Below are 140701 nucleotides of genomic sequence, written 5' to 3' on the forward strand. Positions count from 1 at the left end.
CTTTGAGAAGCAGCACTCTTGGTCCTCTTGTTGGAAGGGTAAAGACCAGCAGAAATCTTCCTTGTGAAAATCTCCAGGGAGCTGAGGGAAGGCACCTCTGGTGGTCCCCCTCCTCTGCCCCCAGCCTTGGGATCCCCAAGATCCCCTCTCTCCTCATCTTTGCTGCTCCAACCTCTTGAGAGATGAATGGAGAGGAACAGGCCCTGGTGGCCTAGTGGTTAGGATTCCAGGCTTTCACTGCCGTGGCCCGGGTTCAATCCCTGGTCAGGGAACTGAGATCCTGCAAGCCGTGCAGTGTGGCCACAAGTGGGAATTCGGGCCCCATCTCTCCTGGTGGCTGAGGTCTGGCGGGATGGCCTACACTGGTGGAGTGCAGGCTAGTGTGGCCAAGGGCCCCGTGCATGGTCAGACAAACAACACATGGCTGTCCAGAACCTCTTATCCAGAAGCACTGTTTATCCAGGCCCCATGGAGCCGAGTGCCCCCAAGTACCCGCCCCAGTCCTCAGGGGAGCACAGGCACCGCAGGGGCCCATGGCCTGAGACCCTGCACGCTCCCCAGCCCAGCCCACTCTGGGGCCACAGACCCATGCTTGTCTAGCCATCAGCCCATCAAGGTGGGGCCCTGGGAATGAGCTGGCCTCAGACCCTCCTCTGTTTCTCACCCCAGGGGTTCCACCAGTCTGGGCTAGCTCAGCACCATGCTAAATAGCTTCCTTGCAATGCCCCTTAAATAAACCCATCCCAGAGCAACCCACCCACCTTACACCCTGGATACATTATTCCACTGGCTTATGCCTTCTAGAGAGTGGGAGGACTCTCTCCTCCTGCCCTCTGCTCCAGGAAATACCATCTCCCTAAAAAACCAAGGGAAAAAGTTTTCCTCTCAGCTCTGGGGCAGAGATGAGGGGAGGCCTGGCTTGGAGTGGAAAAGCCAAGAATACCCATCTGTCCCTCCCTTCCCTTTCTTCTCCTTGCCTTCTTAGCAGCCTGGGTCAGGTGTGACTTACCCAAGGTCACAGACCCAGGACCCAGAGTCCTGACCATCTAGGAAGTGGCTCTGGTTTTGACAGCCCACACTAGCTCCAGGGCAGGGGACTGACTCCAAGCCTGCCTCTGCCCTTGGCCCCTTGCAGTTCTCCTGGCTCAGAGTGAGCTGGGGAGGTTACAGCTCTTGACTCCACTTGGTCCTGGACCCCTGGGGCTTCCTCACAGCACCCTCCACCCCTGGTGTCCCCAGGGCTCTCTGGCTCTGGGGATACTCAGACAGCACCAGGGCATGGGAGCAATGGGGCTGGGGCCTGAGCAAGCCTGTCCCTGGCCCCATGAGCATCTGGGCCCAGGCCAGGCCTCACACCCAGTACTGGCCGTTCTTGAGAGCAGGGTTGGATGTCCGGCAGAACTGCAGCAGCTCTGGGTCAGGCTGCCCCCCCGGCGGAGCCCCCTGGCCAGGCACCGCTGTGAGGGGGATGGCCTGGCCCGGCTCCACCTTGCGGAAGGTCTCTGTGTCACCGGCCAGGCCATTTCGGGGCTTGGCAGTCAGCACCTGGACGCTGTGCTTGCCCGTCTTGTTGCGTTTGCGGAGGTAGAAGAGCAGAGGCACGATGAGTGCCAGAAGCAGGAGGACCAGGCAGACGGGGACGATGATGCTGAACATGTTGGCCTCGAGGAAGCCCAGGAAGTGCCCCCTGGCCACGGTGGGCGTGGGGCTGGAGGCCGCCAGGCCTGGCTCACCAGTGGGGGTGCTGCTCCCTGGCTCCCCTGCTTCTGTCCGAGCAGGCAGACTGAGCAGGGCCACTCTGTAGGGCCGGGCTGCGTTGTAAGGCTCCGTGGCAAAGTCCAGTGAGGCCACGGCAGGAGGGACACCCCTGGCCCACAGCTCCAGAGTGAGACTGTCGCCTGCAGGTCCAGGAGAGCTACCCTCCGGCCTGCCCACCTCCAGCCCCAGCCTCCCGTCCTCAAGGTCCTGCTGGGTGAACTGCTCCACAAGCTGGCCGCCCCTGGGCTCTGTCCTGGCCCGGGGCACGCGGACCACACGGCCGTGCCGGGGTCCCGCCAGGAGCCGGAAATGCGGCACACTGCCCGTGCGGTTGGCCAGCTCGCCCGCATCTAAGACTGTGGGGTCCAGGCGTAGGGTGGCACCCTGGGGCCACGGCCCACCTGTCCACACATGCAGCAGAGCCCTCACGGTGACATTCACCGTGGCGGATGCGTTGACACCCCTGGCCAGTGCCAGGATGCTGAATTGGTCGTGAGAGGAGGAGAAGCTGGTGAAAGCAAAGACCACTTCGCCCTGGTCTACCTGGAACTGGCTGAAGGCTGTGGCAGGCTGCCCGCGCACCAGGAGATGCCCATGCCGGGGCCCCTGGGTGAGGCGGTAGGCTGCGTCTGCCTCCTCCCGATCGGAAAACACGCGGAGCTGCTGCCGGCTCAGGGAGGAGCGCCCTAAAGCTTGGGGCACCTCTAGGGGTGCCCGCAGCTGCACCTCAATGGCCGAGGGCAAGACGTCCACGGCCAGGGACATGGGCAGGGGTGGGCTGGCCCCATCAGACACACTCAGCTGGAAGATGCCCACCACGCTGCTCCCATTGGCCACAAAGGCCAGCCGCCCTGCATCCACGTCGGCCTGGGTGAAGCAGGTCACAGGCCCCGGGCTGGCCCCTGCCAGGCTCAGGAAGCCATTGTGGGGGGCCCGCTGCACCTTGTATTCGATCTCCCCCGGAGCCGAGTCTGGGTCCACCACGCTCAGCTGGGCCCGGGAGATGGGGCTGCGGGAGCCCCGGGTGAGCCGGAGCGGGATGGAGGTCTGTGGCTGAGGCGGCCGCTCATTCACATCCCGCACTGTGATGGCGAAAGCCTCTGAGGTTTGGGGTCCCACCACGGAGGCCCCTGCGGGCCCCTGGAGGTGGGCACGAAAGTGGAAGTCATCCTGCTGGGTGCCCCCGCCGCCATGGGTGTACACCAGCTGCCCTGCGGCCAGGTCAGACTGCAGGAAGTGGGGCCGCCCGGTATGGAGGGGCTCCTCAGACACCAACAGCTGGCCCCGCTGGGGGAACCGTGTGATCTGGAAGAGCACATCGTGCTCCGAGTGCTGGGGGGCCGGAATGCTGGCCAGGAAGTTGGAGGCATCGAGGGAGGCTGTGGTGATTTCGGCCCGCTGGCCTTCCGAGACCCAGAGACCTGGGGGTGGGACACAGGCTATGAAGGTCCCGTCCACTGAGGGGAGAGCCATGGGCCCTCAGACCAGGGTCCCCAAGGCCAGGTTTGTCCCTCCCCCCTCAGACCAGGTACCCCAGGTTGGGGCTCAGGGTCCCAGGACGACCAGGATTGTGTCCCTCCTTCTGACCTCAAAGCCTCCCCACCTGCCCACCCTCCCTATAATTTACCAGGTCCTGGGAGTTGACATGAGCTGTTGACCTTGGCCTTGTGTCCCCTCCTATCTGGGCCTCTCCCAGTGTCCGCCCCCCGCCCCCCCCAACGTTGCCATCCCACCATGTTGTTCACCTTTGTTCTTCCAGAGGCGGCTGGGGCGCTGGGGACAGGTAGCTTCAAAAGACACAGTCACAGCAAGGGTGGCGGCCACGTCGGGGGCAGGCGGTGAGGACAGCCGGAGCTCCAGGGCGTCATGGGCCTCCCAGAAGGGCTCGGGGGGCATCTCGTGCTCATACAGAACATTCCCAGCATATACCTGCGGGGAGAGCCCATTACTGGGAGGAGAGGCAGGTCCAGCCCACGGTGCCCAGGAGCACTGGGCACTTGGGCCTCCCTGACAGCCCCTCGGAGCCCAGCCTCCCTGGAGGATCTCCCCACTGTGCCTCACTCTATGTCTGTAGCCCATGCTCTCCCTCACCAACTCAGTGGGTCACCAGAAAACAGTCACATGACAGTGAAGAGCCAGGCTCTAGAGTCGGATGCCTGTGTCAAATCCCAGCTCTGCCACCTTGGGCAAGTCACCTCAAACCTCTGAGCCCCTGGGAAAAGCAATGCTCTATCTGTGCTTCTCTCGACAACAGGTCTTTCCTCTTTTGCATGAAATCCCTTACCCTCTTCCTTACTGAAGACACTGCTTCTACCATCTCCCGTCTTTCTCCCATGGCATCAATTTCCCCCCAAACAGATTATTCCCATCGTTACGCAACTATGCTATCCGCCCACCGTAAAGAAAAAACTTCTAGGGCTTCCTTGGTGGCGCAGTGGTTGAGAGTCCGCCTGCCGATGCAGGGGACACGGGTTCGTGCCCCGGTCCAGGAAGATCCCACATGCCGCGGAGCGGCTGGGCCCGTGAGCCTGCGCGTCCGGAGCCTGTGCTCCGCAATGGGAGAGGCCACAACAGTGAGAGGCCCGCGTACCGCAAAAAAAAAAAAAGAAGAAACTTCTCTTGACTTCACTTTTTACACCAGCATTTGGTGTCCCACCACCCGCACTTTTGCTCTTCTTTGCAGCAAAAATCCAAAAAGAATAGTCTATACTCTCCCCCATGCCGTCTCGAGTGCACTCCACCCAGGCTTCCACTCCTGTTGTCACCAAGGGCACGATGGCCTCTGTGTTGCTGGACCCAGTGGCTGGTTCTCAGAGGCACTGGACACAACTGAGCATTCCTTCCCCCAGCCCACCCGATGGCTTCCAGGAAGTTCTGCTCCTTTGGTTTTCCTCCAACCTCACTAGTCGCTTCTTCACAGATGCTCTGGCTGGTCCCTCCCCTTCTCCGCAATGTCTGTGACTTGGCCTTGAGACTCTAACTACAGGCACTGCCCATGTGCTCTTGGTGGGTCTCACGTCCTCAAATGCCAGCCATGAGATGACCCCCTTATTTGTATCTCCAGCCGGGGCTGTGGTCTCCTGAACTCCAGGCTCGTAGCCACCTGCTTCCTGGGCAGCTCCTCGAGGATGTCTGAGGGACATCTCAAACTCAGCATGTCCCAGACAATCCCTTACCTGCCCCATCTCTCCCAGTCTTCCCACCCCAGAGGGCACAGCTCTGTTCTTCCAGTGGCTCAGGCCCCACACCCTGGAGTCACCCCTGATTCCTCTCCTCCTCTCACGCACCATCATCTCTGGCCTGGATTACCACAAGAGCCTCTTAACTGTGTCCTGGCTTTGGCCCCTGCTCCACTCCCCTCTACAGTTTGTCCTTAATGCAAAAGTCAGAGTGAGTCTTTAAAAACGTAGGTCAGGTTCTGTCTCTCTTGCTCAGACAGTGCAATGGCTCACCACCATTTGGCTTCAAAGACCCCATGTGACCCCGTTACCCATGACCTCACCTCCTCCAACTCCTCCCATGGCAACTCCACTCCAGCCACACCCACTGTTCTCTAGGGGCCGTCTGCTGTTAAACACCAAGGAATAGTCTCCACTTCCATCAAGAAATCCGTTCCCTCCCCCTTCTAATCCCAATGTGTCCTCTTGGCTTATCTTCTGTTTTCCCCTTTTAGGAGACACAGGGAACTATTTTCCTTCTCTCAGAAAAACAAGACTTATGCAATAGTGAGATGGAAGCCGACTGGGGTCACAGTGTGCAGGAGATTCTAGGAGCAGCGGGGTTGTGGTGAAGTAGGGAGCCCCGCATGGCCGGGAAGGGGAGCCGAGCCCAGTCAAAGGGGTAGCTGTTCTTCAGCTGATGGCCGGAAGAGGGAATACAGGTCTTTTAAGAAACAGAAATCAGGGTTTTGGTCTTTTTTGGTGTGTGTGAGATCCCCTAATTTTAAAATATTAAATGCATGTGCAGGCCAAATAAAACACATCTGAGGGCCAGCTGTGGCCCGCAAGGACTGCCAGCTGTAACCTCTGGCTCAGGCTGACGGGTGGGCAGGAAGGAAACGGAGACCCTCAGGAGTGGGGGTGAGAGCCTGGATGCCTGGGTACAGGAGCTACTTGTGGGTGGGAGGTGTCTGGCTGGGGACGAAGTAAGTCACAGGCAAGGTGGGGAGGGGTCCCTGACCTCTGGGAATCAGTAGTGTCCTTTGGTCAAAGAATCTTGGACTAGCAGTCCGAAGGCATAGCCCCGGTTTTGCTTCTTACTAGCCCTGGGCTCTAAATAGAGTCACCTGACCTTCGTGAGCCTCAGTTTCCTTATCTGTAAAATGGAGACACCTGGTCCCTGCCCTACCCAGCTCAGAGTATTGTGGCACAGTGGCACTGTCAGATACCACCCAGTCCTGCCCTGCCCACTTCTCCAAGGGGGTGTGTGTGTGTCTGCCACGAAGCCTCCTCCCAGCTTCCCTGGGTGGCGCTGCCAGCCTGGCCCCCTGGTGGCCATTCAATTCAGTCCTTCAGATTGCTGGGGTGTGAGGGAAGCACAGCAGGGTGGGGGAGGGGCCTGAAGGGCTCATCCTGTTCCCTCCCCCTTCCTGGGCATCCGATGACAAAACCTGCCACGGATTCAGGGTGCACAGCTGCTGCAGCCTGCTCAATATTTCATTATGGGGAGGGCAGGAAGGGAGCCGTGGCAGAAGCTGGGAGAACAGAGAACCCAGGCCTGGGGGATGTTGATGTCAGCGACCTGAGAAATCTTCCCACCCTCGTTAAAGTTACTTCCTTCCCCATGCCTGAAAGACCACCCCCGCCCCACTCCGCCTTCGGGGACAACCAAGGCTGCCCTGGAATGCTTGGTACCTCCTGCACTTAGAAGGGGCCTTAATCTAAGTGATGGCTGCTGGCCCCACTGGCACAGTTAGCACAGAGAGCTCTGTGATCCCAGCAGAGGCAGCCTAGCGGTCTGCCTCTTCCCATGGCTGAGAGTTCTAGTTTTCACTGGTGGCCTCTGCTGTGCTCTGGGATAGCTGTGTCCTGAAGCTGCCATGATGGATGGATGGCAGCTTCACTCCCAACTTGACTTACTCAGCTGCTTCTGTCCACTCGTCTGCTTTCAGGACCCACTCTGCTTCTTGCTGGCTCTTGACCTGAGCCCCAGGCTCACACCTCTGCCCACAAGCCCAACAACTGCCTTTATCTCAAACTCTATTCCCTCCAGACCAAACACTGCCCCTCACCAGCCACTGGATTGTCTAGGGTCCCCTATGCAGTGTGCCTTTTCCAGGCCCCTAGGGTCCAACTGCAGTTCCTTCTGGAAGCCAAGCCCCAGAACCTGATCCCTGCCCTGGGACTCTATAGCCCTGACTTCCCGCATCCTTCTTCCTCCCCCTGGAACACTAAGCCCCATCTGCCCTACCAGCCTGGTAGCTCCTGGAGGGCGGGGCATGCAGAACCTGGACCATGGCAGGCCCAGGGAGTGGCTGCCAACGAGGCTGGAGCTGGTACCCGTGTCTACATGTGTGTCCAGGGGCAGAGTGGGCCACTTGAGACTGGATGGAGTCTAAGCAGTGGCTGTAGAGAGTGGTCCTTACCTCTGCCTGAGTGAAATTCCCCAGGGCCTCCCCGGTGCTGCCCTGCTGGGTGTGGAATAGCCGGCCAAGCCGGGGTCCCCGTACCACACGGTAGAACAGGTGGTGGGGGTCGATGCCTGTGCTGGAACTGGCTCTCAGGATCTGGCTGCTGAGTGGCTGGATGGACCCTGTGAGAGGCAAAAGGGGACTGTCAGCCTCTGACCAGGAGGCAGGGCAAGGCCTGTGACTGCTGGGGAGGCAGCCTGCCCCTGGCATGGCACACCCACCTGGGCAGATGGTCAGCGTCCGGCTGCCCTCCAGTGAGAGGAGCAGCTGCTTCTGGGCCGTCACCCGGAAGAAGTGTCCAGTGGAAGTATGCTCACCATCAGACAGGATGAAGCGGAAGCCTCCGTCCGGGGCTCCTAGGACAAGCGTGGAGTTGGGTCTCGCTGGCCCACGCCGGCGCCCATCCTCAGGGCACCCCCACCTCTCGGCACCCACCTCTGTGTGAGAACAGCACGAGCCCGCCGTCGAGCTGGGCCTGGGTGAAGCTGTGGACCTCGGCGCCCGGCGCTGTCCGCAGCACCACCTGTCCATTGCTGGGCTCCTCAAGGGTGTAGACCAGGTCCTCGGGGCCTGAGTCGCTGTCTGTGCCCCTAAGGGCCTCCGGAGGGATGGGCACAGTGGCCCCCTCCCACATCTGGGGGTACAAGCGTGCAAAGGTTCTGCCCCCACCAAGCTTACCCACTTCTTTCCTCCCTGGCCCTGGGGCCACCATCAGGGCTCCAACCACACTGCCATCTGGGCTCCCCTGCACAAAGCGCCCTCCACCCCATTCAAATTCCCCTGTTGGCCCAGGGCTCCCACGCCCAGGCTCCCTGCTCTCCATCTGCTCTAGTCCTGCTTGTCCGTCAAGGCCAGCTCATGAACCCCAAGAAGACTCCAGCTCTCAGGCCCTCCCCAGAGATCCCCAACCCTGACCCAAAGTGCTGCTTAATGTGGCTCACTGGCAGGGCAGGAGTCTCCCTTCAGACCCTCCATGGTGAGTCTGGGCAGGGGCTGGTACACGATGGGAATCGTGATTTTTGTCTGCCCAGGATACTTAGAAATGGGCTCCCTTTCCTGGTGAGGGATGGGGTGGGAGGCTTGGTGAGCTGGAGAGGCCAGTGTCTTGCAGCACTGAAGCAGCACTGGGATGGGGGCCCAGGTGTTTCCAGTGCAGTCATGAGCCCCCAGGCAGGTGGGTGAAGGCTTCCTGGGGGCAGGCAGCCCCACCCCACGCTCAGAGTGAAGGGGAGCCCCCCTCAAGCCTCCCACCTGCGAGCAGGGCAGGATCCTGTTCCTGTTCCAAGGGTCCTATTACAGGTCCTGCTGGGTCAGCAACTTATGAGCAGTACTGGGTAGGGGCTCCCATACCTGGAAAACTGAGCCCCCTGGGATTCCCTCCCCTAGCCCAAGGCTGAGCTCAGCCAGAGCTCTGGAAAGAAAGCGGCAAGGCACAGATGCCGGGCTTTAGCACAGGGCTCCTGGCACAAACACGGTGGACAGCACCACCTGGTGGCTGAACTGCTACACAGCACCATCTGACTGTGGTTCCAGGGCAGCCCTTAGCCTGAAACCTAACCTCTGCTGGCCTCCCCACCACGGGGCTGCTCCCCACAGCCACATCCTACACCAGCAAAGATTCCCAGAGCCCCATGTCACAGACAGCCCAAGTCAGCCCTCTTTTGAAGCCTTCCATGGCTGCTGCTGACCCAGAGTCCACACTCTAGAAGTCAGCATTCAAGGCCCTGCCCATTTGCTACCCTGCTGTGTGGCCCTGGTCAAGCCACACCCCTTCTGTTCCACCAGTAACTTCTACTGTGACCCTGGAGAAGTTTTGTCACCTTTCTGGGCCTCAACTTCCACCTCTGCTGGATGGGGGCACCACTACTCTGCAGTAGTGTAAGAGGCAGGGGATTGGCGAGCCAAGCGGTGGCCTTCACTTGCTGGTGGTGGGAGTGGAGAGCAGTTGGGATCCACCCTTAGGGGTCTGAAAGAGCTTTCTTCAGGAGTCCTGGTCCTGAGCCATGGAAAAAGCTTCCTGCTGAGGGTGAGTCCAGGGAACAGCAGGACCAAGCATGTCCATTCACAAGGCTGTCTATTGCACTTATAAGTGTCCAGTAATAAAGCCCCACACCTGTGTTCTATTTTCAGTGCAGTCGCTCTTCTCTCTTCCCAATAACCTAGTGAGGCATGTGGTAGGATCCCCATTTTACAGAGGAGGAAACTGAGGCTCACAGAGGGGGAGCTATGTGCTGGCCTCTCTCTGGGAGGGGAGGTGGGAGGTGGTCCTAGAATGCTCTCACCTGCAGGCCTGTGTTTGTGGTGAGGACGGGGGGTTGGTCGTTGACAGGCAGGATGGTGATGGTGAAGGTCACGGGCTGGCTCTGGCGGTCCATCTCTGAGGCATTAGCCACTAGGACGAAACTGTCTGCCAGCGTTTCGCTCCCGTCATGCACATAGAGAATCAGCTGCTGTTCCACCTGCAGGCAGGCCCAGGGCTAGGGGTCAGGCCCCAGCAGGCCTGAGACCCATGGTGGGTCTCAGGCCCAGCACGTTTCATGCCCTGCCTTTGGGTGCAGGAGGAGATTGACTCCTCCAGAGCTTCACTTTCTGCAGGTGGCAATGGGGACAATCATTTCTCCCAGAGCGAAGGAATGAAGGAGTGGAGGAAATGGGGACATTCATCTCTCTCTGCCAGGGAGGGAGGATGAGATGAGGGGCTCTGTAAATGTGGGCTCCTGCCTCCTATCTGTGCATACCCCCAGACTCTGCCCCCAGAGCTGGGCTGCACCCTGGGCCTCCCTGACCATACCTCTCTCCAGGAGAAGGTGCTGAGGGTCCTGTCTTGAGGTCCTTCCTCTCTCTGCAGGACCCCATGCTGGGGTGGCTCCAGCACCTGCAGGTCAAGGCCCGGCAGCGTGGGGAAGTAGGGCCCGGTGATGCGGAGCAGCGGAGGGGCCAGCGTGCGGGTGCCGCCCTCGGGGACGCTGAAGTTCAGCGCCTCCAGTGGGATGGCAGTGGGCAGCACCTCCAGCTCCACGTGGACGCCCTCGAGGGGAGCACCCAGGCCTGAGGACACATCCAGGGAGAAGACATCGCTCCAGGCCTCAGGGCGGGAGTGCAGGTACAGGACCCTGCCCGCATCCACTGCCTCCTGGGAGAAGCTGTGCACAGGGTCCAGGCTGGGCAGCTTGGCTGCTGTGGCGCTGTGGGACAACATCACCAGGTGGCCAGAGCTTGGTGGGGTCTTCACTGAGAACACAATGTCTGCTGGTGGCACTGCCTCCTGGGCTGCCTGGTTATGAGAGGGGTCACAGAAGGAGGCTGTTGAAACCTCTGAGGTACACACTCCCTCGGCGATGTACGCAATCACACATCCTCAGATTCAGTGACACGGACATACAGTCTCACCACACACAAATGTGTGGACAGAGACACATATATGTCGCACACATGCACATACACACACACGCACACACACACACTGACTGCCCCTGCCATGCTACTGCCACAAGAGGGCGCCCCATCCTTCTCAGCGACACAGACTCCTACAGTACAGGCCCCAGGCAGCTTGCAAACCCTAGTCCAGTCTAGGGCTTGGAGGGAAGGTGCTCCCTCATCTGATGGTCCAGCCATAAAGGCTATACACCACCCCCAAACTCACATTCCTGTTCTGTCCCTCTGCTTGGGATACTGTCCCCCCGTTCTCTGCTGTTAAATCCCAGACTCTTCAAAGCCTGGCTCAAATGCTGCCTTCTCCCGGCAGAAGACTTCCCAACACCAGACATGTTTAGTCACAGTCTGCCCTAAAGTCCAGACAGCCAGAACCACAAGAGGCTCAGAAGTTGGCAGTGTAAGAGAATAAGGCCCAGAGAGGGCAAGCAACTGGTGTGAGGTTGCACAGCAAGGCAATGGGTCTGCTGGATGGCCTGCGGTTGCTCTGTGAGGTTCCTGGGTGGTCAGCAGCCCTCTCCAGACCTTGAGGCCTGGCCTGAGGTCTGGGGAAAGAACTGAGGACATGGGGAACTTCCCTGGTGGTCCAGTGGTTAAGAATCCACTTTCCAGGGCTTCCCTGGTGGCGCAGTGGTTGAGAGTCTGCCTGCCGATGCAGGGGACACGGGTTCGTGCCCCGGTTCGGGAAGATCCCACATGCCGCGGAGCGGCTGGGCCCGTAAGCCATGGCCGCTGAGCCTGCGCGTCTGGAGCCCATGCTCCGTAACGGGAGAGGCCACAACAGTGAGAAGCCCACGTACTGCAAAAAAAAAAAAAGAAAAGAAAAAAAAAGAATCCACCTTCCAATGCAGAGGACGTGGGTTTGATCCCTGGTTGGGGAATTAAGATCCCACATGCCTCGGGGCAACTAAGCCCGCGAGCCGCAACAAAGGTCCTGCATGCCTCAACTAAGACCTGATGCAGCCAAAAATAAAAATAAATAAATAAATATTAAAAAGAAAAAAAAAAAAGAACTGAGGACATGGGAGCTGGGCGGTGGGGGCAACCAAGCCTGTCTTCAAGGCCTATAGTCCTCAAAGTTTGTACCTGTTAAAACCCTCCAGAGAGCCTACTCTTGTTCGAATACAGATTCTCAGGCTGCACATCAGAGTCTATGGTCTGGGTGGGGCCCAGGAATTTGAATGGTTGGTCACAGCATGTACATGTGTGCACATGACATGTGGAGGAACACGTAACCCATAGGCAGCCGTATGTACAATAAACTCCCCAGAAACCCTCAGGCACCCAACATGCACATGTACAGTTACATACCTAAGGCACATACACACTGGCCCAGAAGCCACCACAGGCACATCCCAAACCATCCAAGCACGCATGGCATGAAGGCTGGAGGGAAAGATCCCCTTTACCTGGCCCATACCCCTGCTCACGCCCTCAGCCCTTTACCTCTAGCTGGTCTCTTCTGATCTCCGCTGCCTCCCCCTGGAAGACATAGATCTTCTTGTTCTGGACCAGGTGCAGTGGGGCCAGTGGCCCCTCTAGGGCAATGGTCACTTGTAGAGTGGCATCTGTGTGCACAGGCCCTGCCTCCACAGAGAAGCCCAGGGTATCACGGGGGCTGAGGCTGCCGTTGTGGCTGTAGAGAATGGCCCCATCCAGCAGGTCCTGCTGGGAGAAGGTTGTGACTGGCTGGCCGCCCCGGAGCAGCTGCCCCCAGTGTGGGCCGGCTGTGACATGGTAGTGGACCTCATCCCCACCGCGGATATCTAGGTTGGTGTCCAGGTGGAGCACAGCTGTGTCGATGGTGCCCTGGCCTCCTTGAGGGACCACAAGGCTGGAGCCGTTGGCCACACGGAGGTAGGGCTCCGAGGCCTGCACTTCGAGCAGCGCTGTGGCCTGGTGCTGCCCATCGGACACCTGCAGCTGGATCCAGCCGCGGTCGGCCCCCGAGTGCATAAACAGGACCCGCCTCTTCCTGAGGTCCTCCTGGGTGAAGCGGTAGATGGGCCGAGTGGGCTCATCTACAGCCACGATGCTGCCGAAGAGGAGGTCCTTGCGGGTCAGCACCAGCTGAGCATCAGCAAAGCCGGAGTCAGCATCGCTGAAGGCCATGTCGTCGGTGGTCAGCAGCCGCTGCCCACCGCGGGCCACGTGGAAGACGCGGCTGATGGTCTGCACAGGGGCGTGGTCATTCACGGGTTGGATGGCCACCCGGAAGACACCCCGTACCTCCTCCCAGGCCACGTCACCACTGCCCTCGCCCTGGCGGGTAGCCACAAAGGGAATGTCATCTTCTGTGGTCTCAGAGTCGTCATGCTGGTAGACCAGCCGGCCGTGCAGCAGGTCCTCATTGGTGAAGGATGTCACCATGGTGACACTGTCCTGTGCCCCCTGCCACACCAATCTGCCGTGGCGGGGCCGCTCCATGACCTCATAGAGGTAGCTGGCACTGTTGAGACTCTTGACAAAGAGGTGATCAGCAGAGAGGACGCCCTCGCCGCCCTCAGGCACCGAGAGGAGGACGTTGGTGAGGACAGGGGCGTCCGGATCACCACCGATGTGGATGGGGAAGGTGTAGAGTGGGGAGAAGTGTGGCGGGGCTGTGACCCGGAAACGGAAGGAGTCCTCGATTGCCTCTGAGGCACGTGCTGTGGCCCCGTAAGTCAACCGGCCAGCCTGCAGGTCATCCTGGGTGAAGCTCTGACCGTCCGACAGCCGCATGCCCTGTAGCTGAAGATTACCCTTCCTGGGGGCCTGAACCACTTCATAGTGGAAGGTGGTGGGGCTCAGGCCTGCCTCCTCCAGGGTGGCTTCCAGGTGGGCTGTGGTGATGGCCTCCTGCTGGGCGTTCTGTGGGTGCAGAGGCTCCAGCCGCAGCAGCCACACGGTGGCTCTCTGGACTGTCACTGGGAAGGACAGGTTGCTCAGGGTCTCCTGGCCCACCTGCACCTCCAGGGCCACGTTCTCCACGGTGTCCTCGGCGTGGTGCTGCGGGTCGGTGCTCAGGTACCTCACGCGGCCCTGCTCCACGTCCCGCTGGTGGAAGGCCCGTGTGGCCTGCCACTCGGTGCCCTCTGCCCCGCCCGCCCCCTGCTTCTGCAGCTCCCCAAACTGCAGGGCCCCCGTGAGTCGGAACAGCACGTTCACATCCTGCCCCACAGCATTTGTCTCAACCGACAGGTTGGAGGGCAAGACAGGTGCAGTGGAGCCCTGGGCCAGGTGCAGCCCTGTGTTGTGGCGGACCTGAATGGTCGGCCGGACGGCCACCACCTTCAGCGTGACCGGGGGGCTGGCTTGCAGCCCGTCACTGACCCGGAACGTCAGGTCCGGGGCGGGCCCGCCGCGGTGGACGTACACTAGGCTGCCCGCATCCAGCTCCCGGCAGGAGAACTCGGTCGCTGGCTCCCCAGGCTGGTCTTGGCGCTCCACGGGGAGGCCGGCGGGGACACCAAGGAGCTGGAAGGTGAGGCCCTCGCAGGCGGAGTCTGGGTCATCGGCCCGGAAGACCTCCGGCCCCAGCAGCTTCTGAGTGTGTTCCAGGATCACCATGAGGCTGCCTTGCGGGAAGATGACGCGGGGCGGGTCGTTGACGGGGTTTATCTGAATGGGCAGGATGTACGTTTGGCCCCTCCGAAGGCAGGAGGGCACGGGCCCCCGAGCTGTCACCGACACCTCGAGCACCAGCTGGTCAGAGGTATCCTCGGAGCCATCGTGGACGAAGCGGGCCTTGCGGTTCACCACGTCCAGGAGAGTGAACATTTTCCGTGCTTGGGCACCCGGGATGTCCAGCTCCAGCTCACCGTGGCGGGCCCTGTGGCTCACGCTGAACAGCACCTGGGATTTGCGCAGCTCGGCCTCACTCAGATCCAGCGTGGGCTGCACGTGCCGCCACTCCAGCCAGGCCGTGCCGCCCTCAGCCACCACCAGCGGGTGGATGGTCAGCAGCTGGGTGAAATTGGCGAAGATCGGAGGCAGCCCCGGTTCAGGGGTGCAGGGCTCAGGCAGCTCCATGGCCGGCCAAGCCTCGGGTGCCAGGGTGGAGAAAGCTTCGTATGGGCCGTAGGCATCCTCCTCGTCCTCGTCCTCCTCCAGCCTGCAGCCGGCCTCCATGCTGCGAGTCAGCAAGGCTTCCCGGAGTCCCCATCTCTGCCCATTGATGCTGAGATCCTCCAGGCAGCCCCGCAGGGAGACGTTGACAGCCAGGCCCAGGCGGTGTTCCCAGAGATGGCGAGAGCCCTCTGCATCCAGCCCCCCAAGGAGGAGACTGCCTCGTGGCTCTAGGTAGCTAAGGACCCCACGGTTGGAAGTACGTGTGGGGTACTGGTCCACGGAGATTTCCAGCCTGTGAGCATCCATGTGGACACTGACCTCGTGGGGCTGCCCATCGGCCACAGACACGCTGTTGTGGAGCAATACGGTGCCCTGGCCCTTCTCCACCACGGCCCGCAGGTGGCCCTCAAATATGTCCACGTAGATGAAGTCCCCATGCCGGCCCCCTGCCTGGAAGGCCAGGGGCGCCTGCCAGCTCCGCGTGGTGAGTGTAAACTCCAGGGTGCCTTCATCCCGAGTGCCCCAGGCAGGGAAGGCAGCCAGTGAGTGGGGCCCAGAGAAGCCCATGGCCACATCATCACCGGCAGAGAACTCCTCAGCACAGCCCTCAGGCACGTCTGGGGTCAGTGGCCGAAGGAGGCTGCGGCCATTGAGGGTAGCTGTGTGGAGGCAACCCCGCAGGGGTCGGCTGGCTCTGCTCAGGTAGGGCAGGCCAAGGCTCCCGGTGCCCCCCAGGAAGAGCCCGTAGGGGACCTCCAGGGGGGCCTGCTGGACTTGGGCGGAGGCATTCAGGAGCCCATCGACTGACAACAAGGCCCAGCTGTCTGACACGGTCAGCCCCACAGTGTGGGGAATGGAGTCGCTCAGCAGTGTCTCTGCCAGGGTCTGCATCCTCACCTCCTCCTGGCCCAGGATAAATCTGACCTGAGGAGAGACGGGGGAATGGGGGATGGGGGAGGCACACTGAATCCATCACTTCTGCAGTAAAAGCATAACTGGTCTCCCACACTTGGGGTCCCCAGAGCAGAGGGCCTAGGACAAAGGCTTCTCATGCCACTCCTCTCCCTTTCCTGCCATCTCTTTACGCATCCCCCAAACACTCACCAAAGTGATCTCTGTGCCAGGCCTGGATGGGCTCAGGGGACCCCGATGTGAATCCGATGTGGTCCCTGCCCACACAGAACTGTCATACAGCAAGATGCTTTCCTAGAGATTCAGCCTAAATTCTTTTATGTCTCCCCTCTTTCCTTGGGTGAGAGGTGCTAGAAAAATCACCTTGGAATACAGAAGATTCTTCCCCTGGCATAAAATGGGCACCTGGGAATCCCCTGATGAGTCCCCCTAAGTAGACCAAAACACCATGGGGTCACTGAGGCAGCCAGGCTCACTGTTCAGAAATGGGGAGCCCAATCAGATGCTCTGTGTTTTTTTTTTTGTTGTTTGTTTGTTTTTTTGCGGTACGTGGGCCTCTCACTGTTGTGGCCTCTCCCGTTGCGGAGCACAGGCTCCAGACGCGCAGGCTCAGCGGCCATGGCTCACGGGCCCAGCCGCTCCGCGGCATGTGCGATCTTCCCAGACTGGGGCACGAACCTGCGTCCCCTGCATCGGCAGGCGGACTCTCAATCACTGCGCCACCAGGGAAGCCCTGCTCTGTGTTTTGACCTGTCCAAGGGGAGGTCCTTGGGGAGAGAAGAGAGACATGGTTCTGTCCCCAGGACATTGACACCAGAGCCAGCTCTGGTGTGGTGTTCCCACAACCAGATGGTAAAATGGGTGGTGGCAGAGTATGGAGACTGAAAGAGCAGAGCACGAAGAACGTATGGCCTTGGGAGTCCACGTCTGGGGCACCTTTCTAGGGGTGTGGCATCAATCAATATACCTGGCAGGGAGGAAGAGCATCAGTGCTAGGTTGTACCAGGCCATGTTCAACAGTGACACCTCATGGCAGTGAGAAGCAATGGCAGCATCAGATGGACTGAAAGCAGCTGAGGGATTGAGAGGACCAGAGGCCTCTCTCCTCTGGGGTGTGGAAGCAGATGGTTCCCCCAGATTTGGACTAAGACCTCATGTTCTCAAACTCTTCATGGTTAGGGGGAAGCCTCAAGAGAGAGCCACAAGACTCTTTGCTAATAAAGCTTGTGGTGACTTGAAGGATGAAACAGAAAACTGAGGAAGCTGTGGCAGTATTGGTTGTTCCATCATCGACAGACCGTGGTGAATCAGGGTGATTGGTGCTATGCCAGAGGAGTGCACGGGGTGCTGGAACCCAGGAGAGGGGACCCAGTCCAGGTGAGGAAGGGATGCCCATGCTGAGACTTCAAGGAGAGGCTGGAGTTAGGCAGGTGCAGGGAATGAGTGAGGCTTGCACCAGGCAGAGGGAGTGTAGTGAGCAGAAGCGAGAGACCACGAGACGGCAGGGAACTGAAAGCAGCCAGGGTGGTCAGGACACAGAGGACCGGCTAGGGGTCGTGGTGAGAAGCGTGGTTAGAGAGAAGGAGGGCAGAGCTGGTTCATGAGGAAGTCACACCTTCTGGGATGCTTCTGTCCATCTCACAGTGGGGAACTTGAGACCTCAAGGCGAAAGTGACTCCCACAGGGTCACACCACCAGTTGGGGGCCACTCAAAGCTAGAGGAGTCCAGCAGGGAGATGTCACTGACCTGCAGGCGTCCAGAGTGGAGCTGCAGGAGGAGGTAGTCAGCTGGGCCTGCCGCCAGGAGAAGCAGGGCTTCGGGCTGGGACGTAGAAAACTCCAGCTGTAGGTCTATGTCAGTGAGAGCCATGGCCACAGGCACCTCCAGGTGGTTCTCTCCGAAGAAGGAGGCTGTGTGACAGAGAGAGCTGTGGTGAAGCTTAGCCCCTTGCCTGGAGGAGAGGTGCTGCAGGGTGGACGGGTGGGCTGCAGGGAGGGCGTGGCATGCTGGTGCTCCCTCACGGTTCTCCTATGTGGCGCTCTCCCGTGGCCTCAGCTGGTCCCAGCACCTGCTTGGTCCTGGCACCAGCAGACACGGCCTCACCTTGTGTCCAGCCCAGACCCTGGCTCTGAAGGAGGCCAGACCCAGCATTTCAAGCATCTCAGGTCTCTTCCTCAGAGGTTTCTGGGACCAGAGGCCTCTGGCAGCTCTGGCTGTCTTCCCCTGGCCCTCAGAGGAATCTCCATCCTGGGTCTGGCTCAAAGGGAAATGGTCACTGGCCTGATCACCTGGCCCGATGGTCACAACCCCCAGGAATGAAGCTCTAGAAGAACCACCTCTACCCAAACTGATCTCTGCTCAAATTCCTTCTCCTAAGCGCCCATATGGTTTAGCCCCTGGGTTGGCTGGGACCACAGCTGGGCTCTGGTGGTGCTAAGTCAGGCAACCCACCCATCCCTGCATCTCTCTTGGGCCATGCTCCCAGCTGTCTTTGGGGGTCGGTGGGGGCAGCTTGTTGGCCTGAGTCCATCGAAGAGGAAAGGCTCTGAGGCTAGATGGAGACCACATGCAGTGCCGGACCCAAAAAGGGCCAGACTTCCTCCATCACCCTGTATTGCTTCCTGCTGCTTAGCTATTAAAGGTCCCTGGTGAGTGGTCAGATCCGGCCCCTTTATTTCCACCATGGCCAGGAAGCCAGGGATGACAAGAGCTGAGTTCTTCAAGCCTTGGTCTGAGGCTGAAGACAAGGCCTGAGAGGGGATGATGGCCTGATGGGCAGGCCAGAGGGCCTCCCAAGACAGGGGGTCATATTTGGGGTTTCCCAGGGTCAGTGGTCCCTGTGTAGGGACACCTCCTCTTTTTAAGTTGTCACCCCCTCCAGGCAGTTTCCCCAAATTAGCCTCCCTTGGCCTCTAACCTGCTGCCACAATTTCTGGTCCATTCCTTTTGTGGAGATTAGTGCCATATAAAATGTTGACTCTCCCTACTTGACATCCAGGGCTGGGGAGACAGGAATGGGTTACAGAGATGATCCACCCCCCTTGGGCTTCTCTTAAATCCGGTGAGAGTGAGTAAAGGCTGATGGCCTTGATAGGGATGATCTGGCACCAGCCATATACATGCTGGTCCCCGGGCAGCCTGAGCCAGCTGACATGCACCTGAAGAAGTAGCATCAGCCACTGGAGGAGTCCCAGACTTGTATGTCCTAAGGGCAGCCAACACAGCCTGGAGGGATGGAGGGATATCCAAGAAAGATGATGCTCTTCCCCCTGGGCTGAGCTGAAATCCCTTCTACTTATCCCCTCTTGCCAGCACTTGCTGGCAACACCAGAGCCTTGTTTGGGAAGCTAAAGGAATCAAAGGAGAACTGCAAAACCATCCAGGCGGACACAGCCCAGCAGGCCCAGGACACCTCGGTGCCCGTGAGGGACAGACCAGGGAACTGGCAGCTGGCAGGCACCTACAGGGGTGCCTTATCTGCAAGATCATCGATTCTTAAGAACAAAATGCAGCACACTAAACTGAGGGCAGCCACAGCCAAAGAGTGGCGGCAGGTGGCCCCACAGGATGGAGCCACCACCGTGGCACGTAGGAACTCAGAACAGCTGGCAAGAGCTGATTGTTACATTTTCAGGAATTTTGCAAGCCAGGTGACGTTGCCCAGTGAGAACATTTATACCACGGAACGAGGCAAACACTACAAATCGGGGCTCCCTGTCTCCAGGAGAGCCTGTTGCTAAACATTTACCTGCCTACCACGCAGGAGTTGGGGGCCCATTGCTTCCCCTGTGTGGGAGTGAGCACAAGCCCTCACCCACACTCCCTTTTGCTAAAGGTGGATGTCAATCTGCCAGGGCACAGTCAAGCTGAGGAGAAGGCAGGAACTTAAGTAGCTGGCTGTCTCTAACCACTGAACCACCTGCCTCCAGCACCCTCCCAGCAGGGGAGAGTAGCAGCCTGTTAGGCCTGGTTCTCCAGGCCAGAGTGGGAGGGTGACAGGAAGCAGAGGTTCTTTCCAGAGAGCTGGGGTCTGAATGGGCCCATTGAGGGGCTGAGCCCTGCTGTTTCCTGCGGGGCCAGGCGGGAAAGGGCTCACACAAGCTGCCTTGTGCTGTTGGGACCGCACAGGGCAGGCAGCCCCCTCACCCCAACGGAGGCCTCTGAGGCCTTGCTGGCCAGGATTTTGGAAACTCTGACAGTGCCACTCCCCCCACCTCCTGGTCTCCTTCTGCTGCCTCTCTTACTGTCTCTGATGGGCTGCAGTTGTAAGAACCCAGAGTCCCCGTTCTGGGCTGGGGGCAGGGGGACAGTTGGAGAGGGGCTTCGAATGGAGAGGGGATGCAGGATAAAGAAGTCATGAGCCTGGAGTCAATCCCGGAGGGCTTCCTGGGGGAGGTGAGGGTTGTGTAGAGGAGCAGAGAGGGAGGGAAATGGGCAGTCTCAGAGGGAAGCACGGACAAGAGACTGGCAGGGATATACAGGCTCTGGAAATGTTGAAGACAGAGGAGTAGAGAGCAAAGAAGCATGGGCCACACCAGGCTCAGCAGACGGAGAGGGGTGCCAGGGCAGTGGGGGGAGGAGAGGAGGCATCATTACTGCCTGGAGAACTGTCCTTGACTCTCCTGGGCCAAGAAGACCCACGATTCATCAAAACACCAGTTGAGGCCTGCAGCAGCTATGTGGGCTGCCCTCTGGGCCAGAAGAAGGGGCCCAACTCAGGCCTCAGTGTCACCATTCTGTAAAATGGGCACTCCTTCCCACTCTTTTCTCCTCCTGTCTGTGGGGATTAGTCCTGGAGGTCCCTTTCTGGTCTGGGTCTGCTCTCAAACGTGAGTGTGCAGAGGGTTAATGGTGTGGGCTGCTTGGGTGGCTCCAGGCCTTTGGCATGCGGGGAGCAGGATGCCCCCAAGGGTCTGGGGGACAAGTAGGGGGGGCAGGAGGAGTGCCACAGGTATGGGTTTCTCTGCCTGGAAGAGGATACACAGGTGAATGTCCAGGGGGGTGTAGATGTGTACTTGCATGTGTGTGCAAGTGTGTGGGTGGCTGCTGGGAGTGTATTTTGGGTTTGCGTAAGGCTGTGTGTTTGTGCATGTGTATGCGTGTGGGCTGGGAGCTGCCAGGACAGAGCAGTGATTGTGCCCAGGCCTGTCCTGCCCCTCGGTGCCCGCCCGCCATGACTTTGGCTGTGCCTGACTCCATGAAAGGGGCAGTGTGTTCCTGGAGGGTTGCAGCCCCTCCCACCCGGCACCCATCCACCCGAGAGGTTTGCTGAAGGTGGAGAATCCCACAGCTTCCCACCCTTCCTGCCCACGAACAGGGCGCTGCTGTCTGGGCCCAGGGTGGGCGCTCCATCCCTCTTCCTGAGAGGAGGGCTGGGGGCACAGAAAGAGTCTGTATCCGTCCCCACTGCGGCCCTTTCTCACACTGGGGGATGAAGCCTAGGCCAAGGTCCCCCAACAAGCCACCCTCTGGCACAGCATGGGTTATGCTGGCATCTCCTGGCTCCCTGGGCCACTCCTAGGATGTTTATGAATGGGGACCTGGTCCCTGTCCCTGGGGGACCCCAAACATGAGGCTTACTTCCATCATGGCGCTCAACCCTCTGCCTATCAGCAGGATTTTGGCCTCTCAGTCTCTCTCAGGCTCCCCACTCCCTCCCAGGCTGGCCAGGGGCAGGGTCTCAAGCATGAGTGCCTTTCCAGTCTTGGGGTTGCTGCAGACCCTGCTCCTTCTGGGTCCTCAGAACCCCTGGGGCTGGCCAGTCTGTCTCTCTCCCCGTCTCTGTCCCACATCTGCCTTGTCTCTGCCTCTGCTTTTCCTCTTCTCTCCGTCTCTTGGTCTTTGGCCCCCCTCCTTCCTCTGTCCCATCCCGGCTGTAACTGGGAGTACGACCCTTGTCCCAGAACAGTCCAGAGAGCCAGACTTGTCTCCCCAGCCCTGGGACCCTCACTCCTTGGTGATGGGTTCCACAACATCAGAGTTCTCTGTGGCCCTTGTCTGCAGTAGGGTACTTGGCTTCCACTTACCAGACAGACAAACTGAGGCTCCAGGGGAGAAGCAATCTGACAGAGAGAAGCAGAAAGCCTGCAGCTCCTGGCCTTGCCACCTGTTGGAGCCCTGCCTGCCTGGGCACCCCACCCCAGGCAGTCAATCTCTGTGCGCTCCCTCCCACCACATTCCTGGTTGCCTGGGAGCATCCAGGCAGCCCCAGAGCTGGCATGCGTCATGGGCAGCTGCAGCATTCCTGGGTGTCTGCTGCTGCCTGACTTTATAAGGGAGAAAGTTTGGGAGCCCAGAGCTGCCGGCAGGATGGCCAGTGGAAAGCGCCCGGCCCCACAGTCAAGGGTGGGTGGTGGGAGACCTGGACATGAGGATGTGGGGAAGGTACATCCAGTGGTACCGAGGCGGAGCAGGAGGTGAGAGACGGATGGGGAGAGACTTGGGAACCATTATTCATTCATTCATTCACGCACAAATATAATAATGTAGCGACGGGGATGGAAGAGGAGAACTAACCTGGGAGATACAGAAAGCCTGAGAAAGAGAGTAAAAGTGAGAATGAGAAATAAAGACCCCCTCCTCCACAAAGACTGAACTCAGGGATCCAGACGGAGGCCTGAGGAAGGAGATGGGGGAGGAAAAACCAAGAGAGACAGAAGAGGCAGGATGTTGGCAGTGAGCCTGCTGCTGTGCACAGGATCGAGGAGAGTGAGGAGGGGGCACCCCACCAGCCAGCTGTGGAGGGAGGGGACAAAGCTGGGCTTCTCCACCGTAGCCTCTTGGGGTTTGGCACCACGGGTGAAAGATCCTGGTTCCAGATCCCGGCCCTGGGTAGGCAGCAGTGAGGCTGGGAGAGTCCCCCTGAGGGAGTCTGACGGGGGGCTGCAGGGTGGGATGTTCCGGGAGGGCCAAGGCAGGGATGAAGGGCTCTCTGTCTCCCCTCGTGTGTGTGTGTGTGTGTGTGTGTGTGTGTGTGAGAGTGTGAGTGTGAGTGGCCCACCTGCGGGCTGGCCCTGTGTGAGAGCAGGGATGGGCCTGGGGCTCCGCCCCGTCACCCAGGCCCTTTCGACCTCAGGTCTGATCCCCTCCTCTCACGCCTCCAAGGGACTTGCTTTTTCTTTACCAGCACTCTGCCGCCAAGCCAGGGGACCCCTGAGGAGGGTGGGGTGCAAAGTTCCCTCTGATTTAGAACCAGAGCTTCAGCTCCCAGGACTGCCGGTGAGGCTGACTGCTCCCGCCCATTTCAGGGCTGGGAAAGCAAATATTCTGAGATGAGAACTCAGCCCCACAGAGCACTGCAGACTCCTGAACGGCCACAGTGGGCTGCGTGTGGGCCTGAGTGTGAATGAGTGCGGGGCAGCGCCACGCGTCACAGCGGGTCGAGGTGAGCATGGGCAGGTGAGGATCTGGTGCGGTGGGCCCAGGCTGGCTCTGGGTACTGGACCATGACTCCCTGGCCACGCCTGCCGCCCTGGGCTCTGGGGCAAGGGAGAAGTGGTCACTGTATCTATTCAGGTGTCTTCCCCTCCCTCAGCATGTTCCATAGCCCCCCAAGGCTCAGTCCTCTCAAACCGAGCTATGACCTTCCACCAAGCCTGTTACCACTGAAGGTAACGGGGGAAAGTTACGGGGATGACTTCAGGTCAGACCAAAGGGGCAACATAACCTGCCCTTGGTGGTGACACAGGGGTCATAGAGCCAAGGCTAGATGGCTCACTACCTGCCAAGGCTGGCTGCCTGCGAGAGGCTCACACACCTGCAGACCCACTGTGCTCACTGTGCTGGCTCTCCTACCCACTGATTCCAGACCGGGGAATAACCCAGAGGCTTACCGACCACCTGCTCCTCTCCTGCCCTGTGAGCCACAGCCATAGGAACAATGGTAGGTTAGTTCAAAATCACATGAGACTTAAAGAAGCAACCTTCCTCTTGGGAGACAAAAGCTGTCTCAACAGAGAGCAGGAACTCCAGGCCCTGTCTGACCACCTCCCCGTCTCAACACTACGAAGACCTCGCTGGGGTCAAGATAGTCCCATCCCTCCTCACTCCAAGAACTCTTGAGCCCTGAGACTCACTCTGGGGGTACTTGACCTCTTTGGTTGCCTTTCTGGTTCCTTGCAAGGCCAAGGAGGCCAGGGCAGGACAACAGTTCCCTTAGCTATTGGCTGAGCCCTGACTCTGGTCACTGGTCTCAGCTACTGGTCCTCTAACCAAGCATCCGGAGGCCACCCATGCTGAGTGGCATACACTGGGGAACATTTCCAATTCAGGGATCCCCTCTGGAAGGTGAGTACCCCTGGAGAGGAAGCAGGGAACGGGTGGGGTGGGAGATGCTGAGCTTGGTCCACAGACATCGACAGGGGCAGGGTTGGCGTCCTGGGATCCCAGCCACATGTTCCAACCCTGGGGCCACGTGCGGCACAGAGGAAGTGGGAGGGAAAATGAGAGGTTTTGCTGGAAGAAGCAGCCCAGAGTCCACCCAGGCTGGAGGGCAGGGGCGTGGAGGAAGCGGGGCCCTCAATGGAGTCTTTGTGGAGGCCCTGCTGCTCCCCAGGGTGGGGCTGCTGTGGCATGGAGCAATTCCGAGCGGCTTTTCCTTGCCTTATAATTTTCCTCCTTATAGGGCAGCTGAGTGGATTTCTATGCCCTTTTCCACATCCCGTTCCTTCTGGCTTTCTTGGCCCCAGAAGTAGGGTGGGATCCTCATCTCAGTGGGCCCAGGCTGAGGTAGGGGTCCTGGCAGGGAAGAAACAGAGTGAAGGACCCTCGCCTGGCATGGGTCTGCAGTCCCCCACTGCAACAGGGTCCTTGTGAAGCTGCTCCCATTTTACTGGTGAGGAAACTGAGGGTCAGAGACAGCAGTCATCTGTGTTAGGGCCTAAAGAAGAGCAGCTGCAAGGCTGGGATTCGAGCCCCTGTGGCTGTGGCTCCAGAGCTGAGTGCTGTGGGTTCAGGGAGGGGTGTGTGCACACAGAAGCAGGGAGTGGGGGGTGGGTTTGGTTGCTGCCTGTGAATCGGAAGTGGAGCATCTGCGGCTGGCCCCAGTGGGAGGAGGGTGTGAGAGCTGGCCTCCTGCCTGGGAAGACACACTTTTTTCCCTTCCTTTCCGGTCCTCGGTCCTCAGTCCTCAGGGGCTCCCTCTCTCAGGGTCGGGGGTGGTGGTGGGAGGGAGTGAGGAAGGGAGGGGAAAGCATCTGCTTTCGATGGGTGGTTTGGCAGCTGGCCTTTCCCAGTGTGGCTGGATGGGGTCTGGTCTGGGGCCGGCCGGATCAGGAAGGGACCTTCTTCAAGGCTGGCTGCAGATGGCACATTCCAGAAACCCCTGATAGTACTACCCATGCCCACGGGGGTCCTGGAGGGGAGAGACGAGAGTGGAGAGGCAGGGGGTGTGGGCTTTGCCCAGGGTGAGAAGCCTGCTCTCTGATGGGCCAGCCCCTCTCTTGGGCAGAAGCCAGAGGAGGGACGCCTGTTGCTCATCTCCAAGTCTCCCCATCGCTCTGGGATGAGAAACCTCTAAGGGCAGGGCTGCTGGGGAGGTGTCTCAGGGCTTCCCCCAGCCTGGCAGGCTGGCCTTGGAGACAGTGAGTGTGCGAGCTGGGATGGGGAATAGTGGAAGCAATGACTGTGGGTTTGGACAGAAGCCTGGACGAATTTGGCACAGACTGTGCTCAACAGGCTGTGTGCGTTGGAGAAGCCACAGCCATCTGTGCCTCAGTTCCCCCATCTGAAATATAGGAAAGATGGGTGGGATGACCCCGCAGACAGAAGTCCCACATCCAGGAGACTGGGGAAAGCAGAGGCTTGGGTCAGGGATCATCCCCCCAACACACACACAAACACACACACACCTGTCCCCTGGCCAGCCCAGCCCAGCAGAAAGGGGCTGGTGGGGAGGTGTGATCACTACAGTGGGTACAGCACAGCCACCTCTGGCCTGAAGGGCCACGGGCCTGGCTAGACTGGAGGCTCTTGAGGACAGGTCCCAAGGCCTGTATCTCCGGGCCAGCACATCTGCCATCCAGGAGGCCCATACACAGGTACCAACAGATGAAACATGAGCACCTAAGGGAATGCAAGGATCAAATGGTGGTGACATTTGCCCCATACGAGGGATTTTCTAACAGCATTGCTGTCTGACAGCAGCCAGGCAGAGAAGCAAGTTCCTGGCACTGGTGCTGTGCCAGCAGGAGTGTGTGGCCTAGGAGGGTGGACCAGGAAACCACAGTGTCCTTGCTGGTGGCCTCTGTGCTAACCAGGTTCTGCCAGAGATCCCCAGACCCCCGGCCCCCGCTCCACTGCTGGGCAGGCCTGACTCCTCTTGGAATGGTTCCTTGCCTAGTACCCCCATCTGACAACTCCGCAGACCCCTTCAGTCCGTCAGCACCCACTGAGCTGTGCCCCACCTCTGCCACCCTCTCTCCAGCCCACCTCTTCTCCCCTGACCTCAGGCACTGCCTCTTTGCTGCCGTACCTATATCTCTGTCTCAAGCACCGAGTCTCCAGGGCTCTGGGCCTGCCTGCCAATGCCCCCTAGACGACTACACCGGGAACATCTATAGGAACCCCCAAACCCCAGCCCACCTGCTCAAGCCAGACTCAGTATCATCTCTCCTCCAACCTGCTCACCACCCGGTGAAGGCCCCACACGCACCCACCGTTGGGCAGAAACCTGAAAGTTGCTTTGACCCTCTCCCTGTTCCTGACCATGAATCAGTGTTCCCTCCATTCAGCTCCATTACTTGTCCTTCAAGTCTGTCTCCCCCTCTTGCTTCTCTGTGCCATCCCACAAGACACATGGTCACCATCCCTTGCTGCCTCCCTTTGCTAATTGCAGCCACAGTGAACCTAAACGGCGGGGCTCCATCCTCCTCCCTTGCCTGGATGCCTTCGATGGCTCCCCAGTGCCCCACCATCAAGCCCCAGCCCTCTGGTGTGGCACTGAAGGTGCTGGGTGACCTTGCCCCTGCCCCGCCAGGCTTTCCTGTTCACTCCTTTGAACACCCCACGTGCCAGCCTCACCAGACCTTGGGCTGTTTTCCATCCACACCTAACAGGTCCCCATTGTGGCCTTCACTCAGGCTGGGCCTTCTGCCCAGCAAGCTCTTCGTTCCTTTTTGCCTGTGAAATGCCCTCATGCCCCTTCAGGGAAGAAGTCCTCCCCCACCCTTCCCCATAGCTCCTTCTCCGCATTTGGGGTGCAAAGAGACTCAACCGTGGCTTGGGGAGCTGTGTGACTGTCACCTCTCTCTGTTAACAGTGTGAGCCTCAAAGGGACAAGACTGGTGACAGGAGATGGCACGATAGGAGGGAGGGGCCCAACAGGGCAGGAGGGGTGTCACGTTCCCTGGCTGACCCAGCAGCGAGGGGCTGCACCTGGGAGCTTGCCCCAGCTCTGCCCCCGACTTGTCTTACCTCCAGGCTCCTTTCAGTCCTCCTCTGCCCTCCAGGGCCCCGGGGGGGTGGGGTGAGGCTGGACACAATGGCTGGGGCTGAGTGGGGCACTGCCCCAACGAGGGAGCGCTTTTCTGGGCCTGTGGTGACAGTCTGGTGCTTGTTTTTAAAGAAAATAGAATCAGAACACCTATTTATAGCTGGAGGCCATAGCCACAGACAGGAGATGGATGGGGTTTGAGGCTGCGCAGGCTCCCGCTCAGGCAGGCGCTGGGGGTGGAGCCATTCCCAGGCCCCCTGCCCCCCTTTCTCAGCCCCCAAGGAAGTGCCTGTGGGATCCTGACATTCCCTGGGACAGGATGTAGCCTGCACTTTGGGGCAGGGGAAGGAGGGGACTTGGGTGAGGAGGATGGAAATTTTCTCTCAGAATCGGTCCCTGGGGCCCAGAGTTCTTTGTGGGAATGGGTGGAGGTGAGGGTGTGTTACATGTCTGCAAGGCACAGGAGGCAGAGAAGGACCTCTGGGGGTACGGGTGCCGCCTGCCAGCGGACTGGGTAAAGGAAAGAGAACAGGGCAGCCAGAGAGAGATGCAGGGATGGGGAGAGAGATGGAGAGACAGCCTTGGGGAGGACCCAGAGACAGACAGGGGTCCGGGGAGAGAGATCTGCAGCCCAGCGGACGCCCTGAATAGAGGGGAGATAGAGGAAGCAAGGGGAGATCTGAAGTGGGGGGTTCCGTCCTACAGAAAGTCTTCACAGTGCTCTGGGCGGACTGGTCAGTCTGAGTTGGATCCAGGGGAGAAAGGGCAAGAATTAGGCATCACTGTGGCCTGTACCAAAGAAGGCCAGGCCTTGCCTACTCCTCCCACCCCCAGGACATGGAGACCCTCTGTTCCCGGCAATCTAATGCTGGGAGGCCCGGGTCCGTTTGGAGGCAAAGCAAAGCTGTGGGGGCAGAGCCGATGCACCCGGGCTTCGTCGCCAAGATCGTGGAAGGACTGTCCTGGACAGAGGGGGCAGGGCAGTTCCAGGACTGCTGGGGACAGGTCTGGGCTCTGACTTGCTAGGAGGTGAATTCCCCTGGCCTGGAGGAGTTACAGGCTGAGGCCATGGCCTGGGCTCACACCTGCTGCCAGCCTCTATTCAGACCCCTCCCCTCCCTTGGTTGTGTCGTTGGGGGCTGTGGGGTGGCTACAGCCTGGGGCATGTGTCATGGAGCTACAGCCACAACCGGTGACTCAGACAGTTAAAAAAAGGAGCAGCTTTGAGCAGTGACTCAACTGGCTCTGGAGGGGCTGGGTGGGTCTGGCTGGTACAAGATGGGGAGACTGGGTTTATTTTTGGTAGGGTGGGGCTGGGGGTGGGGGTGGAAGAGGGGAACTGGGGGTGGAGAAGAGCCGCTGCTCTCATCCCAGGAGAGCCCCAGGGCTCCGTGCCAACTTAGGAAAACGGTTTCTTGATGCCAGAGAGCTCTGGCAGGCTGGGCCACCTCTCAGCCCTGTTCTGAGCCTAGCCTGCCTTGCTGTGTGGACCTAGATAAGCAGCCAGCTCTCTCTGGATAGAAGCAGAGATCTTTGTCCTTTTCCCAAGAGGCTTGAGCTCAGAATTTTAGAGCTGACCTTGGACAATGAAGATCCTACCCAGGGGCCCAGAGACGGACAGAGGTCTGCCCAAGGCCACACAGCAGGGCCAGGTATCCCAAGGGCTGCCATTACACATTTGGCTCAGGTCCCTATAATATCTCTTCTATCCCAGGGCTGTCAACAGTTGGAAGGAGGGGCTCCCATTTGAGTACCTGCCCCTGGAGAGGCTCAGATGGGCTCCAGATGAGTGTCTGGAAGCACATGGGCACCCGATGTCCAGAGATGGAGCCTCAGCCGGGGGCAGGAGCCTGGATTCTATTAGCACACATCTGGGGAGCTGACCAGTCTTTGCCCAATAGTCTGTTCAGAAGGTTACCTCTCTGGTGGTGAAAGCAGAGGATGCCCCCACACTGGGATCTTGACTTGGGGGCCCAGGCTTTTTATCCAGAGTGTCCCTCCAGTTGGCACTCCCCGAGGCTGCTCACCCCACTCTGTAGCCATTTCCTGAGACTCACTTCCCCTCACCTCCACCAACTCTGATCTTACGCATACATGGACTCAGGCATCACCAACACCCCTGATGGGTCCAAGCAGCCCAGGATAGAGAGAATCCCTCAGTCCTTCATTCTGGATCCTGCTCCTCATGATGCAGCCACTACTGCTTAATGAGTGGTGGTAATAGTCCCATGGGAGCTTCATGGGAGCCATCTCACATCACTGGGCCCTGGCCTCCAGCCCCTACCTCCAGAGGGGCCCCTGAAGGGTGGGCAGAGAGCAGGGAAAAGACAGGCTTCTAGGCTCCCCATCCTATAAAAGGTCCCGAGGCCTGCTCCTTCTCTCCGTCCCCACCCATCTGCTCTTGGGACAGGGTCTGAGTTTCATTTGGTCATTCTTTTAACAGATTGATTGTGCTATGTCCTGGCTCAACCATCTCCATCCAAAGGACCATTAGGCTTTGGGGTGGGCCTGCAAGGGGCTGTCCTGCTTCTCCTCACACAGGAGAGGTGTGTGGACCTCAGCCCAGTGCGTCAGTCAGATGCAGGACCCACCCCCACCCCCCTTCCTGAAGGGTCCTGGGCTGGCGCGCAGAGGCTGGCTTGACAGGTCCCCTGGGAGCCTGCCTCCCCCTTTCCGTGTCACTTTGTCCCCACATAGACCCTCTCCAATCCCCTGCTTTGGAAACTTTCTCAAAGATTCCTAAGCAGGAACCACCCCCCACCCATCCCCGGCCACCATTGCTGGGCCTGCCCCACTCCAGAAGAAGATGGGAATAACAGAATAACAGCAACCTCAGGACCAGGCACCTACTGAGCATTTACTCCAGGCAAAGGGCTTTAATCCCCAACACACATAGGAGGTAGGAATTATTTATCCCATTTCAGAGAGGAGAAAACTGAGGCTCAGAAAGGCCAGGTCACCGGTATCGAGTTGTAGGGCTGGAATTAAATTCTAAGCTCTCTAACACCATGTTCTTTACCACGATGAGCCTGGCCTCCTGCCTCCCCCAGCCCTGTAGAGGTTCCAGGAGCTGAGGACTCAGAGGAGGGAGAGGTGGGGGCTGAGTCAGGACTGAGGGGCGGGAGGGAAGCTTACTCTTAGCTGCTCCAAGACGCCCAAAAAGGGTGATTCGTTCCTGCCCTCACCACGGTGAGAAGTGTGTGTGTGTGTGTGTGTGTGTGTGTGTGTGTGTGTGTGTGTCTGGGCCGGAGGCCTGCCTGGCTGGCCTCCAGCCGTAGGAGAGCTGGACTTGCCCCAGTCACTGCACACAAGGGAAAGGGCAGGGAGGGCTGGTGTCGTGGGAATCGGCATCCTGGGCCCACTGATATTTATAGCTGCCCCCTCCTGAAATGTCGGGGCGGGGGCTGCTCTTAGGTGGGAACGGAAGTTGGTCTCCTCTCCTCCACGCCCCCTCCATCTTCCCAGAGAGAAGGATGGCGCAGGCTAGAGGCCCTGGCCTGGTGGTGGAACTGGGGGCTGTGTGTCCTGAGTTGGGGGCTTCCCCCAGGCTTCTGGCTCTGGGGGTGGACACTCTCTTTGCTAGGCCCTGAGCCAGGCTTCTGAGAACACTATGTGTGTGTGTGTGTGTTTGCAAGCGTGTGTCTGCACACACATGTACGTACACCTACTGGGTGTCACGCTGATGGAGGTCACAGAACAGGGGCAGGGGCCAGATGAAGGTAGGGGGAGAAAGGCCTGTAATCTCACAGAGATGGAGGGCAGGGCCCCAGAAGGGGGGCAGACCAGGCTGTAGGCCTGAACAATCAATGGTTGGAAAAGCCTCCCAGGGGTGGTGATGCTGGAGCTGGACCTTGAAGGATGGAGAGAAAAAAAGAAGAGCAGTTGCAAGCAACAGCTTGGGCAAAGGTGGAAAGGTGCCAGGGATTATGGATTATTATCTGATGCTCTAGTTCATCAGCCAGCCTGTGGGACACAGCATCACCTTGAATGTGGAGGCTGATCTACTGGGAGGAGAGAGGGCCCAGCCACAGCCATGGTGTCTTTGGGCCTGCAGGCAGGTGGCACCATGAGGCTGCTGTCTACCTGGATACTCAGGAGTGTCCCATTTGGTTCCAAGAGGGACAGGAATGGGATGCTGGGGCAGGAGAAGCCAGGTCCCCAGGGCTGGCTGGGAGGAAGCTGGGACTACATTCTGCTCCCTGTCTTCAGGCCCCCAGACTTTGCTCCTCCGGTGGAAGGACATCTTCCAGGGGCCATTAATATCAATCTTGATCTGGATTCTTTGAAAGCCAGGAAGTCCTTTCTTGTATGTGACCTGACTCTCCCCTGCTCTCAGTATGTTTTAACTCAAAGCAATTAATTGGTTTTCAAGCCTTTTTTTTAAGCCACAGAACACGTTATCAAAACTGTATCTTACATAAAACACCGATTTGTAAACACATGTTCATGAGACTGCTCTGCATGAATCAGGGTGGCGCAAGCATCCCGTATTCCCAGGTATGGGAATGGAAAGCCCTGGGGCACCTTGGACACAGTCTGAAAACCCCTGGTTGGCTCAGTGATCTCTATGCCCCTTGTGGGCCCAGTCCTGGGTGCAGCAAGATAGTGGAGACCTCAGAGAAAAGTAGATGGGAGGTCTGCCCTTGGGGAGCTGCTGGTCCTGTGGGGAAGGCCACACCCAAACCAGGGTACAAGGACAAACAGCAGGGAGGTCTACCCCCTACGCTGCTAAGCATTTGCTGTGTGACTCTGAGAAAATAGCTGCCCCTCTCTGGGCCCTGGTTTCCCTATGAACCATGGGGGGCTGGCCTGGGCTGGGGAGTCTCTGCAGTGAGGTCTGGGAGAGGAGGCTGCCTTACTGACACACCGTGACACTTAAGCTGCAAGAGAGACACACACTGAAATGGTTTCGTATGAGCAGTGGCGGGAGGCCCGGCTAATGCGCGTCAGAGCTGGCAGCGCTGGCGCTTCTGCAGGCGGGGAGCGGCCAGGGCGTGGGCAGGAGCTGAGTGGGAGGAAGGAGTAGTCAACAGGAGAGGCACTGTCCAGAACATGAGTGAGCCATGCCACCAAGCCACCTTGACGGCAGCCCCAGAGCCACCACCCTACATCTGAGACAGATGGGGCTTCATTTGCCACCCCAGCTGTCGGTGGAGGAGTGGTAGGCTTCCTTGAAGAAGATCTGCTTATGCTGTGAGGAAGTGGGGAGGGTTTGGAAAGGTAGGGGGCACTTGCTGGAGGGGTCTTCAGAGATGGGAACAGAGATCTGGGGTCCTCAGGGACCTGTCTCTCTCCTGAACACCTGTCTCTCTCCTCTGCTGGGGGGCCTGAGTCCACTGGTCGGTGGCTGCCCACCTGGCCTGATCTGGGAAAGGCGGCTGTTGTTGGGGTGAGTGAGAACACCATGGCTTGTGTACCCAAAGAGGGACCTGAGGCCAGTCCTTCTCGTTCTCAGAGCCTCAGTTTCCTCATCTGTAAAATGGGGAATGTTTCTTGACTTATAGGGCTGCTGTGAAGCTGCAGGACAACATGGTTAGTGCCCCCCCAACGGGGTGTCTCGGGAGGTAGGAGCTCTGTTATAAGAGAGCTCCATCCTGTCCCCTGTTTGGAGTTACGGACCCTCCTGAGAAGCAGAGAGCCAGGAGCCCCTACCCCAGGGAGAATCCAAGTACAAAACTGTTCATACAAATTCGGTTCATTCAAAAATTACTCATACACACTCAGTAATAATGGTAATACAATACTTTTGAAACACACCCTAAGCCTGCACCTGGAGGAGGAGTCTTAACTCTGAAAGGCTCTACAGAACTGGACCCACGCTGAGTCAGGGGCATGTTGGAGGCAAAAGGGGAGCTGGATGGGGCCAGGAGTCGGCGGCAAGGCAGTAAAGGAGCGGAGGGACCTGGAAGGGAGCAGGCTCAAGTCCCAGACCTAAAGGCCCCCTTGTTTATTTGCTCTTGGCACTGAATAGGAGCCCCAGGGCAGCTCAGTACCCCCTGCCCCCATCTTGTCCTCACCTCCTTCCCTGAAGGCCCCACCCAGCCCAGGTCTGTGAGCACCGCTGGTTGTGTGCACGGTTGCGCGGGCTCACATCTGTGTGCGCCAGTGAGTGTGTAGTCAGGGCTATTTCCAACTCCCCCTCCCCTGCCCGCCCCATCCTGGGCAGCACGCCCAGTTCCTCACACCCCACTCCCCTCCGGCCCCTTCATCAGCCGCCTGGCCCACCTGGCGCGGCCCCCTCCTCGGGCCCCCCACGCGGGCAGCACTGAAAGACTCTTGTTGTCCTGGCTGGGCAGGCGGCTGAATGTTGGGAGCGGGGGCTCCGTTATACTTGGTCTGGAACAGCTTTTTCAGAGTCCGGTGGGGGGTGCTGGGCCTAGGGCCCTGGCCCCTGCCCTGCTCTAGAGGGCTGGGGCAGTGTACATACACACACAGACACACAGACACACACAAGGCTGAGAGGCTGTCTCCAGCACTATTCGTCCCCCCCCAGACCATCCTTAGAGGCAACGGAATCTACCCTGGTTCAATTCCTTGCACCTGAGGCTCCCCTGTCCCCACCCCAGCCCTGCTCTCTAAGACACCCCCATCAGTTCAGAGCCCTCACCCAGATTACACAGGAACCCTCTCTGCCAGCTACTCCCGCCTGAGTCCCATGTGAGCCCCTCACCTTCTGCCTTTAAAAGTCAGCTATGCCAGGCAGGGAAGAGGTACGGGAGCCACTGGCACTGCACGCTCTGTGCTCACTCTGACCTCCCAGTTTTGCTTGTGCTGTACCCCCTGGCTGGAAGCACATCAGCTTAAACCCAATCTCCCCAATGCCTGTGGCTCTGCTGGGCCTCCCACAGGGCTTAGAAGGGGCTGGACATCACACTTATCCTCCACAGTGGCACAGGGGTCAAGTCTAGCTGCCCACGCAGGCGGGGAGCTCCAACAAAGTGGGACTAGGGGCTCTTGTCGGGCAGCTGGGCTTCTCTGTGGGTTACAGCGCTTTGCTTCCTCCCTGGGTCCTCAGTTTCCCTGTCTGTACAATTGGAAGGTTGGCCCAGATGGTCTCCAAAGGTGCTTGACTCTCAGGTCCTATGACCTGGATGCCCTGGAATGTTGATGAGTGCAGGGAAAGCATCCCAGTGTGCCTCACTCTGGTACCTGAGACTTGGGGGCCTTTGGGGCTAGGGGTGTCCAGGAGGGGTGGGAGTGATACCTTCCTCAGTAGGGGCTGTCCCTATTGCAGAGACCAGGATGGGGGACAGAGGGGACATGGCATGGGGACAGAGGTGGGCTCTTGGAGGGGAGCTCTGCCTGTGGGGGGGACAGGATACTAGCTTGCCCACCCCCTCACCGCTTCCAAATCCCTCCTAAGGGCCGGGGTCAGCTTGATGTTATAAAACCCCACTGGCACCATGTCACTCTCCTCTCTAAAAGCTTCGCTGGCTCCCCACTGCCAATAGGGTATAGGCTGTGGACTGCATTTTGCCATCTCAGGTTTCTGTGCCCCAGCCCAATGGCTCTTCCTGGCTTGTGCTCAAAATATATATATACCTTCCAGCCAGGCTGCTGGAACTCCTTATCTCAACCTCCCTCTGCTCATAAGCCCTCAGAGCCTTTGCTCATTGAGCCCTCGCCTGGAGTTCTGACCCCCTTCCCACCCTCCAAGGCTTGGCTCAAGGATCACCCTCTGCCCCGCCCCAGCTTGCCTCTGAATTTCTCTTCACCATTCTCCTCATCTGGATCTTTGCAGACACGACAGGAATTGCTGTTTGAGTTTTAATTTGCTTTTCTGCCTCCTGAATGAGTCCAAGTCCAGCCTATGCATTTCTGTGCACTCCTGACTGCCCAGCACAATGTCTGCACACTGTTGATGCTGAGAAGGTATTTGAGAATGGCTCTCAGTTGAAGTCCAAGGAGGTGGGTACCGGAGTCCCTCCCTTGGCTGGAGGCTGGGCAAGCAGACCTCTCTAGTCAGCTCAGATGCCCCCTTCCTATCTCTCTAGAGGCCCAGCCCACAACCCAGGCCCTGAGACCTTGAAGGATGGGTTCCCTGGGGACAGGAACAGGGAGCCTGGGGATCCAGCTCTGACTCACCCCACTGGGGGGTCCTCCCCTGACGCATATCCCTTTTGGGTGCCTTGTGATTACTGTCCATTCTAACTGGCTTCCCCATCTAATGGGGAGAGGGGTGTGGCCTAGGTCCCTGGAAGGGAGACTCAGGCCTTCTTCTGCTCAAAGTTGTTCTTGGGAATGGTCCCGAAAGATGTAGGCTGAAGCACTGATTCATACATACATGGGTAGTAATGACTGATGGGCCCTGAGGCCACAGTTCTTATGGCATAACTAGACTGTGCCTTAACTAAGGGAAGAATGCCATAATGGTGGGATTTCTGGCATTGCAGTAGAGACGGATACATCCTAGCACCTCTCAGATGGCAGTCTCTGCTGGAGGCAAGCACCAATGCCTGGGACAGGGAGGTGTGGCAGGGGCGTGCGCAGAGCTGTCTGAGGGGCACAGGATATCTGAGGGGCACCAGCCCTGCCTCTAGGAGGCTGAAGAGTGGGTGGTCCTGTCTGCCACTAACTAGGCCTTCTCAGTGAGAAGAGAGGAGAGAGAAGACAGGAGGGAGAGGAGGAGGCCAGGAGGAAGGTGGTGGTGAAGAGGCCAGACAGAAAATGCACCCGGGAACAAGGGGAACAGGAGCAGAGCTGGGGCGCAGCTGCAGGAGGCCCCAGGAGGCTGGGGTGCTTGCGGGGCCCCACACAGGGTGGGGCAGGGTGGCTTCCTCCCCATTTCACACCTTGCGGCACTCCCCCTTCCTTGCCTGGGTGTCTGAGGTGGGGGACTCGCTTCTCACTGTCACTGTGGGTCCTTTGGGCACCAACCCAGTCATAGAAAGCCTGCTGGGCACAGGGACCCCAGGCGGCACCGGGGTGTCTCCACTGGGTCTAGAGAACAATCCTGCACAGAGCCACACCCTAGGGAAGTGACCCTGGGGCCAACCTCAGATAACCAGAGCCCACATGACCCCCTAGATGGAGAGCCATGGCTGGGGGTCCTACATCCCCTGGGGGTGGGGTGGTACTGCCAGAGACCCCAGCCTGGGGTGGCAGAAGTGCAGTCCCCTCGTTTCCCAGTCTGGGTCCTCCTGTCCCTTTCCTCTATATAAGAAACCCTCCACAGCTCTTGCCAGTCTAGGTCGGCGTCTCAGGCCCCTCACTCACCTGTGGATGCTGGTCCCACCAACGTAGCGAAGGTCAGAGCCAGGGTCAGGGCGGGGGCTGAGAGCAGGAGCCGCGGGCCGGAGCGCATCGCGGCGGGCTGGGCAGCGGGACTGGTGAGGAGCGGAGTTCGGAGCCGGGAGCTTGGACGCCAGAGTCTCGAGTCGAGAGAACTGGCGTGGGCTGGGGCTCCGGGCGTCCCGCCGCCTACTTAACACGGGGGCGGGGCAGGCGCCGACCGGCGCTCGCGCTCCGGTTTCAGGCCGGGGTTGTCCTGTCTGCCCCCCACCCCTAGTCTTCTTAAAGGGCCCGTGCTGGGCTGCTCCTCCCCGTCAGTGGTCAGGGGACCCTCATAGCTCGATCAGTCCCAGGCTCCACCTTAGAGATTTGGGACAAAATCCCAGAGGAGCCCAGACGTCCTGGGCTCTGGCGCAAGGGCTCCCGGAGAGCTCCTCTGGGAGGAGATGTGAGCTGAGCTAGTCCCTTCACTTCTCTGCCCTGTGCTCTCGCCTGGGTTGTGGAAAGGGCGTCCTCACGCCAGGCCTAGGAGGAAGGACAGATGCCCTCCGCCCCACAGACTGCTTTTGGGCTGCTTTGCCTCTGAAGTCTCTTCAGGATGCCATTTGGACAGAGAAGCACCAGCCTGAGGTTCTACACCGCTCTGTGCCCACTGGCATTGCAACCTTGACAGGGCCTCAGTTTCCCAGTCTCTAAAGGAGAGATGTTCTAGAGTCTCCCACAAGGCAGGAGGGATTCTTAACTCCCTGGTGTCATTTAGTTGCCTCTAACTAATCCTGCAATGTGGGTGACAACACTCCTCCCCACGCTTTATGGAGGAGGAAGCTGGCTCAGAGCTGGAAGTGGTTCTTACAAGGCCCCCAGTTGGAGAGTAGGTCCCTGGCCACATGGGACCAGAACCCCAGGCCGCCTGACTCCTGAATCTGGCTGTTTCAACTTCCTGGGCTGCCTCCTGGAAATCTGACCCTGGATTTAGCACCTACCTAACAGCTTCAGGCTGGGGTCCTGCTCCTCTTGGTTCCCTCCCAGGCAACAATATCAGCCTTGTCCCAAGCAGGAGAAAGGGCAATATTATCGCAGAGCATCCAGCACCTAGAGGCTCTGCCTGCGCTCTGCCTAGCCCCAGCACCAGCGGTGCCTGGCTTCGGTTTCTCTGTCCAGTGAATGGGTGGAAGAGTACCCCCAGAGTGTTTCCCCCTCCTTTCCTCCATCAGAATCTCTCTGTCACACCTGCCTGCTTCAGCCCAGCCCCAACCCCATCCCACCACTTGCTGTCTCCCCAGCCCCTGCCCTTGCCTGATGACAGTCCTACCATGGGTACAGCCCTTCAGAGTTTGCAACAAAATTTTGCCCCGTTTTGCAATAGAAGAAACTGAGGCTGAAGAAGATTAAGGGACTTGAGCAAGTCTACACAGTTGCAAAGAGGTGGAGCCAGGTCTTTGACCCCAAGCCCAGGGCTCTTACCACCACAGCACAGTGGTAACCGGGGCTCTGGGTTCAAATCCCAGCTCTCCTGCTTAGCTGTCCAACTTTGAGCAAGTCACTTCACTTCTCTGTAGTTCAGTTTCCTCATCTGTAAAATTGGCTTTGTGAGGATTAAATGCTTTTTAAAAAAATTAATTTATTTATTTATTTTTGGCCGCATTGGGTCTTCGTTGCTGTGCGTGGGCTTTCTCTAGTTGCGGCAAGCAGGGGCTACTCTTTCGTTGCGGTGCGCGGGCTTCTCACTGCGGTGGCTTTTCTTTGTTGCGGAGCATGGGCTCTAGGCGTGCGGACTTCGGTAGTTGTGGCACATGGACTCAGTAGTTGTGGCTTGCAGGCTCTAGAGTGCAGGCTCAGTAGTTGTGGTGCATGGGCTTCATTGCTCCGCGGCATGTGGGATCTTCCCGAACCAGGGCTTGAACCCGTGTCTCCTACATTGGCAGGCGGATTCTTAACCACTGCGCCACCAGGGAAGTCCCGGGATTAAATCCTTTAACGTACCTCAAGTGCCTAGCCCGAGGTATACAGCAGGTGCTCAATATATGCTTGTCTTTTTTCCTCCTTGCCCTGTAGTCCTGCTGCATATCCTCCATGTGTCTCAAAGTTTGCATTTAGCTTCCAGAGGCAGCTGCACACAGTAGGTACTCAATAAATGCATGCTGGGGTTGAGTAAGAAGCCAGTTGCTGCTGTTCTGTGGGGATTTTGGCAAACGCAACAACTCCCATCCAGTTCACCCTAGGAAGCCTGGGTTGGGGCTGTGCTCAGCTGGCCTCGGTGGCAATAAAGCCATTGATTCCGCATTTGTCCCTTGTTTTTCCTTCTCCCCAAGTCAGCAAGGCACCTGGTCCTTGTTAAGGGCTAATTACTGGCAAAGTGTGGGCCCAGAGTTTCAGAGGCTGCTGAGAAGACAACATTTGGAGGAAAAGAGATTTCTCTTTAGGAATGGAAAAAGAAAGGAGGAGAAGACTTTTGCTTCTTTATGAATCAAAAATGTGGGTGGAGCTTTCTACCCACCCCATCTGCCCATCCTTCGCCCTCCCCATCTTCTCCCATGTCCTCCCCTGATCCCCACCCACACAGATTTACCCACCGCTACCAGGAGTCATTGGTCTGTCTGTGGAGCCTCCAGACGGAATTCCCGCCCACAGCTGAGATTCAAGTCAGGATTAGCTTGCAGCCTCCCCCTGCCTGGTTGCTAGCTGGAGAGAGAAACACAGGTCCGGATAAATAATGGCAACCAGCACGGCAGTAATAGCCCACACTGGCTTCTCTGCTGGGGCTTCTCAGTTTACAAAACATTGACCTGTTTTTTTGACAACCCTGGGGAGTGTGTGTGTTGGGGGACAGTGTTCCCTTTTCACTGATGAGAAAACTGAGGCTCTAGTGGAAAAGGGATGCTGGGGCACCGGCGCACATAGGCCTGGCCTTTGTTCAGCCTATAGCCTAGAACTTGACCCCCGACTGGTGCTGAGCAGCCTCAGGCCAGGAAAACTGGCAGAAAGTTGAGGCCTCCTGTTGCCTGGGAACTGATCCCTGACTTCCTCTTACTGTCTCAGAGCAAAGGCTGTTAGACCAGGCAGTGCCTGCTCCTCAACTGTCCTCTCCCCAGCCTCCTCGGCATGACCCCCCCTGAAGCCCCCACCAAATCCCCATCCTGAGTAGAGCCCACCAGGGCCTCCCTAGCATCCTCAGGCCTTCTTCCTCTGCCTTCTGACTTTTGCCCTGACTTTCTCTGACTTGGGTTGTCCGGGTGTCACTGGTGACCATCCCCGACTGCCCTTGCCTCTGTGGCCGTATCTCACCTTCCTCCAGGAAGCCCTCACAGCCTTCCTTCTCACCACTGACCTCCGTTTCCATAGACTCCCTCGAGTAATGATCTCTGTATTCTCCCAGTGCCCCCCAGGGCACACGTAGTTGAGTCAATGCCTCCTGGCCCCTTGGACAGATTTCTTCCCAGCAAAGCACCGGACAGGGTACCTGGGATAGGGGAGAGGAAGACTCAGAACACACTTGAAGAAGGATGCCCACGCCCCAGGGATGAAGGAGGATTCAAATTTTTCTGAAGCTACAGTGACCTGTGGTGTGTGCTGCCTCAGTTTCCCCAAGTGATCGGCCTCTGGGAGAACAGACAACAGAGAGCATCACCCGCTTCTCTGCTGGCAGAGTTCAGCCAGGCGTGCTGGCCAGGCCCTCCGGTCATTCTTATCCTCATGCCTCTTGGACGAAGAGCGCCTGCTCTGGCAGCGGCTGTGGCTCAGTCCTGTCCTTGGCCAGGGCCCGGCATCTGAATGCCTCTGTGTTTTGCACCCTGACCGCCTGGGCCCCACCCAGGGAGCTTGTGGCCAAAGCCAGCTTGCTGGCAAATGGCCGGTGCTTGTGTCTTAGATGGGACAGTGCCTCAGCTCGCGCTGTCTAGATCCTAACCTCAGGGAAGTGGCCTTCTGCCATGAAGCATATAGAACTCAGACCACTACTGTGCAAGGGGACATGGGCTTTTTGGCCCCGATTCCATGGCCCTGTAGTCACATGGCCAGGAGCTCCCCGGTGGTGGGCCCCAGGCCAGGGCCTATGCTAGGAGTGGTCTTGCTCCCACTCGTGGCTGGCAGCATCCGTGGGGCTCCTCCAAGTGCAGGCAGCCAGGATCAGGGGGGATGGGGGCAGCTCTTCCCAACAATTGCACAATTCAGGAGCTGAAATGTTATGTTTGCTGCCCTTGGGAGCCGGCTGTGGGCTGTGGACGGGTGGCCGGTGGCAGGGCTTTCCCTGGCCAGGGGAAAGCTGTCTTGGGGAGACGGGGGCTGGGGGTGGTAGAGGACCCTCTCAGAGCCTCTGTTCCCGGGAGCAGGAAGTCGTCTTCCACACCACGTCCACAAAGACCTGCAGCTTCAGTGGCTATGACCAGCTGGCCGCAGCTGACTCCTCCTGGGGTTGTGCTATTTCTAAATATTTGTTCATGCTGTTACCCCCTGCTCTGCTCCACCAATGGATATTCAGCTGGCTGCAGAGGGAGCCTCTGGGAGGGGGAATGAATAGTCCTCGTTTGGAGGGCAGATTTGTGAACATACTTGCTCAGAGTCTAGCATGGGACAGGTACTTTGGGGGCTGGGGGTGGGGCTCCCAAAAGGAGGGTTAGAAATACCTGCTCAGAACTGGGAATGAGGCTTCAGTGGGCATTAGGAGACATGGGTCTGAACTGGCGACTGGACAGGGCAGTGAAAAGAATGTGGGGTTAGGAGCCAGAAGTCTGGTTCTGCCAAGCCTTTTCTGTGTGGCCTCAGGCAAGTCTCTTCACCTCTAGGCAACTTTTCCCTCATTTGTAAACAGTAGAACCGCCATGGTGCTTGGATGATGCCTTCCAACAGAGGTGCTGGGGCTTTATAAACTATGAAGGGCAGTGCCTGGTGGTTATGACGAGGTCACCTGTTGATGCCAGGGTTGTGTTCTCTGCACGTCTTCCAGGAATCCTTTGAAGGGGAGGCAAGATTGATAACCAAGAGGCAGCTGGAGCAAGCTGGCAGGGCTGTCTTCAGCCATTTCACCCAAGAACATACAGCTTGAATTTCAGCTCCTATTGGCCCCACTGGCTAGGTGTCCTTGTATAGAGAAAAACCTGTGGTAGCCAGCCTCCAAGGTGGCCCTCAATGGTCCTCACCTTTGGGCATTCACAACCTTGTGGAGTCACCGCCCACACATTGAATAGGGCTGACCCAAATGGCCAATAGGGCATTGCAGAAATGAAGGAGTATGATTACCAAGGTCAGGTCACAAGAGACATGGCGGCCTCTGCCTTTTTCTCTTCTGATTGCTTGCTTTGGGGGAAGCCAGCCACCATGGCCTGAGGACAGTTAAGCAGCCTGCGGAAGGCCCCTGTGGAGAGGAACTGAGACCTTTTGTCAATGGTCAGCACCAGCCCACCATTCACATGAGTGAGCCATCTAGGAAGTGGATGTGCCAGTCCCAGTCACACTTTCAGATGACTGCAACTCCTACTGACATCTTGACTGCTACTTCTGGAGAGACCTGGAGCCAGATCCATCCAACAAAGCCACTTCTAAACTCCTGGCCCCTAAACTCTTGAAACTGTGTGTGATGATAAATGTGTATTGCTATTTTAAGCTCTTAGGCTTTGAGGATAATTTGTTACACAGCAAGAAATAACTGAAACAGACCTCCACGAATGTAAATTGCAGTCCAGTCAGCCAGACTGGGTCTGTGTCTGGGTTCAGAAAGTAAGACTCTGTTCCCATGAGGAGGAATGATGTTTCCTTGGTCAATCAATGGATCAACTCATTTATTCATTCCACAAACCTTTCTTAAGCACTTACCATATGTCAGGGCACTATGCTGGGGGCTGGAGACACAAGGGTAAGTGACAGAGCCCTGCATTTGGGAGCTCACAGGCTCCCCAAATGACTTGGTGATTGTTGGATGTGGGGAGTAAGGACAAGGGAGGTGTCCAGAACAAGCCCAGATTTCTGGCTTGGACACATGGGTAGGTGGTGACATCATTCACTGAGATAAATGGGGGACAGGGAGCATCTCATGAGAAAAGCTCTGGGCTTATTGACTTTTAGATGTTTGTGAGAATCTCAAGTGACACTGTGCAGGCTGTCGGATATGGGAGTCTAAACTCCTAAGAAGATCTGAGCCAGAGACATATATATTCGGGAATTGTTGGGGTACAGATAATGGGATTGAAGCAACAAGAGGGGATGAGACTTCCCAGTAAGAGGAGGGTGGTAAAATGGGAGAGGAAGGCCCAGGACTGAACTTTTTAAAAAAATTTAATAATTATTTATTATTTATGGTTATAGGAAACAAATTTTAAACAAATTTGCATACGTGTTTTGTTGCTGTGATATATGAGAGAGTGATCAGTAAAAGACTGCAGGACTGAACTTTGAGACACCAACATTTTTTTTCTTAAAAAAATTTTATTTTAACATAATTTCAGACTTAGAGAAAAGTAGCAAGGCCATTACAAATATTTTTCACATACTCTTCACCTAGATTTCCCAACGCGGCCATTACAAATATTTTTCATATACTCTTCACCTAGATTTCCCAAATGGTGATGTTTTATCACCTTTAAATTCTTTTCTATGTATATACATATATTTTGCCTGTAAGAATTTTTTGAGAGTAAGTTGCAGATATAATGCTCCTTTATCCTTAAATACTTCAATATGTATTTCCTGAGAGCAAGGACCTTCTCTTTCAGAACCCAGATCAGGAAACTAACATTGGTACAATACATTTAGCTAGCTACAGGCTTTTTTCTGGCTTTGCCAATTTCCCCAGTAATATCCTTGATAGCAAAAGAAACTCCTGGCTCCTACATTGCATTTGAATAGAAACTACATTGAGTTTCTATTAATCTGGAAAAGCTATTCAGTGTTTCTTTGTCTTTCATGATATTGCCATTTTTGGCAAGTATAGACCTATTTTATTTTGGAGCATGAATCTTGATTTGAGTTTATCTGGTTTCTTTGCAATTAGATTCAGGTTATGTACCCTCGGTGGGAACACCCCAGAAGTGATCCTGTGTCCTCAGTGCATCCTCTCAGGAGGTACACAGCATCTATCTGTTCCATTGTTGATGATTTCTTTTCTTTTTATTCTCTCTTTATTTTAAACCAACGTGGCTCTCTTTTTTTAATGTACAAAGAACTCTTTTTTAAAAATTAATTAATTAATTAATTAATTTTTGGCTGTGTTGGGTCTTTGTTGCTGTGTGCGGGCTTTTTCTAGTTGCATCGAGTGGAGGCTACTCTTCATTGTGGTGTGCAGGCTTCTCATTGTGGTGGCTTCTCTTGTTGTGGAGCATGGGCTCTAGGCGTGCGGGCTTCAGTAGTTGTGGCACGTGGGCTCAGTAGTTGTGGCTCACGGGCTCTAGAGTGCAGGCTCAGTAGTTGTGGCGCACGGGCTTAGTTGCTCCACGGCATGTAGGATCTTCATGGACCAGGGCTTGAACCCGTGTTCCCTGAATTGGCAGGTGGACTCTTAACCCCTGTGCCACCAGGGAAGTCCCAATAATGTTAACTTACATCCCTTGGTTGGGGTGGTGCCTGCCAAGATTCTCTCTGTAAAGTTACTGTTTTTCCCTTTGCAATTAATGAGCATATGCCAACACTGAAAGGTCAGGCTGAGGAAGAAGAGCCAGGAAGAAAGCTTGTGAAGGAGCAATGGGAACATGGGAGGAAGACCAGAACATCTTGGAACCAAGAAGAGGTCCTGCAAGAAGGAGGCAGTGGCCGGTAATTGTGGCCCAGTGCTGCTGAGAGGCTGGTCCAGTGAGGGTGAGAGGTGGCTATTGGCTTCAGCTTCCACATGCAGGTCACAGTTTAGGTGGAGTGATGGGCTTGAAGCTAGGCTGCAGGGAGTCAGAATGTGAAAGGGAGGCGAGAATGAGACTGTAGGAAAAATGCCTCTTTGGGGAAGTTTGTCTGTGGTCTGGGGAGAGGTGTGCGTGGCCAGGAAGATGGTTTTTATTTTTTAAATTTAAAAAACATTTAAATTATTTTTTTCAATAGCAGTAATTAAAAAAATTTTTTAAATTGAAGTATGGTTGATTTACTATGTTGTACCAATCTCTGCTGTACAGCAAAGTGACTCAGTTACACATACATAGACATTCTTTTTTTAAATATTCTTTTCCACTATGATTTATCACAGGATATTGAATATAGTTCCCTGTGTTAGATGGTTCTTAATAGTTGGAAGGGATGCAGAGTGTGTAGAACATCATAGGAAGGAGCCAGATGAGGCTCCTTTAAAGAAAGGAGAAGGTGACAATGGACAATGAAATGTTCTTGAGACACAGAGGAGATGGGAGGAGGTCTTGGTGGGTCCTCCTAAGCCCCAGGAGGGAAGTGGGAGCAGGTGACAGCAGATGGAAACTGCTGGTTCTGACAGTGCAGTACGGAGGGTTTGAGTCCAAGGCCGGTCTGATGTCCTCTGTTCTCTCTGTGAGCAGGAGGCAGAGCAGGGGCTGCAGGGAGGGCCAGGCACACAGAGGGGAATAAGCCATGTCTGAGTGATCTCTGCAGAGAGGGAGAGAGCAAGCTGACCAGAGCGGAGATGGGCAACTGGGCGGCCCTCAGCAGCTTTTAGCTGCCTGGTACAGGAGGGCAAGGCAGACACGGTGACTCAGGGCTGGGATTTACCAGCAAAGAAGTGGGACAAGGAGGGCAGCCTGAAGGATGTGGAAGAGGTGCAGGGTCACCGATGGGACCTCAGTGATAGCAGGCAATCTGTACAGGGCCAGAAATGGAAGGACAGGGAATGGTGCTCCTGGGAGGAGGGTGAGAAGCCCAGGATGTGCTGGGGAGGGTGGCTGAGAGGGAGTGGAGCACAGGCATTTGGAGATGAGGAGGTCTGGGACCTGGGAGGCCAAGGGATGGTGGGTGGTCCCTGGGGAGGCCTAAGTCACTGGGGTAATAGCAGGAGTTGGGGGCTGGGGAAGAAGACCATGAGCCAGGGCCACCAGGTCAACACGTCAAGACAGATGGCACCCCTGAGAGATGAAGCGGGGCACCCTGGATGCTGGAGTCTTGGGGAGATGTGCTCTTGTCAGGGAGGGGACACTGCCTGGGTGGATACCAAGGAAACCACCTTGGGCTCTGAGGGACACAGCAGCAGCTTTGAAGCTAGCCAAAGGCTGTTTCCAGGGGTGAGCTAAGTCTCTGTTAAAGTTGGAGGGAAGGGAGCCTTTGGAGCAGAAGTGGGGTGGCTTGTGACATTCCGGGGTATAGAGTGGCTCGGTTTCCCTAAGAGAGCCAGGCACAAGGATGGCAAACAGGAACAGTGTTTGTGTGGGTGTCAGGAAGGCTCCCCGGGTCTGAAATACTTGTAGATCACCACCTTCCCCCCAGCCCAGGAAGGTGAAGAGCCCAGCCCCACACCTGGCCCCTATCAGCATGAGGGGACCATCAGGGCTTGGGGCCAGCAGGCCTGCAGCTTCCTCCAGGAAAAGCTGACAGTGATGGAGGTGAGGAAGAGGCACTGTCTGTGGCCTGAGGCCAACTGAGGCTGGGCCAATCCCAGCCTTGCCCAGCCCTCCCTCTGCGGAAATCAGAGGTTTGGCTGCCCCGTGGGTTATGAGAGAGGCACAGGAAAGATCTGGTGCCGCTGGTGGAGGGGGGAGCCCTGCCTTCTGTTCCAAGCCTTTCAGCCCCACCAGGGGATTCTGGAGCACCCAGCACACCTGGCTGCTCTGCTCTGAGTCCTCACTGTGCCTGTTGGTTGGAATGAGTTCAGAGCATGGTTTGGTTTCCATTAGATCAGAGGCTATGTTCTAAAGAGAGCTCTGGGGTTTGTGTTCTGGTTCTGTCTCTGCTACTAATGTAATGGGAAACTTTGGGCAAGTCTTTGCCCCTTTCTGGTCTGCAGCTTCCTTATCTGTGTACGGGGGCTGTGACAGACACTCTCTCTAAAGCCAGCAGTCATCTGTTCCCCGAGATGGAAACCCCTCTAGATCAAACCCTTAGTCTGAGCTATGAACTGCTAGGTGCAAGCAGGCCCCAGGGCCCCTGAGCCTCTGGGTTTTTTCAGGGTGAAGGAGTGTCTAGCATTTCCTCAGCCCTGGGGCTCATCCATCAATCAAATGGTAGCTGGGTATATTCCGTATCCCTCTATGTTTTCTCTCACAGTTCCGCCACCACAGGGGGTGCTCTTGACCGCAGGCACAGGAAGTAGCTTCTTGAGGCCTAAGCACCACCCTCCCTCCTCTTTTATTTGCTCCCCATTGCTTGCCTGAAATGCCAGCAGCAGGCAAGTATTCCTCGAGCTAGACGTGGATCCCTAAAGACACTGTGGGATAGGAGTCTGGGAAGCTATCAGACAGTCACACCTTAGTTTGAAATAATTGGCTTGATACTTTCCCAAGAAAAAACAGACTGTGATAGAAGGGAGGGCATGTCCAGAACCTGGGAGATAGGTGGGAGGGACAGGGAATAGAGGACCACCCCAGGGGGCTGTGCAGGTGGCAAGAACCCTTCACCCATGACCCGTCCACTCTTTCAGAAACCTCAGGGCACCCACCAGGAGTGAAGAGCTGGATCTGTCACTCTACTTCTCCATTTTTCTTTCCTGCCCCAAGGTTCTGGGGACCCTCAGGCTACTTAGCCAAGTTGGGAGCAGGGACAGGGGGGCCGAGTTCTCAGGGTTCCACAGCTGAGCTGCCAGCGTAGAATTGCTATGCTACAGTTCAGGCACCACGGCAACTGGAGGAAATAAACAGTCTAAGTTCTGTAGTGATGTCATCCCCAGCTCCAGCCTGCCGAGCCCTGCAGCTGGCTGTACCCCAGACGGCCTCAGCTGCACGAGCAGGAGGACTGTCTTGCTTCCCAGCCTCCACACAGCCTCTGGCATCAGGGAGAGAGAGTGGAAAGAGGGGCTTGGGCAGGGCCCCCTGGAACAGGCCCCACCCAGGCCCAGATCCTTGCCCACTGCTTAGGGTCTCTCAGCAGCTGCTACTGCCCTCTGCTTGGCCCCAGACATGAAACTGCCCAAGGGGGTCAGGAACCCTGTGTTCTATGGGCAGCAGCCAGAGAAGAAGGTGCAGGTGCCCTCAGGGCAGGAGGTAAAGCAGACCCCTGTTGTCCTGGCAACAATTAAAGGTGAGACCTGGGCTTGGGCTCATTCATCTCTCTGCAGAGCTGCTGAAGGTGTCCTAGCCTTCCAGTCCTGCCTCCCGCAAAGCCCTTTCAGACTCTCCTCAAAGCCACAGAAGATCAGCACTTCCAAGCTAAACTTTGCAGGCGGTATTAGCTGCTGGGAATTTTTTTTGGGCGGAGGGAGGAAGGGGTTTGAAGTGAGGCCAGTTTGGGAAAAAGGCTAGGGATTCTGTGGCATCTTTAGCCCAGCTCTAGCTTTCCTCACTTCCCTTGAATCTTACTCTCAACTGAAAGCAGACAAACTAATTCTCACTACATTGTTAATGACTGATTGTTGCTCTATGCCCACATAGGTGGTTTAGTATGTGATTAAACATTTCGGCTCTGTTGGCTGGTGTCTCAGAATTTTCACAATAACGGCTTGTGTGACTTTGGGTAAATTGATATTTCTAAGCCTCAATTGTCTCATCTGTAAGATGGGAAAAACAAGGGTATCTGTCTTACAGAATTGTCAAGAGGCTTAACTGAAATAACCCACAGAAAATGCTTAGCATAGTACTCGGCACAGAATAAGGTCTCAGTTACTTGTAACTATTACTTTTCTGATTATGCATTGCCTGTCCAAGGGAAATCACATTTTATCTGGGAACACTGCCTTTCCCCAAAGGAAGCACCTCGATGGTGGTCTTTGTCTCAGGGTGACATCAGTGAGAGCAAAGACCCCAGAGTTCTTGAGGCACACTGTATTCGGGGCTTCCCCTGCCTCTGATCTGGCGGGTCCAGGCTGAGGGCCACACTGTTGGTGCTCACAGGTCCGGGGCCTGCTAAATACCTCCGGCCATCCTGCACGGGCTACATAGACCACGACGTCTCCATGTTCCAGGAGCCAGCCTACACCCTGCACACCCTGCACTCGGAGAAGCGTGAGTGCTCACCACACCCATCATCCCCGTGGGTGTAGGATTATTATTGTTGGATGTTTGGGCTGTGGTGAGAGGTGAGGAGTCATTATCTGTAGCCAGAGGCCTGGGAACCCAGGCCTGTCCCGAGTGGGACACCCACGTGGCCTGCTGGGTCCAGAAGGAAGCCAGCAGGGGTACGAGGTGACCCATCCCTCTGAAGGCAACTCTGGGCATTTCCCAACTGGACCTCCTGAGGGAGCTTCGAAGGGACCTGTTGCATCCAGCTGGCAGGGTCTCCTTTCTGTGTGGTCTTTGGCTGGGGCTCTTCCGCTCTGGCTGCCATGGGTTCACTTGCCATAGCAGCTGGGCAGGAATAGCTGGTGAGTGGAGGGAAAGTGGTGGTGGGGGGTGGCCTCAAAGCTTCCCAGGTGGCTTAGAACCCCCTGGAAAGTGGGGAGCAGAGGGCCATCGAAGAGCTGGGGATGACAGCCAAGGCCAGTGAGAGGAGAAGGTGGGCAAGGGCGTGTATCTGGGGGTCTGAGATCTCGGCCCCTCCCAGAGGTGACGCACCCTCCTCAGCAGGGGAACCCCCTTTCCAGGGCTGGGCCCCTTCTTCATACTAACAGTAGCCACTATGCCTATTATTATCCCCTTGGCACCAATCCCTGGCGGGGTGGGGGCTGACCAAACTGCTGCACAGCTGGTATTTTATCTGTTCCTCTGAACAAGTTCATGTGTTAAAAGCCCCATTTTACGGATGAGGAAATCAAGGCTCCCGAAACACTCAAGAGCCCGAGGAACTGGAAAGGAACCTTCGATCCTTTTTGGGGGAGGGGGATCTTGCCTGGAGGCAGGCCAGACTCACCCTGGGGTGGCCTCTGGGGCTGACCGGGCCTTTCCTTGGCTGCCTTGCAGGGATCATGGACATATGCAGCCCTGGGCCTTGCTATTTCTTGGATCCTAAAATAACTCGGTTTGGAATGTCCAGCTGCCCTCAGGTTCCCATGGCGGAGCGCATCTCTAACCTGCGTAAGATGGGCCGGGAGAGTGAGGTCGGGGTGGGAGGTTGGGGGATGGGGGTCCATGCTTGGGACAGGAGCAGGGGCAAAGGGGTGATGACTCCCTTCGCCAGGTGTGTCTGCAGATTCTGGCCTCTCCCTGCAATGTCATATCAAGACACTGATGTCACAGTGTCTGTGTCACACAGTACTTAATGTCTTGAGGCCAATGTTATGCACGTATGTTGCAGGGTGATGTTATGATAAAAATATCACAGGGCTCATGTCAGACAGCAATATTGTCATGCTAACGAGTTCACGGACTGTAGTGATTTCAGGTTGTTTTCTTGGTGCTGTCACAGGGACAATGACAGCTCAAGGGTGATGTTCTGATGACACTTGGGGTTTTTATGTTATGAAAACAGTGTCACAATCCTGATATCAGGATGGTCGAAGTCCCTCCCCACCTTCATCCTGTAGTCCCACGCAGGGGTGGTGATATTCCTGCCTGACGTTAAGGTGGTTATAGAGAAGTCATACCAGGCTAACCAAGACCTCAGCTCCCTCCCTCGACCCGTTAGTTGGACACCAGGAGATGGGGCCTGGCTCCTGCCCTGAGACCCCTCCCCTTCATTCATCCACTTTCAGGCCTGAACCCCACCCTGGCCTCCTGCCATTACCACCTGGAGAAGACCCACCCGCCTGGGGAGCGCAGGGCTCCCGAGTACACCTTTGGCTACCGGTGCCCATACAGAGTGATGGACCCCAACCCGGGCCCCAACCAGTACAAGCTGCCACGCCTGCTGGGGCCCAACCTGCCCACCAACAGAGCTGCTCCTTGCTACAGCCTGAGCCCCTTGGACAAGAACTGGTTCTACAAGGAGGATGTGGCGGGAGGCCCTGGACCTGCCATGCACGCCCGGCCTGAGCCGTCTGTCTACCAGAACCGCAGCCCCATGTACAGCATGGGCAGGCGCTTTGCCTACCGGGTGGACCACACACCTCGGCCCGGCCCCGGCTCCTATGACATCCAGCAGGTCACGGTGCACAAGGCCCGCACTCCCGCTTTCACCATGGGCATCAAGCACTCGCCCCACCTGTGCCCACTGGTTGTCGACATTCGCGACTGAGGCCCCTCCTGGCACACTCACCCCCACCCACCGGCCCCAGAAGTTATTTTTCTATACCAAATCGAGCAATTTACAAAGGTTTTAAGTAGCAGAGCTGATGCCTGCTGTGTCCAGCACATAGAAGGCATTAGATAAATATTTTCATTTATTCCTTTTTTCTTTTTTTTTTTTTGCAGTACGCGGGCCTCTCACCGCTGTGGCCTCCCCCCGTTGTGGAGCACAGGCTCCGGACACACAGGCCCAGCGGCCATGGCTCATGGGCCCAGCCGCTCCACGGCATGTGGGATCTTCCCGGACCGGGGCACGAACCCGCGTCCCCTGCATCGGCAGGAGGATTCTCAACCACTGCGCCACCAGGGAAGCCCTATTCCTTTGTTTTGCAAACACTCACAGTGGCTTTCTTTGGGCCCTGATGAGGGGCTGGGGATATTGGCAGTGTAGTAGGAGTCCCTGTCTGGGAGATATTCTGCTGTGGCTCACCAGGTGTCCTCCAAGGAGCCCCGGGCAGAGACGCCGGGGAGCTGAGTTCTAGGCCTACCTCTGCCACTAATGTGCTGTGTGGACTTGTGCAGCTCCCTCACCTCTCTGGGCCTCTGTGAGGGGGGACGGTGGACCTGGAGGATGTCCAAGTTCCCTCCAGCTTCTGAACTGTTTGATTCTGATCCTGACGGTGGTCAGCCCCCAAGAGAGGAGCAGGGCAAGTGGGGCAGGAGGGAGGAGACACTCTGGCTGGGCTGGGGGGACAGGGCAGTTTTCCTGCGGGAGTCACCCAAGAGGACAAGCAGAGACAGTGTGTAGGAGGGAGGGTATTCTTGGTGGAGGTAAAGATGAGAGGGAAGGCATGCAGGTGGGACCAAAGTGTGCAGGGGCAGGGAACCGGGGGAGGCTCAGGGGGCGGGCGCCTGGGCTGTAGGAGGCTGGCCCATAATGGGACCAGATGGTGGGCAGCTTGGAGGGGACTCAGGATTCGTCCTCAGTGTGATGGGGCTAGATAAGACGTGGTCTTTTCAGAATTCCTTGGGCAGTGAGAGAAAGTTGGACAAGATGGGCAGAGCCTGGAAGCTAGGGATCAGCCTAGGGAATAGGCAAAGCGCAGGGGGGCTGCTGGGAGGAGGGTCTGCATGTCACATGCTGTCTTTGGAGATTTGCCTGTGTGTCCCCAGCCTCAACCTCCTAGCCGTCAGGGGCCCCGTGGAGGAGGAGAGGAGGAGCCATGAACCAGCCAGGAGGGGGCAGTATTGCCTCACTCATGAGTCCAAGCGGTGCCCCCAGCCCCTACCTCTTCCGGCTTCGCCGCTTTTGGACAGACCGGTGCCAGCTCTCCTGCCGGTTTCTGGGGAGGCTGGGGTCTCAGGGTCTGGTAGTCGTCTTTCCTTAATTCTTGGTATCCAGATCCCCTGTTCCGACTTGTCCCCAGCCCTAGGACCAGCCCCTCTCCTAGCTCCCCCAGTCACAGGAGATGTGGGGAGGACTTCCACACCTGCTCTGCAGCCTCCAGAAGTGGGGAAGGGAGGGCAGGAACTGTGGAGGGAGAGGGGCTTAGGGAAGGAGGAGAGGAGGCTGAATGTCCCCCAGGCCTGATGGCTCAGGCAAAGGCATGTCCTTCTGCAGCCACTGTCCCCAAAGTAGAGGGAGGCAGGAGGAAAGGGCCACTAGGAACCAGTGTCTGGTGGCTCATCCTTGCGAATTTGAGCAATATTCAGGTTTTAAATGAAAATGAAAATGGTATTGAAGAACTAATTTCGGATAGAAAGGAGCAGAGAATATCTTTGGAATATCAAAAGAGACAAACAACTGAATATTTTAAAAAGGGGCTTGTAGAAAACCCCACTGGGGTCATACCAGACTCTGGGCCTGCAATTTCCTCCCCCTCCCGCCCCAGAGCCCCCATGCCTGGGATATTGTATCTGTCCTGTCCTCCCCACTCATCCACAGGGCTGGTCTGGGTACGCTCGAGAGACAGAAAGTGAGCTTGGGGACCCATCTGTCTTGCAGCAGATTGGAAAGATGTCATTTTGCCGACAATGCCATTTATCACGGCGGCTGCAAAAATTAGTGATGCTTGGGCTGAAAGTGTTGTGTAGGGGTGGGGGTTGGCAGGTGGCAGTGGCTGATGCTCTCTTGTGTCACCAGGTCAGGGAAGCTACAGGCCAACCTCTGAGTAGGGGTTTTCTGATCTAGCGTTCAGCCCATCCCAAGGCCCTCCATTAAAAAGAGAAGAAAACTGAGGCCCAGGGGCAGGGAAACAGCTTTGGCTCTATGATAAATTAATGGCCTGTCTCTAAATAAAAGTCTAGTCTCAGTCTGTGATCAGGGTCAGGGCTCAGTGTGTGACAGGGTCAAGGTTCAATGTGTGACAGGGTCAGGGCTCAGAGTGTGACCAGGTTGGGCAGTGTGATTAGAGTGAGGGCTCAGTCTGGGGTGAGACCCTTGACTTACATTAGGACTAAATCCTAGTTTTTGCCTCCATGGCTCAGTCTGCGACAGACCTTCAGCCTGGTCCCAGCTGCCACCAGTTATGGACAGGGGCTGGGTGTTAGCCCTAGAGCTAGAACTAACCCTTGGTTTGAGGTCCCAAGGGAAGGAGAGGAGGCTGGAGGATTCAGTATGAATCTTTGGGGGATGAAGACGTTTGGAAGGGAGATGGCCCCGCTAAGAAAGGGATGTGGCCTCCAGAGAAGATAAATGGGGCCTCCCTTGTACCTCAGCCCACGAAGTGACAGGGTCATTTAGCTTGAGACAGACCTTTGGACGAAGCAGTCCCCATCTCTTGGTCTTGCCTCTCCTGTGGTACTGACCATGTAGATGACTTGGAGAAGGTTAGTGGGCATGGCCTCTCAGGCCTGGCCAGGTGATGACCCTGCCCCTTCTGAACAACTCGGGGGCCACGCTTGACCTGGCAGGAAGCCCTGGTCTGATTCTTGTAGGACTTCAGCCTGTGCCCTCAGGTACTTAGGTCCCAGAGCCTGGCACATGATCACACAGACACAATCATTCATTCGTTCAACAAACATTTGCTAAGCTCCCGCCCTATGCCAGGCTCTGGCTGTGCCTTGGAGTCCCAGCCGCGCCCTCCAGGAATTCAGAGCGTGGCTTGGTGGGAGGATGAGAAGCAGCGCTCTCCAAGCGGGGGCAGACATAGGAGGGTGGGTGAGGGTCAGTGCATGGCAGGGCACCTACCAGCTCTTCCGCCCTCCTTTCCCAGGGCCAGGGGGAGGCCTGGCCTCCGTGGGTCACCCCTGCCAGGGCTTGGTGGTAAAACTGAAGTCACACAACCCTCCTGGACACTGGCCGGGGTGGGGGATAGGTCGCTGTCATTCTGTTGTTGCTGGAGGGACTCTGAGGCCAGTTGTCACTCTGGTTCCCAGGGCTGGGGCGGGGGTGATGGCCCTGGGCCAGGGGCAAAAGAGGGACCCTGCCTGAGGGGACACACTGCCACACCACACACAGGCTCACAGGTAGGGGTTGTGCACAAACACATGTCCTTTACCCACATACGCATGGAGACAGGACACAGACACTCTTGACAGCACTGCTCACACGTGCACGCGCAAGCACGCGCATCCTACTCCATACACACACCCTGACAGCAAACCCACTCAAACACGGGCCTTAAATTACATTCCCAGGGAAAGGCATAGACACAGACACATGCATACTACACCACATTTACTACCACACACACCCCTCTCTCCAGGCACCTCCTTATCTCACGTACGTACGCATGTCCCCCCAGGCTCCCTTGCACAGCCCACTGCCCTGGAGATTCAGAGTAGATAAACAGTGAGAACCCTCCCCTCCTCCCCACCGCGCAGAGGGAGTGGGGGTGGTGCTGCGGGAAGGGAGCTCAGCAGGGTCTCGGTGCTCAGGATGGAGCTGGGGCGTGATTCCTCCTCCCGGGAGCAGAGGAACTGCTGGCTGGCTCTCAACCTAAATCCACTGCCTCTCAGAGAGGGAAGAGCCTCAGAGATGTTCTGGCCCAGGGCCACAGTCATTTGTCAACTTCCACCAGGACTTTGTCATACTCAGATGCTAGCCTTTCCTCTCATTTACTTAATGTTTTTCTTTAAATTGGCTCACTTTTAAAATTTAAATGTGTTGAGGCTTCCCTGGTGGTGCAGTGGTTGAGAATCTGCCTGCTAATGCAGGGGACATGGGTTCGAGCCCTGGTCTGGGAGGGTTCCACATGCCGTGGAGCAACTAGGCCCGTGAGCCACAACTACTGAGCCTGCGCGTCTGGAGCCTGTGCTCCACAACAAGAGAGGCCGTGAGAGTGAGAGGCCCGCGCACCGCGATGAAGAGTGGCCCCCGCTTGCCACAACTAGAGAAAGCCCTCGAACAGAAACGAAGACCCAACACAGCCAAAAATAAATAAATAAATCAATAAACTCCTACCCCCAACATTTTCTTAAAAAAAAAAAATTTAAATGTGTTAAGCCTTGTCTAAAGCAATGTTTGTGAAGTCAGGGGTCTGATGTGCTAGTTAAATACACACAAACACACACACACATACATGAGAGTATATACATGAAAATAAATACATAGTTAAAATAGCAGATGCCCATCTCTGCGTATTATCTAAAATAGTCTTATATCTCACCAACGATGCATGCACCATTCTTTGAGAACAGTGGCTGTAGTCTTTTTCCCCTATTTTACAGACAAGAAAACCAAGAGCCAGAGAGGTATGGGCACTTGCCCAAGGTCACACAGCACTGGGATTATCAGCCAGACAAGCTGACTCTCGCCTAGTTCTTATTTTACAGGAGCATGCTCATTGTTTGTGATGGGACTGGTCAGGGTGCGTAAGCTTTCCTTTCTCCAGAAGCACATTTGGATTTCCAGAAGACTTTTGGAGACCAGGTCCTAACACAGAGGAATACACTGAAAGGTGGGCTTCCTGGCAGCAGGAGGGCAGGCAGGTGGGCATTCTGGGTCCCTTGGTGGGACCAGGCACTGGCCTTCCTCTCTGTCTGCCTTTCTTCTTGGTGCCCAGGGCTCCTGCAGTGTCTTACGACTGGTGGGGAGGTGGGGAAAGGGATCCCAGGGGAGGGAAAGAGCAGGGCTCAGGCAGCAGCTCTTCCCAGGGGAGCTGCTTACTGAGACGATAATGAGTGGCAGCAGCTCCCAGGCTGGCAAGGAAGGTGGCCTCATTAGCGAGCGCCTTCCCCTCCACCACCTCCCCCTTCCTAACTTCGGGCTTCTGCCACCGGTACTGCCACTGCTGACACCATCATCACCCCGGAGATGCGGCACCATGGCTCTTGCTGGGGACAAGGCTGCCGGCTCCCGGGGAGCAAGGAAGGAGATGTGAGTGCAAGGCAGCCAGGGTGTATAGGTGTGTGTACACTGCACACACACGGCCCATGTGCCCCCCACACATGCTCATGCACCAGTGCATGCATACTCTTAGATGTGCACACATAGGTTTATGCACACACACACACACACACACAGAACACAGAGACATATATGTTTACATCCAAACAGACTTGCATGGTAATGAGGTCTACCCAGACTCACAGTACAAGCACAGAGACTCAGTAGAGACCTGTCCACACACAGAGTGAACCTGAATGTGAAGAAATACAATGCACACGTGTGCATGCCCACTCAGGGTGTAGACACACGGCCACACCAAGAGACTCGTATGCGTATCCACACCAACATCCTGACGTGTGTCTCCACATTCAGGAGCGCATATGGAGTTGTACACAGTCTTGTACATGTTGATGAGCCAGCAGATGGGACATGCAGAAACATGCAATAGCACACCGACCCTGTGTGCACCTTTGTGTGCAGGGACAGCTACGTGCACACATACATGTTACAGAGTGCACAAGTGGTATGTTTTTCTTGGAATCTAACAAGGCCTGAAGTGCTGGGACTGGTTAATTCCCTGGGGGAAGTGAGCAGACAGGAGCTGAGGACACATTTAATTAATTCTTATCATTCCTGACAGAGGGAGAGAGGGATGGATGGGGAGAGAGAGAGAGAGCAAAAGGAGCAGCTGGAGGGGTGCAGGTGAAGTGGGGGTGGGAGCAGGTGTGAGAGGACTTCAGGGCCCAGGGCATTAGCCCTTTCAGCTCAGGGCAGGCCCAGGACCCCATCACTCAGCCCCAATCACCAAACCAGATGGGTCCTTTAAAGTCAAGTGGTTGGGCTGATGTAGAAATCTTGCAGGTCCTGGGATGGGAAACTCAGCCCATCTTTCACTTGCTTCCAGTGAGTGGAAATCTGCCCCCCTGAACCTCTCACCTCAGCCCCACTCTACTCTGTGGGTCTCTCAGCTCAGGGGCCATGGAGTCTCCCCTCTCACAGGGCCAGTGTGGGGGAGACACGATTGCCCAAGGAAGCCCCTCCTGGACATCAGTACATCTGCCTCCCCCCACCCCGATCTCAGACCCAAGACGAAGCTGGGGAGACAAAGACAGGGGCTCTGAGGAAGAGAAAGGGTGTGTGTGTGGGGTGTGGGTGGGAGGAAGACAGAGACACAGGGACCAGAGTTGAAAGAGATGGGAACACTAAGGAGAGACAGAGACAGATGTGAGAGACACTGAGACTGAGCTGGTGAGAGCCAGCCAGGTGCAGAGACACAGAGAGGAATCTAGAGAGAGAGTCAGAGCCAGAGGAGACAGACCTCAAGTAAAGGAGGCAAAGAAGGATTGGGAGAGCGGGAGAGACAGCCCAGCTCTGCCACTTTCCTTGGTGACGAGGGAGCCACTCCACCTGGGGACATGGGGGTGTAACCCTGACCTAGAGGAGATGCTGTGTGACCTTGCCCAGGCCACCCTACCTCTCTGAGCCTTGGCTGCTGGTCTGTAAAGTGGGGGAGGGGAGCCAGCCTCTGAGTGGGCCTTGGGGCCCCGCGGGGAGGTTGGCCTGGCCTTTTGTTCCCTCCACTTCCCCTTGGGGCACACAGGCCTGCAGATGGGGGTGGGGGCTCTGCAGGGGCTCAGGGTCTAGGCCGTACTTGGAAGCAAACCAGGTGGTGTGGCACACCAGGTGAAAGAGGAATGTCTCGGGGCGGGGCCGGGGTAATGTGCTGCAGCCACGCAGCGCTGAGTGATGGAGCGTTTGCCCTGAATATTGAAAATGCATAAATATCCATTTTTAGGCACGAAGGCGGATGTAAACAGAGAAGAGGTGTGTGTGCAACCCTCAGCGGTAATTTATCAGCTCTGCTACTCACGGTGACACGGGCACTTACATTTGGCTGCCAGGAGCATTTCTGAGATGGCTATATGACCGCCGGCTGCCACCTGGGTCCCTTCTAGTGGAGAAGTGGCTCCTCGGGGATTGCTGCCCGTGGTGGGGGTGAGGCAAGGCAGGGTGGTCATTCCTGGGCCTGCTCCATCCCAGGCTTCGGGGCCTCTCCACCTTCCGCTCCTCCAGCATCTCCTGGCTCAGGGGGGTGGGAGGGAACAGATCTGTGTCAGGCCTGGCGTGTGCCCAGCCCTGGTGCCCTTGGATGGAATCAGAAGAGCTCCACCCCTGCCTGGGAGAAGGTCCAGACTGGGAGACAGGGGGCCACCCTGGGTTCTGCCCTCGGGAGTTCACACAAGGGGCAACTGAGACCCAGGGGGAGAATCATGTGGCCAGTGGTATCCTGCCTCAGCCCAGCACATCCATAGCTACCAGCCTAGGAGGCTGAGCATCAGGGTCCTTGCAGCAGGACTGGACAGCAGAGGCCATGGCCCGTGGGCAGAGAGGTCTCTGGCACCCGCTGGAGAGGTCATGGGCCTTGCCTGATGCTGGCTTGTCGGGACCCTTCTCTGTGGGCTGGCAAGTAGAGGCCCTGAGGAAACTCCCTGTCTTTCCTCCCAGAGTGGTAGCATGGACTTGGAGACCCTGATCCCTGTGGCCTGTACATTTGAGGGGTGTCTTTTCCTTAGGGCTGGGGCCCATAGCTGTGTTCAGGAGCCCACTTTCCCACAGGAGAGAAGCCATTGACCTCCGTGGGAGGGCACAGTGTTCTCCCTGCTGCGGTCCTCCCGCCGTCCCTGAGCCTTCTCCTCCAGGGAGGGGCGAGGTTGGGCTTCCCTGCCCTGAGCGAGAGCCCACCACCCGGGCAAGAGGGAGCTGGACCGTCACCCACCACCTGGGCTGCATGCGGAGTCTATTTAGGGGGGTTGCAGGCACTGAATCATTCTCACGAACCTGCCAGGCAGAATGGCCCAGGGCCTCTGCACAGAGCAGGGATTGGGGCAGGGCTGGGTGGGCGGGACTGAGTGCGAGGTGGGGGCCTCAGTGGAGGGAGGGCTGAGGCTGAGCCTGGGAAGGAACTGTTCCTTCTCTTCTTTGCTTGTTCCTCATCTTCATCTCCTACATCTCCATTATGGTCCTGACTCTACATCCTGGCCACTCTAGACGTATGCTCTTTGCTTCTGCCTCTGCCATGAACTGACTGCATCATGTGGAAGGTCCCAGGTCAAGTTACTTAGGGGGACAGTCTGGTCTGGGTTATTTCCCACCAGGCCAACGGTCAGTGAACAGCCCACAGCGTGGCCTCAGAGGTCAGACATTCATAGCTCCAGGGTGACCCAGAGGGAGCCATCAGACCTGGGAGTGATGCTGTTTTCCTTGGAGGGAGGGGGGACAGGGAACCACGACCACCGGGCAAACTGATGGCTGAGCTGGGCTCACCAGCCTTGTTCTCCCTGGCTCAGAGGCTACACTCACGCCCCCCACCCTGGCCCCCTCCACCTGGGCTCCAGCAATGCTTACCGTGTGCCAAGCACCATGCTGGGCTTATGGGGGGACGGAGGTGAACAAGACTCAGTCCTTGCTCTCAGGGGCTTAGGGTCTCACGTGGGAGACAATGTGTCCAAAAACAGTGACATATGGGGACACAGGGAACTTGGGGTGCACAGAGGAGGGAGAATTTAGCTTTGACTGAGGAGTAGGGGTGCTTCACGGAGGGGGTGATATTTGACCAGCGCCACAAGGTGGGATCTTAGCATGTGGTTCTGGGGTTGCTGGAAGCATCCTATCTTTTTTTAAATCCATTTCTTTTTTTCTTTTTTTCTTATAGATTTATTTACTTTTGGCTGTGTTGGGTCTTCGTTGTTGCATGCGGGCTTTCTCTATTTGCGGCAAGCGGGAGCTACTCTTCATTGTGATGCGTGGGCTGCTCATTGCGGTGGCTTCTCTTGTTGAGGAGCACGGGCTCTAGGTGCGCGGGCTTCAGTAGTTGTGGCGAGTGGGCTCAGTAGTTGTGGCGCACAGGCTTAGTTGCTCCGCGGCATGTGGGATCTTCCCAGACCAGGGCTCGAACCCATGTCCCCTGCATTGGCAGGCGGATTCTTAACCACTGAGCCACCAGGGAAGCCCGGAAGCATCCTATCTTTGTCGACATAGATGGTGTAGCATGTTTGCTCTGCTTTGGGGACTGGGGGAGCTGACTACCAAGCAGTCTAAACTCGGTTGGTGAGAGAGCCCAGAGCCTCGGGAGTTAACCGAAAAGTGGGCAGGGTCAGGTCCTGGAGGCCTGAGGGTGGGTGAGGGTGTGGAGAGGGAGGTGGGTGCTGGGGGTGGAGGTGGGAGTGTCAGAAGGGCTGTTTGGCTGAGCTGCTTGGTTCGTTTGGGGGTAGGGCTCCCGGGGCCTACATTCTGAGCTGGGCAGACACACGGCCCTCTCCGACCCAGCGCCCAAGCTACAAGCTGATGTCAGGGCTAAAATTAGCCTTGTGGCTGTGAGGGCAGCAGGAAACACAGTCATGGGAATCGCCCTGCCTTTTCTCTCAGAGGAAGTAACCAGGGCTGCTGAAAGATGAGGGACACAAGCCTGGTCCCAGAGCGGGGCTGGGTTTACTGCAGCAGCAAGAACCCGCACAACCCTCCTAACTTGGCTCTGGGATCAGGCGCCTTGGGGGGTAGGAGCTTTTCTCTCCTGGCCACCCCTTGGCCACTGCCAGCTGCCTGGGGGACAGGGTGACCACGTTCTGAACCCCTGGAGCCCACAGCACACTGATCAGGCCAGAAACCCTTCCTGACCCCTTCCCCATCTTCTGCTTGCCCAGATGCTCAGCTGATTCTCTCTCTCGGTTGCCATGGGAACCCCAGGTGGCTGAAGTTTACCTGAAGCCGGCTCCCTGATGAGACAGGCAGGGAGAGGACCGATTCCCAGCCTGGACTCTGAAGTTCTCCCCTCCTTTGGCTCAGAGCCTCGGTCTGGGCTCCGCCCATTTAGCCAATCGCCTGGCCTCGTCTTCACCTCCTCCCTCCCCTACACTCCCCACATCCTTCCAGCCACCTAGTCCCGACAATTTGTTCCACCTCCAAAACACCCCTGGGACCCATCCCCTCTGCACCAGCTTCCCTGCCTCCGGCCTGGTGTTCCTTCTTCAGTCTGCTCGCCATGCAGTGAGAGCGGTCCACCAACTGCACCCCTCCTTGTCTAAACCCTTTGGTGGTTCCCACTGCCCTGAGGACAAAGCCATGTTCCTGACCAGTGCCTGCTGGTCTCAGCTTCTCTGATGCCCCTCTCCACACCCTTCCTATGCTCCAGCCACCCTAGGATGTTGGTCTGTGAACTGCCTAGGTCAGTGTTGTGAGCCCTACTTCCAGAACCATATTCCATAGAACACTAGTGTTTTTCCAGAGTTAATGTGTATGCCTGCCTTGAAAATGGGGTCCGTGTGGAACTATTTTGAGGAGCACTGCATATGCTCCAGCTCCCAGAGATTCACAAGGCGCTTTGTTGCATGTTAAATGATCAGACAAGTCCTGTAGTAAAGAAGTCTGCTTTTCTTTAATTAAGGCAGAGATTCCCAGAGTGTTTGCCCATAAATAAGGAACATCTTTGAACTGCTCTAGGAACTAGTTTCCCTGGATCACTGTTTGAAAAATGCTGGATGGGCCCTAAAGTGTGGTGCCTTGTCCTTTGGGATCTGGGGTCCTGAGGCCTGCTCCGCGCCCTGGTATGGAGGGGGCCTCCCATGGGGACACATCTTGGTTTGGGGCAAGAGAGGCATTGGAAAGCTGGCACCACTGTTAACACTGCTCCCATCTCCTGGCCTGTGGATCAGGTGTGGTTCCTGAATGTGTTTTGTTTAAATCACACAATGTTCTTTTAAAATTTGACCTGGGTGCCAACATTTCAAACCTGGGCGATTCCACAACAGATTTTGAATTTTAAAGTTCTCTTAAAAAAACGAGAAGACCTATCAACACAGTGTGCACACATCCCTCTGTGGAATTGAAGAATGGCACAAACCATTTACATGCAAAGCAGATCATTTCACTCCTGGCACCCGCTGAAGCCCCCTGAAAGCATTTGAGTGTCTGACCCCTGTCAAGGGGAGTGCGCGGGGCCCTTCTCAAAGAGCTCCTCTTCACTGGGGTGACCTATGTCTACCCCCTCCATGGCATGTCCTTCTGCAAAGGGCGGAGGCACAGGTGGGCTCCTGGAATGTTCCTCACACCCCGTGAAGCACCAGGTAGGCTATGCAAATCAAGTCAACGAAGTCCAGTGAAGTCACTCACCCACCCCACCCTCTGCCCCCATGGTCCGGGAATGTGACGGGCACCAGAGTGGTGGGGAGGCCTGCCCTGGCTCCTCTCATGTCTCCCGCCTGCGGGCTTAGCCCACAAGGAGATGCCTGGCAGCTGCTCAGGTCACCCTGGTAATCAGAGCGTGCTGGGTGCGAGAATCATTCCCTGCAAGAGCTAAAAGCTGAGAACGGTGTGGGACCGACCACGCTGGCACTTCTGAGCCCTCTCGCTGCTGCGGAGAACCCGCTAAAAATAGCCCGCTCCCTCTTGGCTGACGCCACCAGAACCGGGGAAAATCAGCTCAGGAGCTGTAGCTGGGGCAACCTCTCCGGTGTCGGCGCCACCTGCCAGGCCTGGAGGTGGGAGGGGCTGGTGAGAGCCAGGACCCTGCTCTGGGAAGGCTGTGGCGGGCAGACAGAGCTCCGACTTGAGGGTGGGTGGGGGAGGCCCAGAACCGCCCTCCCAACTGCCACACTGTTAGGATAATTGGGGCAGTCCCCCTGTCAGCCTGAGACGGTGCACCAGGATGGGTTCTGTCCTAGGTGGGCTGCGGGGTGGGGGGCTGTCGACAGGGGACTCTCCTGCTAGGCTCAGCATTCTTCTCAGCGTCCCCACTGAGACCCACCATCTGGATGTCTGACTCCAGCCATCTCCTGCTTTTCTTGAAGATGTCCTATCTACCTTGAGGGACCCTTGTGTATGTCTTCTGTCCTCCAGGAAGCTACTCGGATCCTCCTGCTCAAGGGATCAGCCACTCCTTCAAGCATATCCCTCTCCCCCCAGGGCTGCCCTTCCCCTAGTGCACCTCAAGATGCTGTGGCACCTTGGACAAGCCACTGTCCCTCTGTGAAATCAAGGTAGAGCAGGCTCTGAGGTCCATCTGGTTGGAGCCCATTGTACATGCTATTGTGACATCCTGTAAGTGTCGCCATGCCCCCCACAGAGTCCTAGAAGGGGAGAATTGGAGATCTGGGCATGACCGCTGGTCCAGGCCCCTCTCAGAGACTGGGGGTCCAGCCTCTGCTCACATGTCTCCTAGGGCAGGGCCCTCACTACTTCCTGAGGCAGCCCCACCCTGCTGGCAGCCTCTTACCCTGCCTCTACTCCAGGCCCTGCCTCTGCCACAGTTCCCTGGGGGAGGGCTCCAGCCTGGCCGAGGGGCTCACGTACTCCCAGGAGGGAGCGGGGCTAGACCCAGTCAAGGCTTCAGAGGACAAGACCTGGGCAGGGACCAACCCCTGCTCAGGCTAGACAGCAGGGAGGAGAGATAGGGAAAGTGAGGTTAGAGGTGCTGGGCCCACCCAGCGTGGAGAGCCTGGGGCTCGTCCTCAGCCACAGGCGAGGCTGAGGGCAGAGGTGTGGAGGAGAGGCCAGGGAGACAACAAGGCTTGGCTATTGAGGAAGGAGGATCCCTGTCCCTGCAGAGTGTCGGCCAGGCTAGGCTGGCCTCTGCGGTGGCGCCTGGGGGACCAGTAGCAGCAGGGGTACCAGTGGGTGTTGGAAGGAGGCTTCCCTCCCCCACGTTTGCTCCTGAGATGACCCTGGCACAAGATTGCCTTTCCTTCCATGGGCCGGGATGACAGTGAGGGGCCCAGATTTCCTATTGCTTCTGAACTTGATCATGAGAAGGGCTGGGAGCACAGAGGTCCACACGTCCTGGCTGCCCAGCTTTGTCTGTCCTCAGACCTGGGGTGAACGCTTGTGCCCTGGGACCTTACTTGTCCGTCTGGGCAAGTTCAGTATAGAACCAGACTGGGTCCAGGTTAGTGGCTGACACTCTGGAGACTCAAATCTCACTAACCTGAGCAAACTTCAGCACCTTGCTTAGTCTCCCTGTGCCCCAGTCCCTACATATGTAAAATGGGGATGACAATAGATTGTCTCTCACAGGCCTGCTGTGAGGATTAAATGAACATATATATAGTGCAGAGCCTGAAGTATGGTGTTATATAAATGTTAATTATTAGTATTACCAGGTCACCAGGCTCTTTTGAGAATTCAATAAAACATATAGACCCCTTTTCAGAAAAAACCTGCAGCCACATAACCCAACTTGGCATAATTTCTTGGACTATGAACTCCTGGAACCTCTCATGTGTAAGAAAGCATGACTGAGGAGCTCTGACTCTAAGTGCTTTTATTTCAGTTGATTTTTTGGGATCAAATTAATATATACAACTAGTTTTAAAAGCTTTAAGATAAATGGCTGTCCCCGCCTCACCCCCTCCTACGGCCCAGTCTCCTCCAGAGGCCACAACCCCATGCAGGTGTTTCCCCGGATATTTCTCTCCCTCTCCACACCCCGAGTGGTGTCGGGAGCAGGTGGGTGGCAGGCCTGCTCCTCTTTCCTCCCCAGGGACCGTGGAGTCAGGCTTTGCCTCTCTGCCTCTCTGCCAGGTTCTTGATTCCACCTTCTGAGTGGCTCTCGGGTCTGCCCAGGGGCCTCCCACACCTCTGCTTCCCTCCCCCCACCCCAAGTTCGGATGCCTTGTTTGTTGCCCCAGTGGTCCCCCCGCCTCCACCCTTGTCCCTCACTGGTAACTAGAGCAGCCTTCAAGTCACAAATTCCACCACATCCTCTTCTGCTGAAAACTCCCCAATGGCTCCCCATCGAATGCAGTGGTTTTAGCATCATGGTGGAAGGAGAAAAAATTATGTAAGATTCATGATGCCCGGGGTGCAGAAAAAGCAGAATTCTTCCTGGTAAATATGACATCATCAAAGGGGGCCTGGTGTTGGTCCAGGGGCCTGTGAGGACACTGAGCCAGGCCAGGCCTGCAAGCACCCTGGGCGGTGGGGGTGGGGTGGGGTGGCGGGGGTGGGGGTGGTGAAGGGAATAGGGAGGAGGAGACTCTGGGATGAAACCATTTCATACAAATGTATTGAAATGAGGCTTTGGGCGGATTTGATAAGCTGCCAGGAACAAAGTCTCTGTGATGCTCCTGTCTCCCACCTCCCCCACCAGCTGGCTGGACAGTTTCCTTGGGGGAGTCTGGAGGAGGGGCTGCGGGGAATGGCATCTCTGGCCCTGGACCTCAGGGAATTAGGGAAAAAAGCCACACATCTGAGCTAATCCCCTGCCCTCCTTCCCCACTTTGGTGGGTGTTCATTGCTACAAGATGAGAGGCAAGTGCCCTTCGGCAGGTACGGTGGCTGGGTTTCCAGCTCATATCTGAATGACACTCTCTTTTCTTTTCTTTTCCTTTTTAAATGGACCTCAGGTACACAGAGCTGAGTAATCACAACTCCTGGTTATGACACACTCATTATTGGCCCATGCAGGGCCACTTTAATTAATGAAGTCATTAGTTTACAGTGATATATTTTTGTTTACAACAATATAGTGAACACGTATGGGCTCAGAACTCAACCCAAGATCTGTAGCCTTAACAATATTTGCACCTGTCTTGTGCTCCTACCTTATCCTATTCTCCTGACTCCCTCTCAGAGTTAATTACAATGCTGAATTTTGTGTTTATTATTCTCTTGACTTTAAATATAATTTTATTATTGTATCAGTCAGGATAAACTAGGTTATGCCACAGTAACAAATAAACCCTAATCTCAGTAGCTTTACCCAACAAAAGTTTATTTCTCACTCATGCTGAGAAATAAATGTAGATTGGCTGAGACCACTGCAGACATGGGCCCCAGGCACGGTGCAGCCACCATCCTATGAGATTGCTATTCAACACTAAGATCTGGGGTTTGCTTCGGGAGGGGAAGAGAGTAAGAACTAAGCACACGTAGTTGTTTAGTTGTTAGATGTTTAGGTGTTAGATGTTTCTGCCCAAAAGTGACACTGAACACTTTGGTGATGTTTCACTGCCAAAGCTCTTCCCATGGCTCTCCCTAATTTCAAGAGGGCAGGTACCTAGAAAGAAGGAAGAACTGGAAGTTTTGTCGAGCTTGGGTAATGTTACCAAAATCACATACCTGTGTATACCGAAATAATAGGTTTTTGTTTTTGTTTTTCTTCTGTTTTTATTGAGATATTATTGACGTACAGTGCTGTATAAGTTTAAGGCGTAGAGCATAATGATTTTACTTACGTACATCATGAAATGATGACCACGATAGGTTTAGTGAACATCCATCATCTCATATAGCTACAACATTAAAGAAATAGAAAATTTTTTTCCTTGTGATGAGTGAAAATATGTTTTTGATTTTAGTTGTGAACCTTATAGAAAGGCATCCATCATGTTACATGTGATCTTCTGAGATTTACTTCTTCACTCAACATTATGTTGCTAAGATTTATTCATACGATTGTATGTAGCTGTGATTTCTCCCGTTTTATTACAGTTCAGTATTTCATAGAGTGATTCTATCACCATATACCCATTTTCCTTTCAAAGAGCATTTGGATTGTTCAGATTTTATTTGTTGTGTTTGTTTTGGTTTTTGCTTTTACAAACACTGCTACTGTGAACAGTCTCGTCCTGAAATTTCACTTGAATTTCATCATCCCAAACTGCAGATTTTGATCTGCTCATGGAGAGTTCCAAGCAGCTCCTGCCTCAGCCTTCGTGGCCCCAGAACTCAGGCGTTCTGGCCTCTCAGCGACGGAGGCAACTCTGCTTGGCCTCCTCATCTTCATGCTGTCCTCCCCAGTGGAAAGACTAGTGAGCAGGGACACACAGCTCTCTGTCTGCAGCTACTTCTGCTTCTCCACGTGCTTATGTCAGGAGGCAGGCCATTTTACAGTGGAGGACACTGTGTCAGTGGTCGGGTCCTTCCTTCCTTTTTTCCAGCACATACTAAGCTTTGGCTGAGAACCACATCCTGTGCTGGGTGCTGGAGAAATAAAGACTAACTCATTAAATTACAAAGCGCCAAACTCTGTTGGGCTGGGACCACAAACAAAGGGACCTGACCTCAAGTGGTTCCCGGTCGAGATGAGGAAACAGGGACATAGACACAGTACTGGACTTGCTGATGTATAAGATGTGCAGGGGTGCAAGTCACATCGTGGATTTATAAGGATTCAAATAATCTAAGTATTTTTAGTTACATATATGTCTATGTCTCTATGTCTCTATCTATCTATCTATCCATCCGTCTAGTGAATATGATTTTACTTATGTAAATTCAGTATCCTCTGTACCGAAATAGAATAGGAAATCAAATCTTGATTGGTAGATTATCATTTTTATAGATCATAAAGGTTTTAAGCTAATATCCATGTTTTAAGTTCTTCTAGTTGGGACCACTTAAAAATTCTCCTAGAGAGATGTGTAGCTCCAGCTTTTAGCTGCTCTTTTGATTTTCTCTAAGTCCTTATCTTCTTTTTTTTCTCAGTTGCTGGTGGACCAAAATATCACTGCATTCTCTTGGGAAGTTAATATTAAGCTTGACCCTAGAAATGAATCTACTGCTTTTGAGCCATGGCTTACATTCAAATTGAAAGTGCTTAGGAAGTAACCCAGATTCTACCTCTGATCAGCGATGTGGCTTATTGTTGTTGCTTTAATTAAGAATACCTACAGCAAGTGAAACTGGAGTCTTCTCTCTGATGTCTTGGGCTGTCTTGTCCAGCTTCACTTCAAGAGGGTGGTATCATCTTATGTGTCCACGAATTCAGCACATGTCGGCATAGGTTCCTTGATGCAGGCATCCAAGGAGATGTGGATGCCCAGAGGAGGGCGGCTCTAACTCTGCTTGTGTAGCGAGCATGGTGGGGGAGAATTCACAGAGAGGTGGCACATCCGTAGAGTCCTGAAGAACCAGCTGGCATTAGCCAGGAAGTGAAGGGGGAACTGGAGTTCTAGTCCAAGGAACAGCATGTGCAAAGTCACAGAGACAGGACAGGACATGGTGCCGACAGGAGGCGGCATCAGTTTGCAGAGGCTAGGACAGAGGGTCATTCAGGGGATGAACTATGTGCCTGTGGTGACGTAACCTGTGCTCAGCAAGACTTCTGGTTCTCCCATCATTCTAGGCACATGCTCTCTTTTTATTTATTTTATTTTATTATATTTTATTTTTGGCTGCATTGGGTCTTTGTTGCTGTGCGTGGGCTTTCTCTAGTTGCGGCGAGCAGGGGCTACTCTTTGTTGCGGTGTGCGGGCTTCTCATTGTGGTGGCTTCTCTTGTTGCAGAGCACGGGCTCTAGGCGTGCGGGCTTCAGTAGTTGTGACACACGGGCTTAGTTGCTCTGTGGCATGTGGGATCTTCCCGGACCAGGGCTCAAACCTGTGTCCCCTGCATTGGCAGGTGGACTCTTAACTACTGCGCCACCAGGGAAGTCCCATGCCCTCTTGAAATTAGGGAGAGGTGGCAGGCGCCTTGTATGGCAGCGTGTGATGGATTTTTTAAAAATTGAGATAAAATTGACATACAACATTAGTTTCAAGGGTAAGGATTTTAAAAAAATTTTAGTAAAATATATATAACATGAAGTTTATTTACCATTTTAACCATTTTTAAGTGTACAAGTCATTGGCATTAAGTACATTCACAATGTAGTGCAACCATTACCACTATCCATTTCAAGAACTTTTTCATTTTCCCAAACAGAAACTCTGTACCCATTAAGCAATAATTCCCCATCCCCCTCCTCTGCCTCCAGCCCCTGACGGCCACCATTCTACTTTGTCTCTACTAATTTGCCTATTCTAGGTACAGCCTATAAGTGGAATCATACAATATTTGTCCTTTTGTGTCTGGCTTACTTCACTTGGCATAATGATTCCAAGTTTCACCTATGTTGTAGCATGTATCAGAATTTCATTTCTGTTTATGGCTGAATATTATTGTAACGTGATGGGATTTTGACTTTCTCCTGGAAGTGTTGGCATGCTGGGGAGAGTTTCATGTAGAATGACAGCGGGAACCTGCTGTTAAGGATGCTCTCTGATCCATGTGTGGGAGGAGGGGAGGAGGAGAATGGTCTGCATGAGCCTGTGGCAATGGTTCTGGAATAGAATTATGACCCTTCCAGCCCGGTGTAGCTGCACCTCCCCCCGGAAGCTTGTCTTCCCCTCTGAAACCCCCATGGCCTTTTCTGTCTTCTGAGTATCAACAGCTGAACCGCACAATCTCTGCTACCTGCTAACCTTTTGGCAGGTGAGGACTGTGCTCCCAGCACTCCAGGACCCTCAAGCCTGACCCCAGTTTTTCCTCCCTCTGTCCCTCATGGCACAGCCCGTGAATGGCTGAGGCCTCAGTGGACACAGGAGTTGGGGTTCAGGGAGAAGGGACATTGATGGCAGGTGTGGCCCTGGGGAGTCAGTTTCTCCCGCCACTTACCTCCCCTCTCTCCCAGCCCTGGGCTTGGGTCAGGCTGCATCCCCTCCTGGGGCCGAAGGAGACAGAACAAGCCTCAGGGGTGTCAATAACAGGGTTATAACCCAGCAGGCTGAGACTGAGCTCTCTGGAATCTCATAGCATTTTTCCAGCCCCGGCCACTTTATTACCATATCACTGAGTGATGGGACTCCGGGCACCTGTGGTTCCAGCAGCGGCTCCCGCTCCCGTTCCCGCGCCTCACTTGCGATTGATGAAGTACAACTGGGCTGAGCAAATTCACACTGCTTCCTGCCACCCTGTGTTTTGTCCTCCCCCTTCTTTTCCTCTCTCCCCTGCTCCTTAGACTTCCCCTCTGGGCAGCCGAGATTCAGTCCCCGTTGCAGCTTGGGTCTTGGGGTTGTGAGCTGTAGGCAGTGGAGGCCAACCCTGGGAGCTGCGGACTCAGGTCCACCTCATCCTCCTTGTGTGACCTTGGGCCTTAGCTTCCTTCTCAGAACAGTCAGGGGGTTGGACCAGTTGTTCTCTGAGGTTCCTGTGGCTTAGTTTTTTTTTTTTTTTTTTTTTTTTAAGATTTCAGAGCAAATTGCAGAGTGTTTTCTTCCAAGATCATGACAGTGTGAAGGAATTGGGTGGGCACGCGGATTCTGTCTTCCCTTCACTCCACAGGACCCCCAGGCAATGAGGGCATCCTTCTTTCTCCTCCAGGGAAACACGTTACTAGCCCCCAGGCCAGTGGTTGGTGACTCTCTTTAAGGTTGTCTTAGAGTCCAACCTATGAGGTCAGAGCTTGTGGGGGAACCAGATGCCATCTTGACTCAATAAACATGGAGCAGACCATGCAGGGAGAAGGGTGGCAGTGCAGGCCTCTCTGGTCCATCTCAGGCTGGATCTAATTGTGCCCACTCTCAGATCGCTGGATGTCTGCCGTGCTCCAGCAGCTCTCTGGGGAAGGACATTTCACAGATGAGGGAATTTACCAGCCTAAGGTTTTATAACCACAATATTGGGCCAAGTCATTCTAGTGAGAAGCTGTCAATGATTTACCTTTCTTCCTAAGTAGATGGAGAGATTAACTAAAGAACAGCTGGGCATCGTCTTAAGCAGATCCAAAGAATGATGATTTTCTTCACAAGAGCTTTTTCTTCTGTCCATCTGGAAAACGCTGTCTTTGATCTTATAAGGCAGCCCCTCCCTGCTGTCTGCCTGCAAAGGTGAGCCTCAAACACCAGGTGCTGGAGACTGCGCTCCAGTGCAGAGCTCTCCTGGTCTAAGATCTGTCATACTCCCCAAGTGAGAGTGAGGGGAGGCTGGACTGCTTGGCAGTGTCCCCCAGGGGCATTGGCGTTTTCTTACCTCTGGCATCTTGAATGAGGTCATATGCACGAGGTTGGTTTGAATCAGCCCCAGGAAGGAGACTTCAAGGACTTCACAATCCCCTGCAACTAGGAGGTGGCCTGGGGAGACATGGGAAAAACTGGGGTTGTGGGGGGGTGGGGGTGGGACGTGGATTCTGTTTCTGGCTGTGCCACTAACCATTGTCCACAGTCTCTGCCTCTCTGGCCCTCAGTGATAGCCCCATCTTCCACTTCACTGGGTGTTGAGAGGATGGGGATGAGGTAGGAAGCCTGAAAGTATTTGGCGAAGATTTCTACCCTCACTCCCTGGTCAAAACATTCAGGCCTGTATTTAAAATCTATCATCAAACCTCCTGAAAAGAAAAACATCAGATATAATGGGGTTACCCAAACAAGGGATAACTTTCAAAACAAAGTTTTTCTCTGTCTTTTTGTGCCTAACAACTGTTGGTTTTGCAGTTGCTCCCTTAATCCCCTGAAGTCCCAAGTGCAAAACCAGGTCTTATTATTATTTGTTTATTATTGTCTAAAATTTTGGTTTTACCCTCCTTTTATACCCTTCTTAAGGCTCTTATCCCTTGGTGATTTTGTAGGTATTGCAAATCCAGTCCCAGAGACAGAATGTGGCTTTGCTGGGTCATCTTCCTCTGGCCTTCCTAGGTTATGCCTTATTTATTATTTTTTCTTTTAAAATTTTCTCTGTCACTGTTAAAGTTTTGCAGAAAAGTAGAGGGAGTTGGTGGTAGGCCCACAGAGCACAAATTTAGAGAAGGATCTTTATTTATTATTATTTTTTTTTGCGGTACGTGGGCCTCTCACTGTTGTGGCCTCTCCCGTTGCGGAGCACAGGCTCCGGATGCGCAGGCTCAGTGGCCATGGCTCACAGGCCCAGCCGCTCCATGGCATGTGGGATCTTCCTGGACCGGGGCACGAACCCGTGTCCCCTGCATCTGCAGGCAGACTCTCAACCACTGCGCCACCAGGGAAGCCCTAGAGAAGCATCTTGACTGAAGCTCCACTCACTTTAGCTATTGGATAAACTTCAACATTACTATAACTCCAGCACCTTTCCCCCTAAACACTGCCAGTGCCAAAAACCTTTGGATATTGTGACAAGGTGTCAGTTCCTGCCTATTCTGGGCTAACGTGACTGTAAGGCTTGATGCTGAAGCTTTGGCCCCAGCTTCAAGAGCCACGCCTGGAGTATACTGGGAGCTGCTCTGCCCTGCATCCCATGGCTTAGAGTGAGCTCCATCTTGGGGACTCAGCCTTCCCCTCACACCCCTGCAATGTGGTCCATGCCTGCCTCATTCTCTGTTTTCCCTCTATTGGTCTCTGCATTTCTCTGTGGGTGCTGGAGATAAGCCCTGAACTCTGGCTCAGTCTGCTGTGGCCCTGATCCTTCTCCTCTGTTATTTTCTCTTCCTCCCCCAGCCCTCTTCTCCTGGGGGCGGGGCCTTGCTTACAGGATGCCCTGGCTATGGGGACTTGGGCTTATAGAGACCCTGGAAACCAGGACTACAGCATTCTCTGGCCAGAAGCCCAGACACACACACTTGCATACACACAAACTTATGTTTACAATTTTTTTAAACATAGGTATAAGTTTATAGCTGTTCTATATCCTACGTTACATTATAAACATTTCTTCTTGTCATTAATAGTTTAATATTTCAAAGGTCCTTACTATCATTTATTCAGTCTTTCAGTGTTATTTCCAGTTACTCTTTTTTATTTTTTTTTGAATTTTATTTTATTTTTTATACAGCAGGTTCTTATTAGTTATCTATTTTATATATATTAGTGTATATATGTCAATCCCAATCTCCCAATTCATCACACTACCACCATGCCCACCACTTTCCCCCCCTTGGTGTCCATACGTTTGTTCTCTACATCTGTGTCTCTATTTCTGCCCTGCAAACTGGTTCATCTGTACCATTTTTCTAGGTTCCACATATATGTGTTAATATACGGTATTTGTTTTTCTCTTTCTGACTTACTTCACTCTGTATGACAGTCTCTAGATCCATCCACATCTCTACAAATGACCCAATTTCGTTCCTTTTTATAGCTGAGTAATATTCCATTGTATACATGTACCACTTCTTCTTTATCCATTTGTCTGTTGATGGGCATTTAGGTTGCTTCCATAACCTGGCTGTTGTAAACAGTGCTGCAATGAACATTGGGGTGCATGTGTCTTTTTGAATTATGGTTTTCTCTGGGTATATGCCCAGTAGTGGGTTTGCAGGGTCATGTGGTAATTCTATTTTTAGTTTTTCAAGGAACCTCCATACTGTTCTCCATAGTGGCTGTATCAATTTACATTCCCACCAACAGTGCAAGAGGGTTCCTTTTTCTCCACACCTTCTCCAGCATTTGTTGTTTGTAGATTTTCTGATGATGCCCATTCTAACTGGTGAGAGGTGATACCTCATTGTAGTTTTGATTTGCATTTCTCTAATAATTAATGATGTTGAGCAGCTTTTCATGTGCTTCTTGGCCATCTGTATGTCTTCTTTGGAGAAATGTCTATTTAGGTCTTCTGCCCATTTTTGGATTGGGTTGTTTGTTTTTTTGCTATTGAGCTACATGAGCTGTTTATATATTTTGGAGATTAATCCTTTGTCTGTTGATTTGTTAGCAAATATTTTCTCCCATTCTGAGGGTTGTCTTTTCACCTTGTTTATGGTTTCCTTTGCTGTGCAAAAGCTTTGAAGTTTCATTAGGTCCCATTTGTTTATTTTTGTTTTTATTTCCATTACTCTAGGAGGTGGATCAGAAATGATCTTGCTGTGATTTATGTCAAAGAGTGTTCTCCCTATGTTTTCCTCTAAGAGTTTTATAGTATCTGGTCTTACATTTAGGTCTCTAATCCATTTTGAGTTTATTTTTGTGTATGGTGTTAGGGAGTGTTCTAATTTCATTCTTTTACATGTAGCTGTCCAGTTTTCCCAGCACCACTTATTGAAGAGGCTGTCTTTTCTCCATTGTATATCCTTGTCTCTTTTGTCATAGATTAGTTGACCATAGGTGCATGGGTTTATCTCTGGGCTTTCTATCTTGTTCCATTGATCTATATTTCTGTTTTTGTGCCAGTACCATATTGTCTTGATGACTGTAGCTTTGTAGTATCGTCTGAAGTCAGGGAGTCTTATTCCTCCAGCTCCGTTTTTTTCCCTCAAGACTGCTTTGGCTATTCGGGGTCTTTTGTGTTTCCATACAAATTTTAAGATTTTTTGTTCTAGCTCTGTAAAAAATGCCATTGGTAATTTGATAGGGATTGCATTGAATCTGTAGATTGCTTTGGGTAGTGTAGTCATTTTCACAATATTGATTCTTCCAATCCAAGAACATGGTATATCTCTCCATCTGTTGGTATCATCTTTAATTTCTTTCATCAGTGTCTTATAGTTTTCTGCATACAGGTCTTTTGTCTCCTTAGGTAGGTTTATTCCTAGGTATTTTATTCTTTTTGTTGCAATGGTAAATGGGAGTGTTTCCTTAATTTCTCTTTCAGATTTTTCATCATTAGTATATAGGAATGCAAGAGATTTCTGTGCATTAATTTTGTATCCTGCAACTTTACCAAATTCATTGATTAGCTCTAGTAGTTTACTGGTGGCATCTTTAGGATTCTCTATGTATAGTATCATGTCATCTGCAAACAGTGACAGTTTTACTTCTTTTCTTCCAATTTGTATTCCTTTTATTTCTTTTTCTTCTCTGATTGCCGTGGCTAGGACTTTCAAAACTATGTTGAATAATAGTGGTGAGAGTGGGCATCCTTGTCTTGTTCCTGATCTTAGAGGAAATACTTTCAGTTTTCCACCATTGAGAATGGTGTTTGCTGTGGGTTTGTCATATATAGCCTTTATTATGTTGAGGTAGCTTCCCTCTATGCCCACTTTCTGGAGAGTCTTTATCATAAATGGGTGTTGAATTTTGTCAAAAGCTTTTTCTGCATTTATTGAGATGATCATATGGTTTTTATTCTTCAATTTGTTAATATGGTGTATCACATTGCTTGATTTGCATATATTGAAGAATCCTTGCATCCCTGGGATAAATCCTAGTTGATCTTGGTGTATGATCCTTTTAATGTGTTGTTGGATTCTGTTTGCTAGTATTTTGTTGAGGATTTTTGCATCTACATTCATCAGTAATATTGGTCTGTAATTTTCTTTTTTTGTTGTATCTTTGTCTGGTTTTGGTATCAGGGTGATGGTGGCCTCATAGAATGACCTTGGGAGTGTTCCTTCCTCTGCAATTTTTTGGAAGAGTTTGAGAAGGATAGGTGATAGCTCTTCTCTAAATGTTTGATAGAATTCACCTGTAAAGCCATCTGGTCCTGGACTTTTGTTTGTTGGGAGATTTTTAATCACAGTTTCAATTTCATTACTTGTGATTGGTCTGTTCATATTTTCTATTTCTTCCTGGTTCAGTCTTGGAAGGTTATACCTTTCTAAGAATTTGTCCATTTCTTCCAGGTTGTCCATCTTATTGGCATAGAGTTGCTTGTAGTATTCTCTTAGGATGTTTTGTATTTCTGCGGTGTCTGTTGTCACTTCCCCCTTTCTTTTTTTTTGCGGTATGCGGGCCTCTCACTGTTGGGGCCTCTCCCGTTGCGGAGCACAGGCTCCGGACGCGCAGGCTCAGCGGCCATGACTCACGGGCCAAGCCGCTCCGCAGCATGTGGAATCTTCCCGGACCGGGGCACGAACTCGTGTCCCCTGCATCGGCAGGCGGACGTTCAACCACTGCGCCATCAGGGAAGCCCACTTCCCCTTTTTCATTTCTAATTTTATTGATTTGAGTCCTCCCCCTCTTTTTCTTGATGTGTCTGCCTAATGGTTTATCAATTTTGTTTATCTTCTCAAAGAACCAGCTTTTAGTTTTATTGATCTTTGCTATTGTTTTCTTTGTTTCTATTTCATTTATTTATGCTCTGATCTTTATGATTTCTCTCCTTCTGCTAACTTTGGGGGTTTTTTTTTGTTCTTCTTTCTGTAGTTCCTTTAGGTGTAAGGTTAGATAACTTGTTTGAGATTTTTCTTGTTTCTTGAGGTAGGCCTGTATAGCTATAAACTTCCCTGTTAGAACTGCTTTTGCTGCATCCCATAGGTTTTGGATTGTTGTGTTTCCATTGTCATTTGTCTCTAGGTATTTTTTGATTTCCTCTTTCATTTCTTCAGTGATCTCTTGGTTATTTAGTAACGTATAGTTTAGCCTCCATGTGTTTGTGTTTTTTACATTTTTTTCCCTGTAATTGGTTTCTAATCTCATAACGTTGTGGTCTGAAAATATGCTTGGTAAGATTTCAATTTTCTCAAATTTACTGAGACTTGATTTGTGACCCAAGATGTGATCTATCCTGGAGAATGTTCCACACGCACTTGAGAAGAAAGTGTAATCTGCTGTTTTGGGATGGAATGTCCTATAAATATCAATTAAATCTATCTCGTCTATTGTGTCATTTAAAGCTTGTGTTTCCTTATTAATTTTCTGTTTGGATGATCTGTTCATTGGTGTAAGTGAGGTGTTAAAGTCCCCCACTATTATTGTGTTACTGTCAATTTCCTCTTTTAGAGCTGTTAGCAGTTGCCTTATGTATTGAGGTGCTCCTATGTTGGGTGCATATATATTTATAATTGTTATATCTTCTTCTTGGATTGATCCCTTGATGATTACTTAGTGTCCTTCCTTGTCTCTTTTAACATTCTTTATTTTAAAGTCTATTTTATCTGATGTGAGTATTGCTACTCCAGCTTTCTTTTGATTTCCATTTGCATGGAATATCTTTTTCCATCCCTTCACTTTCAGTCTGTATGTGTCCCTAGGTCTGAAGTGGGTCTCTTGTAGACAGCATATATATGGGTCTTGTTTTTGTATCCATTCAGCAAGCCTGTGTCTTCGGGTGGAGCATTTAATCCATTCACCTTAAGGTAATTATCAATATGTATGTTCCTACGACCATTTTCTTAATTGTTTTGGGTTTGTTTTTGTAGGTCCTTTTGTTCTCTTGTGTTTCCCACTTAGAGAAGTTCCTTTAGCATTTGTTGTAGAGCTGGTTTGGTGGTGCTGAATTCTCTTAGCATTTGCTTGTCTGTAAAGCTTTTGATTTCTCCATCGAATCTGAATAAGATCCTTGCCGGGTAGAGTAATCTTGGTTGTAGGTTCTTCCCTTTCGTCACTTTAAGTATATCATGCCACTCCCTTCTGGCTTGTAGAGTTTCTGCTGAGAAATCATCTGTTAACTTTATGGGAGTTCCCTTGTATGTTATTTGTCATTTTTCCCTTGCTGCTTTCAATAGTTTTTCTTTCTCTTTAATTTTTGCCATTTTGATGACTATGTGTCTCGGCGTGTTTCTCCTTGGGTTTATCCTGTACGGGACTATGTGTGCTTCCTGGACTTGGGTGGCTATTTCCTTTCCCACATTAGGGAAGTTTTTGACTATAATCTCTTCAAATATTTTCTCAGGTCCTTTCTCTCTCTCTTCTCCTTCTGGGACCCCGATAATGCAAATGTTGTTGCGTTTAATGTTGTCCCAGAGGTCTCTTTGGCTGTCTTCATTTCTTTTCATTCTTTTTTCTTTATTCTGTTCTGCAGCAGTGAATTCCACCATTCTGTCTTCCAAGTCACTTATCTGTTCTTCTGCCTCAGTTATTCTCCTATTGATTCCTTCTAGTGAATTTTTCATTTCAGTTATTGTATTGTTCATCTCTGTTTGTTTGTTCTTTAATTCTTCTAGGTCTTTGTTAGACATTTCTTGCATCTTCTTGATCTTTGACTCCATTCTTTTTCCGAGGTCCTGGATCATCTTCACTATCATTATTCTGAATTCTTTTTCTGGAAGGTTGCCTATCTCTGCTTTGTTTAGTTGTTTTTCTGGGGTTTTATCTTGTTCCTTCATCTGGTACATAGCCCTCTGCCTTTTCATCTTGTATGTCTTTCTGTGAATGTGGTTTTTGTTCCACAGGCTGCGGGATTCTTGTTCTTCTTGCTTCTGCTGTCTGCCCTCTGGTGGATGAGGCTGTCTAAGAGGCTTGTGAAAGTTTCCTGTTGGGAGGGACTGGTGGTGGGGAGAGCTGGGTGTTGCTCTGGTGGGCAGAGCTCAGTTAAACTTTAGTCTCCTTGACTGCTGATGGGTGGGGCTGGGTTCTCTCCCTGTTGGTTGTTTGGCCTGAGCCAACCCAACACTGGAGCCTACCGGGGCCCTTTGGTGGGGCTAATGGCAGACTCTGGGAGGGCTCAAGCCAAGGTGTATTTCCCAGAATTTCTGCTGCCAGTGTCCTTGTCCTCTCGGTGAGCCACAGCCACCCCTCGCCCCTGCGGGAGATCCTCTAACACCAGCAGGTAGGTCTGGTTCAGTCTCCTATGGGGTCACTGCTCCTTCCCCTGGGTCCCGATGTGCACACTACTTTGTGTGTGCCCTCCAAGAGTGGAGTCTCTGTTTCCCCCAGTCTTGTTGAAGTGCTGCAATCAAATCCTGCTAGCCTTCAAAGTCTGATTCTCTAGGAATTCCTCCTCCCATTGCCAGAGCCCCAGGTTGAGAAGCCTGACGTGGGGCTCAGAACCTTCACTCCAGTGGGTGGACTTCTGTGGTATAAGTGTTCTCCAGTTTGTGAGTCACCCACCCAGCAGTTATGGGATTTGATTTTATTGTGATTGCGCCCCTCCTACTGTCTCACTGTTGCTTCTCCTTTGTCTTTGGATGTGGGGTATCTTTTTTGGTGAGTTCCAGTGTCTTCCTGTGGATGATTGTTCAGCAGTTATTTGTGATTCCCCTGTTCTCGCCAAGAATGGAGACTCTTGAGAGTGGGAAAAATCAAAACTTACAGGGCTTCCCTGGTGGCGCAGTGGTTGAGAGTCCGCCTGCCGATGCAGGGGACGTGGGTTCGTGCCCCGGTCTGGGAGGATCCCACGTGCCGCGGAGCGGCTGGGCCCGTGAGCCATGGCCGCTGAGCCTGCGCGTCCAGAGCCTGTGCTCTGCAACGGGAGAGGCCACAACAGCGAGGGGCCCACGTACCACAAAAAAAAAAAAAAAAAAAAACTTACAGATAAAATGTTGTAAAAAGTTAATAAACAGAAACCTCAATTACAATAGAGTTGGAGGCCAGAAAGGGGAGCTCTCACACCCTACAGGGGTAGCAGAGCCCCCCAGTTACTCTTAATTAGAGGTAATCTGATAGCATAAAGCTTTGTCCACACTTGAGATTATGTCTTCAGGAAAGACCCCAGAAGGGAATGACGAAGTAAAAATCAGAGGCCCTGGCTATTGCTATCTGTCTAGAGTGGATACCTGCATCCTTATGACATTGGGATTTGAGCTGCCCTCACCTCAGCCTACCCACTCCCAGCAGCTCCTAGCTTGCTGTGAGTAGGGGAGGCACCCAGATAATGCTTCAGACAGTGAGTGACTTTATTTCCTCTGGTCGAGAGTTCCCTGATTACAAACTCTTTAGTTCCTTTAAGAGACTCCTGGTTGGGCCCCAGACACAGGGAACAAAGTGCCCGAGTGAGCAGGAAGGCCGCTGGCTCACCAAATCAAGTTCCTGAAATGCTACCGGATGTGAGGAGGTTTGACAGCAAACAACGAAGTGGCTCAGGGTAATAAGTAGTGAGTGTTTCTTGAGGTTCCTGCTTTAGGGTTTGCCAAACTGTTTTCTTCTACATCTTCATAATCGTTGCAAACTAAGCTGTAAGGCAGAGGTCCTTATTCTCCCCATTTTCTAGAGGAAATGACTGAGACTCAGAGCTACTCGGCAGTGCTTCTTCTTCTTCTTTTTTTTAAATTTATTTTTTGGCTGGGTTGGGTCTTCATAACTGTGCGAACGCTTTCTCTAGTTGTGGCGAGCGGGCGCTACTCTTCGTTGTGGTGCACGGGCTTCTCAGTGCGGTGGCTTCTCTTGTTGCGGAGCACGGGCTCTAGGCACGCGGGCCTCAGTAGTTGTGGCGGGCAGGCTCACCAGTTGTGGCTTGCGGGCTCTAGAGCACAGGCTCAGTAGTCGTGGTGCACGGGCTTAGTTGCTCTGCAGCATGTGGGATCGTCCTGGACCAGGGAACCCGTGTCCCCTGCATTGGCACGCGGATGCTTAACCACTGTGCCACCAGGGAAGTCCCGGCAGTGCTTCATAAAATGTAGTCTGCACATGAATCACCAGGGATCTTATTAAAACACAGATTTGGATTCAGGTGATCTGGGGAGGGGTCCTAGATTCTGGTTTCTAACAGGTGATGTCGATGCTGCTGGTCGGAGGACCTCACTTGAGTAGGGAGGTGCCGGGGGGCTCTGCCAGGTTGCCTATGTCCTAAGGGACTGATTAGGGACCCACGTCTGTCTGACTCCAAAGCCTGCACTCTGGGTCTGCTGTTCCCACCTAGACTCCTGCAATCCAACCACTTACTTTACAGGAGGGCAGAGAGTTGGATGCTTCAGCTGGAGGGTGAGAAAGCTCTGTTCAGGGAGGGGCTGCTCTCTCCAGGCCCACCCCCCTCCTCGAGATTTAATGAGGAAAAGACGGATGGAGGGGGATTGTCTCCGGGGTAGTGAAGCACCACAGCCGGGTAGCCATCAGTGGGTCTGTTGGAAAAATTAATTTTTTAATTAAAAACATTTTTTCCTCCCCCTCTTCTTTCCCCTTGGCTTTAATGTCTCAGTCTGGAGTAATTATGATTCGCTCTGGGGAGACTGAACTTTAGAAAAATTGTTGGTGCAACTGGGGAAGAATTTATCTGATTAACTTGGGCACAGCCTTTGAAAAAAAGCAAAAGAGAAGTAAAAAGAAAAAGGGAGGAGGGAAAGCACTGGCTCCCCATTCTCCTTCTGGCACAAAACTTAATCACAGTGTCTGGGAGGCCAGGTGGGTACTAGCTGCTCCTTCAGGCCAGCCTATACAGAATGGGTGGGGAGGATCAGGGCTCATTTTCTTTCCCTTCCCAGGGCCCGATGGTCCCCTACCCCAGCCTCGCCCCCACCTGTCCTTCAAGTTTTCCCCCAGGGGCTGGGATATGTCACTCTGACTAGCCCAGCAAGGAGACGGTCTCTTAGATTGGGTTCCTGAGAAGCAGAGTAGGAGAAGGAGATCTGAGTCTAGAGGTTTATTAAATGAGTTCTTTCAAGTGATGCCCACAAGAGAGTGAGATAGGATGGGGAGGAAGCTAGACAAGGATGAGGGGGGTCAGCTGAAGTCTGGTCTCAGCCTGATCCCAGGGGAGCCCTGGAGCTTGAATAGTGTCAGACTTGTCAGGAGACAAGGGGGCTGGGGAGTGGGCTTTTGTTCCTGGATCTGTCAGCCATTGGCTGTGGGTTGTAAACCTTCAAGCATTTCCTGATAAGGTCAGTCTTCCCTGGTGGAGGGCAATGCTCCAGAGAAGGGCAGCTGTGAGCTGTTAAAAGCCAGCACTCACAGCAGCTGGGGGGCAAATGCACTGGTGAAAGGGATCTGGGTGAGGCACCAACAGCACCTATTACTGGGGGAGGTGGAGTCTGGTGGGGTTGGAGAGAAATGAATGTATTCATGGTGATTTAGGGGGTAGAGTTGATGGGATTCAGTGATTGAATGAAGGGGTGATGGAGAGTGAGATAAAAAGGGGGATTCCAGGATACTGGTTTGGGTGACTGGGTAGCTGGGAGGGCTAGGTTCTAAGATGGGCACCCAGAAAGAGGGTAGATCTGGTGGGGGAGGAGGGTGATTTGTTATCTGGACATGGTGGACCCTCAGGTGGAGGTGTGGAGCAGGCAGCTGGGTGTGCCAGGTTAAAGAGATGTGGGTGCCATGGCTGTGGAGATGGGAGAGGGTGGGTGGGCTGGTGAGGGTAGGCAGTGGGGAGAGAAGAGGCAAAGCACAGAGCCCTGGGAGCCCCCCACAGCTGGGGCTGGTGGAGGACGGGGAACCTAAGGGCAGCTGGAGGAGGTGCAGCCAGAAGGGCAGGAGGAAAACCAGAGAGAGCAGGGTCCCTGATGCCACCTCTCCCGTCTTCTGTCTCAATCATTACCTGTCCCATCTGCAAGTGCATCTTTGTGGAAGGAGGCAGCCTTGAGGAACCTTGCTAGATCCCCTTGAGGGTGGGAATTGTGCCTGTCTGGATAAGTATGTGGTCCTAGCACCTATCAGACTCCCAGGCACATAGTAGGTGCTCAGTAAGCCTTTGCTGAAAAAATATACTAGCCAGCACCCATATGGCACCTACCATGCACCAGGCACTGTATTAAACTCATATATCTCTGAGGAAGGTGCTATTATTATCCCCATTGTACAGATGAAGACTCAGAGGCACAGAGAGGTTAAGTAGCCCACTAAGGTCACACAGATGGTAAGTGGCAGAGCTGGGACATGACTCCCCAGGGTCCAGGCTACTGTGTGAATGAGTGAGATTTGAGGCCAGCTTGTTTGAGACCAGAGCACATGACTGTTCCATGTAGCACAGATACATACAGTCAAATGCACATGCAGCCACATCTGCATGCAGCACAAAGACAGCTCTTATCTGCTACAGGAAAGGATAGCCCACAGCCTTGGGGAGGGGACCCTTATAGTGCAGCCCTCTCATCACACTGGACTGGCCAAAGCTACTTCAGACATAAGTTCCTGCTGCCTTTTTAGCCCTTGAGGACAGAAGGTTGCTGGGGGCTGGGCTACTAGGGGGCAGGTGGAAAGCCCTGGTATCAGGCAGGGCACCCTTCAGTTCAGCTCTGCCATGACATAGTGTGGCCTGGCAAGTCCCTGAGCCTCTTTGAGCCTCAGTTTCCTCATATGTGAAGTGGTTCTACTGTAATTATACTTCTTTCCCAAGATTTTTGTGAGAATCAGAGACGCTACATGGTGTCTGGCACAGAGAGGGTACTCCTCTAATGGTGTCACTGTTGTATGGAACAGCCCTTATGCCCCCAATATTGTTACATTACCCACCTCTTTGCCTGATATTGGAAAATGTAAATATTGCCCTGCAGTAAATGGGCATCTTGTGGTTTTCAACTGCCGGGCTGCCATGGATGACATGCTGCAGACATGTCATCCATGGGCCTGTCCAGCTAGGTGGTAGGTGACTGCTGAGGGGGGAGGCTGGGAGCAGGGGCTGGGAAGAGAGGCTCCGGGCTGACAGTGTCCAGACTCTCTTGTACAGGGGCATCTGAGCTGGCAGTCTTTAGTCAGCCCTCACCCATGACCACCACTAGGGATACTGCAAAGGTGAGACTAAAGACTCCCTCTGGGGTCCACCATCAGCTTGGCTGCCCTGAGCGCCCAGAGCCACCACATTACCCAGCTCCAGGGGGTGTCATTCACATTATAGGCTATGTAGTTGGGCTCCAGGGGGTGCCATTAGTGGAAAACAACATGGATAATGCCCCCTGGAGGTGTGCATTTGAGGCCTGAGAGCTCTTCGTGGTAGCAGTCTCACAGCTCTACAGCTACTAGGGAGACCTGAGGAAGGGGACAGCCCTCCCCCTGGATCTACCTGTTGCATGGGTACCCAGGCAAGGGCAGACAGGGTCCTAGCCCTGTCTAGTGCTACTCCCCCTACTGGCACCCAGGCCTCTAAGTAATAACCCTGAGCACACCATGCCTGAACCCCTGCCTTAACACATCTTCTTCTATGGCTCCAGTCAGGGAGCTCTGGAGGGCAGGGCTTGGCCCTCTGCCCTCCCCTTCTCTCCTCCCACGCACGGGGCTGGGCACATAGAAAATGGGAATCATGTTGGAGGCAAACTGAAATTAAAACATCAAAGTCTTTCACTCCTCTGTTGAAAAGACATTTAATTCTCAACTTCCAGCTGCACCCTGGGCCCTGCTTGGGTGGTGGAGACATGAGGATGGAGCAGATTGACCCTGCCATTGAGGGGCCCCAGACTTGTCAGGGGACAAACATGTAAACAGACAGTAGGAGTCCACTGTGACCAGAGCTATGACAGGCAGCACGAAGGAAGCCATGGGAGCACAAGGATGGACAGAGGGGGCATCTGAGAAGGCTTCCTAGACAAGGTGATCCCTGAGTTGAAAACTGAAGGATGGGTAGGGGTTTGCCTGGTAGAGATGGAGGGAAAGGCATTCCAGGGACATATGCAAAAGCATGGAGGTACACAATAGCTGGGCCTCATGAAGGACCTACAGGCTTGTGTGGGCCAGATGGAAGATTGCTGGACAGACCAGGAGTCAGCAGACAGATCTGGGTCCCAGTCCCAGCTCTTCTTCTAAGTACCTATGTGACCAAGGACAAATCCTCCTCTTACCCCCAACTGCTTCCTCTGGGCCTCATCATTTAAGGAAGATGAGTTTCCTCATCTGTGTAATGGGAACTGGGCTACTTCATCCCCAAAGCGTCTCCAGCTTGGAAGCTCTTGGCCTACCTTCCAGGAATTTGCCTGGGGACACAGGTGTTGTGACCCTCTGCAGAATGCTTTTAGGTTTGTTCTAGTTAATTCAGGCTTAATCCTCTGAGTGCCAGAGACTTTTGCTTTATTGCCAGTCTCCACGAGCAGACTGAGAATTGGGCCCACCTTCCTGGAACACCAAGGTTGGTATCTGAAACTGGACACTTACCTCCAATGGGAGTGCTCCTCTATGGTCTGCTTGGGTGGGAGGGGGAATTCTGAGCTGCAGACTGTCCTCCTTCCTTCCAGCCGGCTCTCTGGCTCTCTCGGGAGGACAGCCAAGCCCTACCACGGTCCTTTGCATGGACTTGCTCCTTCGTGGTCGCTGGTGTTTCCCTTTTATAAGCATTGCCAACCAATCAGCTCATACTTTCCCTCCTGTAAGCTGGAACTGACCAATCACACTCAGCCGGGTTTCTCTGTTGCTAGGTGCTGAAGGCTACCTCCCCACCACCAAAGGGCTTGGGTTTTAAAAGTACAGTCCTGGGTCTGGAGCTGATCCAGGAGGTTGGGTGCCCTGGGAAGATGGATTTAAGATTTCTTGAGCACAGTGTCCAGTGGGTTCAGCCCACCATCAGGGCTGTCGGAGCTCAGAGGAAAAAGGAGGGAGCACCCGGCCTGGGGTAATCCTGGAGGACTTCCAGCAGGGTGCCAAAGGAAGATTTTCAGGCCTAGATTTGGTGCCCTTTTCTGTGAACAGTGGGTCCTTCTCAGTCCCCTGACGGCAGCCTCAGCATTCCCATCCTGGCAGTGTTGGGACACTTCCCTGCCCTGCTGCCAGCACTGGCACTGCCCTGGTCCCTGAGCTCTACTCTGCCCTAGGACCCTTTCCCTTTCTCTTAGACATACACCCAGGGCCCATTACCCCCAGGCCTGAGTCATGATCCAGACACGCCTCTCTGGCTCCAGAGACTAGGCATGGAGGCGGCCCAAGAAATGATACAGGAGGATTCAGAGAGAAGGGGAGGGTAACCTAGGCGGGGAGCACAGTTTAAGCAAGGGCTTTGGAGACGTGTGTGAGAACGTTTGCACGTATACCTCCCCATATACACATATGTGTGCATGTGCTGGTGTTTCCATGCACAAGTCTTGGGCACATGTGTGCATGTGTGTAAAAAGCCGAGAAAGGACATTGGTGCCTCCTTGTCTTGGACTTGTGGGTTTTCTCACCCCACCGTGGTCTCCCCATCAGAAGCCTGGCTTCTAGCTCCCTGGGGGCCCAGGCCCCTGCACCTTGTCCCCATTCAGTCCCCACCCCATCCAATGTAGCAACTTCTCGATGAAAAATGCTGATGAGACTAGTGGACAGTGGAGCCAACATCACCTCCAAATGGAGAAAATCCAATCCAATCCATCATTCTTTCTCACTACCAGGGCTGCTGGCAGCCCTCTTGCCACCCAGTTTTACCTCTTCTGGGCCCTGGGGTCCTGCTCCGGCACCTCAATCAAAAGGGCCCACTGAGGATGGTGGGGTGAATAAAATCTGTGCCTCCCTTGCCCCAGGCTCCTGAGCCTTGCTCCTCAGAGCAGCCTGGTGTCCTCATCTGTGCTCAGGGCAGTTCCATCTGGGTGCAGCCTTGGTCTCCTCCCATAGGAGAGCCTGCCTGGGCTCCCTAGGCTACCACGAGGGGTCAGCTCACTGCCCTGGGGAGGAGGAGGGGGCCTCGGCTGGGGTCGGGGCCTGGCCTCACCAAGGACTCTTTTCCCTCTGAGCCTCAGTTTCTACAGCTGTAAAAAGGGGACCATGATCCCCAAGGCTCAGATGAGGGGGGCTGGGCAGGGGCTCTGTGTACTGCTGGGGCACCCTGTGCTGGTCTCCCCCGAAGCCTCGGTCAGTGGGAGCATCTAAGTGCATGAGCCAGAGATGGCAAATGTTTGGCCCTTAAGGTACTTAAAAAAATTGAATTAGTGGCCAATATTTAAAAAATGGGCAGTTTCTGAGGGAAGTCTGGCTTTTGGCTTCTCTTGAAAAATCAGCAGGCCCACATAGGGTAGTTGGGGTTTTTAGGTAGAGCCTGCACTTCCCTGGCCCTTCCTCAGCCGGTCCGTTTCTGGTTACCTGCCTGACCCTGGGGATAGTGACCCCTGACCCTTTCAGAAAATGTTGGCATTTCAGAAGGGGTCTTCTCCGGTGGCCCCGAGAAATGAGGGGCCTGTATTCTGGTGCAGGAGGAGGGCACGTCTGCCTCCTGGATCTCACGGTGCACAGCCCCCTCTGTTCCCCACCCCTCAGTCTCAGCAGTGTCTGATGGCCTGTCAGGCGGAGAGCAAGGAGGGAGTCGAGCCTTGGAAGTGACTACTTTTCCTCCTTCATCATCTTGACCATTGCCCACATGGGGTATCCTTCCAAGACTGAGGGAGCCAGCTGGGCAGGTTCTCCCAGAGCAGGTGTAAATGAGGCTAGACATTCCTTTCCCCTCCGATTCCTCAGTGAAGCTCACCTGTTCTAAGCAAAGGTTTGTGTTGTAGTCAGCTCTGTGGGATCAAACATTTGGGGCAGGGCTAGGAGAGCCACCCTCATCAGACTGGAAAAGGGGCAATCTGGTGTTCCTGATTCACCCCTCCCCAGCTGTGTGACCTTGGGAAAATAACCTCTCTAAGCCTCAGTTTTCTCACCTGTAAAATACCTACTTGCATGTGTTGTCATAGGATCAAATGGGATCAAGTGTAAGAGAACTGCCTGGCACAGGTCAGGCACACAGTAGGTATTTAATACGTGTCTGCTGAAAGGAGGACTTGAGGGTTCTCAGGCCCAGCAGTGGAGCCTGCAGAGTTGCTCTGTAACAGAGACTGAGTAACAGGGTACTGGCTGGCTGGGGCTGAACGTGATGACAAGAGTAAGGGGCCTCTGCCTTGAGACCTTGTCCCTTCCAAGCTGGGGTGACTGTGAGAAGGTGGGAGGGGGGAGCAAAGGGTAGTAAGTCCTTCTCTTTCCCCACTCCCCACCCTTGTGGTGGGGACACAGCTCTTTCCCCAGCATCTGGGCCCCTTCCTTAAATGGGGAGGGTCCCTGCCTTCTTCAGGCAGAAGAAGAATTACTAGAATCTGGCTGCCTGATTTTCCACTGAGATGGGGAGTCTTGGGGCCCGAAGAAGCAGGTATGGATGGAGAAGATGGCTCTATAATCAACTGGTCCTGGAGTCACTTGATGGTGTTTCCCCATCAGGACTTGTGAATGGTGGGTGGGGGACTGAGGGAGACCCTCTCAGACCCTTACCCAGTCTTAACTTGAAAGCACAGGTAGGACAAGGATATTCCAGATCCCCCAAGGGGGAACTTTGGACAGAGAGGATCTGAGCAGCCTCTGAAAGGAAGGCCCTCCTCTTCCTTCCCCTAAAGGTTGCCATCTGGCCATCTTTTGCACACAGCTATGGAGACCACTGCTTTCTCCCCAGGTGTGCTTTCTGGAGCCACAAGCTGGAGGTACACATCTGGGTGTTGCTGCTATCCCAGAAGAGGGGTCTACCCAGGGAAAATGAGGATTATGGTGGTGATGATGGCAGCCAATGGCATTTACGAGCACCTGGGCTAAACACCTCGTGCTGTACTCGCCTCAATTCCAGGGCTACAGTTCAGCCTACCTCACTGAGGCACATCCTTTACATGAAAATTCAAATGGAAACTGAGCCACCCAGAGGGAGGAGGGAGAGGTGAATCAATTCATTGACTTCACAAAACGATTGTCCTTGATGGTGGTGGTGATGAATCTAAGAAATAGCTCCCCACATGTGCTTAGGGTAATAGTCCATGTCCAAAATGTTGATGTACCTTCCTCGTTGTTAAGAACGTGTTCAGAGAACCAAGTCAGCTGCTTTGGGGTCTCCAGACTCCCTGCTTACAGGCAGGAGAGATATTTCAGGACCCTGGAGAGTGCCCCAAACTCCCCGGAGGTGCGTGGAATGCGGAGTTGGGCTTTTCAGAACTGGCTCATCCTGGGAAATCATCATATGGGTGGGACCTGGGGACTAGAGCCCTGAGAACATGACTTGCCTAAGTCATTCAGTGGGTCAGTGGCCTCAGGTTTCCCCGCAGCCTGACTGCCTGTGGCTGTGTCTTCTGGAACCCAGGCAGAAGCAGGGACAGCCCAGCTAGCTTCTCTATGCTGAGTCTGCAAAGACACAGGTGTCTCACTTTCTTCATTCTAAAAATTATGTGCAAATAAGAGTGCTGTGAGTCGAATCCTACCCCCAACACCATCCTGGTTGCTGTGGGCTTGGGGGCAGTACTTGGCCCTTCTGATAGGCAGCATGGTAGGTAGTTATAGTCACGGCCTCTGCAAAGTCACTGCCTGAAATTGAATCTCAGCTCTGTCTCGCCCAGGCTGTGTGAACTTAACTTCTCTATGCTTCAGTTTCCTCATCTGTGAAATGGCGATGATAAAGCACCTACTTCAAAGGGTGCTATAGAATGAAACATAATATATAAAGCACTTAAAGCAGTGCTTGGCATGTAGTTAGTGCAGCAAAATATTATTATTTTTTAACCTCAAGCATGTCTGCCCCAGCTCTGGTGCATGGCCAGGTTCTTCCCAGTCTTGCTTCCAGGGTCAGATTGGGAAGAGGCAGACATTTCCTGGGCTTGTAAACTGTTGGAGTAACTGAGGAAGCATTGGTTTGGAAACTGGGAGGCCCCACTGCCCTGGGCCAGGGGCTCTGGAACCCAGAGGAGAGGCTGGCACCAGGTCCTTCCCTGATCCTTCTTCACATGGTTCTAAGCATGGTCTTGAGAAACCAGAAAGATCTAGGCTCAAATCTTGGCTCCAAGGCTTATAGGCAATGACCTTGGGCAAGTCGTTATTAGCCTCTTGGAGCTTCAACTGCGTATGGGCATAACAATACCCTTGACATGGTTGTTTGGAGAATGAGTTGAGAAAATGTAGGCAAAGGCCAAGCACACGTGCTCTAAAGGCTGTGTATTGGTGGCTGTCATGTGACTGTCTTCATAATGTCTCTGTCTCATTTTGGGTCTCTTCCACTCCCCTCTCCTTCCCAGTGGATGAAGTTCTCATCCCTTCTCTTTGACTGCCTCACTTGGTCCAATCCAAAAGACTTGGGGACCTTTGGAGTCGGCCCATCCAGGCCCAAACCTCAGAGAGAGAGGCTTTTAAAAAGATAAGAGTGGGGCCTCCCTGGTGGCGCAGTGGTTGAGAGTCCGCCTGCCGATGCAGGGGACACAGGTTCGTGCCCCGGTCTGGGAAGATCCCACATGCCACGGAACGGCTGGGCCCGTGAGCCATGGCCGCTGAGCCTGAGCGTCCAGAGCCTGTGCTCCGCAACGGGAGAGGCCACAATGGTGAGAGGCCCGCGTACCGCAAAAAAAAAAAAAAAAAAAAAAAAAGACAAGAGTGGATTCTGGCCTCTGGTGGTCCATTTCCTGTGGCCTTACCCCTTATTTATGCTCTGTCTTAGCATTAATGCTCTGGGTTCCTAAACAACTCCTTTGTCCCATAGTCCTGGACAGACCCCCATCTCCACCCCCAGCTCTGCCCCATTCCAGAGGCAAGTGGTAAAACATTTATCTTATCAGCAGCTCAGATTTGACCGGTATGAACTGGGTCCATTCTCAGCCTTATCACAGGAGTTATCTCATTTATAATTAGCATTTAATTAGCATCTACTTTATGTCCAGCAATGTCGGAAGCACTTTATACACCTTTTCTTATTTAATCATCCAGTAGCCTCTGGAGGTAGCTATTATTACTAATTTTATTTTATAGGAGAGGAAACAGGTCGGGAGGGGTTGAGTGATGCTTGGGTCACAGGCAGGCGGCCTTGAAGCAGCAGGGAGGAAGCTTGTGAAGCACAGTGCCCGGTACGCAGAAGGTGTTCAGTAAAAGGGGACAGCCTTGTCCACCCTGGGTTCCCTCTCAGGGACCTCTAACTGGGATGACTTCTCTTCAGGCCCTCCCTCCCACCCTTGTACCAGCTCTTCTAATGGCCAGACCGCATTAATCTGCATTTGAGTCCCGCACAGTGGTAGAATTTCAGGCAGTGTGAGAGTTGGGTGTGTGGGGAGGGGGACACAGAGAATGGCCACTGGTTCCAGTCATGGTTAAGGCCCCTTCTTGCTTGCTGCCGTGGCCAATTCCAAGCAGGACTCCAGGGTCCAGGCTGTGGAGTCGCCAGGGAGTGATGTCTGGTTTTCATGAGCTTCTCAGTAGTTGATTATTTATTCTGCCTGGGAACTTGAACACAGCCCCAGCCCCTCAGGCCTCCCCTGCAGACTCTTTTGGTTTGGGGTGCGAGGGGAAGTGGGCCGAGACCTCAGGGGCTTCATGTTCCCTTCTGCCACTGTTACAGGGCCTGGCCTTGACCATGACCTCCCTGAGATGCACACCTGGGCTGCAGAGGAGATATGACTTCTCAAAGTGGCTCTGCTGAGGGCAACTCACCATCTGGCCCAGGGCAGGTCTTTGTCCCTTTTTGGGTTTCAGTGTCCTCATCTGTAAAATGAGAGGGGAGGACTGACTGTTCCCTGAAGGGTCTCCCAGCCCTGTCATGCAGCGGAGTAAATACCACGGAACACCCCTCTCCTCCCCTCTGCCTGCCCCATCAGAGGGTAGGTAGTGGAGGGTGGGCACAGAGGACCTGGGGCAGACAGGATGCTGGGAATGAAGCAGATGGAGGAGTCTCAGTGGTTCCTAGCTCGCTGGCTTGAGCAGTTGGTTGACAGGGGTATTGTTTACTGAGACAGGGAAGAAAAAGAGGCAAGGGTGACTTTGAGGAGGGATGATGAGTTCAGTTTGGATCCACTGAGTCTGAGGTGCTCAAGAGATGGGCCTAAGCAGCCAGCATGGAGGTGAACTTGGATTTGAACCAGGGATGTCTATATCAAAGGTCACGTTCTTTCTAGCACATCACCCCATGCAGAGTGTGCAGTGCACACAGTTGAGCTACTGAGGGTCAAGGAGGGGTTGGAAAGGGCTCATACTCAGGGGCAGGGCCAGCACTCAGGAATAGTAGCAGTGAGGAAAATAGAAGCCTTAATCAGAGAGGGCTTCTTGGAGGAGGCCATGGAATGTTGTGTTCTGTAGATACCAAGAGAGGATGAGGTCTGAAGGGGTCCTTGAAGGCCATGCTCAGAAAGATTATGTGACTTTCCCAAGGTCACACAGCTAATAATTGGCAGAGCAGGATTGCAACCAGGTCCGCCTCATTACATTCTCTGTTCTCAGCCCCATAGGATGATGCTCTCAGGGCATGAGGCCCGGTGGGGGAAGAAGGAAGGGCCAGGAAGAGGGTGTGATGGAATTAGTCTCTTCAGTTCGGACCAACTTTCCCCACCTGCATGTGATTAAATTCCAAATCCACAAAGAGATAGCAGGGCTTTGACCGGTGAAGTCTCAGAATGCAAGAGCTGAGACTGTCCTAGTTTTAAGACAGATTTGACTCTAGGTACAGGGTTGCCCTTGAATATAGGTGGCCTGGGCAATTACTTAGCACTTGTGAACTGATGCGCACCCAGAATCTCCCTTTCCCCCCAAACTGGTCTTTCACCACTCCCGAGAGTTCATTTGCCAACCCTGACTTTGGAACAGACAGTTGCCTGCTGGTCTCCGCCCAGGAGGGAGCACGTCTTTGGCTCCTCCCACCTTGCCCAGAAGGGACTTACCAGACACTGTCCTCCTGGGCAGAAGGGGCAGAGGTCGGAGGAAACCCTCTCTTCCTGCTTTGCCGAAGGCCCTTCTGCCATGCGAGGGACTGGCTCGCCTGACAGAAGGGCAGGGAGCCGCTGGGCACACCAAGCTGCAGCGGTGGCAGCAATGGCGAATACTAGCAGCTCACAGAGCGTATGCAGTGTCACATGGGTTGCGTTACTCTCTGTGCAAATTAAAAATGAAAATCAAACACTCAAATTGATTTCCTTCCCGTCTGTTTCGTCGGTTTGCTCTGCTGTGCCAGTCGGATCCAGCCCGCCCAGCCCAGTACATCCCAACTTCACGCTAGGGCTGGGCAGCTCAGGCTGCTGCCAAGGTCTCTGCAGGCCTGGGGAACTGCAGGCACCTTATTGCAGCCTTGGGAAATCGAGTAAGGGTCAATCCAGCCAGGTCTCTGAGCCTGAGACCTAGTGCTGGGCTTGGCAAGGGAGGCAGGTGGGAAGAGAACATTAGTGTGGGCCAAAGGAAACACCCACGCTGGTCTGAGAGGCAGAACCCTAGGGAATGCTCCCAGGGCCATCATTGACTGACATTATGAGCCTAATGACATTATGAGCCCTTACCTAAGGGTAAGTCTTGTCTCTTCTCTGATCTCCTTTTCCCCGTCTGTGGAATGGGGAGAGAGAGGCAGATGGAATAAAGCCCTCCTGGTCTAGTGCTGGCCTACAGGCTGGACTGGCCTTCCCTGGGGACTGACTCCACCTCCGTCTCCCTGCTTCAGCCAACCAGGGTTCCTGGCCTCTTCCCTCCCTAGCCAGCCCCTGACCACTTATCAGCTGTGCAGCCATGGACAAGTCACTTTATATCTCTGAGCCTCAATTTCCTTATGGGTGAAATGGGGATGTTAATACTAGCGTGTTTAGGAAGATTAGCGTGAAGAGGTTTATTGGGGTCAACCTCCCTGGCGGGGAGGGAGTGAGGGAAGCAGGATGGGGCAGAGGGGGAAGCTGGGCTGCGACGCATTCACAGTACAGAGCCACGGGAATCTCTGGACCTGAGCTCCCTTTGTGGGGTTGTCCTGAATTGGGACAAGAGGGTTGGGCCATTATCCCCTGCCTTGACCAGTGGTTGGATGCAGCTGTCCATGGAGGGGCAAGGCCCCGGGCAAGGAGCCTCTCTCTTCAGCTGAGAGGCAGGTGCTCATCTGTGGCCAGCCAGCCTCAACACTCCCAGCAGCAGGGAGAAGTGCTTCAGCCTGAAGGGGGTCTGTGCTCCCTACACATGGCAGACCATCGAGGGAGGTCGGTGTGAGGGTTCCCTGGAACGAAGTCATGAAGCCTGGCTGGGTCAGCTCACAGTAGACTCTGTTGAAAGGCCTTGGGGGCCCCTCCTTTCCTCACCTCCACACCCAGACAGTCGCCAAGTACTGCTTCTTCAGTTCTTAAGGATCTACCCTCCACCCCACCCCATCTCCTTGCCTGGAGGACCCCAATAGCCTCCTCTCCAGCTCTGACCTCCAGTTTTACCCCCTCCATCCATCTTCCCCACAGGAGCCGGAGGGAGTGTCCACAAATTCGTATCTGATCATCTGCCTCCCCTTAAAATCCTTCAAAGTTCAATTATCCTCCCACGGCATTCAAGGACCTTGGTGACTTGGCCCTGCCCTTGCCCTGCCACCTCCCCACAGTGTACCCCACTTGCTATCCTGCCCCTCCCTCGACAGTGTGGGTGCTTCCTTATTTTTCTGTTTGTTCTCATGCAGTTCTCCCTCCCTCCCTCCCTTTCTTCCTTCCTTCCTCCCTCCCTCCCTCTCTCCTTATTTCCCTCCCTCCCTCCTTCCCTGGCTTCCTTCTTTCATTCAAACACCATCCAAGTGGCCAGCACACACTCCTTAAATCCCTGCAGTAGCCAGGCCTGGACTGCTGGGGGCTGAGGACTCAGAGTTGACTCCTGCTTGCACGTCCCCCTCCCCAGGCCCCCGTCCAATGCCCAGTGAATTCCTATGCATCATTCAAGGGCAGCCAATCCACAGTCTTTTGGGGAGAGCCAGATCCGGTTGACTCCAGCCCAGGTAAGTGCAGGAGGCCCCTCCTCTCCTCTGAGGCTCAGGGACTCGCCCCATGGACTTCCGACTCAGTTCTGTGATCCTGCCAGCCACCCCAACACAGTGCCCACTCCAGACCTGGCCTTCCTCTGTGGATGTGACTGTCCTGGTGCCTGTCTGCCCACAGCCTGTGAATTCCCTGAGGACAAGGCCCCACAGAGCCTGGCACAGAGCATGTCCTCTGTGAGTGGGAGCTGAAGTGTAGGTTTATCCCCTGAGCTGTGCACACTCCCAGGTCCCTAAACTGCCCCCTGCCCCACTGGCCTCTCAAACTGCAATTCCAGCCCCACCTCTCAGTAGTAGGCAGGGTCACCTCTCTGCCCAGATCCCCAGTAGCCACCACTCCTGCTGCCCCTGGCACCATCCTTTCCTGACACCCTGTCATGTGACTGTGCTGGACTGCAGGTCCCCCATGTCCATCCTGGCCTTAACTCTGTGCCTCAGTTTCTTTATCTGTAAAATGAGGATAATCCTTGTTCCTACTTCCCCAGGCTGTAGCATGCCTTCACTGAGAAGGCACATGGGATAGTCTTCTGGACAGCAAAGTACTTCCCCACTTATAGGTGGGTGTGATTATTGTAGAAAAAGCTGATGTGACAGAACTGTGGATTGACCTGGCTTGGCCCCTGCTGACCTGGGGACAGTTCCTGCAGGGCCATCCCAGCATCCTTAGGATGGGCCCTTAAAAAGATAAGCCCAGCTCAGAAGCAGCTATTACAACTCAGAGAAGAGAGCCTCCCACAGGGCAGAGGGCAGTGCTGCCCAGGAAAGGAGCAAGTTCTGAAGAAGCCCCCCTCCGGCTGCTGTCTGGACGCACAAGCAAGCACTGGGGGAGGGGAGGTGGCACCCCACAGAGTCCCCCTTCCCTGAACTCCCCCCAGGTGGCTGGGATGAAGCAAGGCAGGAGGGCTTGTTGCGATGACCAGGGCCAGCCTCTTGTCTCTGGAGCCTTACTTTCCCATCTATACATGGGACCCACAAACCGGTCTCTGTCCAGTGGCACTCATGAGGGTGATGCAGTCCTACTGGAAGGTATGTGGTGTCCTTAAGGAGGGGCAGCTGGCTACGGTCTGCCAGGAGTAGGTTTTAAAAGGTTCGCTGGTGTGTCTGTTTCCCCCAGTGCTGTTGACTTCAAGGTCCCAGGAAGATGCTTGACAAGGGAGCAGCGCCCTTGATGGAGTAGATGGAGGTTATACCAAGAATTCATTTCTTCATCCTCTCTCCTGCCCAGGGAGATAGGAGGAGTAAAGAATGACACCCTTTTACAGATGGGAAAACCAAAGGCCCAAAGAATCCAATTCAGCTCTTACAAGCCAACAGGGACTCCCAGACATCTGATGGGGGAGAAGTGGGTGAGGGCGTGGGCCATGCTGGGGGTGGAGGGGAGGAGGAAAGCCCCTTAGAGTGCTTCATTTGGGAAGGGCTGGGGAGGGTGAGCTCAGGAGGAGAGGCGGGATGGGAAGGCACTAGGCCAGCAGCAGCCCCAAGCAGCCCCAACGGCCGTCCCCACTGCGGGGCTCTAAGCCCTGGAATCTGGCTCAGGTGGGGTCATTTTGACTGTTGTGTTTTCTCCATTCCCTTGTTATGGGCTATAGCCCAGGATCAACCAGAGATGGTGGAGGGAATCAGTCTTAATCTCTGCCTTACAGTTAAATGAGGGACAGAGAGGGGCGGGGGCTGCTGAGAGTCACTCAGCTGGAGTCTCAGTGAAGGTGATCCAAGGTCTCCTCCTCCCCCTCACCATGCTGCCAGCTCAGCTGCCAAGTCTGAGCCTCCAGCATGCCCCACCTTGTGCTAGGGCCGGGGCATCAGGAGAAGGGGGTAGAAGTGGTCCCTGGGTACAAAGGTGCTGGGTGGTGGGCTGGGAAGCAGTTGGAAGAACAGTGGGACACTGTCCTCTGCTTCAAACTTCCAGGGCCAGCCCAGAGCCATCAGGCTAAACCTTCAACTCCTTGCAGGGCCCATCAGAACCTGTTGTCCTGGCCCCATGCAGCCCCATCTCCAATTCCCTCTCCTTATGCTCTGGCCACATGGGCTTTCTCTCCTTCCTCTCACCACAGGGCCTTTGCACATGCTAGTCCCTCTCTCTGGAGCTCCTTACTTCTCTAAGTTAATGTCTACCCAACCTTCTGGTGCTAGGGCAAATGTCACATCCTGCAGGATGCCTTTCCTGACTCCCAAGACCAGCCTGGGCCTCAACTTAACAGCCCCATAGATCTTCATGGCACTTGTCCTAGTTGTAATTTTACATTTCTTTGCAATGTAAAGAGTTCTGTCTGTTTGAGTTCTGTCTGTTGCTTTCTCCAGACTCTAAGTCCTCTGATGTGTATTTGCCACACCTGGCACAGAGGCTGGCATGGAGCAGTCCCTCAACAAATGTTCATGGAAAGAATGAAGAACAGTGGCTCTCAGTTCAAATCCTGGAACCACACACTAAACTTTGGTTTTCTCTTCTCTGAAATGAAAATGATAACACCAGGATTAGTGTAAAGATGAACCAATGTATGAAAACTCCTGACACATAGTAGGTTAAGAGTAAAGAGGAGGAAGGAGATGGGAGTGGGCAGGGGTACTCGAGGGAAGCTGTTTAGGGATGCAAGGACTTGAGAGGTGGATGGGTGTGTAGAAGCCAAGAGGCCGTAGAACAGGTGGGAAAAGACTTGGAGGTGGGGAGGTGGGATAAGAGACAGCACAGAGACAGCCTGCCTGGGTGGGGTATTTCTCTGAACCCTTAGTGACCCTATTTATATTTCAGCCTGATCCAGGAAGCCAGGGATTGGCTGAGAAGGCAGGCTGGAAATGCCCACTGCCTCCTGGGACTCCACGTGGGCCACTTAGCCCCCGGCTAGACCTGGCTTAGTGACTGGGTCTGGGACATTGCCAAGGTCTCCCCCACTGGCCTGCAGACCTGGCTGAAAACAGCAGAGGAGCCCTGAGCAGACATCAGCAGAGGCACTGACTCAGCCCTTGTGGCAGGAAGCAGCTAGTTCCTAGCTTCTCGTGAAGGAGCTCCTTCCTGGAGCTGCCCACAGCGGGCTGGCCCCTGGCCTCTGCTCCTCTGGCAGTGGAGAGTGATTCCTCCAAGTGGGTCTGTTCATATTTATGCCTTGCCTCTCTGTAAAGCCTGCTGGGAGGCAGAGGTGGTAACAGCTCCTGGTCACTAGTACAAAGGCAGGACATAAGGGGGTCCCAAAGAGTCTTCTGTACCTGCCTGCCTCTGTTCAGAGTTCCTGGATAGAGGGACATGGCCTGGGCCTGCTGAGGAAAAATAAATGACTTAGATTTATGTTCATTGCCCCTGTGTGGCACACCAGCATGTCCCCATACTTAGGGAAGAAGCTGAGGCTAAAAGAGGGTGTGTTGCCTATCTGAGGTTGCACAGCAAAACTGGGGGCATAAATTCCCAAGCACAAACACAAAGGCTGTGTGGCTCCCAGAATAGGAGAGTGGGAGAAATGGATGGGGTTGTAGACTGCTGCTCTGCTTGGATGTCAGGGACTCTGGGGAAAGGCTGTTTGTCTCTGTTTGGCTTCCCTAGGGCCCACCTGGAAGCCCTGGGAAGACTCCTCAGGAGGTGCTTTGAACCAGAGCAGGCAACAGCCGTGAGCTCATTTCCCTTGAGGCCCCCAGGAAGTCTGGTAGGAAGGCAGAAGGAAAATGGCCAGGGAAGAAGGGAAAAGGGAGAGAGTAAGGGCCTTTGAGATGGTCCACAGAGCCAAGGCCAGGTGTGCAGAAGGAAAAGAACATTTGCTGAATGCCTCCTGCGTGCTGGGTCACTCTTGTGTGTGAATTCTCGTGAATTCTTCGCCAACCTCCTTTGTGGCTTAGTATTTTTATTCCCATTGAACAGAAGAGGACAGTGAGGCTGGAATTGGCACTGGGTATGGCCTGACAACAAAGGCTTGGGTCTTTTCAGGGCACCTTGGTTGGTGGGTGCTAAAGTCTGACCCTTCTGGGACTCACAGCACCACTACAGCGAGGCCTGGGCTTCTCCCACTTCCAGCTCCGGTCAGCAGGGGGAGGCTGTGCTGCGCCTGGCTGGAGATATTGGGAGAAGTTGGGACTGGGTGGAGAGGAGAGGAGAGGAGAGGAGAGGAGAGGAGAGGAAAGGAGGAGAGGAGAGGAGAGGAGAGGAGGCCTCTTTCAAAAGCTCCTGGATTTGGGGAGCCCTTAGCAATGCCTCTGTGATGGCTGAAGGATGGGGAGGGCTTCTGCCTAGATTAACTAAGTGGCATCCCCACTGCTGCCCCAGAACAAAGTTGAGACTCCTCAATTCAAGGCTCTTACGGCTTCTCCTCCCCCCAAATACACGCATTTTCCCTGTTTCCTGCTTCCAGGTCTTTGTATATCCTCTTCTCTTGGCATGGGATGCCCAGTCAACTCCTACTCAATCTTCAATACCTAGCTTCAGTGTCAACTCCTCCAGGAGCTTTCCTGGACCTCCTCCACCCCCCGCCCCGAAGTTCCGTCATACCTCCTGCTCTCTCATTTTTGGAGGCATCTACCATCAAATCAGAGCCCCAGAGATGATGGAAGCCAATGGCCTTCCAAGGAAGTGTAAACTGAGGCCAGAGAGAGGTAGGCATTTGCCCAAGGTCACACAGCAAGAGCGGGAGGCCATCCTGTGAGCCCTGTCCTCTTAGCATGACAGGTGTCCTCACCCTGTGCTCAGATCCGGACAGCTGCTTCCCTGATCCCTCCTCTCCCCGCCCCGCAGTGCTGGGCGCCCAGCTTGCACTGCCTCACACCCCCAGCCTGCCCCTAGGCTTAGCCACCAACAAGCACGGAGCGCCCCCTGGATGGCGTGGTCAGGCCCGACCGCCCTCTCCTTGACTCACCTCCAGCCCGGGAGGGCTGGGCTCAACCGCGGCGGACAGGGCGCCGCCCGCACCGCCCCGGCTGCGCCACCGCCCCGGACTGTGCCGGCGCAGGAGGCCGCCCTCCTCGGCGCCCCCGGGTGGGGCAGGTCGAGCCCGGTGCGCTATCCCTTTAAGCCCAGGCGAGATGGGAGCTGTCAGCGACAGCCGAGGCTAGCGCGGGACGTAGCCGCCCGCCAGGCCGCAGCGAGGAGCGAGGAGCAAGCAGAGAGCCGAGGGGGCGGTGGGGCCCGGGCTCGGCGGGTCCCCTCGCCGCCCACAGTGCGTCCGCACCCTGGGCCCGGCGAGTGGCGGGCGGCACCCCATGTAATGCGGAGAATGTGAGGGCAGCGCAGGGCGGTGGGGAGGAGGCGCGGGAGAGGGCGTCGGCAAGATAGACAGAGAGGCAGCCGGAGAGACTGAGGACCGGGATCGGGGCGGCTGCAGGTGGAAGAAAGGAGAGGAGATAAAAGGATAGGCAGTGACAGAGAAGGGGGAAAGAAAGGAGCGGGAGAGCACGCGGCTGCAGGCGGCGGAGCAGGCGAGGAGGAGGGAGCCAGCGCCTCTGGGTGGGAGCGTCGGAAGCCGGAGTCGGGCTCCCCGGCCGGGGATCAGGCTTAGAGTACGGCCGCGGCCCGGCAGGGCAGGGTGAAGGAGCAGGGACGCCCGAGGGGGCCCCTCTGGGAGCACCGGGGGACCTAAGGCGGGGCCAGCCCGGTAGGACCGCAGGGCCACTCCTCAGGCCCCGCTCCGGGGGCTCCGGCAGGCCGGGGCCAGGGGCCTTTGTGAGCGCCCCAGGAGGGCGAGAGTCGGGAGTGCGGAGCCGGGTGTGCGGCGGCGGGGGTGTGTGCGCGCCCGGGTGTGCGCGTGTGTGTGCGAGTGTGAGCGCCCAGGAGGGTGGGAGCGCGCGTTAGGGATTCTGCTGGCATCGCAGAGTGGAGAGCAGGAGGCAGGAGCGGGGCGCGCAGGGGAGCGCGGGGCCCTCCCGTGCACACGCACACACACCGCGCGCGCTCACACACACATACACATACACACACACGCACACACGCCCTCCCTGCCTCGCTCATTGCCGCGGCCACCATCTCAGAGCCGAGCCCTGCGGAGCGGGAACCCAAGCCGGAGCGGGAACAGGAGGGAAACGGAGCCGGGGAATGCGGCCCCGGAGAGGAGCTGCGCGCGAACTGCGCGCCCGGGACGGTGAGTGTGGCCGGGCCGGGAGACTGCGGCTGGGCGGGGGCCGCGGGGGCGAAGGCCAGGGAGCTGGGGTGTCTCTGCCCGCCGGCAGCGCCGCGTGCGCGGCCTCTGATTGGGCGGGAGCCTCAGGGGCCGCGGGTTGGGGGTGGGGTGTTGGGTGCGCGCCCGTTGTGGGAGGGTGCACGCGCGGAGCTGCAGGGGGGCGCGCTCGGCACCCCTGTTCGTGACCGCGCTCTCGCCCGCTGCGCGGCCCCGCCTAACCCTCGCGTGTCGCGGGAACCCCGGCGACTTGGAGCAACTTTGCGTGTAGGGGGAGAGGATGGAGGCTCTTTAGTGGTGGAACTCCGGCCTTTCTTCTCGAGGAGAGAGGGAGGAATGGGGCGGGGGCGCGGGCTGTGCCGCCCGGCGGGCCAAGAGATGCATCTCCACCACCCCATCAGCGCAGCCGCCGGCTCTCTGGGACACCCGTCCAGCCCCGCGGCGCCGCTCTAGAGCCGCTCCGGGCGCTGGACCCCTGTGACCCCTCCAGGGTCAGGCACAGCCACAGCTTCCAGGTCCCAGGGCCGCGAGGTCATCTTTGCAGCCAGGCTGAGGACACGGGTTTGAGGTGGGGAGAGTTGGGAGACGTTCCCGAGTGTGTGCGTGTGTGTGTATGTGTGTGTGTGTGTGTGTCCCTGCTCCTTCTGCTCCGTGGGACAGGCGGCTGGAAGAAAGGAACTGCCGGCAAAGTGCATCCCATCAGCCCTGGCCCGCAGGAGCTCCCAAGAGGCTAGGGATTGGAAGGGGAACCTTTAGGGCCCCAGCATAGTGCCACCCCCGCCCCCCATCCCTGCTTTGCTTGGAGCCATGATCCTGCGTGCCTCACTCAGTGTGATGAGATTGTGGTTGTGCTGTACCCCGGTCCCCACCTCCATCTCCTTGAGTCTCCTCCCGCATTCCTGTCCTCTGCTGACTACTTCAGGAAACTTCCTAGCTACCCCCCACCACCCCGCCATGCCAGCCCTGCCCCTGAGAAGCTATGATGGGGAGATGTGGTCCAGGATGGTGCCCCGAGAGGGAGGGAGGCCAGTGTCCCCAGGAGTGAGAGGCCCAAGAAAGGGTCAGAATTCAGGCCCCCTGCAGGCCCCTCTGCATTACCAAATCCTCCCTGCTTCCAGGCAGGTTCTTCCTCCTCTAGGAAGCCTTCTCTGATTGCTCCCAATCCTTCCTTTTGGCTTTGGATTCTGGGCTGGAGCAGCTGAGTTCCCCAGCAGCCCTTGTCCATGTGCCCTCCTTCCTGACACTCAGTGTATGAGCCTGTGGGGTCAGAAGTCTCGTTCTCAGCCTAGATGCTGGGTGAAGGATCGTGATGTTGGGCCAGTCAGTATCTACCTGGGTCTCTGGGGTATGGTAATATCTTATTTGACCAGCTTTCAGGCTTAGACCTCACTTCCACTACCCTTTCTGGAATCTCTCTGCCACCTTGTAAGAAGAGGGTTTTGAGGCAGAGATGGAGCTCGGAGAACTGCAGTCTCAGGGCAGCCACTTTCACTGTGAAGGTATCCTTTAAACCTGGTCTTTGGTGAGGTGGGGAGGGGGCAGGGAGGGCCCTCAAGCCCTCTTTATTGACTGGGCAGCAGGGCTCTGGGGGCCTGCTGCTGGAAGGTCTCCCCAGGGCAGCTCTCCTTCTGCCTGTGACCAACACCCTCTCCAGATGGGCAGGGAGGTGGGTGCAGCCACTTTCAGCCTGATTCTCCCTGGCTTGACCCCAGCCTCATTAATCTTTGCCTCCTAGATCTGGGGCCAGAGTCTGCCTGGGCTCTGCTTGATGGTTTGCAAACCTGGTTCTGGCACTGGGATGTCGGTATCATTCTGGGAATCAGAGTGGTTTCCCAACCCCAGCCTGGCACTCTAGGTCCTCCTGTTTGGGCCCTGGAACCCTTCCCACTGTCTCAGGATCTCTACCCTAGAGTCCCTTTGTGGGCCAGAGAGCTCACCCTCAGGTGAATGGGTTCTCCACACAGAGGTCTAAATGTGCATTGGCAGGGATGGGGTCTGGTGACTATTGGGACCACTTCCTTCCCAAATGGCCCACTTGAGACATAGGCGGCTAGAGTAGCTATCAACTCCAGACAGGCTTCTGTGACCATTCCCCCCAGCCCAGTCCTGATGACAGCCTGGACTCATCCCCAGGGCCACTCAGGCCCTTGAAGGCCTCTGGTGGGGAGGCTGCTGCCCAGGAGTGACCAAAGCTCATCCTGGGGCTGGGGCAGGGGTGGTGGTGGCCTGCTGGGTCCTGAGGCGGCTCCCTCAGCCTCTTTGCTGGCTTCACTCTGGGGCAGACTCTCTCTGCCTCTACCCCTTCCTTTCTGCCAGCTCTAGCTGACTCAGTCTTTCTTAGCTGTCATTTCTCTCTCTCTTTCTCTCCCCACCTCTTTACCCCTTTGTCCCTGTGTGACTCCCTGAGTCTGGACTTTTGCCTCCTGGGTGCTGACCTGACTGATGCTCTGGTTGATACCCACGTGGCTGGAGCATGGCCAGATGTCTACTTCGCCCCCACCCACTGCTCCCAACTGACTCCAGCAGGATGAGCCCTCCATATGGGACCTCAAGCCATGGAGAGGGAGAGAACATGGTACCTCTTTGGCCCCAGATCTGTGTGTTAGGGGTGAAAATCCCAGTCAGGTGCTCCCAGCCCCCACTGTCTTCTTAAAGGCAGCCACTCCCCTCCCTAAACCTCCTGACTGCGAATGGGTAGTGCTCAGTGTGGCCCCCTTAATTTCCATGTCCAGCCAGGCCCTGGACCTGCCAAGTTTGTGGGTTTTTTTTTTTTTTGCGGTACGCGGGCCTCTCACTGTTGTCGCCTCTGCCGTTGCAGAGCACAGGCTCCGGACGGGCAGGCTCAGTGGTCATGGCTCACGGGCCTAGCCGCTCCGCGGCATGTGGGATCTTCCTGGACCGGGACACGAACCCGTGTCCCCTGCATTGGCAGGCGGACTCTCAACCCCTGTGCCACCAGGGAAGCCCTGTGTTTTTAAATTATAACAAATTCAGTGATAAGTTGTTGATTGGGCTGGGCCCTTGGGTGACTTGAAAGGGTAAAGTTACCCCTGACCACTCAGGCCTCCTTTTGAGGGAACTGGGGGCCACCCTGGCCAATCAGAGTCTCTTCTGCGGACTTCCAGGGCCCAGACATCTGCTCCCAAGAACCATGTCTTGCTTGGCCTTGCTCTTTACTGCCTGGAACCCTTCATTTGGGGCTCACTCCACATTGGGGGCATCTCCTGGTTTGAGGCCTGGGCTGAGTACTGGGGGTACTGATGACAAACCTGGGCCCCTCCCTGGGTGGGCTGTCCCTGAAAGGGGTCACAGACATCGACCCACACCCCTGGGTATGAGGCAGACTGGGCTGGGCCCCTGCAGAAGTATGGGGCAGGGAGGCTGGCAAGGGGTTATTTCAGATGGACCGGAAGGGCTGCTGCAGTTTGACCTGTTCGGATGTTTCTGGCACTTGGTAGATGCTCAGTAAATACGTTGAATAAGTGAATGAATGGAGCATGTGACCAAGTGAGGGCTTTCCAGGCAGATGGCTTAGTGTTAACAAAGGCATGGAGGTGGGAGGCGCCAGGCATGGGTGGAACGTGTTTGCAGTGGAGTAGTTTATGCAGGGGCACAGCAGGCACAGAGCAGGTTGGCACAAGACAGAGGAGGATCTTGAGTGCCCGACTGAAGAGTGTGGGCTGATTCCATATTCAGGGGTTGTAGGGTTGAAGTTCTGGAGGGACGCGATCAGATTTGCAATTTAAACCTCTCCCTCTGGTGGTCAGGGGAGGGGTTGGCCAGGAGAGCCAGAGGCAGGGAGGCAGCCCTGAGGCTGCTTTGGGAATCCAGGCTGGTGCTGAGGGCAGCAGCAGGGGCAGGCACCTTGTCAGCCTTCGCCCTGATGGCCAAGTGGCCGTGCATGGTTCCCCTTTGATGGAGGATGGAGAGAAATTCGGGCTGGGTGGGGAGCCAGGTGGGGTGATGTAGGCCATCAGAGTGTGGCAGGGCCTCGGTTATCACCACTCCCACCTCCTGGGCATACAGAGATGGCAGGCATCCTGGAGTCATAAAATGAGCCTTTACTACTGGCCCTCCCACTGTGCACACTTGAGCAAGTCCCTGAGGTCCCTTGGGCCTCAGTTTCTATGTCTATAAAACGGATACGATTTTCTCCCTGGATACCTGGAGTGAGTTTGGGTGGAAGTTAGTGACCTTGGAAGTGGAATACAAAGTAAAGGCGTAGAGGGGTGATCAGCATCAATATTTGACAGAGGAAGAGTTTGAGGCCCAGAGAGGGGCAGTGACTTACACAAGGTCATAAAGTAAGTTGGGGGCAGGCCGTTCCAGCCTGGGGTTTTCCTGGCTGCGCCTGTGGCCTGCTGGGCAGTGGTGGGCGGGGTGGCTGGGGCCTCGGGGCCTTTGCAGAGGACATCCTCAGGAAGTTGCTTTGGCAGTCCAGCTGTCAGGGAGCGTATGGGGTCATATGGCCACATCAGGGGAGACGCCAGCCGCTGAAGGAGGGATAGCGGCTGCCACCCTGACCTTCTGGATCTATGTAGGCACTGTCAGCCCCCAGGGTCAGGACGGGAGGGGGCCAAAATGGGACCTCAGTGTCCAGGTTGGTTTGGACATGGAGGTGGAGCCTTGGCAGGTGTTCCAGTTCTGGCACCCATCTGCCAGGGCAGCCAGACAGGCGGCTCCATGCCCAGGACTGATCCAATTGGCTCAAGACCAGCTGTGCCAGCCACCCCCATCCCCACCCCCATTCCCCATGCCGCTCCGATGGCCCTGCTGGTCCACAGACCATGGGGTGACACGGCGCATCTGATGTCAGGGTCTCAGGCCTCAGGAGTATATGTGTGTTACATGCAGCTCAGGCGTGGACATGCATCCTTACCCTGAGCACTGATTCTGTAGCTCTGAGATTTGGGGGTGTGGACATGGATCCCTCAATCAAAGGGCCTGGGCTTGGATGCCATCTGGAACCAAGTCTGAATTCTGACTCTGCTCCTTCTGAGTGGGATGAGTTTGGGCAAATCACTTTTCTGAGCCTCAGTTTCCTCATCTATTATGGGAGAATGATACCTATCTTGTAGGGGTGTCATTAGTGTACTTTGAAATAACACATGTAAAGTGTGCACTAGCTTGATACACTGAAGAATCTCAGTAAATGTTAGCTCATGTTTTGCTCTCTGCTGGGAGAGGGAAGTGAGTCCTGTTGGAGCTTCAATCTCCAGGCTGAAGTAGAGAGGAGACTTATTATTTTCCAGGACAAAGTTTGCTTTATAGTTTTCCATAAGTTTTTATACTCCTTCCCTCATTTAGTCCTCATGGCAGTTCTGTAAAGTAGGCAGAGAGCACCGACCCATTTCACAGATGAGGAAGCTTGGAAATGATTCTCCAGAGTCACACACTGAGTTGGCCTTTACCCTGTCTCTGGATTCCTGGTCCAGGACTCTTCCTCCATCGGTATGCTTCCCAAATTTCGAGGGGTGGAGGCTGGGGAGAAGTGGGTCTGTCTTCAACAAGGTCTGTCTAGACCAAGCTTGGGGATTCTAGAGATTCCCTTCCTAGCCCTGTTTACATTATAGGTGCAGGGACAGGCTGCCATGGTGACAGCAGCCAGTTCCAGCTGGAGTTAGTATGCGGGATGCTCAATGGGGCAGCATTTGCTGCATTTCTCTGTCTGGCCAGCACAGGGTAGCGGTGGCGGTGTCAGGGAATGAGGAGGGGATGGGCCTTAGGCCCATCTTAGGTGGCCTTGGGCCATGCCAAGGCAAACAGGGCTCAGCCTTCTGGGCCGGGTGGGGAGAGCACTGGGTTCTGCCAGCTGTGTGACCTTGGCCAGGTCACTGTTTCCCTCTTTGAGCCTCAGCTTCCCTCTTTGTAAACTGGAGATAATTCTCTCCCAGCCTGCCTCAAAAGGCTGTGTTTGAGACTCTACTATAAATATATATTTTTATACAAACAGCATCTTCCACAGCTGTGAGTCCAGGAGTCCCCAGTCCTACATCTGATGGTCCTGGAATCATTCAGCGATTCACTTGTTGGGTGCTTCCTCTGGGCCCAGCTGTGCTGGCTGCTATGGGGGCAGAGATGAATAAGACCAGCCCCCGCCCTCTTAGGGCGTGCAACCTGGCAGTAACTGTGGACTCCATGGCATTTAACGGTCCTTCCAAACACATGCTCGTTGTCCTGCTCCTACTCAGCACCCTTCAAGGGCTTCTCATTCCCTCAGACTGGCGTCTGGACCCCTCAGTGTTTTGCACTGTCTGACTCTCTCTCCCAGCCATCTCCCTCCATATTCCTCTGTGCACCCAGGCTCCAACCAAATGCCACTCACTCTCCTTTTCACACACGCTCTGGCTTTTCTTCCTCCAGGGTTTTGCTCTGCTGTCCCCTCTGCCTGATTCCTTCCTCCGTCTCTGCCCATAGATCCCACCCACTTTTCAACACTCAGCCCAAATGCCATGTTTAGAAACCCCTCCTGGTCACTCTAGCTGGGAGTAGCTGCTCCTTCCTCAGAACTCTGAGAGCAGCGTATCTGCTTTACATTTTGCAAACGTTTGCTGTGTACATGCCGTATGTGAGCCCTACTGTGTGCAAGGCCCGTGATACATGGCAGTTGGTCTCTCTTCATGGCCTGGGAATGCCTTGGTGACAGGGACTGGGCTTATCCATCCTGGGTTCCTGGCACTTCCAGGGACCTGGGGCCAGATGGGCTGACCAGGGGCATGTGGCCCATCCCTCAGGGCCTCGTCGGCCACTGCCTCTTCCGCCTCTCCTTCGCGCCTGGGGATGTGAGCTGGGCCTAGGACATCTGTTTGTGAAGCTCCAAGTTATGGGCGGCTTTTCTGCTGAGGTGCTCACGACAGATGAGGCCTTCTCTGCCTCTGGAGGCTCCGCCAGGCCAGGGCAGGGATGCCCAGTCACTGGCCACACGTAACTCTCCCTGATGAATTGCATGGCATTCAGCAAATAGCGATTGATTATTTGGGGTACTGTTAAGTCTTCCATTATCGATCGGCAGAGGTGGACCTGGCCAACGTTGGTGTGGGTCAGCTGGGCCTGGCTGGGAGATTGTGATCATGGCCATTTATTCCTGACCAGGAAGCTTGTAAATAGGAACCAGAGAAAGGGAGGTGCTGGCCATCCTCTCTCTGATTTGTGCTGCCAGGGTTGGGGTAGAGGAATGGGGAGGAGGGGGGAGGGGGCAGACAGGGAGCTTTTGCTCACTCCCACCTCCCTTTGTCCCCACCTTCTGTGTTCTGCTTCCCGTCTCTCCTGGCCTGAGTCTCAGCTCTCCCATCTGTTAAATGGGGATTTCAGTCTCTGTGGGGTAACATTGTGCCTTTGAATGAGAAGGCTAGGCGCTCACTGACTTGTCATCATTTGTGCTTAAGCGGGGTGGGGGGCGACATTCGGAGGCTCAGAGAGGGTAGTGGCCACATGAGGATGGAGCCAGCATCACGATCTCTAGCCCAGGGCTGCTTTGCAGAAAGGACAGGGAGGTGGTGGGCGGGAGGGAGGTGGTGGGTCAGAAGACAACAGTCGCTGGCGGTGGTGGGATGAGTTGGGAAATTGGGATTGACATATATACACTAATATGTATAAAATAGACAACTAATAAGAACCTGCTGTATAAAAAAATAAAATTAAAAAATTTAAAAAAAGGACCCTGCTGTATAAAATAAATAAATAAATAAATGAAATAAAAAAAAATAAAAAAAGAAGACAACAGTTGCTTCAGTAAAGCACTGTGTCTGGCTTCGGAATGTGCTAAGGCTTCTAAACGTTGAGCTAGGACTCAGTGGAATTTATGCAAAAGCGATTTCTAGGGAAACCACATAAAGGAGATGGCAGGGGGCACGTTTAACCTACTTAAGAAATCCAGTTGCCTTTCAGGCCTGCCAGGAGCATGAGGCATTATTTGTGGGGCTCTGGCTCATGTGACCAATGTTTTTTTGTTTTTTTTTTAACTTTTCGTTAGGAACATTTTCAAACATACAGAAAGATAGAGGGAATAGTGTAGGAAACTCCCATATACCCGCTCACCTAGATTTAACAGTTGTTGACATTTTGCCACATTTTGCTTTATCTTTTTCTTTCTGAAGTAGTTTAAAGTAAATTATAGACATCATGACATTTCACCCCTAAATATTTCAGCATCCATCTCTAAAAAATACAAGAAAATTTCTGTCTAACCTCAAGTGGTCACATATTTCATTTTATCCTTGAGAGGTGAGGGTGCTTGAGAGATGTGGAGACTGAGGCCTGTGAGGTGACCTGGCCTGTCCAAGGTCACATAGCGCAGAGCGGGAGGGGAGGAGAGGTGGGATCTAGGAGGCCGCTAAGGGTGGCAACCCAGGATTGGCTGAGACAGTGGGGGGAAAGGGAGGGGGGGGTAAGTGGTCTGGAGCTGGGCAGGTGGCTGGAGCAGAATCCCCCTCTGGGGATTCCTCTGGCTCAGGCTGGAGGTTCCGCCTGGAAACAGGAAGTGAGTCTCTTTTAGGGTAACCGGGGCTCTTTTCCTTTTGTTTGCTACGGGGATTAATCAGGAACTGCAGCGTCAGGAAAATCTAGAACAACTTCTTGTTTATTGTTTAATTTAGGAGACAGACTGTTATCAGGCTCTGGCCATGCAGGGCCAGGGGAGCCCCTGCTGGCACAAAGAGTAGGGTTGCCCCCACCAGCCACCTTGGAGGCCAGTGGGGGAAGGCATGGTGAGGGCTGCCTGGAGGGAGGGCTCAGGATCCTAGCCTGGGCAGCCAGGGGCTTTGGGGGAACTGGGGTTGTATGTGCTGCAGGGTAGGGAGGGCACTGTGCCTGGAGTCCAGGGGGCATGTGGGACAGCTTGGAGCCGAGCCTGAGGTCTGGGCTGGGCTGAATCTTCTGTAGCCTCAGAACAGAGATGGGAAGTGAGGCACGGAGGGGTGAGCTGCGGCACGTGCAGAAAGGAGAGAGGGCTCTGGCTGCCTCTAGCCTCACTGAGGAGCCGTGTTCGCTCTCCTGCCTGGGCCCACTTTCCTCCCTGGGGAGGGAGGATGGGTGTCCTCTGCCAGCCTAGGGTAGGTGCAGGTCTCCCTGGGATTCCTTGTCTCCTTGGGGTCAGGGTGATCCTGCCCCCCCGGCACCCACACATGCTTGGGACTCCTTTTTCTGCCCTTAGTGCCCTTGGTGACTTGGGAGCACCTCTTGACTCTGTGAGGGTCCCAGAGGTCATAGGTATGCAATTGGAGAATGTCAGAAGGAGAAGGCAGGCTCAGAGATGATCTCATTCTTTTAGGTTCCAGATAAGGAAACTGAGGTACAGGGAGTGGCCAACTGCATCTTGGGTCTCAATTGAAAAGCACTGCAGAGCCTAGGCAATTAAGTCAGGCATCTGGCTTCTTAGTCCCAGGAACCCCAGCTCCTGGGCCTTGTGGGCTTGTGGTTCAGACAGACCAGTTCTCCCCTAGATGCAAAGGGGCGGAGGTGGGCCCAGCTGGGGAAGGGCTATCAGTCATCCTGGGGGTGGGCCCCAGGTTCTTAGGACCTGTGATCTTGTCTGCATACACACGCACCACCACCCCCGCCCCAGTTACTTACCAGTGGGGAGAATGGGTATGTAGGTTGGGGAGGAGGCTGAAGTAGAGTGTCCTGAGGCTCAGCCATCCAGGGCTCAGAGAGTCTTCATGTGCTCCCATCTCTGCCCCCACAATGAGGAGAGCCCTGATTAGTGCCAGACTTACTGTTGGGCTTCTTTCTTGAGGACAGGAGTAGGGACAGTGGGCAGGAGAGCCCTGTGGGAGGAAGGCAATCGGAGGGGGAGCAAGAGACAGAGACCTCAAAACACCTTCTGATTCCTGGTCTACAGCCCTGTGGCACTGCCAGACCCTATATCGAGGCTGTGTATTCTCCGAAGTTGGGGAAGGAGAGGAAAACACCCAACTTCCACCAAGTGGCTTGATGGGGGCTGTATGACCTGGGACATGCCACTACCTCTCCTGGATACAATGAGGCAGGGAATGGACCTCTTCTGCTCTGAGAGTGGGGCAGGGAGGATTGGCCATGGCTGTTGGTCTGTCTGTTGGCTGGTCCTTTAGCCCCCTGCTGGGTTGGCAGTGGGCTGGGAAGGATCACAGGAAATAGGGCACGTCCTGTTGCCCCCACCTCCAGGCCTTCCCTCTGCTCTCCCAGTGCTGTGGGGTAGGTAGTGCACTGTGCCTGGAGTCCAGGGAGCAGGTGGGACAGAACAAGCATACGTCCCCATGCTGGCTGACTGCATGCTGGAACCTCGGTAGGGTGTTGGAACCTCAGCAGGGTGTTGGAAGAGCGCTAACCTTGTTAGTGCATACAACTGCCCTGAAAAGTGGGCATTATGGGTTCCATTTTACAGATGAGGAAACTGAGGCTTAGAGAGGTCACCCAGCTGGTCAACGGTGGGACTGGGATTTGAGACCAGAACTACCCAGCTTTGCTGGACCACACTGTCTTCGAGACTTGGTTTCTGCTCTGGGATTTACTACTAACTGCCGTTCCTTGGGCCTTGGTGTTTGCCTTTGTCCAGTAGGGCTGGAAGGATGGCTGAGGGATGCGCTGCAGCCACAGGCTGGAGGGAAGGCTGAGCCTCCAGTCACCTCCTCCTGGCCTGGCAAGTTCTCAGGGTTCTGACTGAGGCTTCCTGCTGTTCTTGGAGGAATCCTTCCTAAGCTAAGCAAAGCGAGAGGCTCCCTGGCTCTGTGCAGAGGGATTGGGCCTCTGAGTGTGCAGAGCCCTTCAGCACCTCCTCCACCCTCTGCTCCCAGCTGGTGTGTGCCTTCTGTGCATTTATCAGGTGATGACAAGATGGTGCGGGAGGCTGTGTGCAAGTGTATGGGCCATCTTGAGGCCTGGAGAGTCACACTTGAGGACTGAACACGAAGTAGGGCAGAGGTGAGTTCACTGAACACCTACTAAATGTTAGTCATAGTGCCAGGTGCTTTACATACATTACCTCATTTAATCCTAAAAACAATCCCATGAGATATGTACTATTACCATTCCCATTTAACAGATGAGGAAACTGAGGCTTAGAGAGATTGAGAGACTTGCAAAAGTCACACGGTTAGTGAGTGGAGGAGCTGACATTTGAATCTAGGAACGTCTGCTTCTAACGGAGACTATGTCATTTGTGTGCCACACGAGGGGAGTCTGTGCTGCAGCTGGGACGGAGGAAGTTAGGGTTCAGGAAGATGCCGCTGGAGGCTGCTGTGTATTTGGAGAGAGGAGGCCAAGGGGCAGGTGAAGGGTCCAGGTAGGGAAGGAGCGGTTCAGTGGGAGAGGCGTGGTTGGAAGTCTAGCGTGCGGTCTAGAGCTGTGTGTCCTTGGCTCCGTCATCTGCTCAGGGTCTACACCCTCCAACCTGACTTACCTTCCCCTGAGGGGAGGGGTGCACACTCCTTATAGTCCCTCCTCAGGCTAAGGCCTGGAGGTGGGACTGAGCGAGGGTCCTCGGAAAACAGTCAGGGCAGCGTGCCCCATAGGGAGCATCTGGAGAAGAGGCTGGAGAGGGTCTTGGGCTGTGCAGGTCTCAAATGCCAGCTCGGAGTGGTGATGTTCTCTGGATTTTGAGCAGAGCCAGGTCTGAGGATTGGAGGGATGGATCTCTGATGTCTGGGAGCTGGTTAGTGGCTGTGGGCCATGAATGGTGGGGAAGGGGTGAGAGAGTAGGGGCATCTGGGGGCTTCTCCCCTCCTTGCCCCACGGCTCCTGTCGGGACAGGAGCGGTGGGGAGGTGACTCATCTCTCCATGTCTCCCATTTTTTGCCCTCCCTTTTCCTGCCTCCAGAGGAGTAGGAGTGGGGGTCTTTGGCCCCTCCTAGGCCCCTCCCTTGGAGGCTGTAAATATTTTATCTCCACCATCTCTGCTGCTAGAAATTGCTGCCTTTAACACTTTTTTTTCCCCTTTTGCTTGATACAAACGAATGCTGGAAAAATTCTGTGCCGGGCGCTCACTCTGTCTCTTCTGCTCGTGCCCAGAGTCCCCTCCAAAAACTCTAATTGCTTTTAAGCTGCCATAGTTGGCAAAAGCAGTTTTCTTTACATTATTGAGAAAGGCGGGAAATCCACCATGTTCTCTTCTTCCTTTTTTTTTTTTTTTTTTTTTTTGATTCTAACCTTTAGTTTTGAGTTCCTCCTCACTGCTGCTAAGGTTCTGGGGGAGAAATGGAGTAGAAAGAGGTGTGGGCAAGGAGGCAGAGGCACCCTTGGACAGGGCATTTTGCCTCTCTGGGCCTCAGTTTCCCCATTTACAAGGTGGTCGTATGTCTATTCATTCAACAGACATTACCCTGAGTACATCCACTGGAAGAACTTGAGGGCAAGGACGGGCTCTGTCTTTGTTTCTGCAGCCCCAGCACCCAGCACAGAGCCTGACACACAGTAGGTGTTCTATTAAGATCAGTTGACTGAATCAGTGGCTCTACTGTGAGCCAGGCACTTTGCCAAGCACTGGGAATGCAGGGGATGAATCAGACGCAGCCCCTGGCCACTGGCTGAATGGAGGGGAGCTGCCATACAAACATAATTACCATTTTGCTGAGTTGTAACATAGGTGGGTACGGGATACTTAGAAGCACAGAGCAGGGCTGGCCAGGGAAGCTGGGAAAATCTGCATAGAGGAGAACTTGGGCTGCATCTTGAAGAGGGGGTAGGAGTTTGAACTGTGGCCAAGGAGGAGGGAGTTCCAGACAGGAAATAACATGTGCGAAGACCAGGGGTGGTCAGCGCTGGAACTGAGGGTCGGGTCAGGCCAGGGAGGAGTTGAGGCTGCCCAGATGGGCATGAGTTGCCTGGGAGAGCTTTGCACGGAGGTGGGGAGTTTGGACTTGATCCCAAGGGTAGTTATAAGCTCCAGAGAAAACGGAGCTGTCAAGAAAGCAAAAGTAATCAGAGTATTCTATGTGGCTCAGCTGGGAAGCTTATAACTATCTTCTTCTTGCAGGGTTGGAGGGGTGGGAGGGATTAGGGCCTTTTGGTCCTGGTAAGCTTGTTGCGGGGCGGGGGGTAGGGAGGCTGGCAGTGTGAGTCTGAGACAGACAAGGCAGGGGACAGGGGACCCAAATCCTTATCTCCTCTGCTTGTGCTGGGGTGAGAGGCAGCCCAGGCCTCTCCTGCGCCCTGGGGCGGGGGTCCCCCTGTGTAGCTGGGGCGGCAGGCGTCCAGTTCATAGGCCTCCGTTGCCATGGTCAGTCAGGTTTGCTTCACTCTCAGTTCCTCAAGGTGTACAGCCCTTTACAATATATAAAGCCTGCTTACCTCTGACCCCTCCGAAGATCTTGGAAACTGTCCCCTGAGGTAGGCAGAGCAGGGGCCGTTCCCCACTGCCAGGTATAGGCCAGGTTTACCCCCAGGGTTCTCTAGGCAGGTGGAGATGGGGTGCGGATTTGAACCCAGGTCTCAGGGCCCCTCGCCGGCTGCCCGCACCACCTCTGTTGCGCCCCCGTCCACCCCCAGCCCTCTCCTCTCCTCCCCTCCCGAGCCCCGTGCTCCTTCCCTGTTTGCAGAGCATGTGGGGCTTTTCAAAAGCATTAATGATAGAAAATAAATTGGAATCGGAGTGGAATCATCGCCGGGCATTCTCGGAGGACCGCCTCTGCCCTTGCGTCTCTCAGCCATATTGAAGCCAGCAGCCAGACCGGAATATGAATGAGTCCCGGGCCGGCATTGCTCTTAATCTGTCGGGGAGCCCTCACTGGCCAGACGGCACTCACCAGCAGCAAAGCTGTTTGCAGTGAGGCCTCCGCGGCCGCTGGGCATTGCCGACCAGGACTGATTTCTCTGGGATGGAGTCAGAGTCCATGGCTGTGGAGGAGGGGTGGAGGGGGCCTGGTGCCTAGGTCCCTCACCCCCTCAAGCCCTCTGCTGGGGACACAGCTCTGAGGCCAGCCTGGGGTGGGGTCTGGCATCTCTGCCCAGGGTGAGGGGGCCCGTATGAAACTGCCAGTGGCTCCTCAGGGTCTGGATTCCTCATCTGGGTATTCAAGGTCCCCTGTGTGAACTTGATTCTTTTTGTCCTGTCTCCTCCAGAAAGCCTTCCTTGATTACTGCCCAGCTCACAATGGGTTTTCTATTTTCAAGCTTCTTGTGGCCCCTGGAGCAGGGGTACAAACCTAGTGCCTAAAGGGGACGGGCAGGTAATGAGTGGAGCAGGCTGGGTATGAAGCAAAAGGGAGAGGTGGAGACTGTGGCAGTGTGCAGGCATGTTTGGGAGCTCTTCCATGGACGCTTTCACACCCAGCTCTGCTAAGTAGTCTTTGCTCCACAGTCACCCTTCTCACTTTCTTTTTTAAAAAATTTTTGAATTTTTTATTTTTGGCTGCGTTGGGTCTTCATTGCTCTGTGCGGGCTTTCTCTAGTTGTGGCAAGCGGGGTCTACTCTTCATTGCGGTGCGCGGGCTTCTCATTGTGGTGGCTTCTTCTGTTGTGGAGTATGGGCTCTAGGTGCGCGGGCTTCAGTAGTTGTGGCATGCGGGCTCAGTAGTTGCAGCACATGGGCTCAGTCGTTGTGGCTCGCAGGCTCTAGAGCACAGGTTCAGTAGTTGTGGTGCACGGGCTTAGTTGCTCCGTGGCATGTGGGATCTTCCTGGACCAGGGATCAAACCCATGTTCCCTGCACTGGCAGGCGGATTCTTAACCACTGTGCCACCAGGGAAGTCCCCACACTTCTCCCTTTCCAACTAGCAAGGACCTCCTTAAGGACAGGCCCTGGTCTCTGCCCCTGCAGCCTGTCTCCCCACAGACATGGGTATGGGCTGGGCACCAGGCAAGTTTCCCAGAAGCCTCAGAGGCTCTGGGGACTTGGGGAATCACTCAGAGCAGCCCTCTTGTTTAGAGATGGGGAAACTGAGGCCCAGAGATGGGAGGTTGGAAAGTGCCCCTAAGCAGCCTGTGCATCTGTGCTCTTCTAATCCTCAGAACAGGAGTTTTTGTACCTCTGTTTTCTAGAGGGGGAAACTGAGGCTCAGGGTGCTTGGATCTAGGGGGCCCTGCAGGCCTGCATGTGAATCAGTGTGTTGGAGCCCCAGTGCCAGCTGCCTCTTTCTGGCAGGATTAGGGGTGCTGAGACGGGCATGGAGTCACCTGAGGGGGACGAGCTGCATTTGTGCCCAGAGTAAGCCCAGCCAGGGGCGGGAGGCCTGGGATCCTGGCCCAGATCTGCCACCAACTCCCTGTGTGACCCAGGACAGAGGGCTCTCTCTGTGCCTTAGTTTCCCCAGGCCAGGCTGAGAGAGGCCCCTGGAGGGCTCAGAGAGAGTTTGGGGGGCTCCACTGAGCTCGTATGCCTTGGCCTGGCTGCCAGCCCTGCTCAGTGCTTCTGTCCAGCCCTTGGGCTCCCTTGGCCCCAGTCCAGGATTGTAATGAAACCTCTTATTCCTGTACTTTCTGGGGTCACTGTCATGTGGGAGGTGGTGACACCCAAGAAGGTCTTGGACTCTGCAGACCTAGTCAGCAGTGTGGGGCAGCCGGGGCAGCCTGCCCCCCTACCCCAGGAGGGAAGAGGGGCTGAGGCCAACACCAGGTGGGAGGACTCCCAAATGCAGGACCGTACCCTCAGCCCTACAGCCTGAGCCTCACCCCTGCATAGCCCTGGCCCTTCCTTTCACATGCTCAGAAAGGACTCCCAGGGTACACCTTGTGTAGCTCTGGGGTGTCAGGTGGGGATACTGAGCCCCACAGAGTCTGAGAATGAGACTCAGGGTCGCCACTTGCTCACCCTGACCTCTGCCCGTCCAGCCTGTGCTCTCACCCCTGCACGACGAGGTGCTTCCCCGTTGCCGAGGCAGCCCCACTCACCTTGGATGGCTCTCGTCCCTGCTCGGAGCTAGCATCTACCCCATGGGACTCTCGCGGGGGTCCTGGTTGGGGCCTGGAGCCGCAGAACCTGTCCTAGCCCCTGCCTTCCAACACCCCGCATGGACGTACAGGCAGACACCAAGCCCCTGAGACCTCTGTCCTTCGGACGCCCAGCCTTGCTCCCTTCCTGCTCGATGGTTCTGACTCCTTTTGGTCTGTGGGCCACTTGGGGAATCTGATGAAAGCCAGGGCCCTCGATCCGAAACAATGCACCCTCCCCTCCCTGCACCATATGCATAAATGCACATCTAGTTTTGTGCAGTTTCAGCGCTCACAGACCTCCTAAGTTCCCCGTCCCAGGGGACCCCCGTTAGGAACTCTGCTTTAATTGATTCCAGGTGACATGGTTAATGTGACCTGTCGTGTTGTCCTAGGATGGGAAGCTAGGCGGCTCAGTCCTGTGGCCACGCTCTTGCGGCTCCACCCGGTGCCTGGCTGGGGCCTGAGTGCTGATAACCCGCTCATTCTTTCCACAAACTTGAGTGCTTGATGCCTCCTCTCATTGGAGGGTGGGGCAGTACTGGGAGGCACTGGGTCAGGCATGAGGCTGAGGGCCAGTTGGGGATGGGTCTCTGGAATTTGCCACCCGCTCCTGGCCTCTCTACGGGCCTGCTGGCTGCCCAGACACCCTAACACACACACACACACACACACACACACACACACAGACTCTAGATGTAGACACGACGACACACACGCCCTTCACAGTCACCGCCGCAGACCCACACAAGCCCCCTCTCTCCGAGCATCACACACCTGCACACAGCAGTGCCCTCTACCTGTACCCACGGGCTCGCCCAGCCTCTCTCTGCACAGAGGGAAGCACACCATAGCTTCCCTGTTGCTTTCCCTTCTCCTCTTTCCCTCCCTCTCCTTCCCTAGCACAGGAGCCCTGTGAGAGCTCAGAGCTGGACCTCAAAGCCCCCTCCCCTGGAGTTTTCTACCAAGGCCCTTCCCGTGTTGCCCTCACCCCCTGGGTTCCCCTGAGCCTCAGCCTAGGGTTCCCAAGACCGTGATGTTCCAGGGTTTCCTGGACACCTAGGGAAACCTCCCGCCCCAGCCCTGGGGCGCCAGAGCCCTGCCGAGGAGCCAGAGGCCTCTAGCCCCGACCCATCTGAACTGCCTGTGTGACTTGGGCCACCCTCTGCCCCGCTGGCCTTGGTTTGGGAGAGTGAAGGTATGGGCTCCACATTCTCCAGCTAAGATTCTCAAACTGGTCCTAGAGCCCTGGTGTCCCTGAAGGGGCCTGGGGGCTATGGGGGTGGTGGTGGGGCTGCATAGGTCCCTCCCATTTCAACCACAGCAGATCTACTCAGATCTGCATTTTATATTGGGGTCCCGGCAGGATTTAAAGAAAAAAATTAACTCTTTATTGAAAATTCAATAACACATTTTGTAGGCAATGGAGACCATGAAAGCCCCCTCATCCCCCACCTAAGAGGCGATCACTGTATTGTCTGGATATTATCCTCCAGCCTTTTGGGGCATAAACCAACAATCTGCTATTTACAAAAATGGGTTCCTTCTGAAATAGCATTATACAGCTTGATTTGTTTTCATATTGTTATACATAGAGGTGCCTCCTTCTGTCAAAGGGCTGCGTGGCTGCGGAGTGTTCCATAGTATGGATGTGCTGTATTTTGTTTAAACTTTCCCTTATTGATAAACATTTAGGCCATTTCTTTTTTACTCTTACCAGCAATGCAGCTATGAGCATCGTAGAATATTTATATGTGAGTGCCTATGCTATCATTTCTGTAGGAGAAGCTCCTAGAATTGAGATTACTAGGTGGTAGGGTGTGTGGGTTTAAAACGTTATTCAGTACTTCCAAATTACCCTTCCAAAGGTTGAGCCAATTCCCTCTCCTTCCGATGGTCCATGAGTGCTCATTTCCCCACATCCTTGCCAGCACTGGTTGTTATCAATCATTTTAATTTTTCCCAGTCTGATGGGCAAAAAATGATATCATGTTGTTTTCATTTGCATTCCCCTGATTGCTAGTGAGATAGAACATCTTTTCATATGTTTATTGGCCAATTTAGTTCCTCCTCTATGGGTTTCTAATTCACTGCCAATTTTTCTCTTCTTTTGTCTTTTTTCCTTATTGATTTGTAGGGGCTCTTTGTATATTAGTGATATTTTCTTCCAGTGTCTCACTTGCCTTTTAACTTTGTTTATAGTGTCTTTGCTGTACAGATGTTTTTATGTGTTTATATAGTCGGATTTATCAAATTTTCACTTTATGGCTTCTGGATTTAATGTCTGGCATAGAAGGCTTCTCCCACTGTGTAAGGTTTCATTTCAAATAAGAATTTTATTGCTGAGAAATCTTTGCAAAGCCCTGGTTTATGGGCTCCTCCTGGCAGCTGCAGCACTGGCTCTGGGGGAGGGAGGGATGGCCCCATCTGCCCATCCATTTCATCTCTCTGACTCTCTCTCTGTCCTCTGGCTTTGGGGAGACAGTTGCTCCTTCTTCGGGCCTCTGTCTCTCGTGTGCTCTGTCCCTCCCTTTCTGTGTCTCTACTGTTTTCCCATCCCCAGCTGGTTCCCCATTGAGCAGAGGTAATTAGGGATGTGAGATGGCGGCTGTGGCAGCCCTCAGTGGGTTGCGATGGGACAGTGGCTGTTAGGGAACATGCCCCCCTCATCATCCGCCTGCCAGCGCAGCCCCAAGTCACATAGGCTGGCAGAACGGCCCCGGGCTCCGTTCTCTTTCTCACAGAAACTCATTTCCTGTTGGGAGGCTGAGGGAAGGCTCTGAGCTAACCCCCATCCCTCCTCCACCAGGAAGCCATCCCAGACAGCTCCTTCCTCCACTTCCACAGCCCTGGACCTGGCCTTTCCCTTCTGTCCTCACTGCTCTTTCCCTGTCCCCTGCCCTCTCAGTGCTGAGCAACCTGGGGTCCACCTGGCCACCTCTCAGGGTCTTGTTTTCCGCCAGTGTGAAATTGGTTGTGGGCATATGTAACAGCTGCTGGGAGGTGTGGCCCATGTGGGATACAGCAGAGCTGGCAGGTCTTCCAAGCCAAGCTCTGGAAGGTGTCCCCTTTTGCCCTCTCAGTACTACGCCCTCCAAAAAACCCGCTACAGGAGAGAATGTGCGTGCTGCTGCCAGAGATGGGGACTTGAGTTCCACGAGTGTGATGGCTGATGACTAGGGCTCACTCGTTCTCTGCTCCACCCCAGGCCCAGTGCTATGCTTGGCTCATGGGAGGTGCCCAGGAAAGCAAGAATGAACAAGGAAAGAGTGAACAGTGCAGGAGGATGCTGAGCCTGGGGGAGGAGAAGGGCAGCCAGGGCACCAACTTTCTTTGAGCTCCTTCTGTGTAGCAAGGTACTTTTCTCATGGTTCCTCATTTCTGGGGATTGGGCGTGCTAATGGGGAACACCTCATGACCTCCTGGAGGTGAGGGCAGGTGGGCTCAGTACTGCCCCACACTGCAGGCCTCTGTGTGGGGGCTCTAGGGGGCCTTGGGCTGAGGGAGAGGTTGGGAGACAAGTCGGGGTTTCTTTGAAGCACGGCTCAGAAGTACATAACCGAAATCTCTGAGGTAACCTTCCCTGGGCTCCTGCAGCCCCTTGGACTTCTGTCCCAGCCCCCTCCCCCTGACTATGATGGTCTGTCTCCTCTCTGAGCTTCTGGCAGGCAGGGGTGGTGTCCTTCACATCTCTTTATCCCAGTCACCAAGCACATAGTAGGCGCTTACCAAAAGTAGAATGAATGAATGAATGAATGAAAAACCAGGGGTATTAGGTAGAGGGTTCAGGTCTGGGGAAGAGGAGACCTGGGCTCTGGACTTGACTTTTTGGCTGACTTGCTGGGTTGACCCTGACCCTCACTGGGCCTCAGTCTCTGCATCTGTACAATGGGCCTTTCAAGCTCTGTGATTCTGTGACTGTGTTGACCAGAGCAGGCACATGTCTCTGTCTCTCTCTCTTACACACACACACACACACACACACACACACAGACACACACACACTTGCATATACACACGCCAGTACTATCCTCTTGGATCACAGTGTTTGCTGAGCACCTACTGGTGCCAGCCCCCCACAGTACTGAAGCCACTTTAGCAGCATCCTGAAGTAGCTGTTTCTGTGGAAGTCTCACATTCCCTGGGGCATGTGTTAATTCTGTTGAAGACACAGGCATCTGATTCCCAGGGCTGCCTGGGCTCCACTGAGGGGGTGAGCAGCCAGGAGGGCAGGTTGGAAGCGCCCCCCCAACTTCTGCCATGGTCCCCATCACCCCCCTGGGCTGTGAGGCCTGCAGCTGGGATTTCATGTCCTTTCTAGGACTCAGCACACAGGCAGGCCTCGTGTCCAGGAGAGCTCACGGCTCCCACTGTGTCTCCTCCCCTGCCCCAAATCATTGTCATGCTCTGCCTGTGGTTGCATTTCCATAGCAACTCCTTGTGATGCCACCGTGGAGAGTGGGAGCTTCAGGAAGGTTTGGGAAGAAGGGAGCAGGAGGCCCATTCATTATCATGGAACATGGCAGCTGGGTGCTTGGAGAGGAGCTGTGAGGATGCTTTGTCCTGCCAGCTCAGGTGGAAATGGGCTCAGGGCTGCCAGCCAGGTGGTCCGGAGGCCTGCCCGGGACAGGGCTGCCTGGGTTGGCCTGGGCTTTGCTAACTTGTGCCAGTCTACTGGGGGCCAGCTTGGGCGTCCACTCAGGATCGCCCTGCCTGGATAGGCCTGAGGAACTGCCCAGGCTCTGGCTACCCCTCTGTCCCAGGCTAGCATCACTATGTCCTGTCCTGTCCTGTCCTCCAGGATCAACAGCCATTGGGAGGCACCCTTGGGACCTGCTGGCAGCAGGGGGCATAATTTGGGGCTGGTGAACTGTGGGGCTAGGCAGGCCTCTCTTATTGGGTCCACACTGCTTGTGGCTCTGTTGTCAGGAGAGGAAAGCCAAGGTGGACCCTGAAACCCATCCAATTCTCTGCCTCTTTCTTGGAGGAGAAGTTTACAGCCCATGAAACGAGAAGACTTGCCTTTAGAGAGTCCCTCCATCTTCACCTACCATGTAGCTAGAAATTCCATCTTTGCATGTTAGACTTGTGGGAATGTTGACTTTGGGAGAGACTCAGAGGCCTTTGCCATCTTCCGCCCATGTTACGGCAACTACCTCCAAGCCCCCTCCATCCATGCGTCCATCCATCCCATCTGGAAGGCCTTGTGAGTCCCCCTGGGGACTTAGGCCTGTGTTTTATGATGCCATGTGGGGAATTAAGAGGAAAAGGAGGGGCTGGCCTGGCCTGTCAGGGAAGAAGGGAGCTGCTAACCCTCGTGAGGGCTGCTGGGAGCCAGACCCTATTAGATGCTGACTTTCTGTGTCTCCCTTTCACCATCATGGTTATAGCCACCTCTGGGTGCTACCTGCACTTGTGTTTTCTTAACCCTTGTCTTTGAGTTGACTCACGTTTGAAGGTGGATTACCCAGCGCTCCCCACGCCACACATCCATGAAGTCACAGCTGTGATATACTTGTCATTAAAAAAAAAAATACACAGAAATATAAACACACACCTATGAAAATAAAAATATTTGTCTACATACGTAACCTAGAATCCCCTTATGTACCTCCAGCAGCGTGTCCCATGCTTAGAGAATCACTGATGGGGTTGGAACCTCTTGGCAATAGCTCAGAAAGGGATTTAGGTCTTTATGTGAGAGGGGGATTTTAGGTCTTGGTCTGAGAGGCTGAGGAAACTAAGGCTCAGAGGGGGAAGCTTGGCCCAGGGCCACACAGCCAGCAAGTGAGGAAGCTGGGAGTCGACCTGCCTCCTCGGATTTCCAGCCCCAGGACTGTGTCTTGGGCCCTTGCCAAGGAGACAGGACTCCCTAGTGTCTTCCTCCACTCATGGAGGGTGGGAGGACAGGGACCCGAGCTGCCCTTGGAGAGTGTTCGGTGAAGGAATGAACTAGAAGAGGCTGGGGAAGGAAGGCAGGGAGGTGGGTGGCTGGGAGCAGAGGGCATCCTTGGGAACCAGGAAGCTGGGGCTCAGGCCCAGGGAGAGGCACCCCTGGTGCTCTGCTGTGCCCGCTCTCAGGGGCCAGCCCCGGGGCCTGCTTCCTGGAGCCAGGCTGAGGGGGAAGGCAGGCCCTGGTGTTGGCTGGGCACCTACTGTGCCCCAGGCCGTGCATCCCTTGTCTTCTTGTATCTTCCCAGCAGTCCTGGCGGGAGGGACGGTATCCCCATTTTACGGATGAGGGAAGTGAGGCTCAGGGACTTGACTTTCCTAAGGTCACAGAGCCAGTGGGTGGAGGAGGCATGTTCAGACACCACCCCCCCGCCTGCTGCCAGAAGCTCCATCATTCCCAGAGCCCCACCTGCCCTAGATGGTGGCATGTGAGTGTATGTGAGTGTCAGTGAGTGAGAGCACATGTGTGTAAATGCCAGTGTGTGAATGATATGAGTGTGTCAGAGAGTAAGTGCGTGTGTGTGTACATGTGAGAGCATGTGCGTGTGTATAAGCACAAGTGTGCCAATGAGTGAGGGCACGTGTGAGTGTGCAAGTGTGTGTCAGCAAGAGGGAGAGTGTGTGTGTGTGTGTGTGTGTGATGTGAGTGTTTATTGCCCAGCCGGGTGGGAGCAGTCTCCCTGTGTGCATGGCCCCCCGCTGTTCCCCAGAACTGCCCTCTGCTGCTCCGCTCTGGCTGACGGCTCATCTCCTTCTCCCACAGCCTCCTGCTCCCATAGGCCCTGAGGCTCCTGTGCCCACAGGCAAAGAGAGAGACCGAGTCAAACCAGGCTGATCCCCCAGCAGCTGCACTCCCCAAACGCCTGTCCGACCTGAGGTAAGAAGCTGCTCTGGGCCGCTGGGAGAGCGGGGCTGGCGTGGGCCATGGGGGGTGGATGTGGTGTCCCCAAGGGAGAGGCTGTGGGAGGGCCATCGAGGGGCAGTCTTTCCGGGGGAGTGTTCCCATCTCTCCATCCCCACGTGAAATCAAGTCCAGGAGGTTTGATTTGGCTGGGCCACCTCCCAGTAGTGCTTTTGCTATGGCAGGGCTCTGGCAGCCAGCTCAGAAGCCGGGGGCATTTTTCTGAGTGACGCGGTTTCACGGGCGTGCCGGCTAATGGGTTCCCGCGTGGCATGGCAAGTCTCTAATGGTGAGCTGAAGGGCTCTGTCCTTGGTTCTGTCCCATCATTGACCAAATGTGTGCATGACTCTAGGTCAGGAGGGAGTGGGAACGTGTGGACTGAGACGATCAGGGTCCAGGAAACTGTCAAGAGGCTGGCACTGGCTCCAACATGTGGACTTTAATGGGGCTCCAAGCCAGAGTCAATGTGTGGATCCAGACACCTTCAAGGTAGGATGAGGCTCAGTCCCAGGTGTGTGCGTGTGACAAGCACTGGTGGCCAGGTGACCTTGGTTCCGTGTGAGCAGAGTAGATGGCCTCTTGGACTGTATCACAAGGAGCAGGACACCCAGAATGTGGGAGGTGACAGTCCTTCCCGCTCTGTGTCTCACGTGAGGGGATGTGGAGAAACTATAGCAAGTCCCAAAGAGGTGGTAGATGGGGAAGGAGGGGGGCCTGGGTTGCTGCCTTGCCTGTGACTTTGAACAGGTGACTTCCACCCTTTTTCCCGGCCAATGCTTTGCTCTGGACAGGCCTCTGTGACCCCTGAGAAAGTTTGCTACACAGAAGGAGCACCGGGGGAGGGCTCAGGGCAGCAGTCTGGACTGGAGTGTTAACCCCATTTTTCAGAGAGAGAAGACCTCGCGGCTCAGCAGGGCAGTGGGCCTCAACCCCCTCTGCTGAAGGACTGGGTGACAGTTGTGGTATGGCTGCGGCTCAGCCGACACTGTCCTCCCATTCAGGAGGCTGCGGGGTGTGGCAGGGAGCAGACGGCTGGATTTCCTTCCTGGGCGCTGGGGCTCGTTTTGAAGTCCAGTTACCTCCATCAAAATATTCCTACTAATCAGTCAGCCCCGGGTGGAATGAGCAGCTAATTAGCCCCTCCAGTTTAACCTGTAATTGCTGCTGGGAGATGGGGAGAGAGGATGTGGTCAGGGTTATCTGCAAGGCAGCCAGGGGTGATGGGAGGACTGGGGGCAGGGGCGTCAGGGAGGCGGTGGCTGGGCCCTGACCACCGCCCCCGCTCCCCATCAGGGGCCGCAGCCGCCTTCCCGCTGGCTAGGCGACAGTGTGAGGCAACAGGAAGCTCAGTGGGCAGGGAGACAGGGGAACTAACAGGAACCCCTCTCAGCTGGGGGGCTGGAGAGCCCTGAAGGAGGGCTGCCTGAGCTGAGCCTGGAAGGCTGTAGGATTCATTTAAAATGTTCTGTTTTTCTGATAATAAAAAAGCCTGCATTTCTCCAAAGAAAATGTGAGCACTTGGGTATTTTGCCTGTCAGTCTTTTACAAAATACATATTTATATCATAATTGGGATCAAACTGCACTTACTGTTTTCTAACCTGCCTTTTGCACTTAATGCTATACTAAGATTATTTTCCCACCATTAAATACTCTTCTGTAATGTGATTATTTATTTATTTATTTATTTATTTATGGCTGTGTTGGGTCTTCGTTTCTGTGCGAGGGCTTTCTCCAGTTGTGGCAAGTGGGGGCCACTCTTCATCACGGTGCGCGGGCCTCTCACTATCGCGGCCTCTCTTGTTGCGGAGCACAGGCTCCAGATGCGCAGACTCAGTAGTTGTGGCTCACGGGCCCAGCTGATCCGTGGCATGTGGGATCTTCCCAGACCAGGGCTCAAACCCGTGTCCCCTGCATTAGCAGGCAGGTTCTCAACCACTGCCCCACCAGGGAAGCCCTGTAATGTGATTTTTAATGGCAGCGTAATGTTCCAGCCTGTGTGTGCTGTAGCATGTTTAACCAATTCTCTGTGGTAGGGTTTGATTGTTTCCTGTGGTGTGTCATCATAAAGAATGCCTGGATGAACAAGATGATGTATGTAGAGTTATGATGGGTGGAAAAGGATTGGGGGAGGAGGAGGGCCCAGGCTAAGTAGAGGTATAGAGATGGGGGACTTTGGAGTGTTTGCGGAGTGAGGTGCCCAGGAAGGGGGCAGGACTGGTCACTGGGAGCCTTCGAGACCTGCTGAGGAGTTGAGACTTGACTCAGCAAAGCCCTGGAGGGAGCTCAGGTCTTTCTTTGCCGTCTCCTGCCTCCAGGGGGCAGGTTGGTGGAGTGGAGGAAGGGCAGATGAGGCTGGGGGTCCCAGATGCCACAGCCCTTGACCTCTCGCTCCCTGGAGGGATCAATGGCATTTAAATCAAGCCCCCCTCTCTCTCTGGTGAGCCCTGCCCAGGTCTCGTTGCAGGAGGGACACACACACCAGCTCTGAACACTTACTGACTTCTGAATCAGTACTGCTGCTCAGACCGGCCTCCCTTCTTCCCCTTGGTGGAGAGTGGGAGGTGGCCCATGACCTTGGAGAGCCAGGAAGGGAGGCTGGGGGTGGGGTGTCTCTTGCAGAAAGCTTCCCTGACCTCTGGGCCCATCTGGTGGCCCCCTCCCAGTCCTCATTTCCCCATGCACGTGTGTTCACACCAGCACTGTTCACACGCTGGGCGGGGTTACCTATGGGCGTGGGTCTTTCTCCCCACAGGCCTCAGGGCAGACCTAGCCTGATTTGCCCCTCTGTTCCCTTTATACCAGGTGCTGCACAAATGCTTACTGAAGTCATTCATTCATTCCATGGCTCATTCATCATTCGACACATACTTATCGAACACCTGCTGCATATTAGGCACTGTTCTATGTGCCCAGCATTCACAGGTGAATAAGTTAGACCAGGTCATTGCCCTCATAGAGCTTAAATTCTAACAGAGGAGACAGAAAATGACCAGAGAAATAAATTCATAATAAAGTTTAGGGAATAATAAGAGCCGTGGAGAAAAATAAGGCTGGAAAAGGGAGAGAGTATGCGGGAGAAATGTTCTCTGCAGGGTGGTCTGGAAAAGGCCTCTCAGGTGAGCTGCCCTGTGAGCAGAGACCTGAGGAGAGGGAATAGGCCCCTGGAGGTCTGGATAGGCTCTGAGCAGGGAGCAGCCAGTGGGGAAGAAGGGCTGAGAAATGGGCTTGCGGGGCCTCTTGTTAGAGAGTGTGAATGGAGGTTATTCATGGCTCACAGGCTCCCTCTCACAGCCTCATGGGGGAAAGACTGGGGAGGGGCTGGGGGTTGGGGGGGAGAGTAGAAGCTGGTAGGCCCATGTGGAGGCCCCAGCACCAGTCCGGAGAGAGCTGGTGGACTGGGCCTGGGTGGAGAGGAGTGGCTGAGGGTAGGAGACTGAAGGGGTACCGAAGGATGGACTGTGGGCTGTGAGGGGTCAGAGCCTGAGAACGGGGTGGCTGGTAGAGCCTTTGACTGAGATGAGCTCAGGGGGCCAAGGATGAATTTGGAAGGGAAAGGAAGAGTCCTGTTTGGAAGTGGTATGTTTGAGATGCCACTATCCACGTGGAGGGGATGCACAGACCGTGGCTTTGTACGGCTGCAGCTGAGGGCAGAGGCTGGGGTGGGCATGTAAATGAAGGAGTTGTCAGCAGTCTGACCCAGGGTGGGGGTGCAGGGGGGAAGGGTGTGTGTAAAGCCTCAGACCCTGGGGACTTCCCTGGTGGCGCAGTGGTTGAGAATCCGCCTGCCAATGCAGGGGACACAGGTTCGAGCCCTGGTCCGGGAAGATCCCACATGCCGCGGAGCAGCTAAGCCCGTGTGCCACAACTACTGAGCCTGCACTCTAGAGCCCGTGAGCCACGACTACTGAAGCCCGCGTGCCTAGAGCCCGTGTTCTGCAACAAAGAGAAGCCACTGCAATGAAAAGCCCACTCACCGCAGTGAAGACCCAACACAGCCAAAAATAAATAAATAAATAACGACACAAATAAATAAATAAATTTATTTAAAAAAAAAAAGATAAAAAATAAAGCCTCAGAGCCTGGACAAGAGCATGTAGAGGAGGAATCTGGGCCTTACTGCTTAGGGATCCAGCCCATGGGGGCTCCTTGCCCATGGGTGGGCCCGTTACCCCAGGCTTGCAGACAAGCTGTCTAGATTTACCAGCCTGGAGAAACTGCTGTCAGCTCACCCTCCCTAGGTCTTCTGTAACTACAGACTGGGTGGCTTATTTCTCGTAGTTCTGGAGGCTATAGAAGTCTGAAATCAAGGTGTCAGCAGGGTTGATTCCTTCTGAGGGCTGTGAGGGAGGATCTATTCCAGGCTTTTCTCCTTGGCTTATAGATGGTCATCTTCCCCCTGTGTCTCTTCACATGGCATTCTCCCTGGGTATGTGTATGTCCAAATTTCTCTTCTTATCAGGACACCAGCCATACTGGTTGGCCACACCCACACTACTCCAGTATGACCTCATCCTAATTAGTTAATTACACCTGCAATGACCCCATTTCCAGATAAGCTCACATTCTGAGGTAGTGGGGTTTAGAAACTCAACATATAAATTTGAGGGGCAAATCTCAACTGGTAACAGCATGCAACTAGCCTGGGATTTCCAGAGCAGTGAACAGTGGACCAGGAAGCTCTGGTGGTGGTGAGCATCTCATGCCTTGAGGTATACCAGGTAGTGTTGAGGCTGCCCTGAGCTGTCAGGGAAGGAGAGAGGAGATTCCTACCCCAGGGCTTCCTGGTGTTTGTTTCAGGCCAGGTTTTTTTTTTTTTTTTTTTGCAGTACACGGGCCTCTCACTGTTGTGGCCTCTCCTGTTGCGGAGCACAGGCTCCGGACGTGCAGGCTCAGCGGCCATGGCTCACGGGCCCAGCCACTCCGCGGCATGTGGGATCTTCCCGGACCAGGGCACGAACCCATGTCCCCTGCATCGGCAGGCGGACTCTCAAGCACCGTGCCACCAGGGAAGCCCTCAGGCCGGGGTTTTAATTGGGGCCCAGGAACATGGTACCTGGTGTGTGACGGTAACAACCCAGTCCCTGTACACTCAGGGTGGAAGGCCGGTACGCACAGTCGGGGCTGGAGGAGGAACTCCCTGGCCTCTGCACCCCCTAGCTGGGTGACCTGGGGCAGTTGCTTTCACTTCTGAGCCTCAGTCTACCTTGACTGTGAACCAGGGACCATCTTGCCCGCTTGTTTTTTTTTTGTTTGTTTGTTTTTTGCGGTACGCAGGCCTCTCACTGCTGTGGCCTCTCCCGTTGAGGAGCACGGGCTCCAGGCACGAAGGCTCAGCGGCCATGGCTCATGGGCCCAGCCGCTCTGCGGCATGTGGGATATTCCCAGACCGGGGCACGAACCCATGTCCCCTGCATCGACAGGCGGACTCTCAACCACTGCGCCATCAGGGAAGCCCTTGCCTGCTTGTTTTTGTCACAGGCCTCTGGTGAGGCTCGAAGGAGAGAACCACTGGGAAAGTGCTTTCCTTTTGCAGACATTTCTTAAGTGCGGGCTGTTTGCTAGTCTCTGTGCTGTCCCCAGGAACCCAGAGATGAGATGGTCATGGCCCTGGTCCTCAAGGAGCGCACAGGCCATGGAGGGGGGTGGGCGGGTGAAGGTGGCACTTTAGGTTATGCCCACTCTGGGGTCAGACTGCCTGGAATCCAGTCCCAGCTCTGCCTCTCACTAATGGTGTAAATTTAGGCCATTTACTTAAGCTCTCTGGGCCTCAGTCTCTTCATCAGTAAATTGGGAGTAATAATAGCATTGACCTTGTATGGATTAAGTCGGTTGGTGCGCATAAGGGCTTAGAGCAATGTCTGGCACATAGTAAATGCTCAATAAATATAATTTAAAGTCATCAGCTACGGGACAGTGTGATAGAGGACAGCAGAGGAGGTTATGGGGAGATGTGCGTCGAGAGTCTGGCTCTGGGAACCTGACAGACGCAGTCCCTGCCCTGTCTGTGTGCCCTGTCATCCTATTAACCCCTCAGCCATCTGCCACCCTTTGTGTGGATGGTGAGGGGGGTATGGAGCAGGCATGCCCAAAGGGAGAGGTCAAGGCCTTCGCACAGTCTTAGGTGGGGGTCCGGGGGGGGTCTGTGCAAGTTGGGGGGGCAGCTGCCACTTCTGCCTCTGCCGCCTTGGGCGCTGTGCAGTTGGGGACAGGGTGCCTGGGGTGTTTGGCTTTGTTAGTCTTTGTTTTTAGTCCATAGTTTTCATAGGTTTCGGGGAGAGGAGATGGTGGGGAAGCAAAATTAAAATTCTTCTTTGAGAAGTTAACAACTTCCCAATTAAAGGATTCTTATTTGCGAGATGCCTTAGAGGCTTTTTCAATCAAGAGGCTCTTCTGAATAATAAAAGGTGCTTGAGCTGGGCTTGGAGAGAGACAGAGTGGAGCCTGAGCTGCAGATGAGAGGGTGGGGGACACTGAAGACGGGTGCCCCCAGCCTTGAGAATGATGGTTGTGTGTGCTGGGGGTCGGGTGCAGCTCCCTTCTGCTCAGCGGTGGAGATGGGGATTGGCATGGGGAGGGCAAAGAGGGGGAAACTGTCCTTACCTCCACCCCCTGCAGCCCTTAACGCCCCTCTGGCTCTAGCCTGAACGCCACACACTGCTGCCTTCTACTGTGAACCCTGTGTCCTCTTCCCCTCAGGCCAGGAGAGAGTTGGGAGGAGGCTGGGGTGTGGTGATGACAGTCTGTAATGGTGAACATGACCTGACCTTGTGCTCAGGAGCAGACAGTTTGCAGAGGGGGCAGCACCTCTTGGCTTCTGAGACCCCGGGCTCCGTGGTAACATCCTGGGTGTGGTTTTGTAGCTGTTTGGTGGGTGTGTCCACCTGCCTTTCAGCTTGGCACCCCCACTCAGTGCTACACAGCTGGTTTCCTGGGAGACCAGATCTGTCCTGCTTGGAGCTGAATGTCTGCTGGGTGTCCCAGGAGAGCTGCATCCTCAGATCCTGCTGGGATAAGACAGCCTAGTTTCCCTGAATGTCTAGAATGTGGAGGCCTCTATTTCCTGAACCCCACTTACAGATGAGGGAGCAGTGATGTAAAGTGACCCCTAGACGCAGAGAGGGGTTCTTGCTAAAAAGGGCCTTCTCTTCCCATGTCCCCTGAGGTCTTCCAGGTCACTGAGCAGAGAGGAGTTGGAGGGGACATTGGCCAAGGCCTTTCCCTCAGTGGGCAGTCCAGGCCTTTACCCCGGTCCCCACAGTGTCCGCCTCCAGGACCTGTCAAGTTCATTCGAGGAGACCGTGCCATGGGTGGATCCGCTGTCCAGGTGGTGTGGAGGATGGCGGGAGTGTTTTCAGTCTGCACCTGCCTTCCTACCCTCCCCCCACATGTCCTACTTTCCGGGAGCCACCGCAGCAAGGCTGTCTGTGTAAATACCCAGAACCGTGAGAGCCAGGCCCCTCCAAAAGGTCGATCAGCCGTGCAAGAGCTCCCTGGAGTCCTGGGGTTGGGCCGATAATTGGGAGCAGGTGATGTGCTGGTTGGGGACAGGGAGGGCCATCCAGCAGCCTGGGGAGGGCACCGGGGTGGGAAGGCTGGTCTACAGACCCCGTGAGGGGGGTCTTGATCAGGCCCTCTGACCAGGTTGGGAACGGAGAGACTTCGGATTCAAGTTCCAGTGGTGCCACTTAACAGTTTGTGTGGCCTTGAGAAGTGACCCTGCCTCTCTGGATCCCAGTTTCCTCCTGGGTGGCACAGATAACAGTGGAGCTGAGGTGGTGAGGGTCACACGGGGTAGCGTGTGTGAATTGCAGGGCTGGTGGGTCATGTCAGTGGAATGTGGATTTGTGGACTGTGTCTTTTTTTTTGGCTGCACCATGCGGCTTGTGGGATCTTAGTTCCCTGACCAGGGATGGAACCCACACCCTTGGCAGTGAAAGCGCAGAGTCCTAACCACTGGACCACCAGGGAATTTCCTGGACTGTGTCTTAACAGCACCATTTGGCGGGGCTGGTTCACATCCCTGTTGCTTTGGTAGGTGCTTCACTTCTCTTAACTTCAGTTTCTCCATCAGCTCAATGGGCATGATGAGACCTATTCACAGAGGTGTGTACTCCGTCAGTGGGGGTCTTCTACACCCTTCCCTCTGAATCATTTAATGAGCCCATCCTTCCTGAGTGCCCAGTGGTACTGGGCTTGGTGGCCACGAAATGAGTAGGTGACATAGTTCCTGCTTTTGGGTAGCAACGTGAACTTAGTGGGACTGAGGAGAAATGCTGGGAGTACAGGAAAGGGAAGGAGATGAGGGCTGGAGAAGTCAGGGAGGGCTTCCTGGAGGAAGCTGGACCTTAGTGTTCAGGAAGATTTGGGGAAGGAGGTGGGGCAGGGAGGAATGTAGAGAGGGCAGCCCTGGTTGGGTGAGCAAAGACCAGGAAGGAGATGGTAATGGGGGTGGGGAGTGGGGGGTGGGAGGGGGTGCAGTCAGAGCCCAGAGAGGTCCCAGCCCTGGACCCTTGGTGGTGGTAAGGGACTAGAAATTGGGAGTGGGACAGCTGTCTCTTGATTTAGGGCAGGGGGACAGCAAACATGCAGCCTGAATCCCAGCACAGAGCCTGGCATGGGATGGGGCCTGTGGTGGGGGGGACAGGGGTTCACTGTGTACAGACAGAACTCCCCAGGCCCTGGGGCCTCGGGTGGGGGGTATGGAGGCCTCGTGCAAGGCCTGGGAGGAGGTTGGTGGCAGATACCCAGACTGACAGGATGGGCCTGCGGAGAGGCTCTGGCTGGAGGTGCCGCAGCCTGAGGGCAGCCTCAAGCCTGGATTAAGGAACCAAGGGTTCTGGCTTCTTGAGGGCCACAAGACTGAGAGATGGAGAAGTGGGAGGGGTCTGTGGTGGGTTGGGAGGGCCAGGAGAGTAATTCTTATTGAGCACCCACTGTGTGCCAGGCCCTGAGTCAGACTTGCTCTGAACTTGGGCTTGCGCAACAGCCCAGAGAGGGGGTGGCACTTAACTCATCCTGAGGAGTTGGAAGCTAGACTCAGAGAGGCTGATGACTCACCTGCCCCAGGTCATTTCAGATCTGAACTCCAAACTTTTATTTTATTTTATTTTAAAATTTTTATTGGAATATAGTTGATGAACTCCAAACTTTTAGCTTTTTCAGTGGCCCCACACTACTGCCCAGGGCTGTGGGTTTTAGAGGTGATGATCTCCCAGATTTCTCTGGGTAGGCTCAGTACAGGGACACCCAAATATGCCGTCTTCCTCGACTTTGCCTCTCTTGGGGAGGCTCAGAGAGGTCGAGGGTGTGCCCCAATGCCACACAGCACCGAGGTCTGAAGTCCCTGGCTCCCTAGAGAGGAGGTGCTATGCTCCCCTCCTCTAGAGGGTCTGGTGGCCCCTGCCAGGCCCTTCCAGATCTGAGGACAGAGGTAATCTTTCCAGCCACAAGCCTACTCATGTGTCTTAGCCACTGAAGGAAGCTTTAAAATCTCAGCCCCAGATTAAAACCTGTGAGTGCTTCAAAACAATGAAAAATTTCCCTAATAAAAGAGGAGGCACACTCAGGTGTATCTTAAATGAATGGAGTGACTTCCGGGATTAATCCAGGATGTATGGGAGGGCACCCAGCTAGGAAAACTGTGCGATGGATATTGTAACAAATTGTTTGCTGGCGAGAGGAATAATTCTTAATGTGCGTGGGCTGCAAGCGGAAGGCACCTTGGCTCTTCGCAGCAGCGTCCCTCATTTGCTGGACCTGAGCGGGGTCTCTGCTAGCGCGGCCTTACCTCTAGGCCTCTGGACCTTCAGTGATGACCTTCCAACCCCAGAAGCCAGTCTGAGTGGGAGTGCGTGTGCCCCGAGTCTGTCCTTAGAACCCTGCCCCAGGGCCTTTGGAGTCCTACCACCTCCCCCTGCTCTGTGCCCTTGGCCCGGGGGACAGGGCTGTGTTTCCTAAGTGGTATTCCTCCTCCCCTGCTGTGTGGGTCAACTCTTCTCAGGTTTCCTGAGTCTCAGGCCTGACCATTCCTCCACCTTAGACCATCCTGGGGAGTCTTGGAACAGACTTGCTCTCAGGCTGCCTCAGTTTACCTGTCCAGGGCTTGGGCCACTGCCTCTTCTCCAGCTCCCTAGCGTCAGGCATGGGGGGTGGGGTGGGAGCCACGTTGTTCTCCTTGGCCAGCACTCCCAGCCTCCTAAAGTGTCTTTGTGCTGAACCTGGGGGAATGGGAGGCTAAGCCAGTTCACGTGGGGAACATAAAGGAACACAACCACCGAGGCACAAATGACAGACAGGCCTCCTGTGCTCCACTCCCCACTCCCAGCCAGTGGGGCTGGGGTGACCAGCACAGGGACAAGAGCCCTGATTTCTGGGGGCAAGTCTGCATTTAGTCCTAGCTCCCCACTTTCCAACTATGGGACTCAGACAGCACCCATAACCTTTCCTGCTTCCTCATCTGTAAGAGATGGGATCTTTTTATCATCATCATCATCTCATATATTTTTTAAAAAAATTATTTATTTTAATTAATTAATTAATTAATTAATTAATTTTGGTTGCATTGGGTCTTCGTTGCTATGCACGGGCTTTCTCTAGTTGCGGCGAGCGGGGCCTACTCTTCGTTGTGGTGCCCGGACTTCTCATTGCGGTGGCTTCTCTTATTGTAGAGCACAGGCTCTAGGTGCGAGGGCTTCAGTAGCTGTGGCATGTGGGCTTCAGTAGTTCCCGCTCATGGACTCTAGAGTGCAGGCTCAGTAGTTGTGGTGCATGGGCTTAGTTGCTCCGCGGCATGTGGGATCTTCCCGGACCAGGGCTTGAACCCATGTCCCCTGCATTGGCAGGCAGATTCTTAACCACTGCACTACCAGGGAAATCCCTCGTCTCATATTTTTGAAAACAAGATCTCATTCACCCACAGAACAGTCCTAGGAGATGGGTCCTGTTATTATCCCCATTATGCAGATGAGGAAAATGAGGCTCAGAGAGGTCAAACAAGTTGCACAGAGTGGCAGGGCCAGGACTCAGGCCTGAGTCTCAGGTCTGTAACTGCTTCATGAAATTGTTTAGAGAAAAGGTCCCAGATCATAGGTGCTGCTCCACAAACCTCATCCCTACCCATTCCCTTTTCTAAGTTGAAGAGGTGCTGACACCCTTCAGAGGCTGGGGCAGAAGACAGTGGGGACAGGGAGCCCTGGCCCCCTTCTCACTAACCCCTCTGGCTTAGAGCTGACCTGTCTTTTCATTCATTCAAGTGTTTATAAAATACCTCCTAAGTACCAGGTGCTATTTCTAGGTTCTGTGGATAGAGGAAAGTTACACATGCTCCACCTGCCCTCAGATGGTTTCCATTCTTGTGGGACTGGTAGTGAGCCAAACCTCAAATAATTTCAATAGTGTCAGACTGTGATAATTTTGGGAGGGAAGTAAACAGGGCCATGAAACAGGGAGTGGCTGGGGTGGGCTGAGTGGCTTTGGAGGCGGAGGGATCCAGGCAGGACTTTCTGAAGAGGTGACCTCAAGTCTGAGAAGAAATGGCATTCCAGGTGCCTGAAGAGCAAGACTAAGGCCTGGAGATGGGAAGGAGCTGGGTGTGTGTGAAGACCAGGAGGAAGACAGCACGCTGGTGGAGAGGGAAGGAGGGAGAGGGGAGGCCCTACCAGGAGCAGGTTTTATTCGGAGCACTGAGGGGTGGGGAAAGCTCTGGAGAGCGCTAAGCAGGAGAGTGACAGGATCTGATTTGTGCTTTTCAAATTCTGTTCTGGCCACCATGGGGAGAGAATGGATTAGAGCCAGTGGCAGGGAAAGCAGGGAGCCTGGTGGGCAGGTGGGTGCTGGATCTGGAGGGGAGCCGTGGGGTCACAGCAGGGAGGAGGGTGGCCTTGGGATGGTGAGAAATAGATGGAAGGGGAAATGCTGGAGATGGGCCGTGTGGGGGGAAGGCTGAGAGTCCAGGTCTGGGGAGGTCAACTTGGCCTGACTGGCCCCACTTCCGAGAGGATTCTAGGCCAGGGAGAAGCATGACAATCCTCATTTGGACTTGCTGGGTGTGAGGTGCCGAGGAGCTGTCCAGTGGAGCATCATTCCCTCAGGCCCTGTGGGGACCTACTGCGTGTCTCTAGACACTCTCAAAATGACTTCTTGCATCTCTTTTTTTTTTTACGGTACTCGGGCCTCTCACTGCTGTGGCCTCTCCCGTTGCAGAGCACAGGCTCTGGACACGCAGGCTCAGCGGCCATGGCTCACGGGCCCAGCCACTCCGCGGCATGTGGGATCTTCCCAGACCAGGGCACGAACCCGTGTCCCCTGCATTGGCAGGCGGACCCTCAACCACTGCGCCACCAGGGAAGCCCCTTGCATCTCTTTATACTCGTTCCAAGGTCAAACACATTGGGTCATCTCATTGCCAAGTCCATTTTTCAGATGAGGAAACTGAGGGGCTCTTACCTCACTTCAGTCCCTGAACTGCACACAGCCTCCCTCTAGACCCCCCACGTCGACGCTGAGAGGAGAGAGCAAGAACAGGAATGATACTTCATAGGAAGGTGGCAGGAAAACTCAGGAGCCGGGCATCATCTCCTCCTGATGCCTGGGGTGTGTGTGTACACGAGCACGTGCATGCGTCAGGCCCATTAACAAACAGAGAAATAAATTAACAAGTATTCAACCCACCAAATGTTCCTTCTGTTCTGTATAATAGAGCACGGGAACATAATTTTCCCCTGGAGCAAATTGCTACAGCTGAACCTGCTCCTGTTTTCCTCCAAAAACTGCTTAAAATTCTGGAACGCTTGTTGGTTTCAGGTCCTTTCCCTTTCTGCCTCCCGTCCCCAACCCCCAGGCTGCTTCCCTCCACCTTCCGTGTTCCAGGCCTCAGAGGAGCCAGATTGTCACAGAGCAAGAGTCCCCGCCCTGCAGATGGGAGGATCCTGGGGGGCAGCGCCTCAGGCCGGGGAGGGGGGCCTGTATGTGGGGTGAGGGGCTTTCGGAGTGCTGAGCATGAACAAAATGCCCAGGGCTGGCAGAAAGGACCAGCGGCTTCCCACTGAGCCCTGCCACAGCTGTGCTATGGGACCTTGGGCAAATCACTGCCCTTTCTGGGCTTTAGTTTCCCTGGCAAACTGAGGCTGAACGTGCCTGCCATCCCACGGGATCACACCTTGAGGTGTACAGAGTGCTATGTAAATGGGAGCCACCTCCTTCTGAGGACACCATGAGCAGGGAATGGGTGCCTCCCTCATCCCACTCTCAGGCCCTTCTAAGGAGCCTCTAGATTCAGGGTCTCTTGCCCTGCTTCTGAAATCCTCTAGGGCACTTCTAATTTTCTTAAAGCAAATTAATTTTAATCCACTTTAATTAAACATGTTTTATAAAAATGTATATTTATTTATAGACCTTCTTTCTTTCTCTGCATATCCTGATCATTTCTGTCATTCAGAGCCCAGCCCAGGTCTCCACGTGCAGGCAGCCCCCTTAGGGGTGGGATCCTGAGTTGGGGGGAGGCCCTTGCACGTGGACTCCTGGTTGGCTCGGGCCAGGCTGAGTTACCTTTCATTGTGGCAGAAGGGGGACGCGGGTATCCGGTGCTCAGGAACCATAACATTCCAACTTCCTACCCCTGTCTCGAGGGGTCTGGCTATACTTTATGGAAGATGCAAAGTTCCATCAACCCTGCAACTATCTCTGTGCTCCTCAGCAGAGGAATTAGACTCCCCAAAGAAGCTGCTGAGACTTCGCAGGCCAGATGAAGGAGGGCCTTGGCTGGGGTCTGCTGTGTGACCACAGGGCCAGCCAGCCAGGATCTGAGCTGTCTTCAAGCCCTAGGATGGCCCCAAACCTTGTCTCCTCCAGGAAGCTCTCCTTGACTTTGACATTTGTCTTAGACTGCTTGACTGCTGTAACAAAATATTGGGTGGCTATAACATAGGCTAGGTGGCTTAAACAACAGAAGTTAATTTTCTCACAGTTCTGGACGCTGGAAGTCCGAGACCAGGCTGCCAGCACAGTCAGATTCTGGTGAGAGTAATCTCTGTGGCTTGCAATGGCTACCTTCTCAATGTGTGCTCACGTGGCCGAGGGAGTGAGGAGGGGGGTGTGGAGAGAGGGAGAGAGGGTGAGAGAGGTATTTCTGGTGTCTCTTCTTATGAGGGCACTAATCTTATTGGATTAAGGCTTCACTCTATGACCTCCTCTAAGCTTAGTTATTTCTTTACTCCAAATACAGTCATGCTGGGGGTTAGGTCTTCAACGTGTGAACTTTGAGGGATACAATTCAGTCCATAATGCCATCCCTGCTCTCCTGTGCCCTGGCTGCATCGAAGCTGCACAGTCTAGAATTTGTTGTAAACTGTTGGCTTTAATTTTCCCCAAGGTCTCCTCCCAGCACAGTCCTGGGCACACTGGGGCCCCATAATGTTACTGAGGCTTGAGCTGCTTCCTGGCTGAGGCCAGAGTTTGAGGGAATTTCCTACTCCTTTCCCTGGCACCTGGTAGGTGGATCCTGTACCCTAGCCTCTCCCCACATCTAGGCTGCTTACTGGTCATCTGCGGTAGGGGAGCCTCCAGACATCCACACCAGCCACGCCCTTCCCTTCAGTCCCCACCATTGCTCACAGGGAAAAGTTCAACTCCCTTGGCCTACTCTCCATGGTCCTTTGAACCTGGCCCTTGCTCGACCCCTTTAGCCTCACATCCTGCCTTCTCCCTTGTCCCAAGAACAGGTCTTACTATTTTGTTCCCTGTTTTTGTACCAGTTGTTCCTTCTGCCAGGTCGAAAGCTGTCTCCTCATCCAGCCAGTGAACTCCTATGTATTCTGCAAAACCCTCTGAAGTACAGTCTTCCCCAACTCTCTGGGCTGAGTTAGTCTCTCCCTCCTCTGAACTCCCACAGCACTCTGTGCTTCCCTGTCTCTGTGTTTGATACCCTGGATGGTCCTTGTCAGGGGCTGTGTCTGGTTCACCACTGGGTCCCAGTACCTCCTCAGTGCCTGGTTCCATAATTATCTGTGGAGTGAATGAATACAAATAGTTATCGAGCACCTACTTTCTAGGCACTTTTTGGACCTAGGAGGCTGTCTCCGTGGAGCTTACATTCTAGCAGAGGAGACAGACATTAAACAAGATGAATAAGCAAAATACGTATTATGTTAGATCGTGATAATGTCAAGGAGAAAAAAAATAAACCAAGGCGGAGGAGAAAAGGAAACGTCAGCGGTGGGAGTGCTCCGTTGAGAAGATGACTTTAGGTAAAGACCTGAAGGAGGTGAGGGAACCACGTGGATACCTGGGGAGAGCATTCAAGGCCAGGGAACAAGGGCCCCCACGTTGGAAGCATGCCTGGCCTGTGTGAGGAAAAGGGAGGAGGACTGAGTGTCAGGACAGAGGGAAGGGAGAGAGAGACGGGTGGGACTTGATGTCTGAGAGCACATGGGGCCAGAACTTGCAGACTATTGTGAAGTTTTTGCTCTGAGTGTGTTGGGAGCCACTGCAGTGTTTTGACAGAGTGACACCTTGACTTGGGTTTTAAGGGTCCCTCTGGCTGCTGTGTTGAGGTCACTGTGGAAGCAGGTACACAGGGAAGAGGCTGTTGCAGTAATCCAGGAGAGAGGGATGGTGTCTGGACCAGGTGGTGGCTGTGCGGGTGGCAAGAAATGGTCAGATCCTGGATCAATTTTGAAGGGAAAACCAGTGAGACTTGTTGACGGTGGATCACCTATTCCGGGGGAGAGAAAGGGAGGAACTAAGAGTTGACTCTGTGGTTTTTGGCCTCGACAGCTGGGCAGATGGAGGTTCAACTACTTTTGAAATGGGGACTTTGGCAGGATCAGGCTTGGGGTAAAGTAAGGCACTCAGCTGTGATCATGTGAAGCTTGATGCCCCTGTTAGTTGTCCAGGAGGGGTGTTGAGTTGGGTATTTGGTGACTGTGGTAGGCTAAATAATGGCTCCCGTGGATGTCCATATCCTAATCACTAAAACCTGTGAAAATTACCTTATATGGAAAAAGTCTTTTCAGATGTGATTAAATTAAGGATTTTGAGATGGGGAGATTATTCTGGATTGTCTGGGTGGGCCCCAAATGCAATCACTAATGTCCTTATAAGGGGGAGGCAGAGGGAGGTTTGACTACAAAGAGGGGAAGGCTATGTGACTGCACAGGCAGAGATTGGAGTGATGTGGCCACAAGCCAAGGAATGCTGGAGGCCACCTGGAAGAGGCCAGGAATGGATTCTCCCCTACAGCCTTTGGAGAGAATCAGCCCTCCTGACACCTTGATTTTGGCCCAGTGAAACCAGTTTGGAACTGTGAGAGAATAAATTTCTGTTAGGTCACCAAGTTCGTGGTAATTTTGACAGCAGCCCTTGGAAATGAATACAGTTGTAACAGGCCTAGAGAGTTAGTGAAGCACCCTCAGTGTCCCAGGGTCATGGAGAGAGGGAGTGTGTGCCCTCCTGTGGGGCATGAGGTCAGAAAGACCACAATGATGGGGTCAAACCTCTGCTGTGATGATAGCAATGACAATAATAATAATAATAATAATAATGATGATGATGATGATGATGTTGCCATGTACCACTTGCCCGGCCCTTGATGGATGAGTAAATCTTGAACATTTGCTCCTCATGATTCCCCTGTGAATAAGACTGGGGGTTGGGGAAGGCAGGGTAAACCCTTACAATATGTCAGGCCCAGCGCCTGGGCTTCACTCCTCTAGTGTTATCTTGGCGACAAGGCCCATCTCTGTGGGGTGGGTGCAGGGAAGGGGCTGAGTCTTCCCGGGGTGGTGGGAACATCTCACTTGGCCAGGCTAGAACGCTGCTCTGAGGAGAGCCCGTAAGAGCTGGGCTCTGGGGCCAGGCTGCCTGGCTTTGCATCCTGGCTCCTCCACCTGTAAGCCATGTGGCCTTGGCTCTGCCTCAGTGTCCTGTCTGTAAAATGGGTGTATTTGTAGTGCCGGCCTCATGGGGTCATTGTGAGGCTTAAGTTATTACATGTAAACATGTCAGCTTTTAACCCTCAGGCCTTGGGGGGCCAGGACTGTGGCGGAAGGAGCTTTGCAGTCCCCAGTTCTGGGTTCGAATCCCAGCTTCCCCAGCTGTGTGACCTTAGATGCTCGGTTTTCTCCTCTTAACACCAGTTGCTTGTGGGGCTCCTGGGAGAAGGACTTGGTGGCTGATGTGTAAAGGGTCTGTTATGTTGGGGCCCCCAAGTTGGGGGCTCAGTCAAGGCCAGCTCTCTACCTTCCTTCCCGCAAAGCTCTGGGTTGGTGACCCATCCCCAGCCCACCTCTACTGTAAGCAGATTCTGCTTTAGGTCTTAGAGGGAAACAGGGGGTGCATGGGCGAGGGATGGGCTGGGGACTCTCCAGTGGCATTGGGCGTGGCAGGGAGGGTGGCCAGGGTAGCCAGAGAGAGGCCTTAATGCACCTATTAGCACGCACTGGCTGCGTGCTTTTGGTTGTGGTGTCCTCCGCAGCAGCAATGTATTCAGGCCCATTAGAATCTTCAGGTAAGACATGCGGTGATATTTACAGCCCAAATCTTCGTCCCCATAAAGGGAGGTGGGGCTAAGAGTTGGGAGGGGGAGGGAGGGGCTGGACTTTTTGATAATGGCATAAACGGAGTCTGTCTCCCTGGAAACGGTGGCAGTAGTGGCGGCCACAGTCTGGCAGATGTGCACACCATAATATGGGCCCACGGTGGCAGTGGCAAGGACGTTGGGAGGGATGAATGGGCTGTAACTCAGCAAGCCTGGGGCTCGGGGACAGCCAGCTGTGTTAATGAGGGCATGGCAGGGATGCTGATGGAGGGATGGGGGCTTGGAACTGGGCATCTAGGGCGACAGTGGGGTGCCTGTGGCTGGCCAGGGTTTGGGGGAGACCCTCCAGCCTCTGGCCCAGGGCCAACCTCAGAGACAGGCCAAGCTGGCAGGGAGACACAATGTTTTTCTAGGCCTGGAGGGACACAGACATAGGGCAGAGTGCTGGAGAGCCTTGGCTCAGGCTGTGGGAGGCTGTATCACAAGGAGCAGGGAGTCTGGTGTGAAGGAGGAGATGACTGGGAGGCTTGGTCGTGCCTGGTATGCAGGGCCTTGTCCAGGGCTCAGTGTGATGGACCCACACTGCCAGAGCCTCTGGGGCCAGGGCTTTACCTAAATTGTCTCATT

The 140701-nt window shown here is 54.6% G+C and overlaps 2 protein-coding genes across 2 annotated transcripts; one reads left to right on the top strand and one right to left on the bottom strand.

Moving 5' to 3' along the window:
- Nucleotides 1-436: 436 nt before the first annotated feature.
- CSPG4 (chondroitin sulfate proteoglycan 4) lies at nucleotides 437-36517 on the bottom strand (the record flags this gene model as incomplete). Its single annotated transcript, XM_079701205.1, has 10 exons — nucleotides 437-3179; nucleotides 3504-3687; nucleotides 7343-7509; nucleotides 7609-7743; nucleotides 7823-8021; nucleotides 9670-9846; nucleotides 10179-10661; nucleotides 12266-15793; nucleotides 17529-17692; nucleotides 36430-36517. 10 exons carry the CDS (start codon nucleotides 36515-36517, stop codon nucleotides 1351-1353), a joined length of 6954 nt encoding a protein of 2317 aa, XP_079557331.1. The 3' UTR covers nucleotides 437-1350.
- A 10909-nt stretch (nucleotides 36518-47426) lies between these two features.
- Nucleotides 47427-50574, top strand: CIMAP1C (ciliary microtubule associated protein 1C; the record flags this gene model as incomplete). The annotated part of the gene is made up of 4 exons (XM_079700722.1): nucleotides 47427-47547; nucleotides 48357-48467; nucleotides 49362-49475; nucleotides 50093-50574. The coding sequence occupies 4 exons, from the start codon at nucleotides 47427-47429 to the stop codon at nucleotides 50572-50574; spliced, it is 828 nt and encodes a 275-aa protein (XP_079556848.1).
- Between the last annotated feature and the right edge of the window lie 90127 nt (nucleotides 50575-140701).

Source organism: Hyperoodon ampullatus (genome assembly GCF_949752795.1).
Source record: "Hyperoodon ampullatus genome assembly, chromosome: 3".
In the NCBI taxonomy this organism is placed as follows: domain Eukaryota; kingdom Metazoa; phylum Chordata; class Mammalia; order Artiodactyla; family Ziphiidae; genus Hyperoodon; species Hyperoodon ampullatus.